At 34.1% G+C, this 144,179-nt stretch overlaps 5 protein-coding genes and 1 long non-coding RNA gene across 10 annotated transcripts in view; 2 read left to right on the forward strand and 4 right to left on the reverse strand.

Moving 5' to 3' along the window:
- Positions 1-2,583: 2,583 nt before the first annotated feature.
- LOC121419276 (nephrocystin-1-like) lies at positions 2,584-34,655 on the reverse strand. Its single transcript, XM_041613665.1, has 29 exons — positions 34,433-34,655; positions 30,814-30,902; positions 30,462-30,522; positions 29,760-29,834; positions 29,307-29,368; positions 27,257-28,234; positions 22,968-23,014; positions 22,213-22,327; positions 21,191-21,392; positions 20,545-20,639; positions 19,741-19,810; positions 19,339-19,390; positions 16,344-16,374; positions 14,529-14,571; positions 13,694-13,778; positions 13,093-13,260; positions 12,339-12,391; positions 11,916-11,990; positions 11,419-11,491; positions 11,022-11,059; positions 10,764-10,849; positions 10,362-10,438; positions 9,022-9,042; positions 6,702-6,801; positions 6,125-6,237; positions 5,530-5,603; positions 5,111-5,155; positions 4,675-4,791; positions 2,584-4,113 (listed from the first exon to the last, which is right to left on the reverse strand). The coding sequence occupies exons 1-29, from the start codon at positions 34,496-34,498 to the stop codon at positions 3,964-3,966; spliced, it is 3,261 nt and encodes a 1,086-aa protein (XP_041469599.1). The 5' UTR covers positions 34,499-34,655; the 3' UTR covers positions 2,584-3,963.
- A 3,803-nt stretch (positions 34,656-38,458) lies between these two features.
- LOC121419277 (ectonucleoside triphosphate diphosphohydrolase 5-like) lies at positions 38,459-56,219 on the reverse strand. Of its 4 annotated transcripts, XM_041613668.1 has the most exons (12): positions 56,124-56,219; positions 49,682-50,071; positions 48,956-49,035; positions 46,780-46,923; positions 45,904-46,021; positions 44,979-45,150; positions 43,516-43,616; positions 42,984-43,229; positions 41,774-41,830; positions 41,306-41,418; positions 40,078-40,195; positions 38,459-38,690 (listed from the first exon to the last, which is right to left on the reverse strand). In XM_041613668.1, exons 2-11 carry the CDS (start codon positions 49,968-49,970, stop codon positions 40,100-40,102), a joined length of 1,416 nt encoding a protein of 471 aa, XP_041469602.1. In that variant the 5' UTR covers positions 49,971-50,071; positions 56,124-56,219; the 3' UTR covers positions 38,459-38,690; positions 40,078-40,099. The 4 variants fall into 4 exon arrangements, with proteins under 4 accessions (XP_041469602.1, XP_041469604.1, XP_041469600.1 ...); XM_041613670.1 differs by having other exon boundaries at positions 38,459-40,195; positions 42,984-43,226; XM_041613666.1 differs by having other exon boundaries at positions 38,459-40,195.
- A 5,041-nt stretch (positions 56,220-61,260) lies between these two features.
- LOC121419278 (FERM domain-containing protein 1-like) lies at positions 61,261-107,766 on the forward strand. The gene is made up of 15 exons (XM_041613671.1): positions 61,261-61,472; positions 73,636-74,016; positions 80,690-80,780; positions 81,470-81,552; positions 91,509-91,588; positions 93,425-93,611; positions 94,117-94,272; positions 101,108-101,173; positions 101,746-101,814; positions 102,213-102,289; positions 102,595-102,692; positions 103,810-104,013; positions 104,513-104,638; positions 105,552-105,715; positions 106,100-107,766. Exons 2-15 carry the CDS (start codon positions 73,873-73,875, stop codon positions 106,790-106,792), a joined length of 2,238 nt encoding a protein of 745 aa, XP_041469605.1. The 5' UTR covers positions 61,261-61,472; positions 73,636-73,872; the 3' UTR covers positions 106,793-107,766.
- Positions 107,767-113,875: 6,109 nt separating this feature from the next.
- LOC121419279 (proton-coupled folate transporter-like) lies at positions 113,876-133,397 on the forward strand. The gene is made up of 7 exons (XM_041613672.1): positions 113,876-114,323; positions 118,380-119,326; positions 119,691-119,945; positions 126,112-126,195; positions 126,782-126,938; positions 128,511-128,563; positions 129,438-133,397. The coding sequence occupies exons 2-7, from the start codon at positions 118,462-118,464 to the stop codon at positions 129,566-129,568; spliced, it is 1,545 nt and encodes a 514-aa protein (XP_041469606.1). The 5' UTR covers positions 113,876-114,323; positions 118,380-118,461; the 3' UTR covers positions 129,569-133,397.
- LOC121419280 lies at positions 119,952-124,394 on the reverse strand. 2 transcript variants are annotated; one of them, XR_005970567.1, is made up of 5 exons: positions 124,062-124,394; positions 123,536-123,614; positions 120,998-123,172; positions 120,472-120,550; positions 119,952-120,108 (listed from the first exon to the last, which is right to left on the reverse strand). It is a non-coding gene; the product is annotated as an uncharacterized LOC121419280 (long non-coding RNA). The 2 variants fall into 2 exon arrangements; XR_005970566.1 differs by lacking the exon at positions 119,952-120,108 and having other exon boundaries at positions 120,115-120,550.
- An 8,395-nt stretch (positions 133,398-141,792) lies between the features above and the next one.
- LOC121419281 (proton-coupled folate transporter-like) overlaps positions 141,793-144,179 on the reverse strand; it is a 9,421-nt gene continuing 7,034 nt past the window's right edge. Inside the window, exons 3-6 of the mRNA XM_041613673.1 lie at positions 143,622-143,876; positions 143,238-143,321; positions 142,721-142,877; positions 141,793-142,557 (exon numbers count right to left, since the gene is read on the reverse strand). Of these exons, the coding sequence (XP_041469607.1) occupies positions 142,503-142,557; positions 142,721-142,877; positions 143,238-143,321; positions 143,622-143,876 (551 nt within the window). The 3' untranslated portion in view covers positions 141,793-142,502. The remainder of the gene's footprint in view (positions 142,558-142,720; positions 142,878-143,237; positions 143,322-143,621; positions 143,877-144,179) is intronic.

Consider the following 144,179-nt stretch of genomic DNA (forward strand, 5'->3'; position numbering starts at 1 on the left):
AATTAGTACATTTGGAGCTTTATTTAGGGAGTTAGAGGAAAAAGAATGATTTTGCATACTAATTACGCATAAATTAGCATAATCACTTAATAGCAATTCGCATGAAAAAAATTACTATACAATCTTGTAGATTATGTCCCAGGCAACATGCGTGCCAATTTTCGGCGATATCGCGCGGTCGACGGCCGAGATCTTAAGGGGGGGCCTGGGAGGCCCCCCCCCCCGGCCATATGAACAGCCAAAATACCCCGGCCTAGATAGGGTTAACATGTTCTATTTAATGTCAGAAAATGGTATGTCTGATCGGTCTCTGTGGGTCAAACAAAGCTAAAGGCATGCCTATACATGTAGGTAGCATGTTGTGATATACATACACATTGTAAGATGGTTTCGATCTAACTTTGATGTGAACATCAGACCTCATGTGCATGCATGGTTAATTATCGCCCATACACCGGACCTTTGCAAATGCATTTATGCACTGATTGCTTCGAATGTGCTTAAGAGCTTCATGTTCAAATTTCACGAAACATACTTTCATCAAAATGGACCGTGCTTTGAAGCAAAAGGGTGAGGGAGGAATCAACCTTACAACCTTAGAAGGTAAGAGAACATGACCCTGAATACATGAAAATTTAAATTTATCATAACTGCGCACTGATGCAAAACCAAAAGCAATGTGGGTCGAATGTGCTGAAGTTATTGTCAAATGAGGCGCTTATACCGTCAAAGCTTCAGAGACGCCTTAACATAAAACCAACACCTGAAGAAAAGCCAAATTAGTGTTTAGAGAGGAAAAAGGCTGGATTTACTTCACAGCAGAACACTTGCGTACAGATGGGGGGGGGGGCTCTTGGCCCCGGATATTTATTGACTAAGAAAAAAAAAAGAGAAAAGAAAATAAAAGGGATAAGGGTGAAAGATGATAATATTTTTTAATATTGTGTCAATGTCTATCACAAACTTATATTTTTCAAAATAAAAATGTTGAAATTTTTGCTTGCTCGCCATGCTCGCTAGCAACATTTTATTAATTGTACGTGATATGCCATATCAAGCCCCATCATTTTTTTTGCTCATTACGCCACTGCATCCGAAGATCTTAAAGTTACGCACTGATATGCTCTTTATAATTGTCGAGACACTTTGAGTCGAGTTATATCCTTTTTTTTTTAAAGTTTGGTAGGTGGGCCTATAAAAAAATCTGAGAGTCAAAGTGGTCCTCGAGTAAAAAAAGGTTGAAAAGCACTGAAGTGAAGGCACTGTTGTTTAAATCCATTGAAGATTATTGGTATATTCAATAAAATTGGGGCAATGTTATCAACATTAGGGGCATATTCAAACTAAGGATACTTCACATGGCATATATATTAACAAATCAAATACAATTTGAATGCAAAATTATGTGTATTAATTAGGAAAAATTAAAGTTTACACTTCGCCTTAGTTCTAACTTGGGTTCCAATCTTTAATAATATTAATAATGGTGGCTACTTATATAGCGCACAGGTCCACCTTTCGGTGCTCATGGCGCTTCAAGGAAAATAAACACAACAGCAATATATACTTTAAAAAAGTATATATTGAAATTGATATTTGAACTATACAGTGCGTATCAAAAAAAAGTTTACACTTTGAAAAAATCCTATAAAATTATACATTTGTAATATCCTGAAGATTTTTCCACATTTTAACATTGGTACAGATCCATGTAATCAAATGACGATATAAATGTCGAAAAATATTTCCGCTTGAGTGAGCACCACTTACTTTTGAAAAGTAAAGTTGGTGAAAAATGATTTGCGCAGATTCCCGCAGAACTTTGAAATAGTTATGCGAATAAAGGTAGACCTTAATCATGAAGAACATGTATAATTCAGCTATTAGAATTGATTTGAAGTATCATTAACCTTTTTTGACTTGTTTCCTTGCCCGAAACACTTCGAAGAGAGCATTTCACCCCACCCCTCTCCCCCACATACCGAGGCCATCGTGACGATATTTGCTTTACACTGAGCTGTGATTTACATGGAATGGCTTAAGCTTAATTTTCATTTTGTTAATCGTTGCCAAGCTTGGGAAAAGTGTGGAGAAACAAGTATTGAATGAAAAATAAAATGTAAACCCACTTTCAATGATAAAAATTTAGTGAAATAATGCTGGAGATGTCTGATATAAACTTTTGTTCAGATTCAGTTATGTCCTCAGATCCAGCTGGCACAAAAAGGGTAAAGGTTGTGCTTACTAAGTGTTGAAATTTCAATTTGGGTGGCAAAATCGTTACAAAATGCTTGAATGTATCCGTCATATTTCAACTGACTAAAAGTGCAAGGGAAATGTATGAGAAATGTTTCGCAGGGTAAGTTTGATTTCGCTGTTTCCCCTTAACACAGCATGAAAACAAGCATTTCTGCGCAAAGTGATTTCTGCGAGCTTTACAAAAATGGACAGTGCTCACTCATGTGTAACATTCTGACAAAACTTTTACTTTCATTGGATAGATGAGACCCAAACCCAAGATTATATGTGAAAAAATTACCCACATGTTGTATATTTTTTAATTCCCAGGGCTTTTTCAAAGTGTAAACTTTTTTTTGATACGCACTGTAGTACAACATGAATCTAAAACACAAATCAGAGAATAAGTAAATAATGTGTTATTTTAATACAAATTTACTATGAATTTGAAATAATCTTGTTTCCTGAAATTTTTGTTTTACCATAATCAAAACTCACATATATCAGTATTAAATAGCAGGTCCAAAACATTTTAATATTTACAAGTACATTTTAAAAGAATTTAGCATCTTTCCCCGAGTGTAACAGTTTACAATACAAAATTCAGTGCAGAATGCAACGAGCACGGTGATATTCTCATTTTAAGTACATGGCAGATTCTCATTTTAAGTACATGGCAGTTTACAGATCCATCTGTAATTATCCCTTACAAATGTGAATTACACACAGCTGACAACCATTTTTCTTATCCAACAGCAGAAAAAACACTACAACCTCATGATTTTTTTCATCTTTAAAAGATGAGTATTCATTGAAGGGAATTCTGATGTATTATTTTGAAATTTTAATGTTTATTTCAGATATTTTTGCTCATTTTTTTTCTGTCAAAGAGCACCAAAGAATACTCTCAACTTACATGAATCCCTTAAATATGAGTGTACGGACATTTGAAACTCAATGGGAATTTGGAAATACTTGTACTTTGTCAAGTACTTTGTCAATCCTCCCCCTCCAAAAAAAAAGAAAAAATGTTGGCAATAAAATCAAAATACAAGTTGGCATCTCTGATAAGAATTGATTCGGTCCTTTGCTTTCTTTTTACGCCCCTTACGCGTCTTTCTTCAGCGTAAACCACAATTATGTCCATAAAGACTATAGGGTCCATGCGACAAATCCAAAGAACTAATCTCAAAATAAAAGAGATAAGGGATTTCAGTTACATGTTTATAACATTCTTTCTCTGGTATTCTAATGTGATTCAAGTCTTTCAACTTGTACAAATTTCCATCATGTCTTTCATCCCATCAACAGGACCATTCCTCCATCAGGAACTAATGAGGTCAATTCAATCCAGTTCTTGGAATGAGGTATCCAGAAGATCAAAGGCAATGGATGTGCACAGATAGTTCTTGTATTTACTCCAGGAGATTGGCGACAATGGGCAATAGTAATGAGGCCGATCACTTCAATAGATCAGATGATTGGAGGTAATATCTCTTTGGTCAAAAAGAGTGCACTCTATGCCATAAAAGATGAAAGGATTTGGAGTAGAACAATCACTACAGTTATCTAAAGGCATCCATGAACCATAGTTGTGTCAACATGACCGATCTCCATCTTGAACTAAACATGAGGCAAGATTGAATGGAATGGACCTTCATTGTGTGACTGTTCTCTATCCTGAGCTTGGAACAAGGCAAGGATTGATCCCTTGGATGAGGACAATCACTTGAGTTCTTGAAAGGAGTCAAACAGATTGAAGGCCACCTCTGTCATGTCAAAAGGAGTGTGTTCTCCACCAGGAGCCAAGAAGGAGGCAAGGATCCCTTTCTGTTTGTTTGACTGAAGAAACTCTGAGATCACCTGCCATCTCTCCTGCAAGTTTCAAAAAGAGTGAAAACGACTAATTAAATATATTGGATGAACTTAGTTTTTAAAAATGTATTATATTACAAAGAGTACAAAATATATACCTCGATCATCAGGAGAGTTACTCGATGATTCAAAACAGTACCAGCTCTACCTCATTGGCAACTGGAATATGTTGTATAAAATTAACTTATGTTTCATAGGATGTCAACACACATTTAGATTGTGACATAGGGGGCAGTGGTGATGGTTCCTCTCCAATGTATGACAAAGAAGCATATACAGCATATATTCCAACTTTTCAAATTTTATAGTCTACATCAATTTCTTAAAACATCACATACAGAACAAATAAGAGAGTCCATGGGTAATAAGGACTAGAGCTCTCTCACCATGTTCTAAATAGCTCTTAAAAATTGCAAAAAAAGAAGAAAAAAAATGATATCAAGTTCAATACAAGGTTTAATTTGGGACAAATAGAAACATAAAAACAGCTCCTACTCAGAAATCACCCCCCCCCCAAAAAAAAAAATGGTATATTCTGTTTGAAGTAATCCAATTACTTACAATGTCTCTGTCTTCATCAGCCCACTTGTAAGGAGGTAATGATGGTAATCTCATAATAGGATACACTGAATCCATGAAGGTTGTCATGAATAGCTCCTTCATCTGCTCTGGATTCTTCTGTAACAACAAACAAAATCATATTTAGTTTCAGTTGTGTTAGGAAGACTTTTGGCATTATTTAATCCATATTTAGGTCATTTCTAAAGGTTACTCACACAATCGCTTACTAATTCTGTGGATATGCTAAATAGTGGTTTAAAAATGTTTAAAAATGTAATATATATATTGTTACAATAGCCTCCATTCCATGCAGCTATATGAAAACTCCATTCAGAATGATCTATGCATGAAGACACTTGTTTTGGATGTATAACAATAATATGAAATACAGCTAGATAGTAATAGGTATAGATGTAATCAGAAGAAAAGGTTTTACCTTGTCAATCTTCTTGTTCTTAAGTTTCTTGTCTGCCCAGCAACTCTGTATGATATTGAAAGAAAACATATCAGAATATGTGAAATATATAATGTGTGAAGTAGCCATCATCATTTCACTCCATTCATAACTTGCTCAATAATAGAAAAACTTGTTACAGATCTATTTCAGGACTATAAACATAAGATCTACCAGTGTTATAATTCTTTAATTTCTTTCTCTCTTTTTTTCATCATCATTTTGCATTATATTTTTCCAGGAAAATTTTCATTCAGGTAATGAATCATAGGGGAGACTTGTGATCTGTGGAGCTGTATTCAAATTGAGTCCTGCTACAGAGGAATTTACAAGGAGAGATTCTTTATTTTTGTAATTAAAAGAACTGTTTTTCATTTTGTATAAATAAATTGATGACTTACCCTTAATGCATCCATGATGTCAGGATATTTTGTGGCTTCAGGAAAATTTGCCAGCACTGGGTCATGAATCAGATCTGAAAATTAAAAAAAAAAGATGAATATAAAGAATAAATATCCAGAGTCTGATACCTAGAGCTCATCCCACACTACACGATATGTCTGTGACCCGACTTTGGATACAGTGGATGCAGAAAGTGATATAAAAAAATCATCATGACATATAAAACAAGCAAATTTCTAACTACTATATGACCAATGACATCAATATTTATAGACAACCCCATTTGATGGTATAACAGTGAAAGGGATTTCTACTTGTACAGGTGTCATATCAGTCTTCTAATTGGCTATGAATTGAAGTCACTCCAAACTTAGGTTCACAGTAAAGCAATAAAAAGTCTTCTCCTATTCATTTTTAACCTCAAAAAGAAGAGAAGTTTTATTAAATGCAATATGCCAGTTTGAAATCAAGTTGTATACAGCTTGGTATGTGCATGCAGTGAGCTTATATGACTCCGTAATAACACAAAATAGTTCAAAGGCGATGGATTAAGGTAAACAAACTAAAAAAAAAATTTTTTATGAAGAACTGTACCTGCATTCTGGAGATCTATCCTATCCCGTAGGACCTCTACAGCTTGAAGATTACGGAATATACTGAGGAATGGAAGGTAGCTGAGAGAGCTGACAATCGTTTCTGGTAACATGCTGCAAATAAAAGATCCATTTTATTATTATATTACACAGTACATTACAACTATAACATGCAGTATATTACATTCATTGCATGTAATATAACGTAAGTTTATAAAATTTGAATGAAGTAACACAAGAGCTTTAAACAAATCAAATTTATTTGTCTTTAATTATTATCTTTTAGAACACATTATCATAACATCTTAAAAAAATATAGCAAAGAAATAGGAATAATGGTTACACATTCTTGAGTTGACACCCAAAAGAATTCAAATTACTTGGTTTCAGCGACAATAGATTCACAAGAGTTCCTTGATCATATCCTGCTACTTCAAAATTCATATTTCACAAATTTCTGTAAAGCTGACTGAATAGTAGTACACAGCTACAATCTTCCATTAAAATAAAATGACATAAAAACATATTCCTGCATACCCTGAAATGAACAAAGAGAAGGATAGAAATACTGAACTCACTCTAACAGAGGTTTCTGTTCTTTGGTTGGTGTGATGAATTTAATCTGAAGTCTTGGTTGCTTGTTTGCAGACATCATTGAACGGAATTTACTTGAGCTGCCTAAAGATTTTAAGAAAGCGATTTAATTTGAAGTAAATACAATCTTGCCTTCTTGAAACCCAACGTTGGTTACTGTAACTTAAATAGGTCTTGTTTAATCTGATTAAATCCAATTGATGATCAAGCTTATCTTGCTTATTTTCAAATCAATTTAAAGCTATAATGCTTTTTGATCTTTATTTGGAAGTTAATATTGAAAAAATGCTATCTATCTTTTTAGAGATACAAATTACTTATATCATAGTCAAGGACTGTATTTTCTTTAAAAAATACAAAGATGAGTTATATTAAATATTAATGATATTCAATTTCTTTTTCAGCCAAATTAATTTCAACTCATCCCCCCCCCCCCCCCCCCCCCCGCCTCATCTTTACACAAGTACCATCAGGCTCTTTAAAGACTTTAAATTCAAAGGGTTTGATAATTAAGATTTGAAGGGATTGCACAAATGGAATATTCAATTAACAGAACACAGCAGAGAAGTGAAGTTAAATTTTAGTGAAAATTATCAAACTGAATTTAACAGCATATACCATGGAAATACAAGAACTGTTACAAGAATACCAAATGTCACATTTAAGTGTTCCAAGTTTGAAATATTAAAATAACCACGAAAGCTGAAACATAAAATTTGAACAGGTGATATGTGCAAACTAGTGCAAAAGGTGTCAGAAACTGTAACATACATTAAAAAAAAGAGTTATTTTTTAGCAATATTTTTTCCTCACTTTAAACAATTAATAAGTCTATAAAAAAGGAATAAAAAGGCATAACAATGACTGGATTTCTTTGGATTAAGTTGCTCAACTGCCTTATTTACTCTTCAGGCTTGTAAAGAAATGGCATGATGAAAAATGAAAGACCACAAAATGCAATGGAAGTTTGTTTTTCAAAATGGAACATGACATATAAACAACTCCTTTGGCAGTCTCGCCTGCTTTGTGCGATTCAATATAGCAATAGTGCTGACTTTGAAAACAGCTATTGAAAAATTATTCACAAAAGAAAACACTCATATGATAATAAAATACTATGTCCATTGACCCAACATGACCTTTGACAATAATCATGTGACCTAAGGCATGTGCAAAACATACTTCATAATATGTTTCATGAACTACATGTATAGATCCATAAACTCTCTACATGTAAGTTATGATTTCAATTCAACAAATACCCCCAACACGGCCAAAGTTCATTGACCTAAAATGACCTTTGATCTTGGTCATGTGACCTAAAACACACACAGGATATTCAGGGATACATGGTTACTCGTATGTCCAAGTTTCATGAACGAGATCCATAAACTTTTTAAGTTATGATGACAATTCCACAAATACCCTCAACATTATCAAAGTTTGTTGACCCTAAATGACCTTTGACCTTGGTCATGTGACCTAAAACTCGCACAGGATGTTCAAGATTACTTAATTGCTCTTAAACTTGGGAAGAATGGATCTTCGGTGATACAATATTACTTGTCTAAGTTTCATGAACTAGGTCCATATACTTTCTAAGTGATGACATTTCAAAAACTTTACCTTGGTTAATATTTCAATATTGATCTTCCCCAACATAGTCTAAATTCACTGACCCTAAATGACCTTTGACCTTGGTCATGTGACATGAAACTCAAGCAGGATGTTCAGTAATACTCGATTACCCTTATGTCCAAGTTTTATGAACTAGGTCCAAATACTTTTTAAGTTATTATGACATTTCAAAAACTTAACCTTGGTTAAGATTTCAATGCTGACGCCGCCGCCGCCACCTTCGGAAAAGCGGCGCCTATAGTCTCGCTCTGCAGGCAAGACAAAAACAGATATTTACTAAACTTGAAAGTGTGAAAATAGCAAGACACTGGACCTGAAAAATTCTATGAAATATAATACCAACTGTCATAAAACATGACATTTAGTATCCACTTGATTCAATTCAAACGTTAACTTTGTGATTTAACAATGCTAAAGATCTTTCTCACTTTATGTACTTTCTCTATAGGTACTTTTAGTTTTGTCTCCCAAGATATTGTTTAACCTCACTTGAATTTCATCAAACAAAACAATTAAAATGTGTCCTTCTTTCTTTTAAAACCCAGAAAATTAAAAACCAACCAAATAGATACCTGTTTATTCCAAAACATTAAAAAGGATTGAAGATCAGAAACCAAGGCCCATCACAGGGTATTTTGATCACATGTATAAACAATCTCTAAATACCTGTTGAACTTGTTGAATCTTCTAATTGTTTGAAATGTAAATAATATGTTTAATTAATAATTTTACATAAAGCAATGTTAGAATGAATAAAAAATAAGGATGATCTGTCTTTATTTCTCTGAACAATCCTTACCTTCAGCCTCTTCACAGAAACAAATGTAAACAATGAAAAAAGTAGATAGGAATTTCAAAATTGATCAGTCATCACATAAAAATAATAATGTCATAACTAACCTGGCAAACTTAAAGATAAATTCCAGTTTTGTTAACAATCTCAAAATGACTTTTTACAGAATTGACCACCTAAGTGTCTGTTTGTATGAATAAAACATATGTGCCAAAGGATTCTGGAAGAAATTGTGTAATTGCTGAGAAATAAGTGCGGATTTGGTCACTTCCGTCGGGTCTTTATTCCAGCAATAATAATACACTGTCCCACATGTGCCTATCTGCTGTGTTGGTGATCTTCCGTGTGAACATTTTTCAGCGTAGATTTCAAGATTTCACAAAGTTCAGTTTATGTAACTGTACCAGATATAGATCCTTGATGATATACTGACAATTAAGCCTGGTTTTACAGACTTTCTCATAAAATCAGTGTTTACTGCAACTACTGGCATTTCTCTTTAAATGTGATATTTTATCATTTCATTTACTTGATTCATGGAAAGCACTAATTAGTTCACATATATACATGTTGCTTTTCACATCTAAAATAAGATCTACAATGGTATAATCTCAAATTAATCAACACTGAATCTTGTAAGGTTCCAGTAAAAATAATACAAAATTTTAATAAAACAAGTCTGGGTCATGTTTCAAAGAGAGACAAGTAATGGTGTAATCAATTGTAATTGATCAATGAGATTTGCCAGACCTAATTCTGTCTAACATAAGATTAATTGTATGTCTCATGTAACATAGCACTGGTATTTTAATTTAACATAGAACTTATCAATACCAGTGAAAAAATCAATAGTGCCATTTTATTGGCCACTTTGCTGATAAATACATAATCTTAGCTTCAGACTTTCATGAACTGCTGACTTACCTGTAATCTTTAGTTCCATTAAGAGAATGTGGGGGTGTTTTTACTGCTCTGTTATGATTAGTACCCAGGATCTAAACTGATTCTTCTTTTTCAACCTAATTCCATATTTTGACACAAATATATATTTCGAATGAGGAATAACTTGTTGTTATCATTTTCATCTTAATCAACCCATTTTAATAAATTCCTTCTAAATAATTTTAAAAATCATAAGACAGTAATGAAAAAGTTACACACTTTATACACATTTTAATGTAATTTCAATTAAAGGCACTGAATAGTGACTTACTTCTCCTACTGATGGAGGGGTCAACTTCTACTTCCTGTTCATAGGGCGTCCCACCTTGCACTTGAAGGTCATACATTCTGAAATTGTAAAAATCTGCATCAATCCTCAGTCACATAAAACATAGTGATTTTATCTATTCAAAGTATTTCTTCAAGGTGTTATAAAGACAAGGAAAAAGCCTAATATAAGAATGATTCAACTCTAAAGGAATAAATCTAAAGTATTTAATCTGGTTTTGACATCAAGAACAGGGTTGACTGGATTTAAAAATTTAAGAATTATCTAAATAGATGTCAAGCTTTATTAAAACAAACAAAACAGACTACATATATGCTTACACTGTGGCATTCCACACTCCAGTCTTAATGAAAGACCTCTAGGATCTGATATGACCTGACTTACTTATTAACTATTGGTGCTCCAGTTGATGTATCATAGAGTGGTACATTGACCCATCCACAGCTTAATTCTCCTTTCTCTCCAGTTTTCTACATTAAGAGACAAGGTAGTGCAAAATAATCATATTAAACATAGCTCACAATCCCTGCACTATATTGCAACTAAACTAAACATACAATTAATTTTCTAGAAAGCATCACACATTGAGCCAAGTTCACATCTAAATAATGTATAAAGGCTCTCTGTATTTTACGGACTTACCGGTCTCACGTACGAAAGACACAGTTCAAATAGAAGACCTGTAAATTGAAAATGGAGAAAGATGTAAGGTTTAAAGATTACAGAGTAAGCAACAATGGTTCATTGATTTTTCTTTACTTTGCTCTATACATTTTTAGATGAGTACACAATGGCAGACATCTAGACTCTGTAGATTCTACACTGTCTATTACAATTGAAATACAATCTCCTTGAATGATATTAATGAAGATTTGTTAACAAGCTATAATTGAATATTTCACTTTTATTTTTTTCTTTAAGAAAATTGGATAGTCACAAACATACTCACGCATGTGTTTAATATCTTACGTGTACGCGTAATAGAAAATATCATCATTATACTTAATAGTTCCTCTACAACTGTTATCAGCCTATTTACCTATATTTTCTTCTGTATGAGATGACCGTATAAAACAATCTCCATCTAATATACTAGGTAGTAGGGATGTAACCTGCAGTTATGTAATGAAAACATTGTAAAAAATGTATCAACAAAACAAGAAAGAATATTAAGATAAAACTGTCTTAGATGATCAACTTTGCTAGTGGACTGATAAAAAAATGTAGCTTATGTGAGTTGTCTTCAATGATTACTCAAACTTTTTATTAAATAGAAAGATCTATGGAAGATGAATTGGAATGTAATGGATTTTCACACATTTTCGATAGATTGTATCAAAATGATTACACTCCACTGAATATTGAATATAACTTTGTAAAAAGTATGCCCACTAACCATCCAATTTAATACCAATCAATCGGTTCTACATGACACTCATACAAAAATACATTCAATATACAATTAGAACATGTACAAAATCTATAAATATCATCTTCCCACTTCAAATATAAGGATGTTTTCATTTAATTGATTACCTTTGGTGAGAACCTCCATGTCTTAGGATCATTTTTGTTCCATGTGGCTTGTATGGTGTGGATGTTACTGAGAATCTAAAAAGAAATATAAGCAATGAACGAGAACAGAATAAACACAAGCATGTACACTTACAATGATCACTGCCAGTGTCTTGATGTATTTAATCTTCTTTATCTCAAGTAATAAACTAATATAGAGCAGAGTGTAAAAAATATGCATAATAATTCAAATATCCAAATTACAAAACAAGAATATATGTGACAATAGTGACATGCGTATTGATTCATACATATTATGATACAATGCATGCACAAAGCCTAATACATTAATTAATTTTAAAAGTTTCTTAGTGAATCATGTTGTATTTGATATATTCAATATATATTTCATCTCAACAGAAATAATATTTTAATTTACATTACCTTGTCCCCATTAAAGAAACAGATTCTGACATGCCGACTTCGGATTTCAATTCCTGAAATAAGAAAAAGAATGATGCCAGGACACAGTAACACATCAATAAGATTCTTAGATTTTTAGAAGCGTTACCATGAAATTTTACTGACAATTATTATTACAGAATAAAAAATGAAAAAAAAAAGCAATATAAATTCTTTATATTGACTTTAACCACTAAAAAGGTCAGCATTATTTGCCAAAATTCAAAATGAATTTTTCAAAAGGATGTCATCATCAATAAGATCCCCAAATAATAGTTATCATGGCAACATGGATTATATGCCAATCAATTCCTACCTCTTAACTACACAATTTGGATTAATCTCAGTTTGAGTATAATTAGAATTTATTGTAACACTTCATGCGCCAAACACTTGGTCTCTGTTATAAGACAGATATACTGGAAAAGTAAAATACAATGATACTCTCATGGCTTACATGGTAAGTACAAACTAATTTTTTTTAGTTTTAACCCACACTCCTATGAAACGCTATCATTCATCTGCCTTATCACATCTTGGTATTATTATTTTTTTTTAATTCTTGTTATTTTATTTTTCATCCCATTTTCATTGCAGAATTAAGATGATTTGTACCTGATGAGTGGGTTGGCAACAAATACATCATAAAAAAGTATGATCTAATTTCATTTACTAAGAACATCACCATATCAATCCCTTAAAGAGATTATATGAGAATTAAAGATGACTAACTAACCTACACCACAAGCAGGCATATTACGGACCATGAGGATGGTCAAGATCTTCTGAAGACGGACTGTCTTAGCTCGTATCTGGTTCTCATGGGGAGACCAGTTCAGGTCCTGGAACCCTAGACAAGACTCTGTGAAGCGAGGCTTTAAGAAGTTGCACAGAGTGTAGGCATCTGCAGGATAAAGATTAACACACCATTGATTTTTATCAATCAGATTACAACAAAGAATAAGTGAAATAATAAGTCATACTAAAAAATCCCAAACTAAGATAAGGCTATCCTGACAGACGAACATATCTAAAATCAGAAATTATGCATCGGATTAAAATGGTGATCTGACAAATCTACTCAGAAGTTACCAAAACATACACTTAGGAATTACACAATGGCCACTCAAAAACATCTGAAGATTAAAAAAAAAGCATGTCATCTATTATCTACATACTCCCTATACTTACCATCCTAACAATTATTTCAGGGAATTATAAACACGACTTAAAGTGCACAGATGGACTAAATAATGTAATTTGTTATCAATTTTGAGTATTTGTTATTGAAAATAGGTTTGATGAAACTGGGGCCTTTGATTGCAAGACAAACAAACCTGACTTGAGATGTCTAGCAGTAGTAGAAGGTCTGAATCCAGCTGGTATAGCACCCATTGCTGCTAATACATCAGTAACTCCAGTCTGTTGAATGATAAAAATCAATATAATATCATATTGATCTAAATCATGCATACTCTAAAGACAGCGAACTATCATAAGAAACCATTTGCAGAACATAATTCATCACCAGCATTATCATATTGATTGAAAGCAACAACAACCCCCCAAAATAATTTCAATGAATAGATTTCAAAAGTGTAATTGTTGAGAGCATTGTTGGCTCAGTTGGTAATGCGTCTGAACGTTAAAACCAAAGATCGTGGGTTCAAGTCCACCCTGGGCGGATGACTGAAGCCAGTGCGTTGTGTGTAAACGTCTCTCCCATGTTTCATAGAAGCAGGCTATGTTACAATGGAAAACACTCCATCCCTCCGATAGGACGTTAAATGGAGGCCCCGTGTAGAGGAGAGTCACCACCTTTGTACGTTAAGAACCCACTGCACTATTCGTATAAGAGTAGGAGGAAACCCCTGTGTAGTGGTCCACCTGCACTCCCCCAATCAATTATATCTGTAGGAGAGACATGCGGGTCATAGTGGTTCAGTTCGCTTTTTACCTCCCAGGCACAGGTGATGCCAAACAAATAATAATAAGTAATCATTTCCTTGAATCTTATTTATGAAATCATTCCAGCTATTATGCAACACCTATTACAGAAAAGAACGAATAGTTCTAATTTTTTTAAAGGCTGAAAACTAATCACATATATTCACAGATTTATCTCACATTGTTCTTTAGTTTATGGTACATAGTATATAATTGTTCACATACCTCAGTAACTGACTTTCTAAGACCTCTCCATAGCTCTTTACCACTGTATCACAAGAAAGCAAAATACTATGATTTACCCACTATAATAATAATAATAATAATATACCCAATACCATCAGAAGCAAGAATGCTAAATATTGAATTAAATGTTCATTAAGGTTTCCTGCCCCTCTCTGATCCAGTAATATATTGAATCATTTATCCAGTTTCTCTTAAAAGACAAATATCCAGGATGAAAAAATCTTGGTAATAACTGTATTTTTTTTACCATGAGCAAACACATAAAATAAAGATGATAACGTTTTTTATTTTTTTTAGATATTAACTTAACAAGTAACTCAGTGTCAATATCTTTTAAACCTGAAAATAAGCCTCTATATCAGTAGATTTTAAACCCCTATCAATGGATAGGCAGAATATCCGATTACCAACTAATAAGGAGAAGATTTAATTTGCTCTTGACCCTTGATGCATAATGTACAACTAATTATTCTACATATAACAAAGGCAAAAAGCTCCATGAAGTGTGTGCAGCAAAGCAACATGTGCAAAGCCACACAATTTAAGTGCATGATTTGAACCAAATGCAGAGGTAAAATAAAGACAAAATCACATCCCTTTCTCCGAGAGCACACTTTAAGTGGTGCCATACACTGTGATGAAAAACATATTGAATTATAAGAGATATTGAATACCCTCTAGATGCCATAAAAACCATGCCAACAAGTAGGAGGTGAAAAGGTGACAAAACTTTTGAAAATCTTGAATCTGACAAATACTCCATGATTTGAGATAAAAAGGATCTCATATGAGTAGCCTGATCTGACAAATAATGAAAATTGATACTAATGCAGTGGACCTTCAATAATAGCAAAGCAAGGGACATTGGTATAGGGATGGGGAGGGTTTGCTTATGGGTGTGGGTATATTTTCATGCTAATGTCATTTCTAATCAATGTGTATGGAATAAACACTAAGATTTTGTAGGACAAAAAAAAATGAGGGAAGGTGGGTGGGGGGTGGGACTGAATGATATGTAGATTCTTAAAATGACTAAACTTGATTCTCACCTTCCTTTGCCTCTTATACGTTTTTTTCAAATAAATTAATCAAAGCTAATCCAAAACATGCACCAGTTATCCTAACAAAAATTAGACCTCTGTCTCCCAAATAAAAAGCCAACGTCAATCAACCACCTTATGTTAGACCTACCACAATGCTATCCACTAGCTATAAAGTTAAACAGCATTCTTGTAAATGAAACAGTAAGATGACCTATGGCTATGAGTCATGCACATAGACAAAAAAGGCATGCATGATCTTCTAAAATTAAAACTGATTTTTCTTGGGGAAATTTCATTTTTACTTTGATGCATGAATTTCATTTTCAAGTGTGGGGGTAAGCCTTTTACTTTAATATGTATAAGCATGTAGAATTTCTCACAATCAATACTATAACCTTTATGAAAATCTTAAATTTGAATATCTGATGAAAATTGTTACCATGGTTATCACTAAGAGCAGAATTTATAGAATATTTCTTTAATAATTACACAAGACCTTGGTCGTCAGATTAGTTGTTTTGCAGCATCACAAAGTATAATCTTATGAGAATAAAGGAGAATTATAAAAATTTCTATCCACCCATCATCAGAGTGAGAAAGGACCGAGGTGTGTATGTTGTACACACATTCCCAAACATAGCAATATGTGTTAGTGATGGCAGGATAGCAATGAGGGTACAAGCAGAATGAAAAGCTGTAATCTACCCAACAGACATGATGCATCATTCCAAGAAAGATCAAACTTTTATACCTCTCATTCAATTCATCCTGCTGTCCACTCTCTAAAGAAAATGTTAATTAGATTTTATAAAATATTAATGCAACAACATGGGAAAATATCAGTAAAGATTAATTATAACAGGAGATTACACCTAGTATAGCATTTGTATGAATCAGTGTTCACCATACTTTATCTTAAATGATTGCAAATCAAACCAGTAGTATTAATTATTATATTTTTTGGTGGTGTTTTTTTTTTTTTTGGTAAAATCCAATTGCTGTGACTAAGGGCACTTTGCAAGAAAAGGGAGATGCTTTTGAACATGTTTCAATTCATCAAAAGACGATCCAAAATGGTCGCTTCTGATTGGTTGAAAATCAAGTTGTCTTTGATTTTGGAGAAACATTCAAATGTATCTCTTTGTGCAAATGGACCTTATGTAGAAAATACTTTTCCCATTGATTTGTGATGATCACAGTATTGAGAACACTTTCATTTAAATGCAAACAAGGTGTTTCTTATATAAGGCCAAGTAAAAAAAGAAAGTAGTTGATCGTCCGGTTTTTTGAGAGCGGTGATGAGGGAGGTCCTTACTATTTGCTATCTTGCTATTTTTTTTAAAAACAAGGAGGCATTTTCTCGGCCCTTTTTTGACATCAGTGATGAGGGAGGTCCTTACTATTTACTATTTTTTTTGCTATTTTTTATTAAAATAGTTGTCAGGCCATGCCAAGCTCGAAATATGTGATCGATGCATGCTCAATATTAATAATAAATGAGTAGAAATGTATATATATATATATACATATATATATATGCATAATATACAATTGATTGGAAATCGATGGAAAATGTATTATGTGATAAAATTCTATTGATGTATTTATACTGATGTATACCGGTACTGTATTGTAAAACAAAACGTTCATGTCAAGTGAATGATTTAAACATTATTCTTGTAAAGGTAAAATGCATGGGGGTGGGGCCATTTTATTACCATGGAGCCATGTTTAGTTTTCCAGAGCCAATCTCTTTTTTTTTTAGCTCTGGGCATGGTTTCACATCGCAGTTTTCCAGCTGCTTGTATATTCATTTACATGTTGTTTGATACTGTTCAATTTTTATTCATTTTTAATTGACATCAAATGTTAAATGATGATTGAGTTAATTGTTAATTGTTCTCATGGGCCTAATGTTTATTATTTTCTTGTTTGTAACTGTAAGTGTTACTGTTAGATACTAATTTTTACAATTTTCCATCAAATTGAATAGCTCAAGGAAGAATAAAGTTTATCAAATTTGAACAAAATTGGCACTTCTTGGAATCCCATTAATTATTTTAAATCTTCATAAAGAATAACCCACTTGAAATTATTTTCTTAAATATTTGATGCACTGCCTGCTGACGTTAGAAAATTCAATTCATTTCACAAATTCACATCTTGCGCCAGCACAGTCAATAACATCATCCCAGCACACAAGTCATGCATTACCCAACAGAGTCACAACAAGCAGTCAATCACCGTAACACACATCGAAGTACAGGTGCTATCACTCACCAAAAACCCCGCCGAAATACAAATTTACGTCATTAAAATTGATTTTTCTGCGCCATACTTCCAAAGTATGCGACGGATTAGTTCAGATTCAGAAAGTGGGGTCCCCGAAAATGCACTAAAAATGAAGAAATCCGTGATCTTCCCCGAGTTTGCAAACTTTATTTTCACGCTAATTCATGATGGTATCTTCAAAATTCCAATAGAAAAACAAATCAGAATTTTTTTCTTTCTTGCAGTTACGGCGATATCGGACTTTGCAATTGTTTTTGAAGTTGCGAGAGAGTTCCCAAAGCACATGAGAGTAAATCGCTCGCCAATTTTGTGATTTTTTTCGCTATGCAGCAGCCATAAAAAATAGTAAATATCAAGAAAATTGATGCTGCAATTTTTTTTTTTTTAGCCAATTTTTGAAAATAGTAAATATCAAAAATTTCCATGCGGCGGCCAAAACAGATGCGCGCGAGGACGATCAACTACTTTCTTTTTTTACTTGGCCTAACAACTCTCACAATACCAGGAGCACGGTAAAAGACTACTTTCACATTTCAATTACCCATTATTCTTTTAATTTCTTCAATAAAATCTGCACAAAGGTGCGCTCATTGTTAGCAATAATTTGCTCTAAGAAAATGCATCTTTATTTATTCATTTTTTTTTGTCTTTAGACAGAATGAATCAGTAAACATTGATATCAATGTGTATTGCAAACATAATCCACACATATACAAACTCCTTGGGAATAAAAAAAGTTGAAAAAATAATGGGTGTATCAAATGGGCTCTGGTATAATGAGAGTTGTGTGTAAACCAGTGTAATGTGTCTTTTATCAATCAGTGAAATACTGTAACATTATGTATTTCATGATTGAAATCTATCATATCATATACCTCCTTGGTGAGACAGTCTCTGATGGTTCTGTAAAACCAAAAATTGTACAAAGTTATAAAACAACAAATATAATGAAAATATTCCTGAAACTTTTATTGGTACAATTAAAATAATTTGCAAGAAATACTAATTAAACACACACCAATATATATCTTGCTTCTCATCAAAATCTACAACCATTAAACATCTATCATACTTTTAATAATGTTGTTTCATTCACATCTTAATAAAACCATATACAATTTGTATTCTAATTAATTCATATTCCATTCAATATTCAATAATAACATTTCTTTCCGAAGGCTAAGCATTATCAACATTAAGACATTTATAAATGATATAATACTATGGAGGCGACAACTTTGAAAGCAAAGCTTTTAGCAAGTGCACTGTAATTATATCAACCTACAGGGTGAACTTGGATGTTGAAAACATAGGAAATAGAATCTCACAATAAGGGCACACATGCACAAGGATTGTGAAATGTTCAATTGTTCATCCCTGAATGAATGTTGGAAGATTACATGGTCATAGTATAGAAATCAAATAGCGCTGGGATAGGGAAATGAATAACATACCATCAACCTCAGGTGATTGCACATCTCTGTAGTCATTGTGCTCTTTCTTTAGCTAAAAACAAATCATATAAAACAGATAGAGAGCATTGGTCTTATGAAGAAGAGATTACACAGTACACGAATTAACATAATCTCAAGGCATTCATAGGATGTATTGTATTCATATATAAGTGGAACACTTTCATAAATGAGCTCATGTTTCTGATTAAAACATTATGATTTTAATAAAACCCCACAGAATAAGAATCAATAACAATTCAAAAGAAAAACAAATTCAGTGTTTAGGCAGATCAATAAACCATTTTCAGTTTTAAAATTAGTTTGAAGGATGGAAGTAGGAGTTGCAGGTTAGAGAGATTACAACAATGATAACAAATGTAAGAGAGATGTCTATTAGCTTACCTTGAGGTATGTACTTGGTACCAGACCTTTATTACCCTCTTCATCTTCAGCCATCCACCAACCATCCTCCCTGATCATAAACAAACATTTAGAGTGACAGCTAAACATAAAACATAGAACTGATGTTTCACAAAATTCAACCAAGTTATTATGCAACTTCTACAAGAAAAGTGAACTATTTATGAACTCTTAATTGATTCTTCATTTAAAGACTGTTTGATAGGTTTGGTTCAATTACAAGACATGGGTATCAAAATCTGTAAACCTAATGAATAAACCCCCCTCTGATATTTAGTTTCTCTTCTAAAGCAAACAAATAGTCACAGAAATGGTCTAATATTCCTGCACAGACCTAAATTTTCATATCAAGAACATTTTCAAGTAAATTATTTACATCTTTGAATGAACTGTCACACAAAAACTTTAAAATAGACAATATACAATCTTTTGCTTTTCTTATCACAGTAAATCATGCACAGATATTGGTAATTCTTTGACAAACTTGTGTGACATTCTGTCCATTTCCTCTACACATAAAAAAAAATCCCCAAGAATTTTCAAAATCCTGAATGTAAGCCATGGCATCATTTCATGAAGCTTGTCAGCTATGAAAGTTACCCCAGTGAAAGAATCCACTCCTTCTGAACCAATCAAAATCTGGAATTTCACTGACTTTAATTATCATCAGAGATGTTATCATAACAAAGACAACTTTCATCAAGTAGTGACTAGATTGACATTAATACCAGGCAAAAATCTAGATGGAAATATCCTTTATAAAATATTACATTGTGTTTTTCTTACCTTACATTGAGGATAGTAAGAATAGCACCTCTCTTAAAGTTAAGATCATCATCCTCTTCACCATCAAAATCACAAACAGCTTCAAATAAATCCATCTGCAATTAAAAAAAAACATAAATGTTGATCATTACACCATCAGTGTTTGTTCACATTACTGTTTCAACCTCAAGGAATAATCTTTCAGAATATTTGCCAGAAATGTGTCTGCAATCCTCAAGATGTCTTTGAACCACTTACATGTACATCCACTACAAGCTCATTACAATATATTACCCTATAAAATTACAATTGGTTGATTGATTTATCACATTTATTTCAGTAGGATACACATTTACAGTAGATGAAGTAAATAATATTTCATGTATGAAATGTAATTGTGAGTGATAGGGATATCCGAATTCATGTATGGACAAACTTTATTTCAGAGGTGGATCCAGTCAGATTACACACAACACTTTGGACAGGCCCAGAATAGTACAGAAAAATATGACCTGCATGATGGTCTTCTATATAACACAGGCTAGATTTGCCATCACTTAATTTGTACAGCTGAGCATCAAAATATTGAATTGATTTTTGAATTAATTTATCATAGAAAAATGAATAAATGAATAAAAAAGAATGAGATTTTTATCATCAAACTCACCCCTTCATCAGGAGGTTTGAAACTCTCCTCTTCAGATTCTTCATCAAATAATTCTTCTTCCTCTTCTTCATCATCATCATCTAGTTCTTCTTCCTCCTCTTCCTCTTCTTCACCTTCTTCACTATCTTCTTCTTCCTCTTCACTTTCAACTTTTTGAGGTTTCTTGCCCTTCACCACCACTTGTTCCTCTTCTGATTCCTCCCTGCAGGAGGAAGCATCAACTTAAAATAAAACAATCGATTAACTTAAAAATATCCCAAATTCCTGCAGCCAGTTGATAGATATTTGTTTATGGAAATATTTTAATGATATAGACACACCTTGATAGATATGTGAGATACCAAACTTAAGGGTTTAGTCAATTGTGATAGTCATCTAATAAGGTCAACACATACTTCAAAAGGTAAGTCATTATCAAAGTACATTAGAGTAATTTTATGAGAAACAAAGAAGAGATGGTTTCTGTTTCTCCTTTCCATGACCCCTTGACAAACAGTATGGTGTTCATTACTAAACTCAATGGGCCAAATGCTTGCATAAATTCAAAGTTGTATCTAATGTAGCACAGTTAAGTGCAAATTCCAATCAATGTTGCATTTAAACAATTTACCATATTCAGCTGTCTAAAAATGCTCAAATTTCTTGTGCTAAACAAAGTATATGAGTAGTGGTGTTCTAAACTGAGCCTTCATAAACTAGTAGGTCATATGCTCAGATGTCAGATACTGATAAAAGATTTATTTTATCTATTTATTTCATAAATACAGATAATTTGACCTCGTTATCTCCTAGGACCGCAGAAATCTGTAAGACTTATTAAAAACTTGACTAAGAAGACGTATAACACATCCTTGCATAATATGGTCTAACAAATTTTTGACTAAGGCGAACATCAAAAACATATCTTGTGACTTATATTCTTATCTATATACATACCTTTGATAAGAATACACTTATAGTCTCATTGGACTGATTTATCTTATCAACATTATTAGGTAAAAACACATTGTAAGGAGACTTACTCTTCCTCCTCCTCCTCCTCTTCCTCATCTTCATACTCATCTTCTTCTTCTTCACCCTCATCTTCATATTCCTCCTCTTCTTCTTCTTCCTGTACTCTTACTTGCTTTTTGTCTTCTGTTTAAAAACAAATAATAAAATAACACATTTCATACAAAGTATAAATTCGAACCGTTAATAAAAGTTCATTATTTTCTAGTTTTGCTTAGAAAAATTAATTCAAATTAGTGGATTGTAGTACTGAAATACTATTTTTGTAGATGATAAATTTTTGCAAGGTATGCATTCATTGTATCTTGGGTTTACAAAGTAAATATTGAAATTTACAAGCTACATACTATGCACTTAAGATATATAATCTACACTTTTCACTGCACTAAAATTTTAAAACATATACCGGTATTTTCCAATTTTGCATTCCTTTAATAATATAGGGAAGATCTACTGCAAAGGAAAGCTCCTTATACAGCTTTATGTTAAAAATATGAAGAAAAAAATAATTTGAGCTGTTCTAACATTTGTACATATTCACAAACAATTATATTTCTACGTGAGTGAGTATAATTACGTAAAATCAAGTTTATTTCTTATCATTTTGATGATTCCTTGCATCTTTCAAATCTTCGTGATTAATTGTTAGGTTTAGGTACCACATTATAAACATTTCCAAATTGCCTTTGGAAATGATAAACATAAGTCAAGTTCAATTCCAGCCCGCAAAATGAGATGTGATAATTAAATGAATTGTACTACAAACCTATCTTCTTTTTCTTATTATCCTTTTCATTCTCCTTCTTGATTTGCCTGTAATATTGATAGAAGAATACAATAATTACATTATGAAATGATTATTCAGGTGTAAGGATTTTATTACAAATTTTTTTGTGTGTGCCAAGTGTGAAACTTGGTTTTGGACAAGAATGAATGTCGATTCATATTCTTTTGAGAACTTTATCCTTTAATTGACATTAATATTTTAAATACCAAGTGATAGTTATAAGAGTTCAAATATTAACATATATAATGCAACAATTTTCTACCAGAATAATACTGATTCAATGCAATTTAAGACATAAAGTTCACTTGCTTTAATTAATCATTTCATTTTTAATGAAAACATAATATCGATTATCAAAGATATAAAAAGTATGTGCAGATACAAAATTACCTGGTGTAAATATTTGTTTGTGCTTTGTAATGAATGATTAATATATTATAGACATACTGTCACAAGAAAATGTCCTAGATCAGTAAGCAGAGTAAATGTGGAAATTATTGTCTAGAATAATTATAAGCACTTTGTTCTAATTAATTCATATCCAATGAATGAAAATAAATAATTACTACAGTAATCTAAACAGAAAATCTATTTGCCTTCTGTATATATATCAAGAAAGCAGACTTATAATAAGCAGTAAAATAAATAAGCAGTAAAATAAATAAGTAATAAATAAATAGAATATAAGACTATTAAGCAAGCAAAAGAATCTTTCAATATGTAAAAGTTGCTGAATGACCAATTATTAATTATCCAGAAAATTCTAAAATTTGTTACAATTCATCGAATTTAATAAAATCAGTTTAAAATGAAGAAAATTAATTAGGAATGTGAAAGACATTCAAAAGCATCAGACTCACACACACAAGAAATGATATGTTAAAACTATGGTTTTAAGTGTGCTTTATGAAAATATTTATCAATGATTTTGAGTAAAATATTTTTGTGTTCTTTTGTATTTTTTTGCTCCTCCTTTGCTTGTCCGCCATCAGTATCTCTAACAAGATAATATGACATCTTGTAAATTGCATATATTTATTATTGTTATAAGAACTGACTTGTAACTTCTGATAAGAATCTACAAATTAAAGTGATAGAAATTTAAAACATCCAAACAGATTTTTCAACTCAGATAGCTACTGATACTGGTCCCTGGAAACATTATCAGAATACAGTTAGTACCAACTTTATAATGCTAAATACTTGCAGTTCACAATCAGAGGAGATCATAGAAATTAAATATCAATCTGAATCATCAATAAATGAACACAATACACAGAAAAGAATATTTAACACCAATAATAGTGAAATATAAAAAGAGAGAAAGACAGCAGTTGATATCACAGACTGTAAAGGACTAGTGAATCATCAAACAATGCCTCTAAAGGTAACAAACATTTGAAACAGATTCAAGAAAGCAACATGTCTGCCATGAAAATAAAAAGGAAATCATTACATAAAGCATTCATATGTCTGAAAGAATATTTTAAGGGGAAAATGGAATTCAGATGAACAAAAATTGAAACACTAAACGAATGCAAGAAAATGATGAGATTGAAAAAGATGATACAGAAAGAAAGTGTATCAGCTTACTAAAGTTTATATGAAGATTTTTAAGTATTGCAAAAAAAATTGCTTATTCTAATTTAAGCATTTTATAATTAATTTTATGCTTGCTTTGATTTTTCAACAAAAATATCACCCTACGCAAGGCAATATGAAATGAATAATAATTTGAATTCCAACCTCGTGTCAACTTCTCTAACTTCCATTTTGCTGAAACTTAAAAGACATGTCACAAACAAATGTATAAATTAATGTTGACAAGTTGCAACTCACATTGCTCAGCTTAATAAAAGTATTTGGAATAGAAATAGAATATTCTATTCCCTCTCCCACAATAAAGATTAAAAATAAATCAATAGATGATAATGAAAAAAATACTTTCCCCATTTTGTACAGTTGTATCAACTGCTAAAAGAACATGAATATATATATGTATAGGACCAACTGTTTTATACATGTATTAACACAATATCCAAGGGACATGGTAATCAATTCCTTACCAAAGGACACCAGCATATCAACTTGGTTTCAAAAGAAGCTCAATGACCAAAGAGTCCACCATTCTATAGCTGAAATATTGAATCTCCTTATGCCAAAATATTTATCAAAAAAAAACCCACTGTAAAGGATGATTTTATTGTGCATCAGTTTTGAAACCCCTTCCATAAAGAAATGACACATTTGCTATTCAGTGGGATTAATACAATTAACAAAGTATTATCTTGGGGGAAGAAGATGTTTGAGTCTACAATGAAAATACTGTGAAAAGAGAAGTTATCATCACAAAATATGTTTGCAATACATGAACACATTGTTATTTGGAAACCCTTATGCTTCTGACATCAAGGAGTTGTGAAATAATAGTAAAGTGCATTCAACACCAGTTACGTACATTAGTTTGGTTAAAACACAGCACACACAATTGAAATGGATATCTCCACTGAAATTTAATTAGATATATATTGACAAGGAAACAAAATAGGTGTAATAAGTAGATTAATGGAAACATCATACATGTAGAAATTTGTCTTTAAAAAGAAATACAACCTCTGAAAGGTATTTAATCAAGCATTTGCATATCTTTCAAACAGGTGTATTTATAAGCACAATATCGACTGATATAATTATACTGCTATCAATTGTTGTAATAATAATGTTAAAACAATTTTTATGATTATAATTTCATCTAATCATCATGTCAACAAAAATATACATGTCAACTTCATGTATTTCAGTTAACAAGTGGAATGCCTCTGGCCGTCTCACCTGCATCACGCGGTTCAATATAGCAGCAGTGCTGACTTTCAATACTACTCTAACTCGCACAAGATGTTCAGTGATACATGGTTACTCTTATGTCCACTTTTTATGAACTAGACCAATAAACTTACAGAGATATGATGGTTATTCACCAAAAAACCCCAACATGGCCAAAGTTCATTGACCTTACATGACCTTTGACCATGATCATGTGACCTGAAACTCAAACAGGATATTCAGTGATACTTGATTACTCTTATGTACAAGTTTCATGAATCAGATCCATAAACTTTCAAAGTTATGATGGTAATTCAACAGATACACCCAATTCGGCCAAAGTTCATTGACCTTTGACCTTGGTCATGTGACCTGAAACGTGCACAGGATGTTCAGTGATACTTGATTACTCTAATGTCCAAGTTTAATGAACTAGCCCAATAAACTTCCAAAGTTATGATGGTAATTCAACAGATACCCCCGATTCGGCCAAAGTTCATTGACCCTAATGACCTTTGACCTTAATCATGAGACCTGAAACTTGCACAAAATTTTCAGTGATGCTTGATTACTATTATGTCCAAGTTTCATGAATCAGATCCATAAACTTTCAAAGTTATGATGGGAATTCAACAGATATCCCCAATTCGGCCAAAGTTCATTGACCCTAAATGACCTTTGATCTTGGTCATGTGACGTGAAACTCATGCAGGATGTTCAGTGATACTTGATTAACCTTATGTCCAAGTTTCATGAACTAGGTCCATATATTTTCTAAGTTATGATGACATTTCAAAAACTTAACCACAGGTTAAGATTTTGATGTTGATTCCTCCAACATGGTCTAAGTTCATTGACCCTAAATGACCTTTGACCTTGGTCGTGTGACATGAAACTCTAATAGGATGTTCAGTAATACTTGATTAACCTTATGGCCAGGTTTCATGAACTAGGTCCATATACTTTCTAAGTTATGATGTCATTTCAAAAACTTAACCTCAGGTTAAGATTTGATGTTGACGCCGCCGCCGCCGCCGCCGTCGCCGCCGCCGCCGCCGTCGCCGCCGCCGTCGGAAAAGCGGCGCCTATAGTCTCACTTTGCTTCGCAGGTGAGACAAAAACTAATAGAGGCTATAAATAATTTGTGAATTGATTCTGCACTCATTAGTATCAATTATCCAGAAGACCTTTCTATGTTTTGTATGCATATTTTGCACAGCAAAAATGATTGCAATAAAGAATTACTAACAATACTTTCAGGTTGGTGCAATCTTAGAAAACGAAAATGTATGCAAATGTTTGATCATCTTGTTACAACACAGACAGTGGTTTGTATTAAATGTGATGGAAGAGTTGAATATATGTTAGAAGAAATAGGCAACATCAAGAGTTTGATTCACCATCACCGTAAAACAGCACATCAACAACGTTAAAAAATGAATAACCTTTGAGGTGACTTGTCTTTGCGGAATAAGCTCCATCCTTTCTTCTTGTCCTGTTTAGCCTCAACTTTCTTTTGTTTGACTTGTTCATCCTCCTCCTCTTCCTCTCCTTCCTCCTCAAGATCTTCAGGTCCCTCTTCTTCCTCCTCTTCTTCATCTTCTTCTTCCTCCTCCTCCATGTCCTCTTCTGATCTTTCTCCTTCTTCACTATCCATTCCATCCACATCTTCATCATCTTCACCATCGCCATCATCATCACTTCCATCTTCAACAATTTCTTGCTTAGATGTATCTGTTTTGGGTTTCTTTGAGTCTCGACTGAATAATTTAGCTCCAAAGCCTCTTTTAGTAGGTGAGTCAGGTCGTTTATCCTCATCTTTTTCCTTTTTAGCATCACCATCTTCCCCCTTCTTACTTTTTGCTGATTTTGCAGCTATTTCCTTTTCTTTCTTCTTTCTTTTTTCTTCCTGTTCTTTTTCCTTCTGCTCTTTCTTTTCCTTTTCTTTTCTTTCCTTTTCTAATTTCTCCTTTTCTTTTTTCTCCTTCTTTTCTTGTTCTTTACGTTCTTTTTCTTTTTCCTTTTCTTTTTCCTTCTCTGACTTTTCTTTTCCCTTTTTATCTTTTTCTTTCTTGTCTTTTTTATCTTTATCTTTTTTGTCTTTGTCCTTTTTGTCTTTGTCTTTCTTGTCTTTCTCTACATCATCGTCACCTTTATCAGTCTTGGAACGTCGAAATACACTTAATCGTTTTAACTTTGTCTTCTTTGCATCATCTTCCTTTTCATCATCTTCATCATTTTCCTCCTCTGGATTGGTAGTTTCCATCTTGCTTTCTTCTTCTCCTTCACCTTCATTTTCCTCATCTTCTTCGTCACTGTCATCATCATCATCATCGTCATCATCATCGCTATCATTGTCAGCCCATCCAGTTGATGGCTTGTTTCCCTGTCTTTCACTTGCTTTGTCTTTACCTTTCATATTGCTACATCAGAAAACATCAATTTTGACATTTATTTGTTGTGTATTATTCTGGGAAAAAAAGAACTAGAAGAAATCTGAAGGGAATTAAAAGGTTAACACTAAAGTGCTAAATGCAAATAAAATTTCATAAACAGGGTAATGCATACCAGGTAACAAAAATTGATTAGTTTACATCTGCTGGAATAGGGGACTTCCTATATTTGTCATTGTATGTACAGGCTGACTTGTACACCCTTAAACTAAAAAAATTCCAACAAACATGTAGCAAGCAAAATATAAAAGCCTAAAAGTCTAAAGGAAAATTATTTGAGCCCACAAGAAAAACTAACATCAAAACAGTATTAACCACCATAAACCATATATGAACAAATGTCACTATTTTAAACTGGTTTTCAAATAATTTATTTTAAATTATAAAAACATGTTCTTATAATCTATGGGAAGGCTTCCTTTCTAAATCAATCAAAATGATTGATTTATAACTTCATTTTAGAATGTGAAAGTCCTTGCCCCTTTATTTATCAATGTTAAAAGATGTTCAAGTATATTTAACAAATATTTCCAAAATCATCCCATCACCAACTTAAAAAATAAACCTTCAGATAACATTACAACTCCAGTAAAAATTCACTAGTAATCATTTTTATGATTCTTGTGTTGCTTTAATGTGCAGTAAGACAAACCTCAGTTATGTAAATAAATCAACCTGCTGCAAGTTTATCAGCTTCTAGTGATACAGCATATCGAAACAAGCTGCATAATATGTTACATTATTACAATCAATAACATTTCATAATATGCCATACACATGTTACAAATCTGAAATAATTTACCTAGTTTTTTCCCATTTTTTCACTAATGCACATATCATACTTTTGAATGATTTAAACCAGTTTTCATTAGGTCAGCTTTGTATTACCAATCTGATATTCTCATTACATCCATCATCTAATATATATATAAAAAAAAAAACATTCATGGCCTCATTTCAATATTGAAAGATTTGAACTTGTTTTATGATTATTCATACCAAACTTAGATTACATTTCAAAAACTTCAAACACATCACTTACTTGAAATAAGATTCCTCCACTTCATCAGGCTCCAGTTTACTGCCTATTTTCCCCAACCTCACCTAATATCAAAGACAAACATACACATCATCCAAGCAGATGATGAGCAAAGATTACAGTTCTTCTTAATAACCTGCCAACAATTAAGTGATATACTGTAACTATTCTTTAGATTTATATGCATGAAAATCGAACTTTAAACAAAATATAGCTCTACACATTTATTCATTCAAAATATTTTTAAAATCTAAGTTTTACTACAATATAAATTAAAGTATTGCTTCATAAAAGATGAGTCATATTTCAAGTTTAATAGAGAACATGAGAGATGATTTAAGAATCTCCACAAGTGCATCAATTTATAACATTGATTTCAGTCAGATTCATGCTCACTGAGCAGAAGTAACTTGATATAATTGTTTCATGATGAATATATATTTCAATATATCTCACCTCAAGGGCATGCATACGGTCTGCCTCATCACATCTAGCCTCATCAAAGTTGGGTATAACTATTGGCTCTTTACCCTTCAATAATATAACACAGTAATAATAATAATAATAATAAATTAAAGGTCAGCAAATCAGCATCAGCAGTAATGATAATAATGATTATGATGGTAATAGTGATAAAGATAAATAATCATTAATAAAAAATGATAAAGAAGAAAATAATAATAGGTCTAACCATAATGTGACCTTTAAATAATAATCATAATGAATGTCTTTCATGTCATGTACACAGCACTGCAGACATTTTCTGTTCATTATCACCATCTTCATTAATTAAAGTATTTGTAATAGTCATATATGTATACATTATGGTCATTAGAGGTAGATCTATTTTTAGAGGAAAGGGGGGGGGGGCATGGGCCACAGTGGGACACTCTGCATCAAAAAGATCATGATCTAGTCTTATGATGAAGCCCTGAATAATTAATTTTTAAACTAATGCTTTGGGGTTTTGTACAAAAGTATAAACAAACTACATTTAAGACTTATGAGTTGAAAAAATCATTTTATTGGTTTTTACAAACTTTATTTTCATTCTCAATGATGTATGTATACAGATAAATGTTATGAGATAGATTGTGCCCATCTTTATGTAAGGTACCCCATCCCTACACAAATTGTTGTATCTCCTTTCAAGCTTACCTTGGATAAATTTGAAAGCTTTTTTTCAAGTGCTTTGCATTTTTTCCTCAAAGTTCCACATCTGTGTAAAAACAAAGAACAGGTTGAGAATTTATAGAACATCAATTGCCATTCCTGAAAAGAATATGCTACATTTATTTTTTGACAAAAAAATTACTGACTGTATGCCTAACAATTCAGACCGATAGAAAATCATATTACCCCCCCCCCCCTTTAAAACTAAAGGGCCCAATGTTTTATGATGAATTACGGGCATAACACACAATTGAATGTTAGGCCAAACACTTTTGATTTTTATTAATTTATTTTGACAATAACCTAACTAATTTGGACGATCCACACTTAGACCTACCGTTCAAATAGTTTCTTCATTCGTGAAGTTCTGTCCTTAAGAGTTGAATCATCCAAAACTAATGCACATTCTTCCATGTATGCATCAATCTATACAAATATAAACACAAAAAAAGAAATTCAGGAAAAAATGTTAACCATGAAAAAAAATTGGTTATATTATTGAATATATACCCAGCAATCCTAAAATAGGAATGAAGCCTATTTAACAAAATATATAGAGTGATAACATGCATGCAAAAGCTGTCCTTCCTGGACCTAGTGGGTGTTTCACAAAGTTGTTTGTAAGTTAAGAGTGACTTAAGATGCCTGACTGATGAACCTTTCCTATGCGCTAAATAATCACCAACAAACATTTGATGTTGAATATCATCCACCACAAGAAAGGATCACCAGTCGTTCTTAACGTCACTCTTAAGTTACCAACAGCTTTATCAGTATCCTCATAAACCAAGATGAATCATGTCTTGATAAATTGAGATTGTCCTTGTTTATAGGGACAGTTTTTTTACCCCTGCAGGACATACAGTACATGTAGACAGCAATTACCGAGATATAGCATGGGCATGCTAAAAATATATTCAGTGAATTACAATTGATTTCATCACATTTGAACCATGGGAAGCTTCCTAGAAAACACATAATGCATAAAAAAAACATTTTTTTTTTAATTCATAGAATCATAGCGTCCCACACTCATTCTATGAACAAGGTTATGATATAAGTGTTCTCTGTTACTCCTCCCTGTGTGGTGAAATAAGGTTGGCAATGTTTAGCATATTTTCTCTTTTTCTTTGAGACAAATCAAATGCTTGATTTTTAATTTTTTTTGACACTGTAAGTTTCCATTACAGCTATTCATCATATAACTTGGCTCTTGAGTAAATTTGATTCTTTAAATTATTTTTTCTTAATTTAAAATAGAGATTGAAAAATAACAATTGTCTTGCCATATTACTATCCACTAATAGAGGGCATACACAAAAATATGCCAAAAATTCAAGTTTTCGAGCGCTCTGGTGAATACAAAAATTACTCCCAAGTACTAATGAAAAATAAATTGCAACTATGGAAATTACCATTTTTGGTCACAAAAGTAATATCTTAATGATTTTTTAAAGTATGTGATGTGTACAACATTGGCATACCATAGTCTAGACAGCTGGCAGCCGTCTGTTTCGAGGAGTTTTTTAACATTTTTTAAAAATTTCTCCTCGTACACAGACGGCTTGCTATCGTGCAGCCACCATTAGGGGACTTGCAATGCAAAATCCCCCCGTCGGGGCTCTTCAATTTTTGTCTTCAATGAATAAAAATTTTGAAAATTAATACGACCAAAATGCAAATTGACATTCCCTCTTGGCATTATTGCCAAAAAACAGAGAAAAATCAAGTTACAAGGAACAAAAACAGTGACTTCCCCGTTTTATCCGATCTTAAGTACATGAACATATGGCCATTGACTCATTGAGTCCCCTGTACAGATCGTGCTAGAACTTTGGTCTCTGTATTTGGTGAGTGAAGCCAACGGAGTTCAGCTGAAAAACCAATATAACTAACAGAGACCGAAGCTTGTTTTGGTCTAACCATAGACTAGTCATAGTTAGTCCTACTTCGAATAGATTTCCCACAGGCAGCTGGCAGGATGGTAATGCAAATTATATTACTCCCCAGACCAGGGTGACCAGACGTCCCGTATTTCCCGGATCGTCCCGTATTTTGCTCCTTTGTCCCAGCGTCCTGACAAACCTTCCCGGGATGCCGATTTGTCCCGTATTTCAGAATATTGAACAAAATATAGTCAATACATTTAAAAGTGAAAAAGTTTCATCAAATAACCAAAAATAATTATGCAGAGACTACAATAAAATCGAGAACTGTAAACTTTTTGGAAGTTGTGCGGTAATTTTCTTAACTTAATGCATTGCAAACAAACCGACCTTCTGCCTATGTGTGACAGGCTACTAGTTAGGCATGTAGGACCTGAGCACTCAGATTCTCAATGGCGCAAACAATTTCACATGATAAACAGTTTTTCCACCAAAATAATCACAAAATCAGCAGAAAATATTCATAATCATAATGTGGATTATCAGATTACTGATTTGGAGATGTAATCAGAGGAACAAGTTTATTGAGTTTTCATAACTATATAGATCTAGTTGTTTCGACTTTCGTTTTGAGTCTTGTGATCTGTGCGAATTTATAATGGGATGGGAGAGATGCCTGTGTATGATGCCGCAATGTTTCCTTTAATTAATAAGTTTGACAATGTTTCACTTTGAAATTTTATTCATTTTCAAAACAGATCAGTTTTAAAGAAACATTGAAACCCAACAAATACCATTATGATATTTCTTTGATAAGATTTTTTTGTTTGCTTGGAAGTTGAACTTTTGTCCTCTTTTTTTCTTTTCTATCCTTCTTTCCTTCCTGATTGCCCTTTTTTGTTCTTCATTTCCTATCATTCTTTCCTGATCCTTTATCTCTCTCTCTATTCATTTTTCTTTCTCCTACTTTCCTTCTTTTTTAACTTTCTTTTTTATTTCCTTTATTCTTTCTATCCTTAAACTTTTCTTTGCTTTAATTCTTCTTCTCCCTTCCTCTCATTTTCTTCTTTTTCTCCTTTATTTTCTTTCTTCTTTTCATTCTCTCCTCCATTCGTCCTCCCCTCTTTCATCCTTTCGTTTTTTTATCTTTTCTTCTAATTATTTCCCTTATTTCTTTCCCTTCCTTTCCCCCTTGCGTGTTTTTCTTCGTTCTTTCTTTGTCCTATCTTTCAAAGATGAAGGAAACAGTTTTCTTTCCTCCTTTTATCTTACTTTTTCCTTTCTATCCTTTCTTTTTTTCTTTCACACATTTATTAATTTTCCCTTCCTTTCTTTTTTTCTTTCTATATTCATTTCAATGAATGATGGAAAACTTTTTTCTACCTTTTTTTATCCTTCTTTTATTCTTTCTTTTAATTTTTTTCTTTTTTCCCCTTCATTTTCCTCTTTATTTTTTTTTCTTCTCTTTTCTTTCCTTCATTCTTTCATCTCTTCCAATCCTTTACATTTTTTTCAGCTTCCCCTTTAATTTTTTTTCTTCTCAATTCATCTCTTTTCTTTCGTCTATTCTTTCTCTTCTTCATTCTTTCGTTCACACTCCCTTCCAATTCTTTATATTTTTTCGCAAGTCTAACATGGCATTATCGTGATATTGGGAACCACCGTTCACTTCATACAGCAGCGCTTTATTCAGTCACACGCACAGTTCCCTATTTCCACCTCCATTCACTTTGTAAACAACTTCAACAAGTGCGCGTACACAAATATACGAGTGGCAAAACCACAATTTGGCCTCTAACATTTAGCCTTCTTTGTTGATCTACTTTTGTTAAGACCATCCGCTCATGCAGTGTTCTTTGTTGATTGTCCAATGCCCCAGACGCCTCCTTGCTACTCAAGACTAGGCTAAGCCTAGAGTAGAGTAGGCTAGGCTATGGATGGTTTGCGGGCCGGAGCTCTCTAACTTTTACTGGCGGTGGCATGCATGGTAGGCTAGAGCCTGCGAACGCTGCGGCGGCGGAGACAGAGCGAAGTCTGAAGAAGAGTTCCACACTATGATTTTCAATTTACCTCCTTTTTCAATGTATCTCCTTCCCTCTGCAGGGTCCGAAGAGGACTTTTCTCTTTCGGCATCATTCACGTGGTCCGGTCCAAGGCAAAAGATCGAAATCATGAGTCCTTATGACCATTTATATTCAGAAAATCTTAACTTTAATGGGATTGGATTCAAATTGTTTACCAAGAATTTTTCAACGGACGGTGTCTTCAATTATTAAAAGAAAAAGAAAAGTGAGTACCGGTCATACATCTCTATGGTACCGGTATACTGGTGTAGTATGGTATCATGATGGTCTGATCTAAACCCTGGGATCTAAACTACGACACAAACAGGGTCGAGCGTCCAGCATGAGTTTTTTGTTTTTGTTGTTTTGTTTTTTAATCTCAATCGTGCGTTATGATTTTTAAAATTAATTGTTTTCAGTATATATTTCAGCACAGAGCAAACAGTAGAACTTATTTGTATACCAATAATTGATATTTTCTTTAATCAGGGCAATTGTATTGATTTTGGTTCTTTGAGACTGTATATTCCCTAGCGTACAGATGTCGGTGGGAGGGGGGGGGGCTTATTGTGCATACCCCCCCACCCGTTCCACTCTAAGGGGATGGAGAAAAAAGGAGGGGCAAAATAAAGAAATAAGAGAAAAGAATGGTTAGATTTTTTTTCTGAATATTATATTTTTAAAAATGTTCACCGGCTTTAAAATAGACTGTTCATTTAAAAAAAAGGTCAACATTTGCTCAAACCATGTTATGTCCCCTCAATATTTTAGGCTCATATGACTATGCATATATTGATTTTCTTGTATTTTTGGATGCTTTAAACATTTATTGCATTTTCAAAATAATTTTGCTTGAATGAGATTTACATGTAGGTTAACATAACAAAAAACAGCTCTTAATTTACTGATGATCTCGCAGTTACACTTCAAATTTCGACTTTTTAATAAAACAATGAGAATTGCAGTTACATATTGCAACCAGGGGAGTGTTTTTGTAAGGTGTTGTCGGACATATTATCCAACAGTTAGCATAGGACCTGTGCCTTTCAGCCAATCACAATCAAGGAAAGTTGTCAGATCTGACAACTCGTCAGATAGAAATGTCAATGTAACCCCATGAAACATTCCCCAGATCTTCTCTTTTCTTGGCTCTTCCTTTTTTTAATTCTAAAAAAGAGTGTGCCTTCTCCAGTACCATCCATTCATTGATTAATAGCAGTGTTAGAGTACCTCAAGATATCCCTTCATGTTTATATTATTTTCCCTAATCTATCCAGGATTCTCCCCTTCCTCTTTAATCTTTCTTTCCTTTTCAAAATCAGTTCATCTTCTGACCCCAGATGACTCCCATCATCCAACCCCATCTCTGCCTATCTCTCCCACCCTTCCTAATCTGAGTCTGTTAATTTCTTGACTGCCCCATTTCTTCCCCTCTCCCTATCTACATCAGATTATTTCTTCATTCCACATCAATTTCTTCTCTCCCCCCTTTCCCTCTTGCACACACATGCACACCCACACAAACACTTCCTCTATCCCCCTCTAGTCATCATCCACTCCTCTCTCCCTCTCTCTCTGAATGGGCTCTGAACATTACTGACAAAAACAAAACTTTAACATTAAAAAAGAGCTGTAATTCTATTACATTTTTTTTTTCTATTTTCAGCAAATATTTCAAAAAAAATAAATTAGTACAATTCAAAAGAACAAATGAAGAAGTTACATTGAAAAGAAAAATAGAATGCATAATACCAGTACACAATTTACATTTAAAAATATAAGTCTGGAAAATGCCCAGCAAGAGAGACTATAGAGTCATGCTTCCTATGTACTTTAAAAAAGTAGGCAATATCTAATATCATGTAGAGTACATTACAGATCTAACTACATTTATAAAATACAATGTAATGAAATAAAATCCAATCCTCACTGCTCTTAAAAGAGACAAAACATATATTTTGGCATAATACTGCAAGGTAACATACTATTCATAGCTCCTTCCTCCTCCTCATCACTTCTCTCTTTTGCTCTCTCTCTCTCTTTATCTTATGTGTATCTCAGACTATGCAATTTTATCAAAGGCAGACAGAGAGAGAGAGTTCTTTAAGCAGGGTAAGCACATGCTCAAACAAAATAATGATCATAATATACCACTGTAGCAAAAATACTTGAGTCTACCGATTATTCTGTAATGCCCCTTGGCTTTCAATATTACAACCTTTATCTAAGGCTGGCAGGGAATGTGTAGGCAAATTGGTTCACATTTACACCTGTGTACATTGGCAGTGGTAGTGGGGGCTGTAATTTGAACCTTAGACATTGAAGTGAGATCTATCAAATAATAGATTTTGCAATCAACATATTCACAGATTTGAAACATAAAAAAGTACTGTAAGTTTCTAATGTAATAAATACACAAAATATCAAGCAGATAAAGAACAAAAGCAGGAAATAAATACTTAGTCAAATATAAAACATGTTTCTATTGCCTGACCAAATTAAAGTGTGATTAAACATTGCATAGTGATATTCTATATTTGAAATACAGTAATAATCACTGACCATACATAACAACATGTAGTTTGACATCTGATTTAAAATCATTCAATACAGGCATCAATGTCATGTTTTTTTGTTTTTTCTAATGTTGGTATTTAACCTCTTAGAGCTGTCTAAATTTTATTTCAAAGGCTGCAACATACACACAACCTGATGCCTTGCTATATCTGATGCACAATTATAGGCATCTCAAAAAGAACTTGAAAAGTCACTACTGATTCAGCCCCCTTGACATTTTTCACAATAAATCCGCTGCGGAAATTTTTTTGACACCGTCGCTTAAAAACTTTCGAGACCGAAATTGCAGCCCCCAGGTATGCGGTTCCATAATGACGCCACATTTTGTAAGTGCACGCATACTTGCTAAAAAACGTGAATTTGAGTATAAATCCATTGCAAATAGTGTTTTAAACCAAAATTCATGAATGTATCATTATTTTTCCGTTCACTGATTAAAATCAACTAATTTCATCTTGTTAATCGTCAAAGTAAAGTCTCCAACAAATTACATTGAAAAACCAATGAAAAACAAAAATTAAAAAACAGAGAAATACACAAGAAATTTAGAAAACAATAAAATACATCAGAAAATTAATGTGATGTTGAAATTTTGTAAAGGTAAATTTGATCATATTCCTATAAAGAGTCTGTGAACCAAAAATTAGCATTCTAGGGGGATTACTAGTATTTAGTTAATTAGAGCAAACTTTTGACACATAAATAAGCACAATTTATTAGCAATGAGATTTTTTACAGAATTTGATACTATACATGTAGTTTTGTAGTTTATGCCATGGGTAACGCACTTTCCAATTTTCGTAGCGACCAACAGCCGAGATCATAAGGGGAGGGCTGAATCAGCCCCCCAGTCTTCTTAGGCATCAAAATGCCCCGGTCTATTTAGAATTAAACTATAATTCCGATGCATAAACATTATTTGCCAAGACCTACAAATGTGGTGAGAAAACTAAATCTCAATATTAAAAGAATGACAGAAATATGATTATCAATATCGATACTAACATAATCACAATTTCAATGTAATAGATTTTAATTTTTAGCACCAGTCTTAGTTTATATCATTTAGGTCAGAAATTCATCTTATTTACTACATATATACTTGACACTGAATTCAATCGCGTTTGCCCTATTGGCGAAAATTACACTGTATGCAATTGGAAAACTACAGTCTACACTGTATATAAAATCTAATTCATGAATAAGGAGGCCCTTCACTCACCCCCCCCCCCAAAAAAAAAAGAAGCAAAGTTTTGAAAAATTAAGTTGATGTTAGATTGTTCTACTTTAAACAAATATCACACAAGAGAGAGAGAGATATGAAACACACAAAAATGTAAACGTATTTGTCTCTTTGCCAAGGCTCATAAACCCTGGATGTACACTCTACAACTAATATGCACATATTCAAAATCAAGGAGAATTCTGTTTTTTCAATTTATAAGAGAGGGGGGGGGGGGGGTGTATGCAAATCACTGACTACTTATTGGGAAGAGGTTGGGGTAAAATGCCTCGATGCAATAATTTCTAATTGGGCATTTTAGAAATTCATTCAAATTCACTTAATGTCATGATTAAAATACCAAATTATCCCACCACACAAACCTTTATATTGTATGCAAGGAAGACAATTTGTGAGTAGAAGATATGAAGTCTGTTTCATACCTTTCTTCCCATTCTAGCAATACCTGCAAAAACGGTATAAAATTTGTAGATTGTGATTAGATTTGAATTATAATACCAATTAATATAGACACATTGATATTGAATCCTACACCAGTTTAACATAGTGTAAGAATCTCATTGCAATCTTGTAAATATACTTTATCTACCTCTTCCTAACTTGCACATCTTGACAAACTACAGAGATCTGTTTGACTTAAAAAAATTCAACTGATATTAGGTACATGTATGGAAATATATGTTTTTTATGTGTTCTGTGAATACTCTACTTTTATTTTTTGGCTTTGAAGTTTACTGAACCATCAATATTGCAGAAAACATGTAATTCCAGAGAAATGTTAAAGTGATAGAGGATGTTTTTTTTTTAAAATGTCATCATTCAATTACACATGAATGTACAAAGGGCTCATTAGAAATACCAGTCAGTTTACTAAAAAAAAATCCATATCCCCAAATCAACATGCAAAATACACGCTCTGCCTTAAAAATTGCTCTCATTTAAATCTGAGCTGAGTTTGTATACAACATGACAACAAAAATTTAAATGGACAGTGTACATAAATTTCATTTGCATGTAAAACCTCAATGTATGAAAAAATTATCATAATTCACAGGGCATAGAGAAGCAATTTCATAAAAACACACACTAACATTTTATAATCTTCTGATCCTCAAAATGTTGACAAAGGCAATGCAGAATTCTGTAAATGTGCAGCATGTTTTATAAGAACCTGAATTCACATAGAAATGTATTTATGTGAATATACTCCAGCTCTTTGATCCAGTTCCAAGGCAAACATTTTTCCCCCAAAACTGCTATAGCATACATGTTTGGTCTAAAATTATTAGATGGGCTTGTTCTTTATCAATGCTAGACCTTTTTTGTCCATATTTCATTTGGTCTGACTGGTACTTGGTCTAATTGCCAGAAGGTCTAAAGACCCCAAAATCAATTTATAACTTTGGCTCAATTATCATTTGGTCCATGTACCACTTAAAGTATTAGGTATAATGACATTAAACCCCAGTATATTAGATCAACATAACTTGATATTAGACTGACTGGTTATTATCCAAAGGAAATTAGACATAATTTCAAGTAGACCAAAACAAGTTAGACCACAATGCATTTAAATAAGATTTAAAAAATGTTTATGAACAGTGCCCTGTTGTTTCCATTAATGTTCAATCTCTTGTGGTAATGGTTTGACAAGATGACAGACAATTAAGAATTTTCTGTTTGATGGGGTTATAATGTATGGAAGGCATTACAAACATTTCTAAAAAAAACAACAGCAGACCTGTTAGCTCAGCCCTTAAGAAGAATTGCACAGAATATAGACTGGTTTTAATCAAGTTTACAGTTTAAGCATTTAAATAAGTCACACATACATATGATAGCACATTATTCCTATCATAATTTCTTCAGATGTTCCCAATGTTTTCTCAATAGCTCCAGGGTTGCACCAAGTGCCCAGCTGACACGAAAGCCATCAATAGCATTTGTCATCTACCAATAGAGGAAATAGAAAAGAAAGACATTATTCTTAGGCTAGTTTGAAAAGGAACATGATTACAAATACCCATTTAATACCTGTACAGGCATGCTCTCTCAGTGAAATGATCAATCTTGTAAGAGGATTCATAAAGTATATTTCTTGTGCTACAGGTGTAACACAAAATGAAAGCATAAGAAAGGTATGAATGAGGAAAACTTACTCATCACTGTTTTGAAAAAAAAGAACATAACAATTCAATATGATCAAGTCTTATTTTACATGAAAATGTACTTTGATCCGGTATCCAATCAAATTGAAATATCTGCATATTTTTCATATAAACACACTTTTTTTTTCAAGCATGGAACAGGATGAATATACTAGGATATAAAATTTGTGTGTAGCTTTCTGATAATGAATCACTAATGAGATGAGTGGGCAGAGTACAATGTGAAGGAAAATAAAAATAATACTGTTAAAGGGAAACAGATAGAGATAGAAATCATAATTCAAAATTTCACAAAGATTCAATGGTTGAAAAGATTCTGTATGATACTATGTTAACTTCATCATTATTGTAAATATGAAAAATTGAAGTAGAAAATAGAATAATTGAATATGATTGAATTGCCACTACGCTTTTGCAAATGTTTGGATGTTAGATGATACTAAAGTAGAATTCAAAGTAATGGCCCTTTGCTAAAGCTTTAGATCTAGGCTTTAAACGCATTAATGTTACTATTGTAGATGTACATGTAGGCCCATATGGGCCAGTCTACCAATACGAAGGCACCCACACCACATGAATATTTATGAGCCAATAATGCTTAGAAAAAATACACTGACTCTATTAAGAGTCATTCGTATTGACCACACATACCAGCATTAAATATAATAAACCAAAGAAGATTAAAGATATGCAGGTACTATGATCACAAAAGAAAAAAAAATTGAAACAGCAAAGCAGAATTTGTGAAAATAATAGCAGTGACCAAAAATTACATCACTAATTGGAACTTATGGAAGAATATTTAGAAATAGAAAAAGATTTAATATGTTAATCCTATGCAAGTGAGATTATTTATTTGTTATTTCTATTTCAAGTAATGATTTAGACTTACCAATAACTGAACATCATCCCTGAATTTATATCCATGCGATAATACTGAGCTGAGGTATACAAGGTCCATACAATGAAATGGCTTGTCAGCATATAGAGAATGGTTTAAACACACTGGTAAGACAAGCAGGAAATAGAAACAAAACCAATGCTTATTTACAAAAGACAACACTTCTTTCACTCTACTGATAATCAAAATTGTTTAATCTGGCCTGTACACTTTCTTGTGATATGTATAATCATCATCTTTGTACAAATGTTTAATAGGTATTTGACAACATATCTGTAAGAAAGAAGGTTATGTATGTTTAGTATACTGACAGCTGAACACCATACATTTTATCTGTTTATCTTCAGGTAATTAACATACAATCAGTCCTTTTCATATCACCCTGTGCAAAAATATAATTACTACACAAATGATCACTAATGCCCTGAGAATCAAGCTTTTTTTTTAAATTCTACTCACCATTTATTGCAGCTTCCCTATAGTCTTTCACTAGCATTGTTCCTCCTTCCTTCCAATCTTTTAAGAAAAATATAATAAAACCAAAGTATGATTTACTAATCTAATAACATCACACTAGTCATCTAAGCAATAATGTTTAACATCCAAATGATGAACAAAAAATAAATACTGAGATACAAATGGAAAATGTTATACTCAATTCTAATATCAGATTACATCCTACAAAAAATACTGAGATACAAATGGAAAATGTTATACTCAATTCTAATATCAGATTACATCCTACAAAAAAATACTGAGATACAAATGGAAAATGTTATACTCAATTCTAATATCAGATTATATCCTACAAAAAAATACTGAGATACAAATGGAAAATGTTATACTCAATTCTAATATCAGATTATATCCTACAAAAAATACTGAGATACAAATTAGGTTGAATGACTTTCAGAACAAATGTGCTTAAAAAGTGTATTACCAGGCTGGGTTTCATTTGTCATTTTGATACTCCTTATACAATGAGAGTAAAATAATAAATGATGCCATCATCCTAATAAGAATCAAGCTTGTTAATCTGAAGTCAGAAGTTAATATATTCTATTAGTCATATGTACATATTTTTAGTGCAATTTCAATCTTTTTTTAATGATGTGTTTAATAGTCTTAATTGCTCAGCTTTTATTCTTTGAATTGGCAACATCAGTATTATCTTTTTTTATTCAATACGATTTTCACCTTAAAATATCTGTTATTCAAAATTAATAACAGTTGATAGATAAAGAAATAAGAATGTCTTTGAAAGTTAGGATTTGCCAATTTGTGTAGAAAAAAGACGATTTTGATTTCAAATTTTGATGCATTTTCTTTTTTACAGCATTAAGCTGAACAATATTGATTCAATAGAAATGAAAATGCTCAGTATAATATCTCCTCCACCTTCTATTGAATTTTGTATGATTTTTAGGTTGGTTTAACTTTATTAAAGACAGCACATCGACACGGAAGATGCATTATAGACTTGATGGCAAGCAAGCCTGTATGTTCCAAATACATGAACCAATAAGGTGAATGGTTTGAATGGTCACACCAAGCCAAAAATAATGTAGTCTAGTTGACAGATTTCATAATCAGGCACCACCTTTGAATTATATTTGAAAAATTACATTTGGGGAATACTACTTCTACTTATACTGAGGCTTCAACTTACCAACTTTTTCAATCTCTGCAGCTCTCTCCCAGAAGTAAGACAAGGCATAAAAGGAAGAGCTTTCTTGCATTTCCGTTGGTACTATGACAGTATCTTCTATAAAGGCTTTAACCACACTCAAACAGTTCTCATATATATTTTCAGAATGTATATTTGATGATGATACTGAGTACATATTGCCTCCAAAGTCCCATGTCCCTGATGTGAATGGAGGAAGACATGCACTGGTAAACTCTTCTGAACCTGCTGATGACATAAAGAAAAGGAGAGAGAGAGAGAGAAAATCAGATATCAGTAAATGACCAAAAAGTAATATTGTACAATACAAATATTAATAGTTAAATTGATTAAGTGAAAAAAAATCAATCAAGTTTAAATTCAGCTACCTAACATCATCTCGAGGTTCACTATACATGTTTATTTATTATTACAATTAATCATTAATCTGCTGAAGTATGCTCCCATCTGTTCTCTAACTCCCCACTCTCTTCTGTCTCTCTGTATGGGACTCCTTTGAATATTATATGCTCACCAGAGAGTTGATCAGTATCACTTGATCCCACAAAGATTGGGTTTTCCTTCTCTCGTTTTAATATTTCTAGTCTTGCAGCTTTAAGTCCAAGACCTAAGAAACTGAAATAAGAAGAAATTAAACATGAACAAACAACTAGTTTCATACGCAGGAAAGCAATCTCTCTCTCAATCAATATACATACACATGTATTTTCTTGATATTGTATTTAAGAGCATACATTGTAAATCAAGCAGCTAGAAAGCTGGAAATTAATACAGAGATGCCAACTTTTGGAAATCAGAATTAGGGAGGATTTGCAACTGCCACCAAATTATGTGCGCGTAGCGCACATCTCGAGCGCGGAGCGCTCGACCCTTGCGGCCGGGGTCCAGGGCCCGCCTTAGGGCCCTGGAAGCTCTGGGTTTCTAGATGCTCTCTGGTGCAATCTGACCCTTATTTTGGGGCATTTCACATGTTTTGAAATAAACATTGTTCCCACTTTTTTAACATTAAAAATATAAAATATGCATTTTCACATTGTAAATAAAAAATGAGGGGACAAAAGAAGTACCTGTTCAACAATAATAATAAGGATGAATTATCACTATCGGCTATAGGCAGGTTATGTTCCACTATAAATCCAGTAAAGAAAAGCTCAGCGCTGGTCCCTTGCTTGGTAAAATAAAGACAACAGGGTACTAGTGGAGCTCGAAGATCTTGTCATCACAATGTCCGTGGTAGGCCTATGCCGTTTGCTCCCGAACGAAAGAGCTTCCGAATTATCATCACGACCTCCCTGCTAAACTGAAATGTCCACGCTGCAAATTGCGCAAAATGCATGGTAAATTCCTCTTTCCGACTTCCGAACACACAGGTACTGGAGACTGTATTCAGTCTTATACTTCTGAGACCATTTCTTGGTCTTCTTTTGTTGATTTTCCGCCCTTTCGTGTCAATATCAACCCATCAATACGCCGGAATCACACACCGATATTCCACCGCACGACTCGACAAATCCAGTGGCCGCGAGCGCACACGCCTCGCGAAGCTAGCCGGGCCTACCGGCCTGGTGCACAGTGGATTCCCGTTGGGCATATCACATGCACCAGCTTTTCGCTGCTCCTTATTTGTCTACTTTTCGCACAGAATTTAGTAGCAGCGAACGTAACTTGGAGTTACTACATGCTAAAGTTAGCAGACGATACATGTCCTTCCAATCCAATTTGATCAATGCAAAAAAATCGTAATTTCGGGAGGATAAGGATGGTAATCGTAAGGGCGGGAGTTGGGATGAATTTTCGGGAGCCTCCCGATGAAATCGGGAGGGTTGGCATCTCTGTTAATATGCCATTTCAGCAAAATAAGACTTTTGAAAAAATTGGAAGAAAAAAAATCCTATTAAATTTACAGCTTTCTATTTACTTTCAAAATGCAGACACCTCTCACACACTGAAAAAAAAATGTATTGAGATCAAACCAACCTCTTTGTGTAGAGTTTATATTGATGATGAAGGAATGGGTATGTCTTGATGTTGGTATTATGAATTTGATGAGATAATGTTTCTTCATTCCGAGGTAAGAAGGTGACTTGTGTAGAGCCTCCTCCCATATCCAGTGTGCCTCTTGTTTCTGGGGTTGAACTTATCAGTGCACCTGGAAGATGGAGAAAAAGACGTTCGAGAATGATTCAAAATTTCATAACGCCTATTAATACATGTCATTTCTCAAAGGGCTACACATTCTAAAACTTGAAGGGGCAAAATACATTTACCTCTGGTCTTAACTACTTAACTTCATACATTTAACATTGCTTAAGTAATTAGACCTTATTCCTATTTACTGAAAAGATAGGTCTTACTCTTAAGTGCTACTTTGAAAGATCTATTAGAAGAATGACTTCTTAAACTGGAGAATTCCAGATTGTAAGAGCCACAACTGGAAAAATATATCCAACCATAATAATGGACAATAACCCATGTATTGGATTAGTGAACATAGTTTTGGATTCCTCTAAATAAGAGATCGAGTCCAATACTTTCCAGCCCAAATGCAAATTACACATGACATGTGAAATGCTTTATTGCAGGACCATTACTCAATGATTTGTACCCATGTACCGCAAACAAAAATTAAACATCTGTTTCATTCTCCTACATGTATTTACTGAAATATCAAGCACCTGGACCTGTATCAGACACACAAATGGCTTAATAATGTAATAGAGAATATAGCTAAACATTTGAAGCAATTAATAATTCAATGTAAAATACTGATAGTAGAAAATTGGTTATTGACACCAAATGGTTAATGAACAGCCCAAAGCAATCAGTCAAATATTTGGATAAGTATACTACAGATCAGACTGTTGCAATGCTATCAATACAGAGCTAAATGTGAAGTACGTACGATTGAGAAAATTGACGGTGACCCACATAAAAATACCCTCGTCTGTTCCATTCATAATATCTACAGTGGTTTCTGGAGTTTCTACATGAAATGAAGACCTCTTGAACATTGCATAAACCTATATACAATAGAAAGTAAAAGTAGCAAATGGTTCAATAATAACAAGGCTAAATAAAAAAAAAACAATGGAAACAATCTTGCAATAGAAGAATATATATGATATCCTATTCAATCCATTATAAAAAAAAAACAATAACAATACATCCATCACAATTTCTTTTTCAAAGAATTTGAAAGCATAAATATTTTATGAAGCAAGGAGATAGTTAAAGTCATTTCTTCCAACCATAAGATCATTTTCAAAGGGAGAGAAACTTTCACTTTTAGAAATCAAAAGAATAGTCTTACACTCACATTATCAGCTATAAAATCCAATAGTAAATAATGCATTTTTTCACCGTTTTATTCAAAAGACTCAAGATTAATGATTCATATGTAACTCTACATGCAGCTATAAAAATCTTAAAAACATTCAGTCACATCAAACCATACCCATACCAGGTAGATAGATACATGGGGGGGGGGCTCAGGATAACACAATAGCCTTTGTAAGTTGCAAAGACCCCAAGTAAATACTGCCACTACATTCAATGCAGAATGTCATATTTGGCACAAACAGAATTAGGAAACATAGATGCCATTTAGAATATAATACATAAGTTTCATGACATGAACACTGATTGACATAGTCATTTGTATTTACTGAATACATTGTAGATAATTTGTATAATTTTCCCTTTCCTACTATGCTATCCATTTCTAAAATTGCGGTGTTTCATTCCTTAACGTAAATGTAACAAATTATTCAATACTTACTTCATTTAGAAGAGCTTTAGCCTTCCTCTCTGGAATAAGTCTAAGACCAGCTGTCGCTTTCAAGGCAACTGGAGTTGTTGACCAATGACTAAATGGAATTGATCGTAATGCTACATCCAAAAGTACTTTAATCGAGGCTGCTCCCTAAAATAATAAGAATCAAGTTTATAAGATTGAGGATTGGCCATAACTATTTACCAAAGCTCGCATTTTAACACAGATAAAAGCTAATTACTCTTTAAATACACAAATAAAAAACAAGTAAAAGGCCTCTGACAATCTTGCCTGTACATATGTACTTCGTAATTCATTACAGCACCAGTAGTACTGACTTTGAAAACAACCCACCACTCATACTACCGGTAAGTGCATGGACCCCAATTGACCTTTGACCTTGATTATGAGACCGGACAATAGTGCAAAATGAAAGCGATACTTGATTGTCATTATATCTAAGTATCAAACAATAGATCCAATACTTTCAATGTTATGATATCATTTCAAAACTTCAGGCAAAGTGGAGAGGTGCAATTATTAGCTGATTTTGTTTTGAGTTGACCTTGACAACGCTCGAAGTGAACAAGAGGGTTTCCTGAAACCGCTAAGAGAGTGTCGCAGCAAAACTGAAATAACTTTTGTAAATGATCATGAATCTGAGTGATGTTTATGTTTTCGGAAAGAAGAATGATTACTTTGACTGTTAATTTTGTAAGTTTTGTCATTTGTGGAGTAGCAATTAAAAAAATATGTCAAAAACTCTCCATGAAAAAAATGAAAATAAGTAGTTGAAAAATTTGTTTAAATTTCAAATTTTATTAGTTCTTCAGCATAAACAAAGCTGAGATACATGTATGTCAGAAAATTAACTTGTGTGAAAAATCAGTTCTTATAAACACAGGATATGGATATGTCCTGAAATAATCCAACTCCTTGTGATTTTCAACCCAAGGACTTTGTTTTCACGCCAAGTCAGCCCACTGAAAACGATGACGTCATTACCCAACTTCAGTCCCGTATACACACTGTTTTGTTTGTTTGAAGACTGGGAAGCAGTCACTGGCGGTGCTACAGTGCAGTGAAGATGCCATGCCGTAGCATTCGAAATCCCTATTCATGAATTGGACAAATTGACAAGAATTTGGTTTTGCAGGGGAGGTAAGCAAGTTGACCAGTGAAATGAAGCTTTTTGTAAGCTTCATTTCATCACTGATCACAGTAATCTTATGTCGATTATTAAAGTAAAAGACATACTAAAACAAGAAAGGGAAATTTCTACTCCTACATGTACCTTACTTTCGTCCAGCTCAGTACATGAAAGTACCGTTCAAATGCATGTAAACACTTAAACCCATAATAGAAAGGCTAGTGATTGATTGCAGGGCTGAGTCCCATAGCTAAGTGCACCGGTTATCATGTATGATTAGCCATACGATCAATTCTAACACCATGTGCTATAGGGCTTGCCTCGTGGTGCGAATAGGGTTTAGGGTTCGCTGGTATCAATGACTCTGTGTCAGAACCCCATTTTCATACAGTGATTTCTCAAAAAATAAGTCTTTGGCACAGCGAAAACTTGGCATGCTAATCTATATATCTCATGAGTATGCACAGCAAATCTCATGAATATTCAATGCAAGGTATAGATATGTCTGGAAAATGTTTGTGAGCAAGTTTTGGAGACAACATAAAATTAAAGTAAGCGAGAATTAAAACTACATGAATTTGATTGTTAGAGATCATTTTTACAGGATAGAATATTATCATTTTGGAAAAGTTCTGCAAATTTGAGGAAATTTCTTTAACATACGATGAAAATAAAAGCAAGTGAATTTTTCATGAAAGAATGAACTCTGTCTCCACGAACATGGACGACCGTTAAAAATTGCACCCGTCCGCTGGGCCTGACTTAACCTTGGTTGAGATTGATTATTGATACCACAACAAAGTAATAAAATCATTGATCCTAAATGACCTTGGGCATGTGACCTGAAACTAATTCAATTCGGAATTGAAACGAAATAAAGATTCATTCATTCTTTCAAGATGATCCGTGATACTTGCTGGTGCTTTAATACTGATGAAATATATATGGCCCGATATTAATCTTCTTCTACAATCATAACTTATGAAAAAGAATATTGTGAAAGAAGTATCAGATAATAAAACTGTACTATACCTCTGCTGGATTATCTGCATACTGTGCAAGGGGGAGGTTTGTAAAGTTGAAAACTTCAGATAATAGGATTGGTGGAATTCCTGAAATAAGAAGAATATTCGATCATGATTCATACTATGTAGATGTTTGATACAAACCCAAAGTTGATTTTGAGAGATAAGGAAGGAAGGAAGGAACGAAAGAAAGAAAGAAAGAAAGAAAGGTGAATTCACAAGGGGAAAAAATGGTGAATTCACAAGGGGAAAAAATGGTGAATATAAGAAAAACAGAATGGTGATAGAAAAGAGCAGGAAATATGAAGACAGATATGACTGTCTGGCAAATATAAATCCTATAAATTGGCAAGTAGTAAGTAGCTTGTGACAAGTAACTCTCAATTTGTTAACTTTATTATACAGTCTTCTTCCTTCTAAGCACCTTTGCACTTAAGAGAGGCATTCACATTACCTCATTAATTGCATTATTTGCATGTTGTTTCCACGAAGGAACTTCATTTTTTTCCATTCAGGTCATGATATAGTTGTAGTTGATTGACACAGTACAGAAAAAGGTCATCTGTGACTATCCTACATGTATTTTCCAGGGTTAAAGGCTGAATAAATGCATATCCATGAGCTTAAAATGATAATATAGGATATTCTCGAACTTTACTTGTAATTTCTAAACAATTAGTTGGTTGTCTTTTTTCCTTCTAATCATTGATAAACCTTTTTTCAAATAATTTACCCTTGGGGGTTTCTTGGAAGTGGAAGACATGAACCCTAGAACCAGTACTGCCTGCATCAAACATGACACCATAGTAATCATCTTTCTGTTGGATCTCAGATAAATCATCATCATCACTCCTCCATGGTGTATCTTTGTTGCTCATAAAATCATAGATAGATTCCTGAGGCACAACTAAATCTGAAGATGACGTCTGTTTCCTGGTCAGATACAAGAGTGAGATTGATAGTATGGTGATGGATACAACCATGATCTTACAGGACATCCGCTGCATCATGTCGAGGACCATTGATGATTGAATTCTCTGGAGAGTCAAAGATCATTTGTAGCATCCTCACTGAGAAGTTGCTCAGCCAGCATAGAGCACTTGGTTACATCACTGATGAACTCCTGTAAATAAATGAATAAGAACATGTTGATCAGCATACATGTATGATTTTTATATTGCAATACCGGTACAACCCTTGACCTACTTTTTAGTCTACAGTCTTGCCTTTAATCTCATAGCTATTTGATCTACCAGTACTTGCATTGGTTTTATACGAAAAATATGAATATTTTGTGAATGAATTTTACCCAACTGATTATCTTTGATACCTGCGCTGAGTTTGGACACCCATCATACAATTGTTACATAGCAATGAGATGTACTGGAAAGTGTTCTCTCAACTTTTTTTAAATTAATATCATGGATCATTGACAAAAAAGAGACTTATTACAGATGGCAAATTCTGTTTGAGATTGCATAAGACTAAGTACAACGATCAAATGAGCTTGCCTCCGAAGAACCAATGTAACTGTGTTTATTCATTCTATGGAGTTAAAAGAAAAAGAGGGAAAAACATCCTCAGTTTCATGACCATAAATGTATCTTTGAATGCTATGTGGTTTACATAACTTCTGAAATTATCATGAACCAAATGCATATTTGAATCTACAGTCTGAAATAAATTGTTTATGAAAGATCTGAAGTCTTTGCTTTTACTTTCATGATGCCATATTTGCATTGATTACTTGACAAATAAACTGAATATTGGTGGTAAAAAATAATCTTCCATGTCTGAACAAGTGTCTTCCTTTTTTAACATATAAAGTTTTAGTATAAGTTCTCTCAATATGTGAACTCCAAATATCCTACTAGTGACATCATGAGTAAACAAGCACCTAAAATGTAACTTTTAGGTAACTTATATATATAACTTTGTAACTTTTGCACTTTCGATCTTTCTTGTCTTTTGCCAATACCACACTAAACAGAAAATACAAGCATTGAACCTAGCCACTTGCATTGATGCTTTATGCATGCATTACAATTTTCACTTGACTCTTACACATTCCATTCTAATTTTCACATTTGTACATTACATATATTGATCCTGTTTATCTCATACTTAACTTACTTTCTTGATGGAAAATACCATGACTCAGAAAATCAGAAATGAAACTTCACCCTCATGGGGTCATTTGCCTGAAAAAACTGTAGCGAAACAGCATAAAACATGTCTTCTGCACATGTAGATTACTGCCTAATCTTAACAACCTGATTTTATGGTCAACATAAATTTCTATGGTATCTTCATTTTCAAATTAGGCCAATTTCGGGTACACGTGTACATGCCCGGTCAAATCAGTGCACGTGTACTGAATTCACTCATTCAATGAATGAGGTTATGATAACCTTGTTCTCAGTTACATCTCTATGTGTGGCAAAATAAGGTTGACAATGTTTAGATTATTTTCTCTTTTTCTTTTGGACAAATGCTTTATTTTTTACACTGTCAGTTTTCATTACAGCTTTTTCATTATATAACTTGGCTCGTAGGTACATGTAAATTTGATTCTTTAAATTATTTTTTCTTTATTAAAAATAGAGCTTGAAAAATGAAAATTTTCTTGCCATATTACTTTCCACCAATAGAGGGCGTACACAAAAATATGCCCAAAATTCAAGTTTTTGAGCGCTCTGGTCAATACAAAAATTATTCTAAGTTACTAATGAAAATTGAATTGCAACTGGCATGGAAATTAATAATTTTGGTCACAAAAGTGATATTTTAATGATTTTTTAAAGTGTGTGCTCAATACAGCATTGGCATACCTTAGCATCCTACCTGTAGATTCTCCACAGGCAGGATGGTTTTAGCTTAGGGACAGTGACTGAATTCCATGACCGTGTACTCGGTAGCATCTGCATAGAACTTGAGTGGGAGTTGTATAAACAAGTGAATAATTATTTAATTGTACACAATTCTATTATCATGGTCACATCCTACATTAATTCCAATTTCTCAGTTTTAAGTTTTTAGTTTAAGTTTTAATCACTAAAGTTCCACTTTTTAAATAACTAAGTAACTACAATTGCACTTTCATACCCACCCTTGCAGTTCTGTATTTGTGCAAGAAGCAGACCACAGCACTCATTCACACTTTTTTCTGAATGAAATCTGTCTTGGGCCAGCCTGGGGCAGCATGCACGAAGTTTACATGCAATGAAGTGATGTTATGCTTGATAAAACAAGCTATGAGCTTTTTGCTGCGCCTTCTTAATACTTAAATACTAAACTTGACTTAAATTTTCCCTGAAATTAAACCTTTTGTGAAATTATGATGCCTATTTATCATTAATTTGAAGCTTATTTTGATCCTAGTTGAGTCTCACTCGTTTGTTCGTGCTGAATAATTTATGCACAATGAATTCATAAATGGAATTTATCATCAATCTTACTTGCGCATTGTGCTTTAATCAAACCAGATCGAAATTGATCTGAAAGGAAAATCATGACGCTATCAACAAAAAAAACATGCTTTATTAACAATATTTCTTTTCATGACCATAGAACATTCTTTAATCATGATATTTTTAACAATACTTTGCAAATGATGATCATTAAAATGAATTTAGAGCATGATGTGAGACATTTGTATTTCGTTTCCATTTTTAATGGCCATCATCGGTCTATTGGCGGAGGGGATGCCGCGGAGCCAGATGAAATCTCTGACTCTGGATGTATACACTGCTGGACCAATTGGTATGAATGCAGCAGATGAGAGAAAGCACGGTGATATATAGTCGTATCGAAGGTGGCTCTTTTCGATCTTCGACTTGAACACCTCTACAGACGTGCTGTTGACTACGTCAGGTGGGAGATGGTGAAGCATATTCCTGACAGAAAATTTAATACATGATCATAAATCATTAGTAGTATTAATTATAATAATTATTTATAATCACGACTTCACGTATTAAATTTTAGTACTTGTGAAATAATAATTTTTATCTATAAATTGTTCAAAACGGCATCGCTAATCGGATGTACGTCATACATAAGCGGTTCAAGGGTTGAGCCTATTGTATTTGCGTTGTGTACATTTGGATCGAGAGATCTACACGAGATCGGTCTGGTAAGAAACCTTCATTTTTTTCACATTTTAATTGACCTATTTTTAGACCTTCCTAGGCATTAGGTGTAGGAAGGTGTAACGTTAGAGATTAATAAAATCACCACAATTTATGTGATTTTTATATGACCAAAACAAATCCATCTTTGTTTTGGTCAGTCTCTTATGCATATATGACTGGCGGTTCAAGACTCCATGATGAAGAAGTGTATGTCAAAATATTAATAAAACCATAACCCTAACCATATGCCGGAGCTCGCAGTCCAGTACTAGTAAAAGTAGTGAGACGATCATTTAGCATGTTGACGTCATCGAACTGATTTGATAGAGTCAACAGGCCTCTCGATTAACTTTAATTTTTGGAAGTCAGCCGGGCACCCTGGACTGAACTTTAGGTGGTCAAATGGCAGTTTAGGTGGTCATCACATGCATATTGAAAATATTGTATCATGATTGTAAAGTGTATCAACTCTGTATGTGTAAGATTGCTGCAAAACACTACATTTTAATTTTGCATTGTGTGATTATGTAATTATTTATGATGTTTATGTAATGTTTATATTTTGATTTGTAAAAGATTCCACAATTCAGCCTCTGGCTGAGAAAGAATTTAGAGCAACTTTTTATGAAATGGGCCCCAGAAGTATACATTACTGAAAGAGTGGGAACAAAACCACAAGTGGCTTGGATGAGGCAAAAACATAAACAAAAGAAAGTGCAGGTTTATTATAACATTTCTGTTTTCCTCTCTTTTAAACATGAACTGGCCTATGTACCTTGTATTCGCCTGCCATGACTGACATTAGTGTCAATATGCCATGCGATAAATTTCCTTTATCATATATTGTCATGTACTTTTGTTAATATCAATGGCACAAAATAACAGAGAATCACTGAAAATAATACTGAATACAAATAAAGAAAGAAAGGAGGAAGGAAGGAAATAAATAAAGAATGATGGAGAGAGAAAAAAAAAGGTGAAAGAAATATGAAAAAATGAAGTAAAGAAAATGATTGGAAAAAAATGAAGAGAGGATAAATCGGGATGAAAGAATAAAGGAAAGAAAAATGCTTCCTTCATTCTTTGAAATAAAGAAAGAAAGACAGAAAAAAAAAAAGAAAAAAAATCGGAAGATGAATTAATGTGTGAAAGAAAGAATGAAGGCAAGAGAGAAAAAGTAAGAAAAACAAGGAAAGAAAGAGTTTCCTTCATTTTTTGAAAGAAATAATTATGAAAAACAGGGAGGAAGGAATGAAATAACATTGAAGGAAAGAATGAAAGAAAGGATGAGAGAGAGGTAGGAAAGAATGAAAAAAGAAAGAAAGTAATGGAAGAAGGACAGAGAACAAAAAGAAAGAGGAGAAGATGGGAGAAGGAAGCGAAAAGAAAATCTTGAGGAAAGAAAGAATGAATAAAAAAGAAGAAAAGAATGAAAAACAATGAGGGAAATAAGAAAGAATGAATGAAAAAATAAATGAACACAGAATTAAAGGAAGGAAAGCTAGGAAATAAAGATAGATGGAATGAAAAAAAGAATTAAGGAAGGATAGAAGGATGAAGAAAGAAGGAATGGGAAAAAAATAAGAGATAAAAAGAAAAATCAGGAAGGAAAGAATAAGGGAAAAGAAAAGGAAAAAAGAATGAAGCCAAGAGAGAACTGAAGAAAGAAAATTAATGGAAGGAGCTGAAAGAAAGAAGGGATTACAGAAATAAAGCACAAAAAGAAGAACGAGAGGAAGAGAGAAGGGAGCAAACAAAAATTTAAGGAAAGAAAGAAGGAAATAAGAAAAAAAGAAGGAATGAAAATATGAAAAGGAAGGAAAGAAAATGAACAGAGAGAGAGAGAGGATCAGGAAAGAAAGCAAGGAAAGATGGAAAACAAAGATAGATGGAACAAAAAAGGCCAGCAGAAAGGATGAAGGATTGAAAAGAAAGAAAAAGAAAGAGGAAAGTTCAAACTTCAAAAAAAAAATCCAACCATCTAAAAAAAAATACAGATCCTTTTTTTTATATATCATGAAAATTGATAGAAAACTAAAATGTTTTAGAATAGATCATTAGATTTCAAAGTGAAACTGTCAAACTTGAAAATTTTGTGAATCATCACGGCATCACACACAGCTACGAGTTCACACCGATCTCAAGACTCAAAACGAAAGCTGAAAACTCAATAACTTGCTCCTCTGATCACATCACCAAATCAGTAATATGAGAATCCATATAATTATAACAAATTCTCACAGATTTTGTAATAATATTGGTGGAAAAAATATTTTTCATGTGGAATTGTTCACTCTTTGATCGGGGATGTGCAGGTCCAGAGTGCAGGTACATTGTAAGCACAGCCTGCATGCCTGCCACACACGGGCGCAGGTGCATGGGCAGGAGGCCCGGCCATATGCACCGGCTAGTACATGTTTGAATGCTGACTTTGTGTGTAGATTTAAGATAGCGCAATTACCGGCTTGCAATAAGAATAGAAGTTAACTTTGTTTTTTTCTCTCTCTTTTGTATTTTTGCTGTGAAACATGGGAAAACTGTGAAAATTTCATTTTCAGTTCTCTACATTTATTTTTTCTGGTGGTCAGCCCCAGCACTACCCAACTTTTAGGGTGCCCGGCCCGGCGGAGCTTAGGCGGTCAATTTTTAGTTTGCGTTTAAAGGCAACTCTTTCTGCAACCGACCCCTGATCTGTTCAATTTTCAGCACAAATGAGACGAAAACTAGGTAAAACTGAACTGATAAATATTTTCGCAGATATGATGCTTAGAAAATTAGGTGGTCGATGAGGGGTAGTTCCAACCATACTAACCTCGCAAACGTCCCGACCCAATCCACCGATCCTAGGTAAATTCCGCCGCCCTTGGCGGCTAGCAGCACTGCCTACCACTGCAGACTGCAGTGCGGCGGCTGACTGCTGCTAGCAAGGACTCTTCGCCTTGGCTTCGACTGGGAGTATAACAGCGGCAGAGTAAGATAATACCGATAGATCCCCAAACTCCTGTCAAAGGCAATGTCCCAGAACATCGACAGAGTGCTTACCTAAAATTTCTTGCCTAAGAAGCTTGAATTTCTAGTGAATTTTGAGCTGGCGGAATGACGGTCCGCGACCGGGGTTTTGGTTTGCGTCCACATACAATAACTTGTCTTGAGCTTTAGAGGGCGTCAACATACGACATATCGACAAGGCCCTATATATTATTGGAGTCAAATTTATATTGATTGATTGATTGATTGGTTGGTTGATTGAGTGATTGATTGATTGATTGATTGATTGAATGATTGATTGATTGATTGATTGATTAATTGATTGATTGATTGATTTTTGTTTTGTAGTGATCTTTATTATTCATTCAAAATAAATTTCGTACATACATAATCAAGAAAATATAGAACAGGATAATAATTGCAGCAGTGCAGTACACAAATTAAATAACAGTGTAATAAACATAACAGGCAAATTGTTTCAGAACAGAGACATAATCCGAACTCATATAAACTATAACATTTTAACAAGTTATGTATGCATGCAGCTAAAGCAAGTAATAAAACAAAGACGAAACTACGCGAATTAAAAGAATGAATATATATACATATATATATGAGTTTCTCCCATCCCATGAGTCCCCCCCCCCCCCCTTAGACCCCAAGCTAAACAAACTAACACACCAACAACAAACAGGAGAAATAGTAGACAGGAATAAGAAAGAAAGAAGAAGAAGAAAAAAAAACACCATTCACATAAAGGAGAAAAAAAAACCAGGAACCATTAACAAAAAACAAAAGGAAAAAAACAAACAAAGCATGCATAAGACAGGAACAATTAGAAGAAAAAAAAAAACAAACGACGAACCAATAACAGACAAGACAGAGGTCAGTTTACAGTGACAGTGATCGATCGATTCCATGCACGGGCAGACGAGGGGCACCCCTCCCTTCCCCATCCTTTTTATTTTGATTAATGTTTAAAACCTTTAAATATCCCCATTTTTTATAGTGTCGCGTTAACGTATTATACGCTCTAGTGCAATCTTCTTTTCTTCTTCTTTGCTAATAAGTAACTTTTCCTTTATCTCTTCAGGAGTTGGTTGTTTACCCTTCCCTCTCCCTTGATATATTAAATATTTGATTAGCAAAATGATATGATTAAGTAATTGTATGTTTTCGGTTGTTTCCTCGAGACCAATATGGATTTCCATCCAGCTTAGTTTTTTGAGAATTGGAAGGCTAAACAACTTACTACTCCGTTCCCACAAACTCCCTACTTTTTCACATTCAAAAAATAAATGCTTACATGTTTCTTCGTATTTGCTACAGAAAGAACATTTGTCACTTGCTATAAAATGAAACCTGTATAAGTGATGATTCAGAAAGATGATATTGTATAACATTTTAAATTGAAATTCTCTCAATTTGTTATCCAACGTACTAAATCTAGGACGATAAAATGTTTTCTCAATTTCTTTATTTGACAGATTATATAATAATGCTAAGTTATGAAAACTAACTGGTTGTTCAGCAATTTGTTTTATACACTCTCTATATAGATTTTTGGAAGTAACCGAGTCGAATTGAGTTTTTTTCACATGAAAGATAAATTCAATATTCAAGCCGTCCACTGATTGATTGATTGATTGATGATTGATTGATTGATTGATTGATTGATTGATTCAGGGGCCGCGGAACGGTTTTCAAAGTGGGGGGGGGGGCTGAGCCAAAAGTGGGGGGGGGGGGTGACCATGCTAAAAATCACAATCGTATGGTAATTTTTGCGTTTTTGTACACTGTTTTGGAAAAAAGTGGGGGGGGGGCTGAAGCCCCCCCAGCCCCCCCGGTTCCGCGGCCCCTGTGATTGATTGACGGACGGACGGACGGATGGAGCGAGTGAGTGATATATGTGTAAATTTTAATATCCAGGGGGGAATAGAAACATGAATATATCGTATCATTTTTTAAACAAACGTTCAATTCTTTGTTTATAAAAAAAAGATGATACGATTTTATAATAGCAAAACTTGACTATTGCAGAAGAAGAAAAAAGAATCAGGGGTAAAATGAGGCATAATCAAAATAATGCAATATAGAAAGATGGAAAAAGAGGAGGGTGTGATACTCATAACGCTTCTGCCGCAGCATAGACCTTCGCCCTCAATGCTCGCGCGCAAGCAAGACAGTGGAACGCCTCTTGCAGTCTCGCCCAACGACTAATTATTCACAACAAAACACCATTCATATTACAATGTTCATTGCCATAAATGACATTTGACCTTTGTCATGTGATCTACACTGTTAAAAATAATTAAAACAACGCTGTAAACTATGTGAGTTGAACAGTAGTTGTTTAAACAAGTTTTTAAAATCTTAAACAACCATGCTTAAATTATGATTGAATATTTGAATTTAAACTTTGTTATTTTTAACGCTTTTTAAAATGTTCAAACAACTACTGTTCAATTCACAAATTAAACAGCGTTGTTTAAATCATTTTTAGCAGTGTTTGTGCAAGACGTACTTGATTTACCCCTTTGTCCACATTTTTATAGGGCCTATAGTCCAGGCTTTTGCAAAGTTATGATGCCAATTAAAAAATACCTACAACATGACAAATTTCTTTGACCAAAATGACATTTGACCTTGGTCACATGACCTGAAAGTCAAGAAGGATGTTCACAACTTGATTACTCTAATGTCAAGGTTTCATGAACCCATGTGCTTTCTGAGTTATGATGACATTTCGAAAACTTAAAGGGCAAGTCAACCCCAGAAAAGTTTATTTGAATAATAGAGAAAATCAAAATAGCATAACGTTGAAAAGTTCATCAAAATGAAATCTTTGAAACAAGATAGATTGTGTGAAAACAGAAATATCAAAGAAACAGATCAACGAAAGTTTGAGAAAAATCGGACAAATAATGAGAAAGTTATAAAAGCATTTGAACATGATCACTAATGCTATGGAGATCTTCATATTGGCAATGCGACAAAGATGTGTGATGTCACTTGTGAACAACTCTCCCCATTACTTCACTGTATATTGCATTTAAACTGCCTCTTTTATCACATATATCAGTAGATCACGTGTTCTTTCTATAGGAGGGCATGTAATACAGATTATTAAAGAGTACATCATGGATAAAGAGTTTGTATCATGCACCAAAAAGAGACATTTTGGGGGTATTATAGTCCATCAAAGTAAAGTTGTTCACATGTGATATCACACATCCTTGTCATATTGCCATTTAATAATTGGATGATCTCCATGGCATAGTGATTGCGTTATTTAATACTCATATAACGTTCTCATTAATTGTCCGATATTTCTCAAACTTTCTTTATTCTTATTCTTTGATTTTTCTGTTTTGACAAAAGCTTACTTGTGTGTATAGTGGTGAAACTTTTTTATTTTACATCCGATTTTGATGAAATTTTCAGTGTTATGCTTGCTGAATTTTTCTCTTTTTATTCAAATCAATTTTTTGTTGGGGTGGACTTCTTAACCTTAGGTTAAGATGTTGATTCCGTATACATTCGTAATTCCGAAGCTTTGTTATTCTGAAGGATCGTTAATCCGAAAGCGAAATAAAGTTCGTTGTTCCGATGGTTCGACAATTCAAAAACGAAATGAGGTTCGTTGTTCCGAAGGTTCATTAATCCGAAAACTAAATGAGGTTCGTTGTTCCGAAGGATCGTTTATCCGAAAAGGAAATGAGGTTCATTGTTCATTTCGTTTTCGGACTAATGAACCTTCGGAATTACGAACCTCATTTCGTTTTCGGACTAACGAACCTTCGGAATTACGACATTTCCTTTTCGGATTATCGAACCTTCGGAATTACGCCACAAATGTTCGGATTAACGGACCCTTTTTCGTTTTCGGATTAACGAACATCGAGGTATAGGCAATTTACGAGTTTCGGAATTACGAACCTTCGGAATAAAGAACCTTTGGAATTACGAACCTTCGGAATTACGAAGTGTAACCGTTGATTCCCCCAACGTGCATGCGGTCTAAGTTCATTGACCCTAAAGGACCTTCGATCCGTTGGTCATGTGACCTGAAACTTAAACAGGGTAATACTTGATTACAGGCCAAGTTTCTAAGTTTATGTGTCATACTTTCTATAAGTCATGATGACATTTCAAAAACTTAACCTTTGGTAAAGTTTTCAATGTTGACGATGCCGCCGTCGTCGGAAAAGTGGCGCCTATATTATGCTATGGAGGCGAGACCCCCGCCCCCCCCCCAAAAAAAAAAAAATGTTCACAGACCAACTAAAATAAAAGAGAAAAGTATAGAGAGAAGGGCGAAATATGATATTTTGTTGATATTTTGTCAAAATCTATCACAAAATTAGATTTTTATAATAAAAATGTCGAAATTTTGCTATCTCGCTCTCGCCACTTCAATAAAAAATATAATTTTGCCTGAAATGCCACATCTGGCCCCTTCAATTTTTTTCCTTACTACGCCACTGCCTGTTCATATTACACTGTATTATGAGCGGGAAATTTTTGTAGCTCTTGGCCATCGACCATAGCTTGTTATGCTCAGCTTTTGGAACTTTATAGCATTGTCAATTATTATAGCCAAAGTGTAGTTTCACATATTTATATTAAAAATCAATGCTTTGTAAAACAAAAAAAAATATTCCAAGCAATATATTTTCAATACTAATTATCATTCAGTTTTCCCTGCATGGAACATCACCCTCAAAGGCTCATTCTGTAACTTCAATAAACTTTCGTTCGTTCTAATGTTATTCCTTCAGGGGAGTATCCAGGATTTCCCAAGGGGGGGGCAAATAATTTTTCGGAGGAAAATTTTGACAGCCCCCCCAGAAAAAAAAAGGTTTTCAACCACAAATTAAGGATATTTCATACCAGAAAAAAAGGGTCTTGAATTTCAAAAGAGGGGGCACATCTCGGTTTCAATGGCATTTTTACATTACAAATTTTACTTTTTCTTCTCAAGGGGGGGGGGGACGTGCCCCCTGTTTCCTACCCCCCCCTGGATCCGCGCCTGACTTCTTTCAATGAGGCGTTCTCACTCTGGCTCCGACGCCAAATTTTGAATCTTTCAGCACCAGTCACCTTCCCTTGCTGACTTTCAATCATTTACGCCACCTCTCGTCATCATTATTTCGAAGCTGGTCGCCGGTGATGCGGTGTACAACTGGGTAAACCGTGTTCCTGCGAGCTTGCTGACTATATTGTTGCTGCATAAGAGCCAGCTCACAACCGCAGCTAACACTTAATTGTTTTACCATTAGGACCTGTCGAATTTGGAGTCCTACCACGATTTGTGATTATTTATTTTTGTGGACAAGTGTATGAGGGTACTGTGGTATCTGTCGTCTTATACTTTGGAATCCTTCACATCAACAAATTACGGTAAGATTAAGGAGAAATTTAGTAAGATAGAGGATCATTTTACAGGTGTTTCGCATACAGGTCTTAGCAGCAGCGCAGTCACGGCATGTCAGTGGTGGTACTGGTAGTACGCGACGGCTGGCGAACGCCGTGGTGTTATGTGTGGAAGCGGAGTAATAGGAACTGAGAAAGAGAGAGCAATCGTTAACGTTTCTATGCCGAAGGAACGTACGGCAGAGGATGTGTTTATTGAAGCTGAGTGCGAGTTAGACCAAATGCTTCAGTGTCTGTATTTTGGTTGTTCATCAACGTAATCATCATTGTCATAATCATCCATCAACATAACCATCATTATCATTCATGATTCATTATCATCATCATTTTCAACATTATCATCATCATCCTCATCATACATCTACATCAGCATAATCATCTATCATTATTATCATCATCATCATCATCATCATCCATCTCTTAATAATCATTATCATCCTTTTCATCATTATTGTCATTATCGTTATCGTCGTTGTGATGATCCTCCTCCCCATCATCATTCATCTACATCAACATAATCATCATCATTTTCATCATTGATCATCATCATCATCATCTGATCATCATCATCATCTGATCATCATCCATCACTTCCGGGGGGGCCACTTCCATTCACGAGTGGATACCATGCGCGATCATGGGTTCTGGAAAAGCACCCTAAACACGTAATTTCCATATTCTGAAAATGCACCCCTTAACAAGTATTGGCGTGTAAAACCCTACCCTTAACAAGTATTGGAAACAAAACGATACTCTTGGCAAATATTCCCTGAAATGATCCCCTAAACAAGTACAGGAATGTTTTATTGTTACGGTTCCCTCATTAGTCGGCTTTACCTTATTTGGTTTAGTACGACACCACCTTCTACACCTCGCGCAAATCGGACTCTTAACACGTAGTGTTGGGGCAAAAAGGACATCCTTTATAAAATTTAATTTTGTTTTATCATCCCCGCAAATTCAACCCTAAACACGTAATTTTCCTAGCGAAATAGATACCCTTTTTTCATTATTTTTGTGTTTTTGACACCCTTATCACGTTACGTACGTAACGTGCCCTATCGTGAAAAATACATCCTATTTACGTGTTTTTTGGTCGCGCATGGTATCCACTCGTCAATGTAAGTGGCCCCCACGGGCCATCACTTAATGATAATAATCATCATTTTTATCGTTCATCAAAATAATCATCATTGCTGTCATTGTCATGTCATGTCAGCAAAACTCAGCTTTATCATCATTCATGATTGTATTATGTAATTGTATTATATACATGTAATTAATTAATGATTATTGTCATTCCTGATTCCTCACAACTTGATGTTTTGTTAAGTCCATTAAGCAGCTACGGAGCTGAACCTTTTTCCTGAAAATCTTGTGTTATCTGTTCTCTAATTACGTAAGTGTACTTTCATCATTGTTCACTTCTCCTAGTTTTTAATCTTCCTTTAATGATGGTGAAGATGATGACGATAATGGTGCTTTAATATCATCGTCAGCAGCAGCAACATCAACGGAAGTAGTACAGATGTACAATGTAGAAGTGATGTTAGTTGAGATAAAATGGTTAACCGTAATTGGCATGTGTTATGTGTTAGGTAATTTTCTATTTCAGTTTTTGTTGAAGTTACTCCTGTAGGAACTTTGCAAAACAGCTTTCTGCCACATCAATGCCAAGTTGGTGTAGGAAACATTTTACCTCTATTAAAGTTCTGTCATAAAGACTGACCTTAAATAGACAACAGAGATTACCTTCTGGTCTTTTTAGTTAAAGTTGAGTTAATGGCCGAGCTGGCATTGGAACACATAACCTTGCAATCATGAGTCCAATACTCTAACCACAAGACCTCATGATGCATGCAATTCTTCATATCAAGAAATGGGACTAAAGGAGAAAACAGCTGCCTACACGTACAGTATATTGCTGGCTATTGATTTGACTGTCCCTTTATGTTAATAACGAAGGTATCCATTTATATAAATTAGCATTGATCTTGTTTAGAAAACAAACTCTAGTCTAGACTTGTAATTAAATAATACTCTAGCTTAATGAAACTTTAGCTTGCAAAGATTTTTAAAAGAAAATGAAAAAGCTATCATTTTGTATGCTTATGAGGAATGATATCTGTAGGTCTATTTTTGCAATAAAATGCATCTTATATTTAATAGCTTATAAAATACAAGGAAATCTATTTGCAATTAATTGCTCAACTGCCCCAAAATATATATTGTGAGAAATGTAAAAATCATCCAAAATGCAAAGTGGATTTTGAATGTTGTATTAAATGTTAAGAAAGCAGTTGAATAGCAGCCCATGAAAAACAATATTTTTTACCACATTATCAAGGACATCGCTCTATAGTTTATATTCCTCATTTAGTCCCCAATATGCACTTTTGCTTTCAAATATGAAATGTAATTTTTTGTTTTTACTATTTTTCTGTTCGTACTATAGAGCATTTTTTTAGAAGCATTTAGTTCAAACACCCCTCTTTCCATGATAATTTGAAAAATATTTAACAGATTTTCATAGTTTTGGTATGAAGTCTCATACTGTACATCAGAATGAATTACAGGTCACAATCAAATTCAGAATCCACAGATCAAAGGCAGTAACTACATGTAATTTTATTTAAATGGGCAGTGTCTTTGGGCCAAATTTATTTTGTAGTATACCTTTTACAAAAAGCCAAAATGAAGCAGAATCGTCAATACAATTACAGTTTCTTTCATTTTATTTTCATTTCTAAAAAAAAATTACATATCAATTATTTATCCACAACTCAAAAGAAATTGATATTCTACAATAATACTCCATTGTATCTTACAGTTTTTATTTAAATATTAAATAGGCCACTACATTGCTCTCATATTTAGCCATTTCACTGCTTTACTGGTGGTGGAAATGAGGTTTGCTTCATAAAATATTTGTTGTAAATAGCCCTATGATCAGTCTTTTGTATCAACACTTTATAATGAAACAATAATATTAAATCAATTTAATATTAGTAGGAGACTAGGTTTGGTATGTGTCTGAAAAGAAAGTTGAGGCATTCATGGACAAACATGTAAAACATGTCCAGTCTAGATTTCTATTTGTCAGTTTTATAGATGAGAAATAAAAAAAGAAAAATGGATTGAGGCCTAATTTGGAAGAACAGTAAAATGTAAAGTATTGAACAATCAAAATTAAAGGGCAAGTCCATACCCAACAAAAGGTTGAATAAAAAGAGAAAAATCCAACAAGCATAACACGAACATTTCATCAAATCATCACATTACATCGGATGTAAATAAGAAAGTTATGACATTTTTAATTTTCGCTTTTTTCACAAAATAGTCATATGCAATCCTAGTCAGTATGCAAATGAGGAGACCGATGATGTCATCTACTCACTGTTTCTTTTGTATTTTTATTATATGAAACATGAAATATTCTAATTTTCTCTTCATTTTTATGTGAAACAAAGATTAATTCCTCCTGAACATGTGGAATTAGCATTGTTTTAATACTATAAGGTTCAGCCAAGTTGGTCCTTATTGTCAAATCTGTAAAAATGAAATATTGTATAATTCAAACAAGAAGAAACAAAAGAAATACATAGTGAGGGACATCGTCTACTCTCATTTACATGTCACTGAGTTGTGCATATAACAGAAAAATTATAAATGAGCAAAACTTTAAAATGTCATAACTTTCTTATTTTACATCCGATTTTGATAAAATTTTCAGCGTTATGCTTGTTTGATTTTTCTGTATTTTCAATGTTTTTTTCTGGGGTGGACTTGTCCTTTAAGAATCAAAGCTGTAAAATCTATTTGTACTTATTCTGCTCTAGAATTATGATTCTTCCTTTAAAATGTCTCCTGAATAATAAAAATAGGGAAGAGGTCAAGGTTCAACAATCGTCTGAGGTTTACAAGAAAGCAGGTCTGCTAACAACCGCATTTATTTCTTCCTTTTTTACCATGTTTTTTTCTTCCCCTCCACGCACCTGAATCGCATTTTACTTTGTCATGCTATGATGCATGGTTCAGTAGGCATAAATGCACCCTCTGGAATGTCATCAATGTGGGGTTCTATTATTCAGGGTACACAAAGGCTGTGATTCAATCCTCATACTGGGCCTGTTCATTTGCATTACAATCGTAGCTTGCCCCGCTCCCATTGTGGAGTTGTACTGGCAATATTTCGCACTAGAACTTTTGTGGTACCGGCACCGCTTTCATCATTTATTACTATAGTTTATCATTTAGTGTTTATAGAATTTGATGATTCAATGCAACAAAGCAATTCTACTTAAAATGAAAATTCTCTCTGTATTTTGAATATTGCTCTTGCATGGTTCTTTGAAACTTGGTAGAAAACCCTTAAAAATCCTTAGATTAATGCTGTGACAATGACAGCTGCATGTAGACTCATTCAATCCCAGACCAAAGTTTGTATTAATTGTTATTTTAAACAGGGCTCAAGCAGATTGATGTTTACAATGATAATCACAATACAAATAAAGTATTTATTCATACAACTGTTCATAAAACATTTGATTTCAGATTTCTTGAGCATACAAGTAGTAGGTCCTATTTATAACTATTTAAGATGGACAGATATGTCTAAAAGGTTAATCTAAAATTTGGGTTAAATGGTATGTACTGGTCTACATACCCTAAAGGTCACATTCCTAAGGGGTCACTTATAATCTGACAATATTTGTAGGTCTTATTTGATGGTCAGTTACCGGTGGACTTTCAAGTTCAAAACCTTGTGGTGAAGAAGGACTAGCTAACAGATTTTAGCCACCAAGGCCTTGTCATTTCACAATTTCAGATATTATATCATGTGAGAAAAGCAATTCTTTGTAAGATTAGATTATTTGTTTCTTTAAAAGTTTATATTATAATCCATACTTTAGGAATGATGTTTGCAGACCTTGCTAATGCACATATTTGTGAAATGGATAAGGACACACTATGGGTCACCAACTGTGAAAATTTCCTGCTTTTTGGTCAAAGGATTTATTTGATTTTGGCACCTGACTATATTTGTGTAGCAGAAGTAGAATGTACTTTTTCTAACCTTTACAAATGATAATCAGGTCCTATATAACACCTATATTGTTTCTTGGTTTGTGTATTTATTTCCAACTTGGTTGTTTAATTTTCGTGCTTCTTTCTTCAAAGCTATACAAAGTTTATTTAGGAATATAATTCAGTATGAAATATCAGACACTGGAGACAAACAAAGTTTACAAAAGATGAACTTTCTTCTTCTTAAATTTTCTTCTTTTTTGGTACACCTTGTCAGAGCGGATGAATTGACATTTTCAAACAAGTGAAAGGGGGAAATGTTATTCTTGACTTATTATAGTATTTAGATTTATGTTGCCCACTTCATGATCTTATAATAGATAATTTGTGTGTTCTATGTTTTCACACTAATGTGACTATAAAGAGTGTGCACCCTAACACAAAATGAATGTAAATGTAATATTTTAAACAAATTTGTCTGTCATGTTATCTTATTCTTGATCTGTTTTATGAACCAATCAATGCATATCATGTAGATACAATAGTTTAAATCAGGATTGTGCGTAAGAACATTGATGTTAAAACAAATGAAGGCTTTTGCAAGGCATTTGTTGTGGGAATGACATTTTTGCCCTTATGAACTCTGTCAACCTTGAATTTCTTTGTTGGTCTACCCTCTCCTTGTATCTTCCATGAAGTAGAACCCATTATCTATCAGGTGTGAATGTCATGAATACTCTTTGGTCTTCAAAAATAGCAAGTAGCGATAACTCTTGACAGTACAATTGATTACTGGAATATTTTTGTAGAACTTTAGGAATGTACGATGTAGTAATGTTGTCTTATGGAATGACTTAAATTCATAGGTGAAATCTAAACAGTACTCGTTCGAATATAATTTTTGGTTTATGATAGATTTGATGCAAGGTGATTAAAAAGTTTGAATATGATGGTTGAATAAAGCACTAAGATTGGCAACCTGTACTTTTGAACATATTGCTTAATCTTTAACTAGTATGAGGAATATCACTGAACCTGCAGGTACAGGCTGAGTTGAATTAAAAAACTGAATTAACGTTAAAGAAAACAAGCATTCATATTTTTATATATCATATGGTTTTCTTGTGTGGGTGTTCTCTTTCAAATTCAGGATCAGAATGGTTGATCATATTTTGAAATTAAAAACATAGATCCTCCTTAATTACAGCTTTGTGGGAAGGCTTATAATGTATCATCTTTGTCCACAAACAATGTAGGCCTGCATGACTCTGTGTGCTATGGTTGTACGATGGAGCTATCCAGATAAACCACCCACTTCTCTTCGTTTGAGATGCTTTGAATTCTCCAAACATTTTTTCATCCTGAGTTCCCAAGAACTCGGCATGGTTCCATAGATTGAAATTCCATTTGAAAAAGAGTTGCATCTTCCAATAACTTCTCAGGATGATATAACCGTTCTTTTAGATAGTGTTCACACCCACCAATAGAATAGTGGCACTGGTCTGACGGTCGCAGACCAGTAAAAATTGCTGTAGGGCCACTAACTTTTCAAAAATAGCCCGATTTGCTCGTCTGACATGACAAGTTAATAATATATCAAACTGATGCAAATGATATTTTCTCCTCTTTTGTAAATAAGAAAAATGGCTCTCAATATTGAGAAATTATGGCTTTCATGAACTAGTAACATGTATGTTGTGTTTGTGTGTGTATACTGTTAGATTGTATGGGCTTTTTCTTTGGGGGCAATAAAAGCATTAACAGACAGCAAAATAAACTCAGTTTTTCTTCATGTTTTTTTTATATCTAGGGACCAGTAAATTTTAGGTTTGGACCAGTAAAATAGGAAAACAGGGTATCTCCTGATCAGACATGAACAAGTTGGACCAGTAGAAAAAAGGGTTAGTGTGGAGCCCTGGAATATATGAGTTCCTAAGACCAGCATAGGAACAGTTCTTGTTGAGTGGTATAAGTTGATATCAAAATGACTGAAGGAGTTCATTATGATTTTTTGAAAAATTGAAACCAGGGAACCGGGAAGTGTAATAGAATTATTTCAAGGGTACTCTCCAGGCTGGAAATGATATGATTTGAACAGATAAATCTTACACGTAGTCTAGCTGCTTTTCTTTGACTCTGCTGATGGGCTATGGCCCAAGCCACCAATAAGTTATGTTCTGCTGCTTGGCCTATCAACTTTAGGTACTCATTTATCATGTAGGTAAAAATGATGGAGTACCATCTCACTAATTTCCTTCAAAGATGAATTCCAGTTCTGGTAATGATCTCAAAATGACTTTTTACAGAATCCAATATAATGGCCACCCAAGTGTCTGTTTGTATGAATAAAAAATCTGTGCCAAAGGATTCTGGAAGAAATTGTGTAATTGCTGAGAAATAAGCAAAATGAGCGCAGATTTGGTCACTTCCGTCGGGTCTTTATTCCAGCAATAATAATACACTGTCCCACGTGTGCCTATCTGTGTTGGCGATCTTTAGTGTGATCGTATTTCAGCTTAGATTTTATGATTTCACAAGTTCAGTTTATGTAAACTTTACCAGATCTAGATCCACGATGATATAGTCATACATGTTCTTAACCTTGGTTTTACAGCCGGGGTTTTACAGACTTTCTCTCGGAATTAGTGTTTTACTGCAACTATTATCATTTAGCTTTAAATCCATTTTTGATGCTGCAGGGATGAAATGCGGAATGTTACGCATTCATGTAGACCTCACACTTCCCTGACATTACTCTATATGGGTATTTGTTTACATCTTAAATTTATTGAATATATTCATTTCAAGCTGTTTAATGGTGAATATACACCATTATTTTGTGTCTTTATAACATACATACAAACTATGGTTGTTAGTGAAAGTGTACGCACTTATGAACCAGATGATCCAGGCTTTCAGGCCTGATTACAAAATCCATATTCTTTTCTTAATGTTGGATTATTAAGTCCCTTGTAAAGAGTTTTTATATTGAGCCCCAAAATACTTCACATTCTTCTTTCTGTTTGGGATTTGGAATTGGATTTTGTACCAGCAGTGGTTTTTGGTTTCAACAAAATTCTAGTAGGTCTTGGCTCATTGCCATCCAAGCCAAGAGATTGTATTTGTACAAGTTGAAAGGGAAGTTCTTGGATATAAAAAGTCTATAAAATATTGCATAATGAGTTGATGGTTCATCAATATTTTCCAAGTAGACCCAATTAAAGGTTCAACTAACTTCAACCCAAAAGTTGTCACATGAAGCAATAATGTTTGGGGAAAGTTTGAGGTCTATTCTCATATCTTCACAGAGCTATAAAACATTGTGAAACAATCGAGTGTGCTTAAAATTGCTAACACAGCCACAGGTACACTGTACAGTTGGCACATCAATTGTAGCTTGAAAATAATCTGCTTAGTCTAATTATGTAATTCCCTCATTAATTACATGTATGCCTATCATTCAATATTCTCAATGTACATATAGGCCTGAGTGTGATCCTTGAAACTTTTTAATTTCTTCTTGGGAGTAAAATGATTTCAAAACAGTAGGCAATATGATGAAAATTCCAGGAAAATTGTGTATTTTGTACATTAAAAAAGAGATAAAATCCTGATTGAAATAATAGATCTCTTTGAGAATGGAATCTGTTTACAGTACATGTAAATGTTACTTGTACAATCAAGTTCATTTTATGCTTTTTTCTAAATTATTTGTCACATCATAATCCTCTCAAGAATGTTCTTGAACATCTACCACCTGCAATGTATACATTGGCTTTACATAACATAGATAGAGAGATTTTTAAATTATCCCATTTATTTTAGGCTTACTTATGCCAATTAAATCAAGGATATATCAACAGAGATATCTCCTTGCTTGAATCATTGCTACATTCTTTGCTAACAATCCAATGATCATACAGATTTTGGCATCTTGTTCGCAAGATTACCACAAACAAATACATGTAGGCCTGCGTGGCTTCTTGACTTCTTATTCTGGTGGGAGTGTAAAATTTCGCTTTGTCAAGATGATCCCTGTGCGGTTACTATGGCGATTTGACATTCCTTCGTTGATTGGCCCAGTTAGATTGGAGGGTCAGAGATGGAGAGAGAGCTGATGGAGAAGGAATGAATGGATGGCAGGTGGCTTCCACTACCAGATTGGAGCTTTCCCTGAAGATGAACGAGACAAGAATTTGAGTGGAATTGACATTCTGAAGAAGCAAAAGGCCCTGCGAAAGGATCAGATGTGTGGTAGTACTGTAGTATGCATTTATGGAATAAAATCTGACAAGTGTGTATGTATGTAAACCCCATTTTGTAGGCAGTAATCTACTTAATCTGGTATGGATTTACGTGATCTGATAAAATTATAGGATTTAGGTTGCATAATTTTCTTTTTTGACAATTCAGCATGCATGCAGTAACATACAGTATATTTACTTTGTATTTCTTCTTGCATTGTACATGTACATATAATAAGATTACATGTGAAATTGTTTGATTTTTTGCATAATAATATACTGAAGTAAGCTAGATAAAGTTAACCATAGTTTTACATTCTAAATTGTTGTTAGCTCAGAGGTTGTCTATTGTCAATGGTTAGCCTGAAGCAATAGAGAAAGAATTAATGACACAGTAAAATAAGATTGGAGTCAGTTTTTAACCAATTTATGGCTCATAAACACATTGCCTCCTGACAGCCAACAATTTGTACAGTATTAAAATGCAACAAACCGAACCATACTTGACAAAAAAAGGAATCTTTTAAGCTTGGATGCATTTGAATGAGAAGTACTGTACTGTCCTGGGCAAACGGCTTTCATTGCTTTTTTTAGTCTTCTATGTGTCGTTCTACAATTCTTCTTCCCGCCAAACTCACAAATTCTTTGTAATCTCTGTAAGGATCCCCACTCATCCAAAACAGTATCTCTACCTAGATTTAAACGAAAATCTTCATCAAATGCACATGTTGTGACTGTGGTTTGGAGTTATTTATTAGCTGTTTATTTCTTCTTCACTGTAAAGTGGATAGGAAATTTTAAGCAGTAGGGCAATACATTGCATTTCACTACTTAAAGAGAAATGCCAGTAGTTGCAGTAAACACTGATTTCATGAGAAAGTCTGTAAAACAAGGCTTAATTGTCAGAATATCATCGAGAATCTAGATCTGGTACAATGACATAAACTGAACTTGGTGAAATCTTGAAATCTACGCTGAAAAACGCTCACACTGAAGATCACCAACACAGATAGGCACACGTGGGACAGTGTATTATTATTGCTGGAATAAAGACCAGACGGAAGTGACCAAATCCGCGCTTATTTTGCTTATTTCTCAGCAATTACACAATTTCTCCCAGAATCCTTCAGCACATATTTTTTATTCATACAAACAGACACTTGGGTGGTCATTATATTAGATTCTGTAAAAAGTCGTTTTGAGATCGTTACCAAAACTGGAATTTATCTTTAATGTTGCAAAATCAAATCGCAAAAGCATGAAATATAAAAGAAAATTGCAAGGTTTTGCAAATTATTTTGATCAGGTACAATGTATTCTGGAAAATTTGTCAAAATTAATGTATGGATGGAAAATAAATCAGATAACCTTGTGTTCTGTTGGCTCTAAACTTCGAGGTGTTCCTGCAATAGAAGGAGGAAGATATTTATAAAATTGATAGAAACCCTCAGGTGTGGTAATCATTTGTTAAATGAATGTTTTCAATCAAGTTTTAAAGTTGGCTGTAATTTATTTACCTATGCACCAAAATTTAAGATTTAAGATTCATTCCTCAAATTATTCCATATCCAGAACAGTATTCCTAGATACATTTGTAATCATTATGCCCTTAATTCAATGGAAATCTGTTCAATTTTTGCTTCCATAATCCAGGGATCATAATAATTGTGCACTTCAGGGTGAATAGGATAATCATTCCACAATTAAAAATTTGAAACTAAAATATGTAAATGAAATATGTTCAGGTTTGCAGTGTTCATCAAGTGACAGTGAAATTTCTATATAATTCTTTATCGATGTGCAAAGTTTTCCAGGTGGACGACATTGATTTAGGACATCTATTCTCTTCAGTGTAGATCATATCACTCAATGCTATTTATCCTTCACGTCATTAGCAAATATAAGAATAACTCCAGAGAATTCCACCCTATGGCAATTATGTTTCTGTGTCAACAAGTTTTTGAAAAAAAAGTATCACATTCATGTTATCATAATATCAATGTAGGCCCACTGTTTTTTTTTAACACAACTGTGCTTGAGAACCATTCTGCTTTCAAGCTACATTTTCAGCCAATTTATTGATGAACAAGCTTGTCTAGCAGGAATATATTGTCATAGGCTTCATGCTCAAATGTATGAAGATGATCAAGAGACAAAATTCACTTGGTAATGACTCACTTGCCCTTGATTGACCTACAATTACATGGAATGTACACGGTACCTTAAAAATCAAACATGAAATGAGGAAGAGATTAAAATTCATATCAGTTCATAGAGGTCAGCGCTTAGAATTGCCCCCTCCCCAGACCATGCCTAGACAAAGCAAAAGTCAGTTGCTTGAATAGAGTATGAACAAAGGAGTTCCTATCGATTGTGGTTTCCGCAGACTGGGTGGTGCCTAAATTTGTTCTTGAATTTTGCCATTCAGGCTATTTTTAAGATGAAAGAATACTATTTTTAAACCCCAAGAGTTAGTGCGGTATCTCTAAAGAAGAATTTTGATTTAAAGAAAAAACAATGTGTATGTGTGGTCAGGTCTTTGCTATTTTTAATTCTGATTGCTCATCTATTCATAGCAAAACTCTAAGGCAATATTAGTTACTGATGACAGTGCCCATAAATAATTTCTTTCCATAGGCATCACTTTACATGGTGTCCTATAGTCTTAATGATATTCCATTTTGTTTCAAAAAGAAATTGTTATATGCATGTATGTCCGGGATTTCTGTTGTAAGTCTACCTACATGCATCAGATCATTTCTACAATATCGGTGGTTGAAATTTATTGAAATGCAAGGCATAGCCATACATGTAAGACTTGCTTTGATTATATCTTTTTTTCTAATATTTTATTTTAGATTGAGCTGAGATGAACCAGTAACCACCAGATCCTTGAATGCACCACGATTCTTTCACTTTCCTAAATCTGATCATAACTGAAAGAGTGTTTGTCATCTTGCACCAACCTGTCAGGATAGGATCTGAGGGGATCAAGGGCCACGCTTACTTTCCCAATCGTGCAGGACCAGACAAGAACACTGATTCTCCTTTGAAGAGTTGAGGGCTGGGAGGCTGGGGGTCTCCTATGCCTAGTCATGCCCATCTGGGGAGGGGGCTCTGGGGGCATGGCATCTGGAGTGGCTGCTATAGGAAGCATCAGAGGACTTCACCATGCTGCTAGTACCCAGAAATGTGTTTGTGTCAAGCTCTGGGACGGAGAATTACAACTCAATGTGGAGGTGGGTGCCTTTGTGATCTCTGTCAGAATTTTGGTGTCCTTCATCTGGTAGTTCTGAACACCATTCCCATGCTAAAACCAAATTGATTCATTGAATTCTCCCATAGAACAGGGTGAAATATAATATTTTTTGCATCCTGGTGAGTTTCTTTGAAGAGAAAAAAAAGAAATGCAATATCAATACTTCTATAGTCTTTGGTATTTTTCTTTTAGTGTTAGGTGGGTTTAAATGAAAGAAGACCCTGGGAAGCTCGGGACCAAAAAACCTTTATTTTGTAGTGGAAACATTTTTTTTTGCTTGTGAAATTATTTTGGGCCCCAAAATGACCTTATTTTTTAGAGAAACCCTTTTTTTGTAAAATTTATATCAGCACCCCTTGTAAAAATTGTTCCGAGGGCCCTGAAATGAAAGCAGAGAAATGAGAGTTCAAACAGCAATTCATTACAAGACATTAGAGTATTGAGAGACTTAGAGCTCTTAGTTTTTCTAAGCTACTCTGCCAAATAGGTCTGTCCTGTATGCCTACATATATAGACCTATCATACTTCTATAAAAATAATATTATTTCTATTGTATAAATTAAAATTTGTAGAATTTATGATACACATTGGGGAGCACCTGGCAAGTAACATCATAAAATGAAAACTGAAATTATGTCCTTTGATCTGTAACATTCTGCTTTTTTCAAAAACCATCCTAACATTTAGGCCTACATTTTAGTTTGAATTTCCTTCATGTCTTTAATATAATAGAAAGCTAGGAAGTGATTGTGAAGGCCTGCTGCATGAAATCAGCAAAAGTATGCCAAGAGAATTCTGTCTATCAATCATATTTCATACACTGTCAAAAAAGTTCAAACATGCATGTTACTGTTTTTTTGGTATGCAGCAAGGTCAAGCGAGAATGACCACAGATCATAAGAAATAAATGAAGACCAGATGGTGTTAAATCTGTTAAGGTATCCATCATCATACAAGGCAAGGGGATAGAAGAATGCCATCTCATGCAGCCCAGCTCACACTTACTTATACCCTTTTCATAAACCTATCCTCCAATTAGCCGCCTAAGAGTAATGCGGATAATTCAATAAAAATTGCGTTCATAAACTCCGAAAATAAGCCGCATTATTTTTATGAGCGCCCGTCCTGAAAAAGGCGGATAATCGCCATGACAACTGGACACGCCCCCTCCGATGCGGTTGTGTTGGAAAAGGGTGACCTTGTGACCGCACCATGGCAATTATCCGCATTATTTGGAAATGCGTTCATAAACTCAAAATCTTGTCCCGATGCTGCTATTATGCGGATAATAGCAGCATCAGAGTAATGCGGATAACTCTTGTCCTCCTCCAATTTTACGACCAAATTATGCTGCTATTAGCCGCCTAATTCATTTTAATGGGGTTTATGAAAGGGGTATTATATTTCATGAGGTTGATGTAGCTGATATATTCCAAGGCTCCACCACATAAACTTTTTTTGGTGGTGGCCCATTCGGGCCACCAAAACCTTCAGATAATTTTTTTTGTTGGCTCGATAAAAGTTTGGTGGCCCTGAAAATATAAGGAAAAACATTTAGTAAAAATGAATAAAACAAACTTCTGAAATATTAATTCTGCAGCCACTACCATGAAGTTTCTTTCACATTTGTAGGCCTACATCTTGTATGTAAATCTTGTTTGCTGTTATTTTACTTTGCTAATTGATTTGTGGTGATATAAAATTGTTCTATCATTGCAAATATGAAATGATTGAAAGAGAATAAAAGAATTGTATTGTTCCCAGGTTGTGTGGACTTTTTTGAAAATCTCACACTCATACTGGATGCAAAATTTGATGGTTGCTCACTTTTTCATTTGTATGATATGAAATATTGAATACACATATCAATTATTTCAATTTCTAAAAAGTTCCTGATTGAACCATAAAAGGAATATCTGCAGAGTCTCTGAACATCTCTGGTCCAGGAGTTTACACAAGAGAATATGAACAGGGCTTACTTTAATCCAAGATCATGCCCTCAGATGCCCTATTGATTGACCTCAATCATTGGCCATTGATATTTTTTTCAAGGTCATGTCCTTTTTCAGTTTTTACATTTTGATTCATAATATAATGAAATGTGTCCTCTATAGAAAGATGACCATTGCCCTGAAAATATTGAAAATTAAGACCTGTACAAATATTGGAACATATAGGCCCTATAGGCCTACAAATATGTACCTCTCACACCCCTGAACAAGATAGCACGGTTATCTACATGACTTTTGCATGCCTGTACAAATGATGCACTCGTCTTGCCCGACATCTCACACTGTACAAATCCCATTGACCTGAGAGATATTCATGTGACAGTTATGCCAATTTGAAAAGTAGGCGTATAGTTCTTTTGCGGATGTACTGATGTACATGTACTTTTGCTTTTGCATCAAGCTGCTAAATGCTTAGTATTATCTCATGTTCTGATCAGAAGATGACCAGGTTTTTTGTGATCAGGTGATTCGGGTCGTAATGAAAACACCTTGTGAGATTCATTTCCTGTATGAAGTTATAATGTTTATTTAAAGGTAAATGCCAGTTGTGGTAACGATCTCAAAATGACTTTACAGAATCCAATATAATGACCACCCAAGTGTCTGATTAGGCCTATATGAATAAAAAATATGTGCTGAAGGATTCTAGAAGAAATTGTGTAATTGCTGAGAAATAAGCAAAATAATTGAGATTCGGGCACTTCCGTTGGGTCTTTATTCCAGCAATATAATATACACTGTCCCACATGTGCCTATCTGTGTTGGCGATCTTTAGTGTGATTGTTTTTCAGCCTAGATTTTGTGATTTCACAAAGTTCAGTTTATGTATTAGATCTAGTTCAATGATGATATAGTAATACTTAACCTTGGTTTCTCACGAAATCAGTGTTTTACTGCAACTACTGTCATTTAGCTTTAAAGGGATACCACATGCTGAAGATATTCATATCTCAATTATTAGAGTAAAATTCACAGAGCAAAATACTTAAAATTTGATCAAAATCAGTTAAGAAATAACAATGTTATTGAATTTTAAAGATTTGCATTATTCCGGTATAACAGTTCTAGGCATGTCTTCATGAATATTCATTCAATGAGCAAACTGATGATATCCCCACTTGTTCTTTTGTGTTTTATTACATGAAATTATTTTTTTTGATGAAGTTTTCAGCATTTTGCTTTGTGAATTTTGCTCTATTTATTTTTGTATGAATAGGCCTACATGTATCTTCAGCCCAGAGTATCCCTTGAAAACACATAAAGCTTTTGATTAATATAACTTTAAGCCAAGGTTCATGTATTATCATGCCGTGTCATGAAGCTATTGAATGAACTGCAAAAGAAACCCAGGGAATATAAATATATATATGTACATAGGCCTACATGTCAAGCTTCATTCCAAACGACAGATTATTTTCCTATTTTCACTTTCCTTTTATGCATGGTGGTAGGGTCCATGCTTTATAAAGATATTGTTTAACTTTGTGAGCAGCCGATTTAAAAAATTCTCGAACAAAGATGAAACATGTGTACAAGTGCATGTATTAAACTAATAAACCCTGAAAACAACCATTATTGAGAATGAAAAGCTAAAACTTCAAGGCAAACCCCGATTTTGTTAATAGGAGTCTTATAGACGCCTTAATAGTATACATAAGTGTATGGGATGAAATTAAGATGGTGTTTCCGGTCACTTTATATTTCAATTTTTGAAGCACTAAATAATTATTTTCGAATGCAATTTTTTCTGGGCTTCATTTTTGTAACATATCACAGACACAGGTGACAAGTGTGACCTTCTAGCTCAGATTTTTTTAAAGTCAAAGCAATGTTAACCAATCACTTAAAGGACAAGTCCACCCCAATAAAAACTTGATTTGAATAAAAAGAGAAAAATTCAACAAGCATAACACTGAAAATTTCATCAAAATCGGATGTAAAATAAGAAAGTTATGACATTTTAAAGTTTCGCTATATTTCACAAAACACTTATATGCACATCTCGGTCGGTATGCAAATGAGGAAACTGATGACATCACTCACTCACTATTTCTTTTGTATTGTATTATATGAAATATGAAATATTTTGATTTTCTCGTCATTGTCATGTGAAATGAAGTTTCATTCCTCCCTGAACATGTGGAAATCCATTTTCTAAACATTTTTTTTGCTTCAGGCAATGAGGTCCTAATCGTTGAATTCGTAAAAATTGAAATATTGAATAATTCAAACAATAAAAAAGAAAAGAAATAGTGAGTGAGTGACATCATGGACTTCCTCATTTGGATGTAACTGGCTAGTTCATATATTACTATTTTGTTGAAAATAAGCGAAACTTTGAAATGTCATAACTTTCTTATTTTACATCCGATTTTGATGAAATTTTCGGCATAGTGCTTGTCTGATTTTTCTCTATTGATTTAAATCATCAATTTTCTGAGGTGGACTTGACCTTTAAGCATAGATTCCAGTCAAGGTATGTCTACATGTACTTTCTCCAAAGAGGAGTAACTATTTGCTTTCTCTCTCTGAGTGTAGGCCTACATGTAGGCCCTACATTTTTTCACCAAGGTATCAAAATTGGTTGACCCCATCATAAATCCATCTAGATTTCTGGCATGAGGAGCAAATATTTGACCCCCTAATATTGGAAGATTCTCCCTCACATTCCAGGTTATCCCCCACAGGGAATGGAAAGAAAGGGGCCTATTCCTTACTCCATTATATTTTTTTGTAATTCTGCATGATTTTGTGTGAGTAGGCCTATTTATTTGTGAAACAATTTTTGTACTTATCATATTTTTACAGTCCTGTCGAAAAGTCTTGGAATTATGGCTTGCCAACTGAATTTTCAAGATTGTTACTTTGTGATTAGACATAAATACTTTTTTGTTAGGGTTTAAGGTCTTGGCAGTCAAAGTTATTGGTTAATAGTAATTTTCTGTCATAGCTGATTTTTGTGAAGTACAGTTGAAAAGAGCATAAGACTAATCCAGATTCATGAGGAAGAAAGTGGGGAATTAGGTCAGTGAATTAGTGGATGTAGTATTTGGCATAACATCTTAATAAAACAATTATGGTCGTCTTGCCTCTTGGGAAAAGTGAAAGCAGAAATGCCATGGCTTTATTGATGGAATGTGCAATGTTCGCAGCCATCAGATTAACTAGTTATGCTCGAGTGAGCACCCATTGCAAATAAAAAGAGACTTTTATTTATTGTGAGCTGGGATTTTCAGAATATGCCTAGGTAGGATTTATAATTAAAATCCAGCATTCCTGCATTCTAAATATATCTGTAGCACTGTTTGAAAAGCATGGACATTGAATAAAAGGAGATAAGCTGAAAAATACTTTGACGGAAAATAGTGCATATTTGCATTTGTTTCTGTAATTTTTTCTTTCTTCAGAGAAGTAAGAAAATTTTGGCAAATCGAATTGATAATCATAAAAATTATCTATAGAAATCATGTCCTCTCATAAAAATTCCATCGATTTTCAGATTTTTAATATCAATTCTTTTAAACGAGATTTGGCAATTTCGGGAGCATTCCATCGTTTATTTCTCAAAGAAAGATCAATTCAGTTCATGGCAAAATATTAAGAGATGAAAAATAGTGAAAGAATAACTGGAGCTCGATCCTTATTAGATTGGAAAGAGGAAATAGACATTAGAGTCCTGTGTAGTGTATATTTTTTTGCTGTGACAAGTACTTCAATTTTTTCCTGAGGAGACCTACATTCTGACCAATTTTCGGCCATTACAGTCACAGCAGGAATCACCTGGAATCGTTGAGGATTACAAATTGTGGGCTACACCAAGTTCATTGGCTGGCTTGAGGTATCAACTGTCATAAATACAGTAATCTGGTCACTTGTTGAATTGTGTTGGGATGTGTAGGAATTTAAACAAATATGTAAACAAAATTTAAACTTTACAAAAAATGTTACATCATTTTTGCATTCCTATGTAGATTTGAAATGTGTGATGACATATCTAGAGGCTGCAATTCTCTGATCTCAATATACCTGTTGGCCAATGTGTATAATAGGCCTATGCATCCAATGTGTTTAAACAATTTAAATCACATGTTTATTTTGCCGAAAATCTGGAAACATCAGACACTGACAAAAACTCTCTTGTAAAAAGATATATGTACATCGTAGGCCTTCATATAAAAAAATTACCCACCAGAGTAAACCTTTATTTTCATAAACATGTTCATGGTGTTTTTTGATCATCTTCCAGGCAGGATATTGGCAAGTTTATTATTGCATTTCCATTCACATGCAGGAAATAAAATGTCTTGGGTTGTTTAGTTGTTTAATTTGAAGAAAAACCCAGCAGTGATATTGAAGGTATGCACTCTTGATATGATACATTAATTTTTACACATGTGTGGGCAATATGATTATGAGTGTCAATCAGTCCTTATTTTCAAATACAATAATTTGCATTTGCAAATGCCAAAAAAGCTACTATCTATCCATTTTCCACTCCAAATTGCAATCCCTAAATACAAACAACCGTTGATTTTCATCGTATTATGAAAGTTGTTAATTATCATGTTCATTGAAATGACTGTATCCATTGAGCCCTTGAGATTGACAATTGAGTTGGCTTTATGTTCTTTTTCTTTACAGGGAAAGGCCAAAGTGCAAGATTTGTATGACCAAGTGTGCTTTATGCTGTCAATAAAGGAAGCTCACCTATTTGGATTGACAATTTTACGAGGTATGTGGAATTTCTTTACTGCTCTTACATGTGGGCTTACTTGTCTAATTTATTTGACTAAAGACCTTGTCCTGCATTTACGGTAGCTTCAAATTGATTACAGATCTCAGATTTTCAACATTGATTTGAGTATGATTTTTTGTTCTTGATTTATGTTAGTATTGTTTGTTACAGTCAGATAGTAGCTCAATCCATATATTTTTTTTTAAATTTACGTTACAATCATGCATATGATGCTGTATGTTACCTGGGAATAGCAATTCATTTTTGTTTGTACACAATATCAACAGGTGGACATACTGCAATTAGAGTGTCAGATACATAGAAAAATATACAGTCATTATTCAATAATACCACCATATGTTTAAAAATAGTAGGCCTACACCATGAATAGTTGTCAGGCTTGAAATAAAAAAAAACTGAAAATCAGAATATCTGACTTGTCTCAAATTGTCTCAGTGATGTGAAATTGAAGAAACGTCATGTGGCATTTTGAATGCTTTGACCTCAGAGATATGTCATAATTGTCATATTTAGACAAAAAATTATTTATAATATATTGAATAAGGCCCTGAAAATCATTTGAGAAGAGAAGACATTTTATGCTTGATATAATCTACATTTGACTTTGGTTGTAGTTTGATTGAATTGTGAGAAATATAAATTCCCTTTGATTGTTTATTTCACAGAAAATGGAGAATATGAATTTTTAGATCTGAAGACCAAGATTTCAAAGTATGCGCCAAAGGGATGGAAGTCTGACTCTAATGATGTAAGTTTGATGAGTTATATCATATTCTTTAAAATTAATTGGAGGCAGGATAAAATGCAAATAAATAATTTAATAAATCTTATACCCAGATGTCTCTTCATTTTTAAATGTGGCCTATAGAGGACTCTATCAATGCTGAAGATTATTTTTTTTTTACTTTTGACATGTATCCCCCTATGTGTCATGTTATGATCCATCACTGTGATAAGCCATTGGCACTCCATATGATTCCGGTGTATTGATTATGTTTGCAAACAACTTATCACTTTACATGACAATTGTAAGTAGTAAGAATGTGAGCGATCTATGGAAAGTTAATAAAGATTGAGGCTTTTCTTTCATCAGGATTGTAAGAGGTGAATGGATTACTGAAATAGGGCACATATTTGTGTATGGGTAAAATCAGGGGGTTTATAGAAGAGGACTGTTGAATAGTTATATCTTTGTGTTGTTGATGCTAAATTTAGTATTTCCCGGCTAAGTTAAAATTAAGCACATTGAGTAAACTCAATAAAAGAAGAGTGATTGCCCAAGCTAGCAAAGAAAATTAGATTGATAGAACTTAAGAATGGCAAGACTCCCTGCATTTACCAGGATTGGCCTGGGAATGAATGAAGATGGTATAATGAGAGGCGGTAGATATTTGTCAGAGAGAAAAAAAATAAGTGATAGTGATGAAAAAGGGAAAGTAAACGGATGGAAAGGGGAATTGTGAGCTGTATTAGAGTTAGGTTAAGCTAAATTAAGTATTTCCAGAAGTTGTACAAAGCACTATAATCAATCTAGCATGAGCAATGTAATCATAATTCACAATCATGCTAAGTAGATAGATCCAATACTTCTCATTGCTTTATACATTGTGGGCTCCAGACTTTTAAAATAAAGAGCAAAAACCAAGTTGTCTCACTGAGCAATTATTTGAAAAAAAAGTCTCTGAAGGAAAGAGAATGGTCATCATGTCGTCGCACGCACCACGAACCGTCTTCTCTGCACACCTTCTATGCGAAAGTTACTTTTGCAGAAAACGCATTTAAAGAAAAGTTTTTTTAAACCAGCAATAAGTGCACCTACTAGGAGAGCAAATTATTTACCAGTGCAGCGTTCTCGCCAGAAAAAAATTCACCCATGTCGGGGACTTGTGCTGCTACTCCTGGGGGTGGGTGCGGGAAGCGACAGCGACGGCCTTTTCATCAAATAGAGACGCTAAGGAAGCCCCATTGTGGCGTATTTTTAAGCTGGGCACACAAATGCACAGATACTTGCCGTTCAGTCCAAAGAAAGAGAAGTGCAGCTTTCCAGCTTATGAATTGTAAATATTTTCGAGAACAGGGAAATCACGAAATGCATTCAACTTCGGAACAAAACAGTGTTCATGATTGAGGGTCTTGTGATATGTAATGGAGTTGGTCAATAGAGTCGAGACGGTCATCCGACTTAATTCGCTGAGCTAGCTGAGCGCATGCGTGTGGCTTTCGTGCACATACACAAATGCAAAATATATCACAGACACTTCCTAATGATTTACGACTGTGTGTTCCAACACCAAACAACGTAATGGCGTGTAGATCGACATGTAAGTTTTGTGTGAGTCCGCTGTGATCTGACGCTTCACCATGGAGCATAGTCGGTGTGATGTGCGGGGCAAACGGGGGAATAGGCAACGGAACGACCGTACCGTGCCGTCATATGCCCGCAATAGCAGCCGCGAGCTAGCTGGGCGCCTTGCCACTTTCCTAGCCGTAGTAGGCCTGTAAGTGGTCTTAAGTTGGTGGGACTTCGGTGCAACCCGATAAATGAAGTTGATATCACTAAGATGAGTTCATGGAGTGTATTATTTTTTTCTGAATATTTCTATTTAATTTTTCCACGCATGTCGCTGAAATTTTACGCATGGTTCCACTTGGTCTCCATTTCCGCACGCATGGTGTTTGAACCATGCGTATTATACACTGGCGAGAACGCTGCAGTGTCTTCGTTAAAAAATTCAGGTTCCAAAGTTTCATCCCGTATCTTTATATTTTCTTGAAGTTAATTATTTACGCCACAGTGGGCAATGTAACAGAGAGGATGGTTCGTTGAATAGATACAGTGCGCTTAACTTTCGCATACATGTAAGTAGAAGTAAGTAGAAATTTCAGTAGAAATTCCACCCATGATTTCTGGAGAATGGGTACAATGTAACAACTACTGATGACCTAAACTTAAGTAATTTGTAATATTTGTTGGCAAAGATTCTAAATCTAGGCCTACCCAGCATGCTTTCACCTCATTTGTTAAGTATTCAATTTGAATTTGATGAGGAAAAGAAGATCAGGATCTTAGTTTTGCCTTTGTCTTTCTACTGACAAACTCAAAACAAGAAAATTCAGAAAATTGTTTTTTGAAGACAAACCAAAACTTTATTTGACATTTAATCTTTCCAATTATGAGAATAGATTTATTTTGTAGTTATTCTTTTTATTTTTTTCTCTTTCCTTGGTTTATCATTAGAATGCGAATGGAGCCATGCTTAAAAGCAATGTACTTAATGACCAACAAACCTTAACGAAGATCTGTCAATCAATAGCACATACCATAGTGATGATGTCACAATAGTGCCCCATCCCCCTTCTATCCAATTATAATAACCCTAGAGTAGTCTGTGGTCTAGTCACAGAAGTTTACAAATAGAAGAGATCTCCCAAAAGAGAATTTCCTATACTTTTATCAAAAAATCATTTAAAAAATGCTTTCATATTAAACTGATAGATTTTTTTGAAAAATCTGTATTGTAGGGCTGTATTGATTCAGATAGATGTTACCTACTAGTTTATCAAGAATTTTTTTTTTATTAAATCCAAATTGTATTTTTAGAACCAAATTCTTGACTCCAGTTTTTTAAATAAGCAAATGAAATTATTTTACAAATAATGAAAATATTTGTGTCATAACTTGATTATTGTAATGCAAGATGGAAAGGGGCGTTTTCATGAAGAGGACCAACTGGAACTCTTTTTGTATGGGAAAAGACTACATGTGCCTGTTCAATGGAAGATATAAACAACTGGCTACCTGTTATGGCTTTAGAAGCATTCCACAAAAGCATGTTATGTACTTTTCCCCTAAAGCTATTCTTTGTCAGCATTGTGATACCATTGTGTGAGTTTGCTTGTAAATTGCCCAAGCACTTTGTATTGTTCCCCATTGGATGCCATTCTTAGACTATTTCTATGCAATAAAAGAATGGTTAGTTCATTAGGGTTTGAAAAACACATTTTATTTTGAAAAATTAGTTGTTAGAGATAATAAGTCACATTTGACAAGACGATGTGTGGTTTTAATGATAATTTAGTACAAAACTTGTTGTTAACTGATAGGAAATAATGGGTTTTTTTATCATAGAATATAACAAATATGCGGTTTGCAGGCCAGTGGTCCATTGGAAATCTTGCACTTCAAATGGTTCATTTTTTGTTCAGCATAATATCAAAACTAATTAAAAATTTTCATAACCTTGCACAAGTATGATGGAAAGGAAGGGCATTTTTAATGAGTTAACTATTTTCTTTTCATTTTTCATGTAATAGTTCATTGGGAAAGGCAAGGTTATACTTTCATTTATTTATGTTATGGTTAAGTTCTTTTATGTCTTTTAGTTTGAAGTTTGACAACCATGCAGTGGTCTTTTAAGTGGAAATGTATTGAATAATAGTTGGAGGTTACTAAAAAGTATTAAATGAATGAGTTTACGTCCATGTGACATACCACAGACTAGTGCAAAAACAGTCAATAGTCTTGCTCCACCCACCTCCAAACTGCTAAAAAAAGCAGCCATTTCTATTATATCTTCTCAATGCCAGTGTTAGTATTCCTGATTAGAGAGATGTGATTAAGAGGCCTTTGTAACCTTAATACACCATGGAATGTTGAAACCAAACAACTATCTTCCAAGATGTTTTCTTGTCAGCAAACCACAAATCTTCTCAATGATGTCCAAGTTGTTCCTTTGAATGACCTTGCCCCTGCAAGTTACAAACCCATTTAAACAGTGATCAATTAGTTAGAGATTATCTTAGGATATTGACTTTTCTCATTGTAAATGAAGTTAAAAAACTTTGTTGTCAGGTTCAGCATTAGACACCGTTCTCATTATGCTTTCTAAAACCAGCTTACTGAAAACCGGTCCAGGAAACCAGTTTGGGAGATCGCTTTGCTACTGCTAGCGTTCACATTTCGTCACATGAAAGTGGTTTTTGAAATCCCTTCTGGTAAAGTGATCTTGTTATGGAAACACTCTCATTGGGGTGATACATTTTGCGTGAAATTCTAAACTGCAGCGTAGGCATTCTACACATGTCGTGCGGAGTAGCGCACTCAAAATGTGTGAAGATCACTTCCCGAAGAACGGTTGTGTCCTCATGCTAAAACCACTTTAACGAGGCAAATCGATCTTGAAAACTACATTGCGAGGTGGTTTATAACCTGTTTGGAGGATCGCTTCCAAGATCGCTCTGACCATTCTCATTACACGTTAAACTGGTTTCCACGAAACTAGTTTCCAGTAAACTAGTTTTAGGAAGGTAGTGAGAATGGTGTCTTGAAGAATATGCAATCTGCAAACAAGTTGTAACTTGTGTTTTTAAGGGTTAAACCTTCACATTAGTTTAGGAGAGTATTTTAAGGCAGTGTTTATGCTTCTGCTTTTCAGGCCAGAAGCAGCATTCTCATTCTTGATTAGTCAAAAAAACTGTTGCGTCCATGCTAACTTTCATTTTAAACGATGTTTCAGAAAGTCGATCGTAAACTTACATATAGGTGCGTTTCTAAACGTCGTTTGACCAGAATAAGGCTTATTGGGGAAGTACGAACAGGGTACTGGACCGCGATCATAAACGTGTTTAAATTACGTCATTTGGTACATGCTTCCGGTGAGATGAAAATCCACGGGCAAATACAGTCGCATGGTTCCCAACAGGTACCTTACCTCCACGGAATTACCTCTCGTTTTCCTGGTTCTAATAATGACCAATGTACATTTGCATGTATGATTATGTGATATCACTATTACTATTCCGCTAATTTTTCACCACGATGAATGTTGAGAGATTTACTGAAAAACTTGGAACATGAGTTATGATGAAGAGACATCGCTGAGCCAAAAGCCCCAGTAGCATAAACAAATAGATGTCTTATTATTTTCTAATGTATACTTTAATATTCTTAATTGTATTGTATTATTATTCTCACCATAGTGAAAATTCTATAGCTAGGTCAAGTAGCTCCATGCATTTACATAAAGATAAAAAATTGTCCGAAGTTAAAATAGTAGTCTACCATAACAACACTCGGAAAAAAACTCGGAAAAAAGGGCAAGCCCAATTTGACCTCGCTTTCGTGCTTAACGAAAATTACGATGTGAAGTCAGCTGCAGTCTACACAATGGAAGCATGAACACACCCCAAGTTTATCTGTGATTAGACCTTTTTTTCGTAAAAAGCAAAGAAAATTATTAATTTGTTATTAATATGTTGATATGATACTAAAATCTGTGGGCCTTTTTTAGTCTAGAGGCCATTCAGACCAACTTTGTTTTTGTGATTTGATATCTTTGCACATTTTTTTTTTCACTAAGCTCTTAGTGGCAAAATTTATATTTCCCCTTGTTTGCACTAATTTTCTCTACCTTCTCTAGCCCAATTATTAACCTATATACCATACATGTATCTGCTAAGGAACAAATTTTGTTTATTGTAATCACCTTCCCCAAATAAAAATGCTGCATCAGTTGTAAGTGCTCATATCCAGAGTCGACCCAAACAAACTGTTTACGCTCATTATTTCTTCAGAGACACTGAATTCTGGGTTGGTCAATTGGGTGTAAAACATTCCTCTCAGTTCTTTGTTTGACTCAAGCCTGTGGTCAATGTTAATCAATGGCAATTGTTAGTGAGCAGAGCAGCTGGTGATGCTGATAAGTGATAACAATATTCAAGTTGTCTGTTGGTGAAAAAATATTTACTTGGAGTTTAAAATATTTTTTGTTGCTTATTACTCATTTGTCATTTATTCAGTGCAATATTACAGTAAATTGCACAGAATTTCACTGCATTTTCTATCTGTATCCTGTAGAAGTCTGTTCAATTCCAGTTAAAGGGATGGTCCAGGCTGTAGATATTAATATCTCAATAAATAGAGTAAAATTCACAGAGCAAAATGCTGAAAATATGATCAAAATCAGATGAATATTAAAAAACAAAGTTATTGAATTTTACATATTTGCATTATTCCAGTGAAACAGCTCTAGGCATGTCTTCATGAATATTCACTAGGTAGGCTGATGATGTCATATCCCCACTTGTTCTTTTGTATTTTATTATATGAAATTAGGTTTATTCAAAATTTTCTACCAAGAATTAAAACTAAGTGCAGTAGTTATTCATTCAACTTATTTTATCATAATGGAGACATATCATTTACACTTGTTTGAAAAAATGAAACAATTATGATTTCATTTTAATAATAACATAAGAAAAAGGAAAGTGGGGATATGACATCATCAGCCCATCTAATGAATATTTAAGACAATGTGTATATAACTGTTTTCACATAATATTGATAAACTTTAAAAATCAATAACTTTGTTATTTGTTATTCAATTTTATGAAATTTTCAGCATTTTGCTCTGTGAATTTTGCTCTATATATTTAGATATAAATGTTTTCAGCCTGATCCATCCCTTTAAGTTTGTATTTTGTGGTTAAATTGTCTTCACTTTATTTTATATCTCTATTCTTTAAAAATTAATGATGTTTCAGGGTTCAGCCCTGGCTAGGTATTTTCTGATATTGAAGGACAAGTCCACCCCAACAAAAAATTGATTTGAATAAAAAGAGAAAAATCCAACAAGCATAACACTGAAAATTTCATCTAAATTCGGATGTAAAATAAGAAAGTTATGACATTTTAAAATTTCACTTAATTTCACAAAACAGTTAGGCCTATATGCACATCCTCGTTGGTATGCAAATGAGGAGACTGATGACGTCATCCACTCATTTTCTCATTGTCAAGTGAAACAGTGATAAATTCCTCCCTGAACATATGGAATTAGCATTGTTTAATACTATATGACTCAGTGAAGTCGGTCCCTATGCTCAATTCTGTAAAAATGAAATATTGCATAATTTAAACAATAAAAAACAAAAGAAATAGAAATGTGCATATCACTGTTTTGTGAAAAATAAGCGAAACTTTAAAATGCCATAACTTTCTTATTTTACATCTGATTTTGATGAAATTTTCAGTGTTATGATGGTTTGATTTTCCTCTATTTATTCAAATCAACATTTTGCTGGGGTGGACTTGACCTTTAATGTAGTCAGTTTGAAATTATCAGTGAAAATTGGTGTAGTAATGGCCGGATTTTGTCTATCAATCTCTCCGGACCATTGAAAATTGGTGTAGTAATGGCTGGATTTTGTCCAATCTCTCCGGACCATGATCTGAGAAGAGTGTTTTTTTTAAAGTTATTTGAGTAGGCCTGCGGCTTGGACTGCTATTCATGCCATTTGAAAAGTAGTTGAAGCTCATTATATTCCTACATTACATTACAATGTGCACTAATTTCCTTAATTGATAGGCATTGTGATGACCAGTACGTCTAATCAAGGAGGTTTCTCCCAAGTCTAATGGATACATTCATCTCTTAGAAATTTTCCAATTTCCCTAATGAATCAGTACTAATCATCCTGACATGAATGTGGGGCCCAGTTTTGTATTCTTCTTTTTCTCCAATTGAAGACAACTATGTATATATTTAAACTAAGTATTTTGAGTGGAGTATGCCCTAGTGTATTTGAAGTCATAATATAAGCACATGCTTATCAATCACATGTAATTGGCAACTTGTGACTTATGGTCGCTTGATAATCAGGCTTTACATTATGTGAGCCTAGAAATTTATAGCATATCATCCAAGGAAAAAATTTCACCATGCATTTCTCTGTATGAATTTAGTCATTAGAATGCTTTTCACATTGCATTTCCTTAACCCCATACTATCCTTAACCACAGAATATCCTTAACCCCATACTATCTGTTTCGATTCACACTGTCTTTCTAAACTCTATACTTACCGTGTTTACACATTGACTCGGCTCGGGTGTTGAATCCGCGAGCCGGGTTGAACACTGCGAAGAAGGGATCAGAGATCGCGTTTATACGTACATATAAAAAGGCGAGTTCAATACGGCTCGCGGATCTCGAACGGAAGAATTATGACGTCGCAAATTAAACGCGGGAAATTCACCGCCGGAATCGAATCTTGTCCGTGCGAACAACAACAATGCCAAAAGTGAAAGCGCGCGCAGTGACCTGGTCAAGAAAGAGAGTTCGACACGGCTTTCTGTTTACACACGAAAAAATTGCCGAGTCTGACTCGGCTCGCGGGTTGAAGCCTACGATTTTGGCGGATCAAAAAAGCCGTGTTCGACACGGCTCGTGGATCACACTGATCGCGTTTACACAGCATAAAATTGCCGTGTTGAGCACGGCTCGCGTGTCGAACCCCCGAGCCGTGTCACTGTGTAAACACGGTAACTATCTGCTCAACCGTGGTTAATGCCTTAACCCTGGACTATCCCTCAGCTCATGAATATTGATGGTTTACCGAACAGAGCATGATTAACGTGCAATTCGACTTCTGTGATTGGCTAATGCTTAGCCCCACTTTCCTTAGCCCTGTTTCGTTTTCACACTGCATCTCTATATATAAATATTGTGGTGCTAGCACCACAATAATATGCTTTTCACACTGCACTTTTTGTCCTAAATTGGTGGGGCTAAGGGGGGTCTTAGCCCCACCAATTTCCCGGGGTTAAGCTTAGCCCACTTCGTTTTCACACTACGTTTTCGCAAAGTGGGCTAGCACGGTAAATAGTACGGTACTATCTTGCCCTGCAAAAAAGCAGGGTTAGCCGGCTTATTGTGGTGCTAGCACCACAATTGCGGACTAAGAGATGCAGTGTGAAAACGAAACAGGGCTAAGATAAGTGGGGCTAAGCCTTAGCCAATCACAGAAGTCGAATTGCACGTTAATCACGCTCTGTTTGGTAAAACCATCAATATTCATGAGCTGAGGGATAGTAAAGGGTTATTAAAGGCATTAGGCCTAACCACGGTTGAGCAGATAGTATGGGGTTAAGAAAGACAGTGTGAATCGAAAAAAAAAGATAGAATGGGGTTAAGGATAGTCCGGGGTTAAGGATAGTATGGGTTTAAGGAAATGCAATATGAAAAGCATAACCCTGCTTTTTTGCAGGGCCAGATAGTACCGTACTATTTACCGTGCTAGCCCACTTTGCTAAAACGTAGTGTGAAAACGAAATGGGCTAAGTTTAACCCCGGGAAATTGGTGGGGCTAAGACCGCCCCTTAGCCCCACCAATTTAGGACAAAAAGTGCAGTGTGAAAAGCATATATGTATACTGAGGTAATGTGATAATTATGTGATAATGTGATAAGGGACTTAAATACAATCTCTTTCATAATGAAAATATAGATCTTTCAAGTTTCAAATTATTGCAAATTGACAGGCATCAGCCAGATCACACAACAAGGAGAATGATATGATTTACTGATTTTATTTTGTTTTGCTATTGCTTGCACATCTTGATCTATTGATTTTGTTTTTACTTCACAAAGTTCATTAAATAATCATGTACTCAAAGTTCTTAAAGGTAATTCATGATTCAAGTAGGCCTAGTGTTCTGTTTTTCAGTGGTTTGCAATTCTGTTCATAATCCAAGAGCACATATATTACAGTTGTTCCATTTTTGGAGATTACTCCACAGTCATTTGGTAAATTTTATTTACAAACATGTCTCACATTTAATCATATTTCAATCTACTATTTCATTTATGTTTGTGATTAGTTGTATTCTCAGCTATCTTTTTTATTTGATTTCTTTGATGATTCAGGGACGTGACAAGGCTGGAAAACCTCTTCTTTCTTTTTACCTCAAAGTGCAATTATATGTGGAACATGTATCCTTATTGAAGTAAGTATGACTATGACTATGTGGACTTCTTTCTGATACGTAGCACTAATTTGTATTCTATTGTGAACTTTTCATAAAGATGTAGGCCTACTTGCTAAATATTGATTTTTACTACTTTTATGTGTAGAACATTGCTCAAATTCCAAAGTATAATAATTGTTAATGTTGCACATATGAAAGCACCACCAGAATTTTGAAAAAGAATGCCTCAAAGTTTTAACACGTGCAAGTATATAAAATTCCAGTGAACATCTTTTAACCGATATACATGTATTAGTATATTACAGTGGTTTCTCCTGCAGTTACAATCTTTTGGAGGAAGAAATGTCAATTCTGGTATGAAAGGATCATGTATTTTACCTCAATGTAACCTTTTTGGTAATTAAAGAGAGATTTATTTTAAAAACCGCATGGCAGTCAAGTACTTATGTCAGGTCTGATTTGCTTCACAGATAATTCATACAATTCAAACAGTTCTTGGCTAGACTGTTAGAAATTCCCCTGTCACTCTGAATGTATGTATTCCTGACATTTATTATTAATCCTCAGTTTGCCAGAGAACATGTTACACCACATTACACTAGGCGGTTTCAAACCGCCTCGATCACAAGAATCCCCGTTAAATTACGAGAACTTTTTAAGGCTAAAAAATACCCGTTAATTATTCCTGCATTCACACCGCCCCGAAACACATCCTTCGGATAAGTTCCCGAAGTTACGAGCATGCGCAGTGTGGTCTGATAAGCAGGCAAGGCGGGAGATTCAAAATCACTAGCCCAGCAGCCACCCACGCCGCCGCGCCCAACGACACGCTGGGATAAAAGTTCCCGTAATTTGCTTTCACATCGCCAAAATACCTGCGACCTTGGAAAAATCCCCACAAAAGTTCTCGTAATTTCGCCAAGTACCTACTATTTAGCGGGTATTTTCTTTCGGGAGATTACGCGTAGTTTGCTTTCACATTACCAAAATACCTGGTATTTTCTGATCGGGGTAAATTTCCCGATCAGAGAATACCTGGAACTGGCGAACTTCGAGGCGGTCTGGGACCACATATTTTTCCTGATGGAAAGGTTATTCCAGCAGGGCACCAAATGTGTCACCTTTGACCCTTTCCTCTCAACATTCCTCTCTTGATTACTCCATGGTAGTTTTACTTTTCAAGGGTGCCGCGCATGAATTCCAAGCCACATAAATCTCTTTATATCCAATTTAGCCTTGCTAAATCAATCTAATATCTAGCCTATATTGTGGTATTTCATTCTCCTAAGAGCTTCCTATGTTTATGTTGCCGTTGATATTCATGTGAAGGAATGTTGTCCTGGACTCTGATATTGACTCAGAATAAAAAAGCACCCTGTGTTTATGATGAAAGCTCAATTCTTCTGTGTCATGTCAAATAGTTTTTTTTTTACATTAGGATTATTCAACATTTTCTTATAACATAGAAAAAACCTTAATAAGTTATGTAGGCCTGTTTGTAACTTTAAAAGAGTAAACCTTGTGTTCTCCCTCCAAAAAGCAAAATGCAAAAACTTGCATTACACCTTTCATCTAAATTTTTTTATAATAAAGAAGTTTGTGTGATGCATTTTTTTATTACCGGTTGTAAACAGTATGAACATGATGATGGTGATGACGACAATGAAGTCAAGGCTTGAGAAGTATGTATCTTTTAATAGGTCTATATCAAAATATATAAAAACAAATAAATTGTGAATGTGAGTCATATCATCATCACTATGTAGAGGATTGATACCAATTTATATTGTTTCTATGTTTTTCTTTTCTTTTCTTTTCTTTCTTTCTTTCTTTCTTTCTTTCTTTCCATCATAGGGATGATGTGACACGTTACCATTACTATCTACAGCTGAAACAAAATGTACTGCAGGCTCCAGTTCTTTGTCGTGAGGAGGCGTGTTTTGTACTAGCATCCTATGCTCTCCAAGCAGACATGGGAAACTTTGATGAAACGGAACACGCTGGAAGATACTTTGAACCAGCAAACTACTTCCCAGAATGGGTGAGAAGGGAGTAAGGGATTATTCAAGATGGTTTAGAGATTATCTGAAGATAGAGGAACTCCGAAATAGAGGAATTGTATATTATTTGGAATTGGGTTTCACAGCTTTTCTCTATCACTGTCTGCATGCTATAAACTAAATAATGATTTATTCATTATTATTATTATTTATGCTATAAACTGTGATGCATGGGACATGAAGTGCTGAGACTATCAGTTTAATAAAACATGAAGCATTCATTTACATTTACAAGCTTTAATGTCTTGTTATTTTTGGTAAATAGCAAGATTGTAAGAAATAACAAAATAGAAATTAAATAACTTTTGTGAAAGTATTTTTTCAATTTGAAGAGTGTCAAAAGGACCATTATGCTCCTGTATGTCTGTCTTTCTCTGGGAATGTTTGAATTTTACAGTGACATCTTAATTGAAAAAAAAAATGGAATCTTTGAATAACACTTATCAACAGTTAATTGAAAATCCTTTGTATTTTGTGATATTTCAGGTGATAAAAAGGAGAGGAGAGAATTATATCATCAAACATGTCCCCTCAATGCATAGAGATCAGAAGGGTACAGCACCAGCCCTTGCACAGAAAGCATTTGTTAGAGAAGCATCTACTACTCCAGAACATAATATGCACTTCTACAGACTCAAGAAGGTAAGTCCAATACTAAGGATTCATATGCTTTTTCTTGTAAGACTTCACAACTTGTATTTTCCTCTTACTTAATGTAACTAAGAATCTCTCTTGGTCTCCTGACTTTGTAGAGAGATTGAAGAGAACAAAAGCTGAGTAAATTTTGGAGGTGTTTTTCCTTTTATTTGATATCATATAATCCTATTCTGAGGGCTCTGTTACATCATACATCACCATATTTTAACAATGGAAGTTTGATAAATGTGTTATATTTAGTGACACAGCAGCAGCTGGTTGTACTTTCATTATTTTGAGTTATATTGAATCATAGACATTGAAATCCTATGGATGCATGATGGTTGAACATATTTACTTGGAAGTCAAGCATGATATTGATTTCTTGCTTGTTTTCAAATTCCAGTAGCTTATCATTCAAGTCACCTTGAAAAAACTGTTCAGAGAGTGAGTTGAAACTATTCAGAAATATTGTTTATTTTCTTCATGTCTTTGGTATATATATATATTTTTGATCTGGAAAAATAGTTCTGGTTCAGTTGAAAGATGACTTTGTCCATTATATTGGGCAAGATGTGGATTACAAACTGATATTGGTATGATTTTCAAGCCAATGTAAGTTAAACTTTAAAAGTATTTTTTGTCTTCGTATATGATTTCAGCATAACTTTGCCATCTCTCATTCAAACTTCTTCTTGTCTGTAATGATGATGGTCATTTATGTATCCCATTATTTCCATTTAATATTAAAGCAATGATCATAATACGAGTAGGCCGACTGTCTATTCTGCATTGTGCTTTATGATGGTATATGGCATTATGCATCATAGTTGTATTGGTATTCTGATACACACTCATTAGAAGGAAGTGAAGAAGACCTAGTAAGGCATTTATTCACTTATCAATGAAAAAAAAAGTACATTGCACCAGATCCCCTTGTTCTGAGATCAGCTACTCTATTCATACATTTGCTGGGCCGTATCAAATCTATTCGCGTGTACTTCACCCACAAGTTATGGAACTCAAAAATGATGAATAAAAATGTTGAGAAAGAAGGAAAAAATGAGGGAAAGACAAAATGTACAGATAACCACCTGCCATGCAGAGATGAATAAGAAATATTTATGCTCAGTTGCCTCAACAAGCTTGGAAATATTCGTTATTGTACCATAAATATGTGGTACAGTAAAGCTTTATCTCTGCATGGATGAGTTTCAATCGAGGGAGCTAGACACGCTTGTTCACTCAAGCACATAGTGGTCATACCTTCTCTAAACGAAACATATGAAATTAGTCACAGGTAAATATGAAGGAAAAAAATGACAATGGGATTTAATTAGGGTTTTAAATGAAATTAGGGGAAATAGGAGTTTTGTATTTGGCAAGTGCATGAATATTGTTTACGCAAACAAGTAGAGAAAACTACATCAATCACCTGAGCTGTGACAGGTGTGTTGTTGTGGAGTCCAAGGAGTAGCTTGGACCATGAAAAATTAATGTGTTTTGATGGTAGAGCACATGTGGTTGGTGTTTGTGACCACACATTGGATTGAAGTATTCTAGGAATGTAGAGTGTAGGTCCCTCAGATGATTGTAGTGTACTTGTATGATGACCCTGGTTCAATAGCAATGAACCAAGCAGAGAACAAAGTGAACCGGTTGTAAATCAAACTTCTTGTTTAGAGGCTCCTGTAGATCAAATCCTCTCTCCAGGCTTACATTTTTTGTTTCACAGTTCGAAGATTGATTTTCAAAGCTGCATTGTTCACTGAAAGTGCTATGTTAAAGTGCTTGTGTTATCTGATATTTGTGATTTCCATTAAAACCGAAAATGTTGAAGCTTCGTCCATGGTTAGATATGTGGTTAACTGCAAGATATTATTGGGGTTGTTTATTGGGAGAGGTGAATGGAGCATGAAAGAAATCTCTCCCAAACAACTTAAGTGCTTTGTAATGTATATCAATAAGCTTATGTTTTGGACTTTTTACTTTCATGTATGTGTGTATAATATTAATCAGTGAAATAAATGTAACTTGGATTGTAGTTTGAATAACAATTGTTGATTATTCCTACCCCTTGAATAAGTAATAATATTTTATCATTCTCAATAATATGAAAACTTTGTCAAGATGAGATGACATAAACATGTATTTTAAAATTTCAATAATTTTCAGGTAGTGTTGAATTTAATTGTTCATATGATATTTGGTCATATTTATTCACTTTTTCACTTTGTATATCAGTGTTGTTGTTGTCCAAACTGAATAGTAAATTTTGGGGGACAAGACAGAACTACATGACCTTGAGATTTTAATTCAACAGAATATTTCTATAAAGACTAAGAAAAATAACCTGGAGTTAAAATGATTTTAGTCCCTGAAATCCTAGAGAGCATGGTAACCTTTAACAGAAGTGACCTTGGGTTTCATTTCAGGAGACCTCCAGGAATTCAATCATTGTAAGACTTAGGAAAAGAATGGAAGTATATATATATATATATACACACTGAAGGAAACCTTACAGCTGAGCACGCTTGTGAAGGATTTTCTAAGATTAGAGATAGGGGGTATGAGTTCCAAGAAGTTTGGAAAATCATGAAAATAAAGAAAACTTGAAATGGCATAAATCATTTGTGGAGTGACATACTCTATGTATGAAGGGGCTGCATTTTGAAAATCTGTATGAATGATGAATACGGTTGTAGGCCTAAATCATTATTTTTGACACTGCTCTTAGGCCTACATGGTTATTATCATTTTTTTTTGCTTGGTTTCAATGGTTTAGCAAAAATACATATCTCATGGTTAGTCTTGTATGATGAATTTCATTTAATTCTTTCTTTACCAATATTGGCCCGAGCTTGCAAACAAAATTAATAGTCCCAACGCACATTTTAAAGATTACCTCTCAGATCCAAATCAAGAATCTCTCTTTTAACCCCAACAAACCCCTCCGAAATAATCAATACTGTTCGTTCCCTTCATAATTCTAGATCTTCTGGTTGTGATGGCATTAACATGTCTCTTCTTAAGCAAATAATTCACCCTCTTGCTAGCCCTCTGACTCACATATTTAATAATTCCCTATCTCAAGGTGTTTTTCCAGATTTATTAAAAGTAGCAAAAGTTAATCCTATCTTTAAAAAAGACAACCCTCACGAAATAAGTAACTACCGTCCCATTTCCTTACTTCCAACAATATCTAAAATTCTAGAAAAAATAGTTTACACAAGACTTTATAAATTCATTAACAAATATAATATTCTGAATTGTAATCAATATGGTTTTAGAAAAAATTTCTCAACAGATTTAGCATTACTTCAAATTTACGACAAAATAACAAATGCCATAGCAAACAAAGAACATGTAATTGGCATTTTTTGCAATCTTAGTAAAGCATTTGACACCCTTAACCATGATATTTTACTCTTCAAACTCAACCATTATGGAATACGAGGTCAATGTCTCTCATTTTTAAAGACTACTTAAATAATCGAAGGCAATATGTCAATTTTAACAGTTTCGACTCTGATTCTCTTTTAGTTCGATGTGGTGTTCCTCAAGGTTCCATTTTAGGCCCACTTTTATTTTTACTCTATATTAACGACATCATTAGAACCTCCTCTATTTTATCCTTCGTTTTATTTGCCGACGACACCAATATATTTTATTCGCATAGAGACCTTAATTCATTAAACAATATCGTAAATTGTGAAATTGATAAAGTATCAAACTGGTTCAAAGCCAATAAACTCTCTCTTAATACAAAAAAGACACATTTTATGTACTTCAGACACCATTCCCATAACATTAACACACCGATTTACATTAATATTGACGGCACCCCTCTAGAACAGAAAAAACAATCTAAACTTTTAGGTATAATTATAGATGAATCTTTGACTTGGAATCAACACATACACCACGTTACGATGTCCGTTTCCAAAAGTATTGGGATAATTTCCAAGTTAAAATTCACTCTTCCTGACAGTACTTTATTCTTGTTATACAATTCGTTAGTCCTCCCTTATATAACATATTGTAATATCGTCTGGGCAAATTGTGGTTCTTTTAAACTCAATTCTATCTTTAAATTACAAAAAAGAGCAATCCGTATATGCACAGGGTCACATTACTTGGCTCATTCTGACCCATTGTTTCATAAACTCAAAACTTTAAAAATATTTGATATCAATACAATTCAAGTAGCCATCTTTATGTTCAAATACTTTAATAATCAACTTCCTCCGTCCTTTAATAATATGTTTAGGTTTAACAGGTCTGTTCATTCCTACCCAACCCGCTCATCAGGAAACCTTCATCTCACCAACCCTAAGTTATTAATAACTCATAAATCAATTCGACATTATGGTCCTGATATTTGGAACAACTTTCCAGACAATATTAAGTCATGCTCAACAATATACTCATTCAAAGCCACTATTAAAAGAAAAACCATTGAATCATATGCATCCCCCTCTCCAAGTTAATTATTCAACTGCCCTTTACTGCACCCGCACCTGCACCTGCATTGCACCCACTTGATCAATGAAGAAAGAAATTTATGTACCATTTTACGAGGCCGCCATCATTTTCAAGCTTAACCGCTCACGATGGCGGTCTCCTGCATTCATTTAAACTGTTATTTTTTTTTTCGATTGAATATTGCTTCTAGTCTATATTTATTTTTCATTGCTTTATTATGACTATTGCTTTATTACTTTGTGAAACTGAATTGTATCACCTTATTGTTATGTTGCATATATTATCTTGAATGCAGAAATAAATAAAATCAAATCAAATCAAATCAAAATTTGTTTTACAAGCATGACATTAAATCTCCTTGACTGCAACTGTTATTTTTGGCAGTTATATATATATTTTTAAAGAGCTTCTTTTTCTCTCTTATTATTTGTATATTCTTGGAAAGTTCTGCTCTATCCTTTTCTTGCTTTTGTGAAATTGTTTCAAGAGTTTCATGTTATTTTCTCCTGATATGATATTTTTGAACAATTTCAGTTTACCAAAATTTTCAGTGAATGCTCCTTATTTGTAGGACACAATACTAATGAGAATCAATGCTGCTGTCTCTAAAGATTGAAATGAGTATACTCTGTTTATAATTGCTCAGGCTTCTGCAAATCTTGCAATTTGAACTACTTACTTAGTGCTTTTTGTGAATTTTTTTCTTGGTGAAGGTGTACAAGAAATATGAGGATTTACACTTTGCCACTTTTCACCCAGAAGAAGGTTGAAGATTTGGCTAGACAATTCCTCTTTGCTGGAATTGTTTTTTTTTCAAATAATCTTTTGATTCATGAAAATTGAAAGACGGTACCTGTCTCTTGTCTACATGATTATCATTGACTATAGATAGCCTTGTAAAATAAATTGATTTTGTGATTTATTCCATGCTTCTGTGATCACTTGAACTTTCTATCACTTGAGACTTTAGAAATGAATATAGGAAGTTAGTAGAAATTAGTACTAATGAAGCAAAACCACAAACTTTTAGGGAATTTTAGTCTGTTGTTGGATGAAGGTTATCTTTTTATAAAGGGTTCGATTGTGTTTTAGGATGTGTCTTTGTGTTTAGTAAAATAATCCCTGACTACTCACCTCTGTGTGCAATCTGAATTTTTCAAAACCCACAAAACCCCCTTCTATATCTCTCTCTGGGTCTATCTGTGTCTCTCTTCTCATTTCTGTTTCTCTCTCCCCCCTCCTCTATCCGCCATGTGTGTTCATATTTCTTTTTTTCTACAGTCTCTCTTCCTCCCCTCTCTAATGATCAGTTCAAGTTCCTCAGTTAATTTGAATCTTCTTGGACTGATGTCTAAAGCCAAACTTTGATTCTGAAAATTCAACTAACCAGAGACTAATCCAACGAAAATAAACAAACCACTGAATAACCAAAGAGATCAAGTGGTCTTTTTAGGCGGTGCTGCACCATCCCAAGTTTGCTCAATCTCAAGATTTTAGCCCGATCGGCCATCTTCGTGATTAATCTCGAGATTCAAGAAACCCCGTCTCCACCATCGCAAGAAGAGCGATTCCTGCTCAAGTGAGGCATCGATTCATTATAGTCTGATGCCGTGTCGGTTGATGTGGCTAGAAATCGAATCTTAAGATTGATCTATTTCTTGATGATGAAGAACCATGTAATATGACTTGTATGTTTGCTTGACTTCCTATTTTCTGTTCCATGCGGCTTTGTCTTTCTTTTGGCACTTCAACGGTTGCAATCTGCATTGTGTATATAACTTTATTGCATTCTTGGAGCCAAATGGGTGTGACCTGTAAGACTACTTGGCTCTCATCTATGTAATCTCCATAATAATAATCCACTTTTATGTAGCACTTAATACATCGGAACGTCTCTAAATGCTTTACAGATATACCCTGGTCATTGGATCCTCATCCTGGTATGCCCGCATACAATGTATGCACATTTTCCACTCCCTAGGGAGCATTCCAACAAGAGTACCAATTGCTAGGCATACTATATAGGCTTTACAAATAAACTTTGCATTTTCTCTGTAGTAGTATTACACAACATATATTTCAAAACCGTCAATGCAGAACACTGAACATATACTGTATACTATACTTAGCAACAGCATTATATTCATTTTCACAGTTGTTTGCCCGAACTTAAATTTGATTTAGAATGTGAATGGTATAGTATACTGAATTTTACCATAAATTGTGAGATTTTCTTTCATACTTTTCTGCTGTATAGGTTCATAGTTGCCAAAATACATTCCTGAATATGACTATCATTGTACTACATTGCTACAAAGGAAACTAATGGAACAGTCATGTTTTTTTTTTCTTTCAGACCAAGACAGAACAAACTCCATCAATATGGCTTGGTGTGTGCACCAAAGGCATCCATTTATATGAGGTATTGGATGAAATGAAATATATTAGCTCTCTATATGGGAAAGTATAATATTATATCAACACAAAATAAAAGAGAATTTGCAATCATATTTGGATCAACTTTTTATGGTATTGGTTGAATACAAACTAAGACGAGAAAATGGTTGAACACTTCCTCGTTATGAGTGGCTTTATATTTGTTGTTTCTTGTCATAATATAATTCTTAATGTAGCATGAAATTATCAAGATTTCCTGTATTCCAGTAAGCCATCATGTTAGAAATTCTTCTTCACCATTTTGTGGATAAGGTCTATTTATTTCAGTGCAATTAACACTATATCCATTGTTGGGTAAGAAATGAAATGTGTAGCTATAAACCTTTTAAATCAACCACATCATTTTTATTAGGGGTGTTAATTGGTGGTAAGATTTTATGGAATTAGCATTTCTCGTTGAATTTCCAATTGTGCTATAAAGAGCTTCCAGGCATGTTATGCACTGTACTTTGGAAACCACCAATGGAAAGCAGTATAACCATTTCTGTTTCTTGAATATTGAAAGTTATTTAAAAGTGTTTATTTTTTTATGTTTAGGATTCTACAGATGGAAAGTACCTTTTATGTGAATACCCTTGGGTTGACATCAAGAGATTGATATTCCAGGTAAATATGTCATTACATTTTCTCAATATCAGTTCATTCCAGAATTCATTTATCACCATGGGGATATTTTATGTGTTTTTACAGATTTAAGGTGTTAAATGTTATTGCATACTGTATGTTTCTTACAGTACATGTTTTATAAATTAGAATATTCTTGTATCTAATTGCATGTTCCTACTTTGTGTAATCTACAGGCTGATGTTGTCTATTTTCAGATTTTTATCTTCAAAAGTTGATTGAGTACTAGCTAAATTCACCAATAAGAAGTGGACTATCAAACTACAAGTTGTCCATGTGTACTCAGGGTATCATCTCAGAATTCTTGACATGTTGTGTAACACTAACCTGAAATTTCAGAAATTCAACTTTAGAGTTGTATTTATTCTTCTTTATCACAGAAAAAGAAGTTTGAGCTTCTTGTGGAGGGAGTATCAGATGGAAGGAAAATCACATATTACACATGCACTGAAGCAAAGTAAGTTATTGTATCACCAATCTTAAATTCAACCTTTATTAAAATCAAACCTCATGGTCTTCAGAATTCAATTGAAACACTTTGTCATCTGCATTTTCCATGAGATATGTTTATATGTTTAAAGAAATATTCTCTTACAATGATATCAGTTTAAAATGGCCAAGATAGAATGTCCTGTAAACAATAACTTCTTATTATGAATGTACTTTATATTTTTTTAAAATATTATGTTCAATTTCATTATAGTTTGAAGTACATATTTGTTCAGATAATTTGTAATATTTCAATTTTATTTATTTACGTAGGTCCAAACATCTATTGAGGCTATGCAAGCTGACCCATTCATTCCAGATGCAAACACAGTCATTGGTAGATCGAGCGCGCATCAGAGAAAGTGCTTCAGGTAAGTGCTCTCAGGAATTTGGTTTACCATTTTGAACTCTTCCCCCTTTTTTCTCTTTCATTCCCTTGTTTCCCCCTTTCTCCCTCCCTTCTTTTTTAATTTTAAATTTTCCTTCAACTTCTATGTTGTAATGACAATGTTATACTCTGCATTCTCTTTTATTAAAATGCTGATAGAAGTAGGAACGAAAATATTGACTAACTTAATTTTAATCTTCAAGTGATCTTTCTCTTTAAATCTTTCTTGATATTTTAATCATTTGATTTTAATTTTATTCAAGTTTATAATCGATCCCAGTATGACTTGACTTTTTGCAGCAATCAGAATTTCTATATTTTATATTTCTTGAATTCATTTGCCCTGTCCTGCTCCCTGGAAGATACAATGCATTTGTATTAAAATATAATTCTTAAAATCTATAGTTTAGTTTAGTTTAGTTTACTCCAACGATGTTGTAGGACAAAGCCTGTTCATCGATCAAAGTAGAAATGTCTATTGCTGCTCTCCTTCAGACAAAATTAGATGCGTTACTTATGTTGGCATGGAGGGGTGGCAGGGGTATCGTAGACAGTGAAAAATTCCATGGAAACACACAAGAAACGAAAATTACTCAAAGTCATAGGCAATCTTCTCCCAATGCTTATCCAGTCTATTCTTAAAAGCAATCACTGAACAAGCAGTAACTACATCTTCTGGGAGACTGTTCCACACATCTATCACTCGGTGAAAAACTTACGCACATCAAGACAAATGAAATCAGGGCCCCATTTCATAAAAAAGTTTCTATGATAGCAACTCTTACTTGAATATCACCTTTCATTGGAAGAGCCAATCAAAAAACAGAATTTTCACTGTTGTCATGGTAGTTGACATTCCATCAGGACTTTCTATCATAGCAACTTTTTAGGTGTGTGTTCTAGTAAGGTTCAGGGGCCACGGAATGGTTTACAAATCAAAGTGGGGGGGGGGGGCTGACCATGCAAAAAATCACAATCATGGTAATTTTTACGTTTTTGTACATGGTTTTGGAAAAAAAAGTGGCCCCTGAGGTTACTGAATGTACCAAGTGTTACAAGTAAACTTATCGTGGTATCTTTCTGTTTGATTCAACCCACAGAGAAGAAAAGATACCGTGAATCGTACATCAGTGGTGACATCTCCTGGTCAGATGTAGATAGCTCTATGACAACTACATCTCATAGTGAGATGTCTACCACCAAGGTTGACCAAAGGATGTCTGTTATCAGTAATGTGAGCTCTGTAGCAACCTCTGGTATCGTATCAGATGAGAGGTCACCGGTTGAGAAGACAATGAGTGAAGGTTTGAACCATTCCATTTGATCTATGTACCAAGGTCAAGAAGGGTCACTTGATGTAGAACATGCAGATTGATGAACTTAATAAATATTACCTTGTATTAAAAGAAAAATCAGAATATGACATTTTATGTGGTTTTTAAAGCGAGGTAATGAAAGACCACTTGATGCTCAAAACCATTCCCTTTGATCTACATGGCAATATCAAGATTCTATCACTTGATATAGAAAATGCAGATTTGTGCCACTCAGTAATTAACTGGTATAAAGTGAGAAGTTTGACATTTGTATGTGGATCTTGACAGTGAGGTAATAAAATATCACTTGCTGAATGAAATCCATTCGATATGTTTGTATTATAAGTATACCAGTATCATTTTAGAATGCAATCATGAGAAAATTAATATAGTATGAAATTGTGTATGTTTCATTAATTGTGTGAAAATGTTATATCAAGATAATTTTCATGCAGTGATAATTTATTGTTTTATCTTTTTCTTTCAGATGATGACATGTCACCATATAAAATAATTGAGATTCCTTCATCAACGATGACCCATATCCCACAACTCGAATCCCACCAAACACTACAACCTTCTACTTCAAGAGAGGACATGCTGCTATACTCTGGTGAGTCTTGTCTCCTACAAAAATAAATTATAATTCTTTACAATTATACTAATGATAATAACACTGTTCTTGTATTGTATCATATTATTAGCTAACATTTTTGTGTGCATTTACAGGACTATGATTGATATTAAGCTGGGTTGTAGCTCAAGCCCCTCTTTGACATTAACAAGCAATGTAAAAGTAGGGAGAAAGAATTGATTATTGCCAACATCAGAATCTAATTTAGCACCAAGACTGATTGATCTTAGATTAGTAGCTTAGACTGCCAAATTAATAATTTGCAGCTAGAGCCCAGAATAAGAATTTTTGTTACCCTCTCGTTGAAAGGCAAGAATAGACCAGTTCGTAGTTACTTCATGGACAATTTTGGTCAAATGACCTTTCATTTCTTTCATCATGATAGGCAGATTTCAAAGCAAGATATTACGTAAGCTTGCCTTACATAGCAGGATGAAGAAATTGAATAGACCAGGTGACTAGAATAGCACACAAATGAACACTTAATGAAGGCATTTGTTGCATTCCTACTTTGAATGCATATCTTAGCATGTTGCACAATGTACTTTGCAAACTGTGAAATACCAGTCGTTCGTGGAAGCATTGTTGTTTTTTGTGGATATAAATGAAAACGACAATTCAAAAGAATATATGAATAATCAAGACATCAAAGTTGGTGCTTATCTCATTAGATTTTAAAGCACCATGTCATTTTAGTACAAATGACCTTCTTCTGATCATGCGTAGAATCTTTTGATCATGCGCAGAAAGGAACTACGAACTGGCTTATCAAAATCATGTTGTCACCACGCTTCCATTGTTTATGATAAAGGATTTTGAAAACGGAATCTGGGCATAAACATCCAATTAACATTCATTCATGATTATGTTTTGTTGACTTGTTTTGATGCAGATGGTGTATCAAAGCGTCATTCTGCAGCTATGTCTGATGCATCTAGTCACAAGGAACACAATGCAACTCATTCATCTTCCTCTAGTGAACCGGGTAAACCAGTGGTGGTATATCAAGACGCTACTGGTATGCTTAGTGAATCAGAATGGGCATCAGATGATGAGGTAATGCAAGATGAAGATTACCAAATTTCTAGGATGGTGTTGCTCCATAATTGTATTGGAAATGATTAATTGTTGAAGTTGACAGGAGCTTAAGGGTAAAGAGATGAAGAGGAAATAAGTTAGATATGAGATTAATGTGAAATCATATGAATCTCATTCTCACATTTTTTTTACATTCTGAAGTGTAATTGCCATATTTAATAAAAGCATGCTTGATTCAGAATGGATAAAGAAAGAATAAAGATTTGTGTGCAGCAGCATGTTGCTGTGTTTTTTATAATGGCTGATGCAAATAGTGTCCTACATTTTGTGCTCTTAACAAAGTGAAACATTGAAATAAATCTTAAATTGTGATGTGTTTTTTTACTATTGATACTTGTGCAGGCAGAGGATGATGATGAAGATGAGAGGAGATATCACAAGAAGCACAGTCGATCCAGCAACCATCATCAACTCATAGACACAAGGAAAATCAGAGCAGAAATTGCTGACAAGGATGTAACTGCTCCTTTACTGAGTGCTCTTTGCAATGATCGCTCACTCTTGATGATGCAACAAGAACAAAGCAATACAACTCATGAAGACAATTCATTGGGAAGCAACGACTTGAGTCGAACGTCTAGTAGTCGCGGCTCTGGCTCCGTCCATGAGAAGAGCTATCATGAAGATTTGAACACATCCTTGACTACTCTTGTAAGTCATAGCTCAATAGACTCAGACATGCATAGCTCTGTTGTGGAGAGACTCAATGCAAAGTCCTGCTCCATGATCAACACAATGAGCTCCTTGGGATACTCGCAAGGAAACCTCTCCAAACATCAAACGTTATCAACCTTGAACAATCTAGCAGATATGGACATCACGCTCATGGACAGTACACCTTTTGATGTCAGGTTAAGCTTTGACTCGGCCAGTGAAGGCAGGGTCAAATGTCAAACGCTGCCATCCAAGATGAATGCCAGTGAGCAAATGCTGCTTCTTGGTGCAAGTGTCAACTCAGTTCAACGTGATGAATCTGTCTCATACTCTGCCCCTAATCTTTCACCTGGTGCTAAAGTTCCCATTGCCAGTCATTAAGGAAGGTCATTGAACTTTCAGTAAGGACAAGCCTACATGACATTTACCGAGAACCTTCTTTAATTGATAGGTCAGAGACCTTTTATTAATAGGTTTGTAAGAAGTTTCTACAAACTTGCTGCATTTACAATAGGATATCCTAAATTGAGGCTGTCTTTATATAAACAATGCAAACACATTTTGGGTATTATGATATTTGCGCATATTGTCACTCAGCTACTCGTTTGATTTATGTTTAATTTGTTTTATTTTTGTCATTTTAAGTAATATCAATCACTTAAAACTCATTTATGTTGATTAATAGATTAAAATAATTAAGATTTAACCAACTCAAAGTAGTCTTAGAAGAGTCCTGTAGATAATTACTTTTAAAGAAAACATTGAACTAACAGGCAATATTTGTTACTCTTCCTAGTACACAAATTTGAGTTTCTTTTTGTAGAATTCTAATGACAATTGTTCTTGTGTCTTGAAACACTTGTTTGACTATGTGGTATGATATCTTGTATTGTCATTTGTGACTTTGTGTTGTATGTTTATGTCATTCAGTTTATGTGTTTTTACTAAATCTTAGATTCCAATTTATTTTCCAATTTGATCTTTTTCACTGACTGTATTGTTAAACAATTCTTAAAATTTTGTATTCTGTATTTTTTTTGCATATACATCTGTAAATGAATTTGAGGCAACATATCTCATCAATGTGGGCATTTATACTTCTTGTACATCCATTTCAAACAGTTTATTACTTTATCTGGCCAAGCTATTCCTACATTCTATTCTGAAAAGCATTCTAGGCAAAAATTTGAATTAAACCACTGAACATTGTCAAATTCACACAATATATGTGTGATGTAATCAGAAGACAATTTAGTTGACAATATTAAGTAAGATTGCTAAAGAGACTTCTTATAAAGGAAGAACTTAATATAAACTACTTCTGAATAACAGGGGCCACAGAACCGAGGAGGGGGGGGGGGGGGCTTGAAGCCTCCGTAAAAATTGCCATCAATTTGTGATTTCATGCGTGTTCAACTCCTCCCCCCCACACACACTTATTGTTCAGCCCCCATTTTCAAAACTATTCCGCAGCTCCTGTATTATCCATTTAATAAAATCACCATATTTTATATATTAAGATACTTTTATTTTTGCGTACTTGCCTTGCAAATTTTCCCCTCCGTTAAACAAAAATAAAATGTCAATCCAAGTGTACAAACAAGTTTTTGTTATCAGTTAACCTGATATTATCTTTTAGTGATTTATTTTTACCATGCAATAAAATAATTGTTCTTCTATGGTTCATAACAATGTGTCATCTACTGATTTAAAGATATCTGAGAAATTACAAGTGAATTTGAACTGAATTGAATCGAATATAATTTTTCTCGTCTCTAAATCTTCTTGATATATATCCATTTTAATTCAATTTTACAAGGCTGTATTAAATTGATTATATAGAGTATACCATACTTATTTTGATAATTTTGATTTTCCTGAATTGAAAATATCATTTTCATACAGGATATAAAAGAAGGTGATCCATATGAAAGTAATAGATACTCCTATATTGTTTCATATTGCAGTTTCATGTGTTTTTCAGAAATAAAGAGGTACCAGTATCATTAGAAGTAGTAGTACATTGTCTTTGAAGTATGATTGCATTTCAACAATCAAGACAATCTTTAAATTCAATATCAAGAAAACAATCATGTTTGATATAAAATCGTAATTGATCACTTTTCAATTCTCTTATTCGCTTTCTCTCTTTTTTGTGGTTGCTTTTTATCCATTGTCAATAAGTTTCAAATGCAGAGTGTACAGGTTTTATGTATTATCAGTATTCGATAATTGTTTTATGAATTGATCAGTCTGTATTTAGAATGAACATTGATGAATGCAAAAAGAAAGAAGATTTTTAATGTTATAGTCTGGTAGAATCTTCTCTTTCAAGTACAGTCTTTGAAAGTTATTTTTTTTTTCAAATACCGGTAAATTAATTATACAAATACATAATTGCATTTGTAGTTTATTCACAAGTTATATCAGACAAAAAATATAGAATGGCCGACAGTATTGAAAATCATGAATGCTTTAACAGTACAATAATTTGTAGGGGGCCTTCCAAGTTCTAAGTCCAAAGATTGTCAGATGACTTTCAATATTTGCTACATCATGCAAAAATGGTTAGACATCTCATGATACTGTAAATCAGGAAGTTAATATATCAGTATTTTCCAATAACTTTTAAGATAGAAAGTCTGATATTTGCATACCATGATAATAAAAAAAGAAATATAAAATATCACTAATGAAGGAGGGAATGTCAAAATTAAGAATGAACTTGGATAGGCCACAGTGATTATTATAGTGATGATGATGATGATCCATGGCATTTATATCGCACAATATTTTTGTTAAAAAACAATCGTAGTGAGCACAGATGTCCTTTAAAAATGAGAAAAATTCACTCCTGAAAAATCCACCATTTTACTCACTATCACAGTTGATCATTGTATATGAGGCCGTGTGCAATTTGATTTTAAGTTAATATTCCTCCTACAAATCAGCATGCCTTAAAGCCTTCTCATCTGAACATGTCAGTCAAGGCCTTCCTCTGGAAAGCCAGTAAAAAATAAACTTTTGGTGGGTGTCAGCAAAATTATGACAGTGGTTAGTGGTAGAAGTACCAACCTATCTGTGAATTAATGTACAACGGTAACAAAGCTGTGAACTGATAACAAATTCATAAAATCAAGAAACATTACAATTTGATTTATTTTTTCCTATAAGGGTGCTAATTTTGATAAAAGAGCTTAGTGTCTTATATGCCTTCATGTAAGTGATCGTGTTACTCAAATTAGTAGTTCAACTTTTAATCTGAAGCTGATAAATCAAAGTCCTGAACAAATAGTAATTGTATGTTTACATTTTGAATGAGAGTTGTGCTGCATCATTATGCTTGTTCATCCATAGAATGAATACAAGCATTTGTGAACATTTCAAAGAAAAGGGGCTCTATCTTTTAGTATATATCAATGATATAAAGAGTGCATAGTGATCATAAGGCCATGTTAACATGTGATGTTAGAAAGCTCAGTGACAAAGTTTGGTAGCATTGATGTATGAAAGTTATGGGTAAATGATGCATGAAGTAAGATATTGCAGAGGCATTTTAGGGGACTGCAAAATAGTTATTAACCAATCAAGTTTGTACAATTGAAGTGATAAGTTCTGATATCTTACTCATGAACTAGTATAGCATTGTGAAGTCATGAGTTTGCAACTGTGTATAAAACTCTTTCAATCTAGTGTTGACACATACGGTGCATGACAAGTGACTCTGCCTCATGTTTGAACACGATAACATTGAAAAAAAAAACACTATGCTGATTTTTTATGCATTTATATGAACCAGGGAAAAATTAAACCTGTATTCATGATAATGATTTGAAAAGAATTTGAAATTAATTTATCCCCTTAGTACTTTCTCATTGAGGGGTCATGAAAATAATGCTGCAGTGGTTTCTACAATGTGATCATTGCAGAAAACATATAGATATATTCATGCATCAAATTATTTCTCTGTAATTTATGTGAAAATGGGTGTTCATTTTGATACATCACGCCCAAGTAACTCTATTTTTAGTGTTCCATGAAAGTATCTTTAGACCATTTCAGCATTTATGTGGGGTGAAAATTATTGGAGTTATTTTTATTATGAGGCTGTTCAGTTCGTTCTCAGGTATCTATTGAACTCAGATTGAAATCAGATGAATATGTTTCTTTTCTCCTCTCTCTTTACAACATTAAACTATGCAAAGGCATTCAGATAAAAACAATGGAAATATTTATTATATATACACATGCACACCATGACAGACAGTGGTTTTGACAGGAGTTAAGAAAAATAGTTATTCTATTCTTTTGCAAGGTAGTTGGATGTTAAGTCAGGCAAACTTTAAATCATTTCTAGGTAGTTGATAAGATAATATTCTACTATGATTCTTGTAAGGGCAGTACATGTAGGCTGGTGGTGCAAGCTATCCTTGGAAAGGGGTGTGCATTGCTGACTATTTGGGAAGGGTATTATTACCATACTTGAATTGATACTTTTTTGTGGGGGCGGGGGGTAGGAATGTAAGAGTCTTGGGTTGATAAATTTTTTTAATGGGATTGTTCCATTTTAACCCCCCTTTTAAAGATTTTTACATTCTTATTAGTGGTAATAGTAAATGTTCAAAATAATGAAATTGCAGATAAAAAAATATCTATCAAATTTAAAAGCAATACTTATACTCTCAAATTTCTATATTCGTTGTGTCTCCTAAAAATCTGTTTTTCATGAAGATTGTTACCATATTAACATTCTGGTGCTTCGCAGTAAATCAAAGCCATGCATTTTGTTACCATATTAACATTAAGATTGTTACCATATTAACATTATGGTGCTTCGCAGTTAATCAAAGCCATGCATTTCAGTAAATCGCAGTAAATCAAAGCCATGCATTTCACTGAAATGGTAAAAATTGACCATTTAGTTGGGACTGGCTGAAAGCTTTCATGAAATGGTGCCCTGAAATTTGCTCTTTTCTTGAAGGATGTCTAGCATCATTTAAACAAACACAAAAATATTTAAAACACAGTCATGGTACTGGTTTTATTCATCCATCATGGTTGATTTCCTGATTAATAATTTGCATTGAATCAAAATGTGCCTGAACTTTATAAGTTGACACAATATAGTTATCACCTTGACTATTTATACTGATAAGTATATGTTGTCACAGATATGAAATCAAAATAAGTTAAATGGTGATTTTATTTTTACTTTTTTTAATCTCAGTTTTCTTGTTTGTATATTTTGTATTCTGGTTAATTCAGATTATTTCAAACAGTGTAAATTTAATTACAACAAACTTCTTGATCACATACTTTGTATTCTGATTTTGTATTCAAAACATGATAATATAGAATTCTGTTTGATCTCAAGTGAAAAGAATATTCATGGATTTTTCAGTCTTGATATTGTTTTAACATTAGTAGTACTTATTTTCTCTAATGCCCCAAATTGTTGTGATTATTATTTTCTTTTTCAGATTATCAAAAAGTTGCAGCTGTGCTGCTCCATCATTTAATGATATACTATGATGTATTTTCAGTCCTGTGTATATGCAATATTGGTAATATTACTAATTTTAGATATAGAAGTAAATATGATATGTTTTATGCCTGTATCAAAATTTAAAGAAATGAGAATGAATTGTGATTCAAATTTGATGCAGAAGGCTCCGGAAAGTATTATTATGGCAACAGTACTCTGATTGCCATTCATAGATTAAAGGAAAGTACATACAGGGTGTCATGTGAAATGTATTGAAGAAGGGTTATTTTTCATATAAAAACTAGGAAGAAAAACTAGTAAGGAAGTTGCATTATAGTATTTTATATAATGTGTTCATGTTTATTGATATCTAGTAACTAAACTAGAATAATATGAAGAAAAAAAATGTCTAGGTTAGCACATTTTACCACAACTAAGCAATATCTCATTTGATTTAATTTAAATGAGATTTTTATTAAAGATTAGAATTGCATTTGATTCTTTGTACAAGTGGATGTTATCTCAGGATGTAATGTTTTAGTGAGTTTAAAGAAGTAGGCAGAAAATGCTTGTATTTCAGGATGCTAAAAGCTTTTTATACCAAAGGTGCACTGTATTTTTTTTTCTGTCCTTACATGTCAAGTGTTATATTTGTATTTGTAAACAACCAAGTATGTTCCTACAAAATAGGTAACACAAAAAATGAAAAAAAAAAAATGATTGGGGTGTCACGTACCTGAAAGACCAATAGTAGTATTTTTTATGAAGTGGGCAATGGTACATGTTCTACAATTTTTTCTTTTGTTCTGAGTATATGTTTTTAATGTATTTATGTTCATGTATTTGTTTCTGTTTTGATTTTGACTGATTATCATGTATTATTGTATTCTTATATAGTGAAAAAAAATCTGATCCCATTGTGAAACCTATTATAATAATAATGATAATAATATTGTATTGCTTCTTAAGCATTGTATGTATGTTTAAGAGAATTAACTTGAATACCGAAATAAAATGTGAATGCATATATGAAAACAAAGATTTTATTTGTTTTAATCATGATTATTTTACTGAATGGATTGGAAAGCAGTTTGGGAAGAGTGGAGTTTAAAAGAGAGAGGGGGAGTGAGAAAATGAAAGAGTATAGGGAGAGGTGGGGGGGGGGAGGGAGAGAGAAAGGGGGGAAGAGAGAGAGGGGTGAGTTGGGGTTTTAGATTGGAGATGTATTTATGTAAATCATTAATGAAAGAGGCAGAATGAAAATATGAGACTGAATGATGGGTGCATTATGATATGAGGAAAAGATTTAAAGATAAAATATGACATATATCATCTGACACAATGCTCTTTAGATCTACTGTGTAGGGCCTAAAGTCATTTCACATAAGCTTTCCTTCTAACATTTTGAATTGTATCATATCTTTGTGACAGCTTTGAAAGATTTATTGTTTCGATGAGATGAAAAAATATACTTACCAAGTTACCTCAATTTAAAGGAAAATAGATGTCATGCATAGCTATAAGTAAAGTTCTAAAATAATGAGGTGGGGGGAGGGGGGATCAGCCCTCCCATTGAGGCTGGAACATGTAGGATATGAGCTAAATCCAGTTTGTAAAGTGGAAATAAAAATAGAAGAAAGATAAGTCAAATGCACATCCGACTTCGCCCGATTTTGTCTCAAGAAAAGCTGCATTCATTTCAGAACACTAATATGCAACCTATAGGGTGCTATTTGTCCGAAAACTTTGACAAGCCAAATAAAAATGATTTTCAGCCTGACATGAGGGGCATTTTGTCTCTAGAAAAGCTAGATAAAAAAAAAAGAAATCATTTTGCGCTGTTTCTTTCCAACCCCCCCCCCCCCCGTACCGTATGATGAACCAAAGTCTGATTGCTGTGCTTACGGTACCTGCAAATCCCTCGGCTAGAGAAACGTTGTCTGACTATGCAGCCTAATTAAGTAGTTCCCTGACAATGACTGTGTACAGTCAGAAAACACAGTCAGAATTTGCTGTCTTTAAAAACACATTTTTTCAAATAGCTTCTTTTATTTTTCGTAGCAAGTTTAATTTGTTCTAGTCTTGTGTGAAGAGCGGGGTGAAGAGTGAAGATCAACTTTTGTTGATTAAAGTTTCAATCAGGGACTGTGCCTGCAGACTAATGAGCCAATACAGTTTCGGCTCGACAACGGTCACACCGTACCACAGAGCAGGGTCGTGGCCGTGTGTGCCCCGCGTACTAGCCGCATAGGCTAGCAGCCCGCGCCGCTCGATACATCGCGAAACGGCCGCCGCCGCACCCTATTCAATTCGTATATAGAGAGCAGGCAGCATAGACGTTGCACGCAAAATAAGCTGCAGGAAGAGGACAAGAAGTAAGATCTAACGTTAGCTACATGTAGCCTAGTTCTACTTTCATAGTTGTCGGTAAGTTTAAGAAGGAGTACAACTACAAGTTGATTGATTTTCTGTCAGTAATCTAGATTCTACTCGGTATTTGTCATGTTATTGTTAAAGGACCCCAACAAAAACTTGATTTGAATAAAAAGAGAAAAATTCAACAAGCATAACACTGAAAATTTCATCAAAATCGGATGTAAAATAAGAAAGTTATGACATTTCAAAATTTCGCTTCATTTCACAAAAACAGTATCCAAATGAGAGAGTCGATGATGTCATTCACTCACTATTTCTTTTGTTTTTTACTGTTTGAAATATGAAATATTTTAATTTTCTCGTCATTGTCATGTGAAATGAAGTTTCATTCCTCCGTGAACACATGGAATTCCATTACATTTTGTGCTACAGGCAAGGAGGCCCTAATCCGTAATGATCAAATTCGTAAAAATTGAAATATTGTATAATTCAAACAATAAAAAACAAAAGAAGTAGTGAGTGAGTGACATCATCAACTCTCTCATTTGGATGTAACTAGCTCGTTCATATAGCCTAGGCCTAACTATTTTGTTAAAAATAAGCGAAACTTTGAAAAGTCATAACTTTTTTATTTGACATCTGATTTTGATGAAATCTTCAGCATTGTGCTTAGCTCTGGCAGCCGTCTGTTTTGAGGAGCTTTTTAACATTTATTTTTTTTTATTTCTCCTCGTACACAGACGGCTCGCTATCGTGCAGCCACCATTAGGGGACTTGCAATGCAAATTCCCCCCTGTCAGGGCTCTTCAATTTTTGTCTTTAATGAATAAAAATTTTGAAAGTTAACACAACCAAAATGCAAATTAATATTCCCTCTTGGCATTAATTGCCAAAAAACTGAGAAAAATCAAGTTAAAAGGAACAAAAACAGTGACTTACCTCGGCTGTCGCGCAAATTCACTTCCCCGTTTTATCTGATCTTAAGTACATAAACATATGGCCATTGAGTCCCCTGTACAGATCGCACTAGAACTTCGGTCTCTGTATTTGGTGAGTGAAGCCAACGGAGTTCAGCTGAACAACCAACATAACAGAGGCCGAAGCTTTTGGTCTATGTGCTTATCTGATTTTTCTCTTTTGATTCAAATCATCATTTTTCTGAGGTGGACTTGACCTTTAATTGTATAACCCAGGGAACTCCCGCCCGCTACGCGGGTGCCCAGGGGCCTGTTTCTCAACACCGTCATAAGTCTAACTTCTTGACTAAACCGGAGATAGTGAGCTACTTGTCCGCTAACCGTTTCACGAAGCCCTCTACCAAGATCGGGTACAACAACCTCACTAAATATTTATGACACCTCCGTACCTGTCATAACTTCTTTCCTAATGACGTAGTGGCATCACCTGGGTAGACTATGACATGCAAAAGTGCCGAGAAATCTGAAAGTTATAATCTTACGTAATCAATCATAGAGGTTGAAATTACATCCCAAAACAAGTGGGATAATGCATTCAATGATCATTGTAATACAAAGTGACTATGAAAACTGTTGGTAAAACGCCACAAAACTATTCATTTTGAAATAGTAAAATATTTTAATCGATAGAAATTCTACCACGCCAGGCCATCCATAACTGGAGTTGTATTTGTCGTTTTCAGACCCAACTGACATTTGGATAAATTTTAATCTCTAATTTATGCATATAATTTGTCAAATCGTAAGTTTCGATATCAAAGATTTTAAATTTAAACTATATTTTGATGATGTTTGGAATCGTAAAACATTGTATAATTATCATAATTTTACAAATAAAACCGTTATGGTTTTACTTTCGTAAACTATTAAGATTGGATATCCCGGGGATACCCATCTCAACGTCCACATGTGATTTTTTAGTCATGAAATAAATTATTTATAATTCCATTTTTCAGCAATTGAATGCCCTAGTCTTCATGGTCTAAGTATGTATGATGCATAATTTACCTGTGCTATTATTTATAAAAGATTTAATTCCCAATTCATCACAATATTTGCAATTTTGTCATAATTTTTCTTTTTGAAAATTATGCTATTTTGTGACTAAGGCTACGTCTCGTCTGCTCTTTTTACCGATAGTATCGATGTCAAGGTATTTTAGTTAGGAAGCCTTTCGTAAAACAGGTTTAGTAAGATTGGAACTAACTCCGTGGTTTGTGGATAAAGATGTGACTAACTTGTCCAGGTGTTGAGAAACGGGCCTCAGGAGCTTACCGTGTAATTGACCATACGGGGCAAGGGTAGATTATGGTCAAAATATCTAGCAAGATAAATTATGAAAACAGAAATTATGTACTCACCACGATTATATGGATAATGGTCTAACGAGTGGCAGTTTTTCTGACATCTGGGCACAGACTGGAACCTCAAAAAACGAAAAGTTTTCTCCTACCCCCGTCTCGATCGGCCATTTTTTTATGAATTGTAACAAAATGGCCGATCGAAACGGGGGTAGAAGGAGAGAACTTTTCATTTTTTGAGGTTCCAGTCTGTGCCCTGATGTCAGGAAAACTGCCACTCGTTAGACCTTCATCCGTATAATCGTGGTAAGTGCATAATTTCTGTTTTCATAATTTATCTTGCTAGATATTTTGACCATAATCTACCCTTGTCCCATGAGTATGGCTCAATACATGAGCTCCTGGGCGCCGGACCGCTACGCGGACCGGGCACTCCCTGGGTTAGTTATTGTAATAACTTATGAGTCATGACATGACAGTCAAGACAATGTATGTTGTTCATGGTGATGTTACTTGTTAGTTTACTCCAACAATGTAGTCCTACCAAGGAGATATAGTTAGAGGTGATATCTCCTTGGTCCTACTAGGACTAACAAGTTAAGCCTGTTCATCAATCAAAGTAGAAATGTCTATTGCTGCTCTCCTTCAGACAAAATTAAATGCGCAACCGGTACTTATCATGTTGGCAAGGAGGGGTGGCAGGGGTATCGTAGACAGTGAAAAAAATCCATGGAAACACAAAAGAATCCAAAAATCATTCAAAGTCATAGGCAATCTTTTCCCAATGCTTATCCAGTCTATTCTTAAATGCAATCACTGAACAAGCAGTAACTACATCTTCTGAGCTGAGAGACTGTTCCACACATCTATCACTCGGCAAAGAAAAACAAGACACGAATATCTTCTCTAGCTTTAAGCCTTAAGGAATGACCACGTGTTTTACCACCACGTCTCAGAAAAGCTCAGAACTCGAATCATTCATAGTAACCATGCAGATATTGTAAACTGAGAACTTAACAATTACTATTGAAATGCTGCTGGTGTTGCTATACCTCAGGCGAGGGTTCGTATAGGCTCCACTTCACTTCACTACTGCTACTGTAGGAGTGGAGGCTAGCGGTAGTGTAACCCAGGGAGCTCCGGCCGGCTTCGCGGGGTGGCGGAGCCCAGGAGTCCACCGTGCATTTACCATAGAAACGGGACTTAGGTAGGTTGTGATCTCAATAATTTGGAAAGGAAATTGTGAAAACAGAAATTATGCACTTACCACGATTATATGGATGAAGGTCTATCGTGTGGCAGTATCCTGACATCGAGGCTCTCCTATCCCAGTCTCGACTCTCGATTGGCCATTCTGTAATGCGGGTCGGAGCTCCCTGGGTTAGCGGTAGTGAAGTTACAACCAATGCAAGCATTAAAAGGATGTTAAGATATGAATTATGATAAATGATGTAAACTGGAATTTGTTCTTGTGTTGTTGAATGCTGTTTGTTAAAGCCTCAATACCATTACTTTGCCTATGGGCACAGCGCATGACAGAAGCAAACTTTGTTGATGAGATTTTTAGGGAATCAGGGTTTCATAATCGACCTCATCACATAAGTCTAACTTTAAATAACTTGGTCAAATAAAAAAAGACCTAGTAATAATTAAACTTTGAATGTATTTGTAAGATGATTCTTGGTATACATTAAAGTCATCAATCAAGAATTGAATCAAGAATTAGATTTATGTAATAGCACATGTGACTTGACCGTACTGATCCAACTAGATCGTACTGAATTTGTTTGTGTTGAAGTTGAACACTTGTTTGTGTTTTATTTTTCCAGATTGTTTCTGATTGGTCACTCAGCAATATCAGCGAGCAATGGAATGCGTTAGGTGATAAATACACATCATCATTCCGTAATCATGGCAAACGCTGTGGTGAGATATCTCAAAGCTGTGACTGTTGAGCCTGTCCTCTTCCTCTTTATGTTTGGATTCTTCATCCAAGGTCCGGTCCTTCAGCTCCTCATTATACAGAAGGTGTGTCGTCTATCACATGAGGGCAGTGTCTGCAGCAATAAAACAGCATTTGCTGAGATCGAGAATGATGTAGAGAGTGACTCCACAAAATGGATCCTCTATTTCAATATAGCTTCCATGGTACCAGGTGCCATCATGGCCACAATATTTGGGCCCCTTAGTGACAAGTTAGGTCGAAAGATCATCATGACGCTACCTTCCATTGGCACATCAATTGCAGCAATTAACTTCATCCTCAACTCATTCTACATAGATTGGCCAGTGGAGACCTTACTACTAAGTGGCGTTGCAATGGGAATAACTGGTAATCTAGGAACTTTTTTTGTCTCTGTAGTTAGCTATATAACAGATATTACAGACCCATCATCGCGTATGAAGCGTCTTGGTCTTTTAGAAGCAATGGTCTATATTGGAGGTACTTTGGGACTTGTTATAGGAGGTACAATGACAGAACGCTTAGGGTTTGCACCAGTCTTCTTCCTGTACCTCTCATTACATGTAACTATTCTCTTGTACATTGCAATACATTTAAAGGAATCATTACCAAAGCATGAAAGAGACTTGAAACAAAATGGTTCTGCAGGAATAGGAGCTAAGCCTCCCAACAAGGCAGTACAGTGCTGCAGCTATGTTGTGGACAGTTTTAAGAGAGCTATGTCTGTCATTTTCCTGAAGCGAAAGGGCTCGAGGAGAAAGCACTTGATACTTAACGCGATGATCTCCATCACAGGAGTGATTGCTCAGTCTGGTGAGTACAATTCTTGTGTAAGGATATTGCTTTTTAATATTAATCAATTTCATTCACAAATGCGTTGATGGTTTTAAGCTCATGTTATCTCGCTGACAAAAAATGTATTGAACTGAAATGAAGAAAAACCTAGCATTTATGTTCAAGAGCAAGCCACAAAATAGACCAATAAAAAAAATGCCTATTGAAATTGCCAAGGCAATAGATATTATTAGAATTGGATAGTGAGTTCAGAATAAAAAATCATTATAGAATAATCCAGACTTGCTAGAACTATGTTTCTTATGTAATATGTTTTATCCATGTAAAGGCATTGACTAATTAATTTGAATAACTTCATACAAATAATTTGTTATTATATTAGGTGACATGGATCTGACCATCTTATATACCAAGCATTCCCCTCTCAGCTGGCCCCCATCCACAGTAGGTGTATACCTTGCCCTAAGGACCGCCTTAAAGGGTGTGGCTCTCATCTTGGTAGTCCCTATCATAGCTAAGGTGACCAATCACAGCACACCAGACAGGGATATGATGTGGGCGGAGCTGGGTATATTGTCTACCATCGCTGGTTACACCACCATGGCTGTAGCGAAGACCACTGGAGTGATGATGTCAGGTATTAAAATCCATCTTATTGTAACACGCGGAAACTGATGCAGAAAGATGACACACGACACCATTCCTTGTGTTTCGGTTCGTTTAATATCGATGAGTCGTTATATACAAAATTCCACAATTTCCAAGTACAGGAACAAAAGATAAAGAAATTAAAAAAAAACCTGCAAAAACCAATGAGAATAAAACAATTAACTAGAATGATGATATATGTTTGAAAAACGCACAAAATAGAAATATACACATATTTGCTTGTGACTCTTAGATAAAACATTCATCAATATGACGTCAAGTAGACTCGTAATAATAAATGATAAACATGTTGTCTATATCCATTCATTAAAACTTATTCAATATTGCCTGAATTCAACTCATCTAATCACAAATTCAGTTCCTCCATCGTTATGGATAACTTTTCCAACAAATAAATGAAATACATCCATTAAGTGAAATTTACCAACCAACAATAAAAATATGCCAACAAATTAGCATTGAAATACAGTGGTTTATAAATGATAACCACTCACCCTGGCAATCTGGCCTAGAGGACCATATTATTTCCTCTCGTGATAGCCTCACCCGCTACACGAATGTCATGTCAAATACCTTTAAAAGGAAAGTAACAATTATTCCACATAGTAAGCAATCGTTGTGACCCTTTACTCTGAAAACACAAAACTGAAACATTGAATTTACAATTCAATAACCAAAATCTTCAACTCTAAAGATCATTTTACTAAACCGTTTTACTTTACGATTAGAACCGAACACATTTTATGTTTATAACTACATACTACAATCAAGTATACAATTACAAGTAATTAATATAAAATATCACAAAAATCATCTGAAGTGACAAAGACAGATGCACAACTAATTAATTATTCAATTCACAAAACCCCTTAGAATAAGACAAATACATGTATGCTATGCTAGCATAGATAGCACTTTAATATAACCTAACCTCTTATTCCGAACAATAGAAAATACATTGTTAACCAACTTTATAAACTATTGTTCAAAACTAACAGAATTGACAAAATAATATCTTACCTATAATTCTGACCCGAAAATGAAGAAGCCTCTCTGCCTGCCCCATGAATGGGGTGCAGTGCAGGAGTGAATTGGAGCAAATTCCTCTCTCCCTTTTATGCAGTCATCACTCTCCATTCACATATGCTAAGCCTTGACCATAATACAAGCTCATAGCTCTGGAATGTGATGTTTTGACCCAAAGACCATTCAGCATCACTCTTACCCAGAAAGAGTGTGAATCATACTTCCTAAAAAGCATGAAGATTGTTTAACATTTCTATTTTTAACTACTTCTTGTGCACTTCCTCTAAAGGCATCTATTACTTACAGACGAATTATTAAGAGTAATGAAAATATATGAATTTTCAATAAACAGTTCATTTTGACCTGTTACATACTCCCCTACTTAATTGAGTGACGTCCCGGCACTCACTATACCAAAATTATTACAAAAATTAAAGTCCTACTTAAAATAACACGACCTGGAGATGCTTGTTCCCAGTTACAGAACAAATCAATTTACAATTAATCATGGCACTAAATATATAAAGCCAGTAATCACCCGATACAGAATATAAAAATCTCGGCAATAACACGGTATTGGCGAACCCGCACCACTAATACGAACTTCCTGGTCTCGTGACGAGAATAAACACAGAAAACATATCTAGTGCAAAAACTCAACTGTTTCAGTTTTCAAGTACACTCCATATTATGTAATACTAGTCTCATGTTGAGGTTCCTAGCATTGAACATTCCAAGTGCTTCCTAACTGATCCTAACAGCTCCAGAGTTTATACCAACCAATTGTTTAGTTATCAACATAAACCTTCACAATCCATGTATCTCAACGAATAACAGACCATTATAAAATTATAGCCAGTAAAATCAATCACTACAATGTCATCCTTAAACCTCCAAAAATATACCTACTTATACTTTAAGCCGATTCAAACTGTTAAAGAATTACAAGACAATAAACAAATAACAATTACTAGATGTTTCCCCAAATCTTAGCAATTTCAAATGGAACAATGGTATACCAATATAACACACTGAAAAATCTCATAACTTATGACTAATTCTCTCAACTACCACTGCGTCCTTTCCGGCCTCGAAGGTTAACAGATAAACAAAGGTAAAGAGAAAAACCTTACTGCCCCAATAGTCACTCCAGTATCCCTCTAATGCAGTCCCGGTCTCAGATTGAGGTTCTCGAAATTAACATTGATACTTTATCCTGACTAAACCTAGCAGTACTCCTAGCCAAATCCCAGTTACAAATCAGAAAGATCAGCATATTACAATATGATAACCATTATAACACACAGACACATGAAAGTAAAACACTTTCATCAACACGTGGGCTCCCCTACTTTTTCCAAAGTAGCCCCTAAAACTACCAAATACACATTCTGGATCAAGCAATTAATTAACATTAATTCACGCCATAGCTTAATTAAACCGAATATTAATCAAAATCCAAAACAAAAATTAAAAAGTTAACAAACTTCAAGTATCAGACAAAGAAACGCCTCAACTATTCATAGTTAATCATGTTTGCCAAACCCAGAGCTTCTCTGCACATACTGTACTCCCTCCTATCAACATATAAAATACTGGTGTCTCTGGCTTCCTACACCCCAATGTGTGGTTCCCATCCAACCAGCCAAAATTACATAAGAAGGGGGGCATGGACTGTTCCAAACCACAGCATTACCATGACAACACAAAACTAATCTTCAACAGTACTCAGTATTCCCTTGACCAAAGCCATTTGGTCTGAAAACTCTTACAGGGTATCTCTTAAAATACCTTCCCACTAGTATTAGTCCCTATTAAATACACTTGTAGCCCCACATTATTTTAAACCAAACTACATTTTGGCTACCGCATTCACACTATGCACACACACAAATACATCTTAAACAGTGTTAAAGCTACGTTAATATTTACAAATTAAGATGTCCACGGATGAGCTCCTCAGATTGTCAGGGTTTGAACTTGGTTGTATCCAACGACGAACATCGATCCTGCTGACAACGCCACTTGTAACACGCGGAAACTGATGCAGAAAGATGACACACGACACCATTCCTTGTGTTTCGGTTCGTTTAATATCGATGAGTCGTTATATACAAAATTCCACAATTTCCAAGTACAGGAACAAAAGATAAAGAAATTAAAAAAAACCTGCAAAAACCAATGAGAATAAAACAATTAACTAGAATGATGATATATGTTTGAAAAACGCACAAAATAGAAATATACACATATTTGCTTGTGACTCTTAGATAAAACATTCATCAATATGACGTCAAGTAGACTCGTAATAATAAATGATAAACATGTTGTCTATATCCATTCATTAAAACTTATTCAATATTGCCTGAATTCAACTCATCTAATCACAAATTCAGTTCCTCCATCGTTATGGATAACTTTTCCAACAAATAAATGAAATACATCCATTAAGTGAAATTTACCAACCAACAATAAAAATATGCCAACAAATTAGCATTGAAATACAGTGGTTTATAAATGATAACCACTCACCCTGGCAATCTGGCCTAGAGGACCATATTATTTCCTCTCGTGATAGCCTCACCCGCTACACGAATGTCATGTCAAATACCTTTAAAAGGAAAGTAACAATTATTCCACATAGTAAGCAATCGTTGTGACCCTTTACTCTGAAAACACAAAACTGAAACATTGAATTTACAATTCAATAACCAAAATCTTCAACTCTAAAGATCATTTTACTAAACCGTTTTACTTTACGATTAGAACCGAACACATTTTATGTTTATAACTACATACTACAATCAAGTATACAATTACAAGTAATTAATATAAAATATCACAAAAATCATCTGAAGTGACAAAGACAGATGCACAACTAATTAATTATTCAATTCACAAAACCCCTTAGAATAAGACAAATACATGTATGCTATGCTAGCATAGATAGCACTTTAATATAACCTAACCTCTTATTCCGAACAATAGAAAATACATTGTTAACCAACTTTATAAACTATTGTTCAAAACTAACAGAATTGACAAAATAATATCTTACCTATAATTCTGACCCGAAAATGAAGAAGCCTCTCTGCCTGCCCCATGAATGGGGTGCAGTGCAGGAGTGAATTGGAGCAAATTCCTCTCTCCCTTTTATGCAGTCATCACTCTCCATTCACATATGCTAAGCCTTGACCATAATACAAGCTCATAGCTCTGGAATGTGATGTTTTGACCCAAAGACCATTCAGCATCACTCTTACCCAGAAAGAGTGTGAATCATACTTCCTAAAAAGCATGAAGATTGTTTAACATTTCTATTTTTAACTACTTCTTGTGCACTTCCTCTAAAGGCATCTATTACTTACAGACGAATTATTACGAGTAATGAAAATATATGAATTTTCAATAAACAGTTCATTTTGACCTGTTACATTATCATTTACTAGTGGATAACCTCTCTGTTGGATTTACATAATGTGGTGCCAACCAAGACAAATTTCAATTTATGGCTCTATAGGCCTACTTATACATTGGGCTGCTTTTGCACATTCTGAGTTACTTTTTTAAACTATGACCCATATTCTGAACTTTGGTTTAAAAAAAAATACCAATTGTAAAGATCTCAAAGTGAGTTTGAACCGAATCCATTAAATTAATAAAATGACCTCCCAAGTGTTTGTACGTATAAATAAAAAATATATGCCAAATTGCTCTAGAAAAATGTGTAATTGCTGAGAAATGAGCAAAATAAGCACAGAATTCCATAGAATGTCAGGTATTATTCGAAGCAATATCAATACACTGCCCCACATGATTTTTGTGTTAGTGAGCATCAGGCTTATCGGTTTTTCATACCAGAACCATGGTAGATTTATGAGATTTTGGGTGGCATTTAACCTTGATTGTAAAGACTTTCTCATGAAATAATTGTTTGCTGCAACTACTACTTTCTTTTACCTTTAATTCAAACTCTGGTCTAAAGCTGTGGTTTTAGTATGGATAGCCAAATGTGACACAAGCATGTTTGATTTTTCAGCTCATTTGTATTCAGGTCATTCACAACTGTCTAGGAATAATAACTAAGCAAGTTTTCTTCACTATTATAGCATGGTGACAGAACTAAGTGAACATTAGAAACTGTTGTTAATGAAAATTTTGACATTTTTGGCTTCCCATAATTATTGTAGCACAGAGTTAGACCATGGTCTTAATTAAACTGGACTTCAGAATAAAAGCTAAATGCCTGTACTCTGAAGTTGAGTTTAAATTAAACCTTGGTTTAAAGTTGTGGTTAACTATTGAGAGCCAATTAGGGCACAAATCCTTAACAAAATACATTCAATTAACTCAAATGAAACTCAAATTATCTGGGAATGATATCTGAAGTATACTGAGGTATTTTCAATATGAAATCAAAAGGAAACAAAATAATAAACATTTTTAAGAAATATACAATATGAAAAGAATTTTTGGCTTCCCATAATTTTAGCACAGCGTTAGACCATGGTCTAAGATAAACCTGACTTCAGAATATGGGCCTATGAGTATAATGTTATGATGATATTCCTCAAAACTGAAATACGGCATTGTTCAATTCTCTTTTAAGGTCATACATGTATTTACTGTACACTTTGTATATTTATCATGTCCTGCCACTAAAATCCTCCAAAACATGAATGGTGGTTAGTATTTCAACTCCAATTTGATTGAAGGCACTTTATTATTGAAACCAACTTAATCTTGAACCAATTGAACAACCCCCCCAAAAAAAAAAAATATGTATACCAGTCTGTAAATCTGGTAATAATCATGGGGTACAGCCTAAAAACACCTAGCGAAAAGTACCAGATAATGACCAATCATCTTTCAAGTTACTGTAAAAGAAAAATTGTTATTTGGGAAAGACAATCAGATTCACATGCAATATCTCCCATGTAAAGTAAAAAACATCAAATTCTTTACAAAAATAGTCTGCTTTGTGGAGATAGAGGACTTCAAGAGTTCAAGTGCACCTCTCTGGAGTGAGGATTCAATAAAAAGTTCTCATCATTTAGTTATATCAGTCTTATGATTATTTTAAGTGCATTGTCTTTGATTTTATTCAGTTTCTGTGATTGGTTGTCTGTTTGGTCTGACAAGAGCAGTACAGGGTTCAATAGCAACAAGACTTGTAGAGTCAACAGAGTTTGGTAAGTAAATAAAACACTCAATACATTATAGACTTTAGAATTAGATGGTTGAAATATACATTGTTAATATGCATTTGTCAACAGGGATAACTTACTAATGTATAATCAAACAAATTCATGAGAACATTCAATACATCTTTGAATTGCTAGGGGCATGGGAAGGATAATAATTCGAAAGGCCCCAAATGTCCCAGATAGCACTAGCAAATTGGGATAGGTCTCCAAAATGGCTGTTCTCAATAAGATTATGTAATTCTAAAAGGTCAGAAGTAAAAGAAAAAAATTGCGACAAAACAAAAGAAACTTCAACATTTTACTTATTCTGTTTCTAGGTTGATGTTTCATGAAGCTAATTAAAAGGAAGACATGATCTCACAATGACAGAGTCTCAATAATATTCTATGATGCTTTTTCACAATGGTATCAGAAAAAAGGTAAATTATACACATGAAAACAACCATTGAGATGAAACATTTTTAAGTACGGTAAATATATTCAAAGAGAATAATTTAATGCTTCTTTTTCCAAATGATCTATAGTTCCCAGGAGTGTTGTGACTGTATTTCTCTTTATTTATTTTGATTAGGTGCCATGTTTGCCTGTTCATCTCTAGTAGAAGCTTCAATGCTCCTGATTGGTTCATTACTCTTCAACAGTCTCTACAGAGCTACACTTGATTTCTGGCCAGGATTCTCATTCTTAGTTATGGCTCTTCTATCTTTAATCAGTCTCGTCTTTGCCATGTAAGTATACATATTATGGCTTGATACCAACAGATGTTCAGACCTTGAGGGATAGTAGAACATTCAGATCCTACAACCTTGTAATTAGTGCAGTCTTTGAAAGTTCAACATCAAGAGTGTACGTGCTATGGTAAAAGAAAATATAAATATTAGAGTCATTGACTGTGATGGGGATCTGCTCTCAGAAATTCCATGCACATTGTACATATTTTTAGAATGTAACAATCATAAGACCTCATTTCAGACCAAAATAACCAGGTGCATTCACATGTGTGGAATGAAACCAGCAATTAATATTGCAGTGAGCAATTGAAGTGCACTTGTATTTGACTGATTCCTGATACAACAGTATTTTAAACCTTAAAGTTTGCACATTTTTCACTTGTTTCTTGTCTTGCTTAATGTAAAATGCCTTTCCATTGGATGCTTACAAATCCACGATGAAGGGGGGGGGGGGGCGATGGGAATGCACTCACACACCTTCACCCACACACAGGAAAAGAAGTTTTTTTAGTTACTTTTATCCATTTCACATTTTAGATGATTCCTTTACAGGGCAGTCTGGAAATAAAACAATTGTTTTTTATGAAACCAATTATTCCATATGTTTGAATTAGTGCATGGAGCTGATGTTATTTTATAAGTAAAGCTTTATTACCTCAGTATTTCCTGTAAAAGTCATACACATCTTATTATTCTGTAGGCTCTTGGCTTCCTACTTTGGATATTCAAAGCCCATATGCGGCGTCTAGGGAAATTTCTTAACCTGTTATAACTCTGGAAAAAAACTAATATCTTGGTGGTCATAAACTTTGTTAATGATTACCCTTGATATGTTTTTACATGAACAAGACTGATAAACCACAATTACTTGTATACATGAAGGAGTAATAGGTTTTAATGTTTGCATAACTGGTTTGTCTCAACCTTTAATTACACCCTGACAGATGGGTTTGATGAAAGATCACCTATTCGCTGCTGTAACATCACTTAAAGATTAATAATAACTTGTTTCTATTGTACTGTTAAATTATTTTATTGATGGGTTTTAAACTGTCATCCAAGAATTTAAATGGGATTTTTTTTTAATATCACTATGTCATCCTTCGGAAAATGAAATCGGTCAATAATGAACATTGAAATAAATTTATATCATGAATTTCCAGAATTTTGTAAGCATATTAGGGTACTTTTTTAATCATTCAATATGTTTGTAAATCAATGATGACATATGATTTCTGTTTATTTAAAACATTTATTGCACTTATATATCTTTTCTAAGAATGCTCTTGGTAAGTAATTTTTTTCTTGAATATTGGTACATTTGTTTGCAATTAAGGATGTATCTACTTGCTAGAAAATAACAGTTATGTAATGATGATGCTAATATTAGCAATAATAATAACAATGATTCCTGTGTTGTAATAACTGCATTAAATTGCTGGTATTTAGTTTGTTTAAATTGTAAGTTTATGTTAAATGAGTGTAACAAATATGTCATTCCAACATTATGTATTCATCCTTTTTATAGATTTTCTTCATTAATTTCTTTTTCTATTATCACTCATTCAGATATCTGCAATATGATATGAAGAAGGATTGGTCAGAAGAGTACCAAGAAAAAGGTTAAAAGTTATTTCATTGCATTGTGTTGGTGCAGGAACACTCTAAGCACCACACTTTTGCACATTGCATGCACACAGAAATGCCATTAGTAGTTTGCATAAGGGCATTTAATTAATCATACAACATATACTCACTTCTATGAGTGGTGCGCGGATGTGTGGTGCAGAGGGCGTTCCTGCACTAACACAATGATATGTTCCATTTTGCTCTGTTATGTTTATTCCAAAGGGTATCAAAAGCATTGTTATGAAGTATTGATCTGTATTTTAAAAATGGTTGATTTATTATCTAAAAATCAGCAGACATACAAGGTCCTTATTACAAAATACTAGGAAATATCAATTGAGAGTAATGAATAGAGATAGTATTTTATTCTTATTAAACATGGTAAGATAGGGCTGGTTTTCATTGAAAATTTATTTTAGAAATGAATGTTTTTTTCTATTCTCACTTATTGTGAACTTATATGAATCTTAGCTGTCACGTAAATTCCATTGCTCAACCAAGAAGATGTAATTGTGACAAGAATCAGTACTACAACTGCGGGTTCAGGAAATTACTATTCTGACTAGACAAGACATACTTTTTCTTATTAATTTAGCTACAGACACAAGACAATAGAATTGCAAAATTGTCGATTTGGGGAAATAATCTTATATGATTGAAAATGGCTGACGGGTCTATTCCGTATGCCGTATTCCACTTATTTTTCAATTCCTGGAGATTCCATGGCTTTATGAAACATCCTTAACTGCTAGGAAATAAGACATGCAATGATATACATGTACATATAATGGTTTTAGATAAGTTTGTTTTCAAGTTATGACTTTAGGATTGCAATTCTTAACCCTTTGTCTTACTGTATTTCAATAGGAGATGGTGTGGTAAAACTTCTGAATAATGAAGAGACAGATGAAGAAGATGAGATTGAGATCATAAGCCTATCAGACTTACAGAAGACCAGAGTTGGGATGGCACATAGACACGTAGAAACAGATGTATAACCCTGTGTGTACAGATGATTACTATAACTCGGGATCATGAAGGATACATTTTAAGTCTTCTCAATTTTTTTTTTAGAGATCTGTAACCATGCTTTGCACTTACAAACTAGGAATAGACCAACATGCGATAGGAGGATCTGATGATGTGAAAAGCAACATATGACTCGGTTCAGATTATGAAGTTACTATTATTTTTTATTTATATAATGAAATCAAGAAATGTGCTAAAAGTTGTAATGTGTAAATTCAAAAGAATATGTGAATGTTCCGACATTAAAAATTATTATTTTGTTTGTTCTTTTGGTTTCAGACTTGGTATTGCCAGTAGTCTCATGCTTCTCTTTTTGAGAAATAGGAAATCTTTTTAAAATTTCCAATATCATTTGGCCAACCTTCTTTGTGAGTTATTTGATATTTTAATCTGTAAGTAGTGATAGATAATAATCCTACTAGTATTGTATTCCCATTGAAACATTTTTTTTTTAGTCAGTGTCTACTGATAACAACATTATACAACATTACAGTTGATGTCTCTTATAAGAGTAAACATTCCATATTTGCATGCCATTTTTAAAGTTTCATTTAAAAGCTTCCATCTCAATACCATTCCAATAATGTGCCATGGAATTGAACTTAAAAAAAGATTAGAAAAATAGGGAGTGGAAAGAATTCAATGAATTTCAATTACATGATGTGCAGGTTGATATAATTTATGCATTGTATTTGTTGAGTTATTTGCTATTTCTTCCAATATTAGTTCAAGAGAAGTGAGTGGCATGTAAGTTTTGTTCCAAGCTTGCATTCATCCGTCCAAGTTTTACTTTTTGCAACTCTTTGAGCTTCATTGAACGACATTGGTGAAAATAAAAGAAAAGTACTAAAGAACTACTTATGCTGTATGCAAACTGTCATATATTAACATCCAACACATACATTATTTCAAGTTTACAGAGCAAGTGGATAAATTTTGAATAATTATGAAAAGTGTTCTGAGACAAAATATAAACTGACACTCCACTGTATTGGGAATGGTGTGAAACAAGGAATTTCAATCTATATGCTTGTGTATTGGCAAATAGTACTGAATCATATCAAGTTTTTAATGTATTTTATGCTTTAAGTGTTGAATCATGTTTTGCTGATGTTAATGATATTTATTGGAAAGAAAATTTGATATAGTTGCTTGTTGACCTTGCCTTCAGTAGCTTTTAGTTTTGATTTTGTTTTCCTGTCTTGGATATTTGATTAGTGCTTTTTATTTACTCATGCTGAAAAGTAATCAGGCTATTTACAAGTTACTTTATAGCTCATAGCAATAGACAAGTGGTAATTTTATATTGACCAATAGCTCTGTGAAGATGTTTTTGTAAATTGTTTCTATTGGCCTTTGGCTGGCCATTTTAAAATTGAACATTTTGAGAAAAATCATATTGAGATACACATAAAGTTTCATTATGTTTTAAAAATAGCATATAGCAGTTCATTCCTTTGGTGACTTGTATTTTAAATGAGGTGGAAGGGTGCTCATATTAAATAATGAAATACTTTGTGAATTTATCAATATCAAGTACCTGGATCGCTCCTGATTGCCCTTTTATATTTCTTTTTTTAAATACACCTTTGGGCAATTCCATAAAAGATGTATGTCCGCCCCCTATATGTTGGTACCTTCATGAAATTTTCTGTCTCTGATCTCTGGTTCTTTTGAAAGTCTGTAATGTTCTTAAAGGACCATGATTTGCTCAGTGTATAGAGTGAAGTAAGACTTGAAAAAATGGGGGGGGGGGGGGGTGGCTGTAAAAAAGGGTTGATCATTTTATGGAATAGCCCCTTTTTAAAATTAATCTATTGCTGTTAAAGTTGGTAGTGCAATAGGTGTTATTGTGTCAGTTTGGTATGAGGTTCATTTGAATAACTTTTCCCATTTTTTCAAGACATTTTATTCCTATATATATATATATCTCTCTCTCTGAGGATCAAGTTGCATGACAATATATTCTGCAATAATTGAATATTTTGTCCTTTTATATCAAACAGTATTTATGATGCTGCATGTGTCAGGTATGACTTGTCCATTTCTATTCCTGCATGCCCATATGATAAGAGTAACATCTGAAAAAAAAATGTGTGTGAGTCGGTTGGTGAAATGTTCAACGATAAATGTCACATTTTCCAAGCAGGTATCCTTACACCATTCATGCTATGGCATAAGGGTGTGTGATGTGCCATACGAAAGGTTGATATAATGATACTAGTGAATTACCAAGAATACTTCCATGCAAGTCAGATTCATAGTGTATTATGTTGTTTTATATTCTCTCAAGAAGTGTGTGTATATAAAGTATATCAGTATCTATTTTCTTATTTGTTAATTGTATATGTTGAATATAAACAAAACAAGACATTACTTTTGGGGTTTATCATAAAACAAAGTATATCATACTTTGCTTTGATGGTAAGTTGTGTGTTTCATAATACATGCACCACCAATCGATGAGGCTTGTTGATCTTCAACTTTTTACTAAGAAATAAGTTAGCATGGGCTGCAAAGTGAAAATTTATACATTTAAGACATACAATGAATCTTGAGCACAGGAAAGAATATAAAGGATTTATCTGAAGTATTAGATCCCAGGAAAACTGGTATTTATATGAAATTTGTAATCACTTTGAAAGAGAAACAAATACACATTGATAAAAGTGTATGATGTTGAGTGTATTCTTGTCAACCAATCTCTAATGATTAATGTGAATGAGGGAATTCCTTTCCAAGACATTTAAATACCTACCCAATATCCCCACATTTTACCATACATAAACCTATACCTTAATCGAACTTGTGGGCATGTATTATGAAACACGCAAGTTAGTTTGATCTGTAGGCCTACCTATTATCATTGAATTGCAAATCATCTGAAATGTCTATGTATCAGTAAAAAAAAAAACTTATTAGAATGATTATTTAGCTGGAAATGTAGTGAAAAGCAGACATCAGATTAATTAAGCTAATTGCTGTAGTGCTGAGCAATGGCTGTATAAGGCATCAATGATTTCTTATATTTCTACAACTGTAATAGTGGGTACATTTTTTGAGATGGGAAATTTGGTTCATATGATTCAGAAATATGAATCAAACTGAATTATGAAAAACCTTGTGGTGAAATTAGGCATTGGATGAGAAGCAATATTTGTATGATAAATTTGTAGTTTGTTTTTAATTACCTAAAACTATTTAAAGTTTGCCTTTTAATAATATATCAAATATTACCTTGCCGGTACAAATAATTTCTTTTTAATTGAGAAATATGTTTTCCAAGGCTACTTGCAAGTTGTTACAGAACTTTTATGAGGTTATCAATTGGAGTGATTTGGCACAGCAATATTTCCTCAAAGCAATGACAATACAAAGTAATTAGATTTGTACTACATGTACATGTTCCTATAAGAAATTTTTGAGTTGTTTTATTCAATCTAGTTATTAAATAACATTATTTACTTCTAGATCAGTGAAGTTCTTAGATTTTGTTCAGTGAAAAATTTAATTTATTACATAAAGGTTTCACTGTAACTTTTAAAAGAAAAACACATTTGAATAAGTTATTGTTATATTAAAAAAAATTGATATCTCACACACTTGTTTTAACTCAGATTCATTTTTACATTACTAATATTTAATTGAATCTTTTGTAATGTTCTTGGCCTTTTGTTATGTGCCATATAATAGTATAGGTTTTCCCTTTTTAATTGTTTTATAGGATAAATTCACAGCATGTACTTCATCATGAAACACTTGATTACTCATGAATAATGATAATTTGACACAAGCTCATTAATGAGTTCATTTTGTAATGTTGTTGATATCTGAAATCATGTATGTAAGGGGAGGTACACCCTGATATCTAGTCATTCTTGGTAAAAGCAGAAAAAATGTTGAAACTCTTGTGAAATAAAAACTTATTTATTTTTTTAAATATGAATTTAATCATCACATGCAAGCAGCTCCCCATATCATATACTATGAAGTGACATTTTAGAAAATATTATTTTACCTGTGCATTAAATATTACATTCTTTTTCATATTTTTATTTTGATATGTTCCCTCATTTTTCTGCTTTTATTGAAATTTTCTTGATGTCAGAGTGAACTTCCCCTATAAGATTAAATAAAGTAGGCAAAATGCAGATATTGTGATATATAATATGTCTCTTTATTTCTTGATTTACAGCATTGTAATAGAGATGGATTCATAGATCAGGAATTCATACATTATATGGAAATTCTGGTATCTTTTTTTTCAGTTCGTGGGAAAACAGAATCTTGTATACACTTGAAATATAAAATGTGGGTGGAATGCAGTTAGGGACTAATCGAATTCTGGATTTAGTTTTAATCCACCAAGATTATTTTTAAATCTCAAGAAATTTGAGTTAAAATCCTCTGAGATTTAAAACTGAAATAAACATTAGGATTTTTAAAAAATCTAGAATTCCGTTAGTCTCTGACTACAATCTACGTCAATTTTTTTTTTCAATCTGTGCAATTCGTATTACGTAAATCTCCTTCAAGATAATCACAAAGTTTAAAAAAGAAAAGTATTTTAAACATGTCCAGCCGTTAAAATATTAATGTTAATAAGTAGAAAAAATGATTTGGGCCCTAAACGTAGATAGAATGGTTTATGCCATCGGAAGGAAAATGTTATATCAATGATGTAAGTGACACAAGTTATCTTAATGCGGAATATGATAGTAAAACTTATGTGTTATAAACCTTCTAATATGAAAATTGTGTGATCATAGAAAAACGAAAAACTTTGAAAGAAAAGAATGAAATAAAGTAAAGGAAGGAGCATAAAGGATGATGAATAGAAGACATAATAAATGGAGAGGATGGAAAATAAAGGAGAGAAAAGAATAAAACATAAGAGAAATAAATCACAAAGGATTAAGCGACGGACAGAAAAGACAGTGAGAAAGAAGAGAAAAATGACAAAGTTTACGATCTACTGAAAATGGGGGGGGGGGGGTATGGTAATCGGTAAGTCTTCTATTTTTTGTTATGAAGTACAAGCCTTTTGGTAAGGGGAACCTGATCGTTTTCTAGAGGTGATATTCATCAGATTTAGCGTCAAAATGTTTGCTTAATACATTAACAGAAACGCTTTATGAAATGACTAGCCGGATTTGTCATTCGATGAATTCTGTTTTCTCTGACAATTACCAGAGTAACACCCAGACACCTTCGCTTTCAGCTCATCAAAATCAAGGAAAATGTAAGATGTGACTTTTCAGAAAATTTTCGTTTACATACGTATCCTCGAAAAAAAATACTTTGCTTTCAACATATTTCTAAATAAATTACATCATAGTCATTTTGTACCACTTGCAGCCATGAAGGAAAGGCCTATATTAATTTCGATATTTTTCTAATCCAAAATTTTGGTTGGGGCCTTTCTTTAACGGGGTCAGGGCTGTAATATACATTTGTTACAATCTTTTTGCACATTTTCACAAGACAATACTGTGGTATGCGCTAAATAATAATGTTTGGAAAGAACATGGGGAAAAACCCAAGGCCATTATGTCTAAAGACCCTTTTTTTAACTCAAGAAACACCCCTCCCCTTCCGTTGTTCGTTTTTAACCTGCCTGTTTCGAAAGGTGCAGAGTTGAACACTAGTTTCTTTCTATTCTCAGGGGGGCGTTTCATCAACATTTTTGTCCGACAAGTTGTCAGATCTGACAACTTTCCCTGATTCTGATTGGCTGACAGGTACTCATGGGTGTCGATCACGGGGGGGGGGATGGGGGGATATATCCCCCCAATATTTCAAGTGGGGGGATGGCCTGTATTATCATCCCCCAATAATTTAGGGTAGAAAAATATAAAAATGATGATGAAAAAATGAAAAGTTTGATCATGATGATTATAGTATGCCATCAATCAGTTTGTTTCCCTCGCAATTTGTGTATATTGTTATTAAATAAAAACATTCTTTTTCAGGACTATTAAACAGGTTCAAGATGAAAAAGAATGAAAGTTTATGTATCTGATATTTTTTTAACACATGACATAAAAGGACCCCAACGAAAATCAACTTTTGTTGATAGGGTGTCCCATCATACCAGTGGTGAATTAATTAATTTAAATAAATCATTAACTCAAAATTAAGGGTGGAAAAATAAACGGGACTAAAAGGGTGGCAAGATAAATAAAGGAATGACGGTAAGCCCGATGGCGCACGAGAAGCCACACAGGTTGTAATTTGTGCTAGTCTTAATTGGTCCGAATCTGCATTTTATCATCATGCATTAAGAAGAATAAAGATATTGCCAGTCAGGCTAGATTTAAGAGAGAAGTTGTATACACAGAGGCGTCGATCCTGGGTGGGGGGGGCAGGGGGCGATCGCCCCACCAATGAAAATATTGGGGGGCAAACATATCGTTTTGCCCCCCCCCCAATAATTCCGCATGTGCAACTAAAAAATAAAATAAGATTGTAATGCTACACTGAAATCAGCAAGCGAGATTGAGATACCAACTCGATTTTGATTTAAAATCGTGCTCAAAATGTCTGCTTTTCAGATTGGAATATAAAAATTTTCAGCTCGCGCTTCGCGCTCGCATCATGTACCAAAAACCCATACTTTTCATGATTATATAGGTGAATATAATGTCCCGTTTTCAATTCTAAACCTCAAAAGAACTTTGATTTTGCAATAATCTTTTGTTGGATATATATCTTCCATTAAAGTGTCCTTTTTTCCAGTTCAAAATATAAAAATTTTCAGCTCGCGCTCGCATCTATTGTTCTTCTAGATACCCATCTTAATCATTGGTACCAAAAATGCTTAGAATATCAAGCTTTCAGGTCAGAATATAAAGAAATTTCAGCTCGCTCTCTAGTGAGATACATGTATCGACCCTCCTCATGAGTTACTACAAACAAACCTAAACAGGTACATTTTTCCTGTTTTCATGTCATACTAAAAAAATTTAGCTCGCGCTTTGCGCTCGCGTTGTTGGTGAAGGTGAGATATGTGTCTCTTTCTCATGAGTTATATATATATATATATATATATATATATATATATTGTGATCGAGCGCCTTTGGAACGTTGATTCATAATTTTGCCCCCCCCCATCTGAAAAATGGATCGACGCCCCTGTGTATACATCATGCTCAATAAACAGATCACTATGTACATGGTCCAGTCAATTTTTGTCATTTTTTTCTCGGTATGAGTTGAGAATAGGCTTACTTGTAACACAAATTGAATTTTCAAAAAAAATTATACAAGTATATAGTACACTACAACAATGAAGGAATTTCCAAGAACACCATGCATATCAACCAATCCCAAATGTCCTAACTTGTAATTTTAGTGGGGGTAATGTTGAAATATCCTCATCCACAAGAACATTTGTGTCAATCATCCCCCCCAACCAAGAATACCGATCGACACCCATGCAGGTACTGTTACTATGGCAATTGTCGGATAAAACAAGACTTGTCGGATAAAATCCTTTCATGAAACGCTCCCCAGGTGTTTCCTGGGGAGCGTTTCATCAATATTTTCATCTGACAAGTTGTCAGATCTGACATCTTTCCATGATTTTGATTGGCTGAGGGGCACTGTTCCTATGGTAACTGTCGGATAAAATGGGACTTGTCGGATAAAACGTCCGACAAGTCCTTTCATGAAACGCCCCCAGGCCTTTCCATTTGTAGTCCTGCAATCCACAGTTTGATGTGAAACCGAGTTCCAAGAACCGCTACGGGTTAATATTGTTTGGGTAAAATTACAAGGAATATTCCGCAAAGACTAGTACACGAAACAATGTTCTCCATTATTCATGTTTACTTTCAAAAATAAAATGATCTTGATAAAGGTTCAAACGGAAATGTTCTGCCGATTATGAAGCTAAAGAAGTTTTGTAATGGATAGGCCTGAAGCTATACATAGACAACAGCATGGTTTTTATTCAATTAAAGCATAGATCTAAAAAATGAATAAATAAAATACCCCCGGAAAATACCACCCCCAAAACTGTTCTTTTAGTTCATATTGCTCTGTCCAACCGAAATGACCACGCTGAGGGAAATCTTGCAAGAAGGTGATCCATTGGATTGTCAAATCCTCATCGAATAAGAATCAACCACGCTTTAGAATCAGATGGATCATTTATGTGTTGTTTCCAATCGAGCATAGCCTATGCCATGTAGAACCTAGCATCACAAGACCCCAACATTTTCTCTCAAAAATGAAACCTTAAAATATAATAATTTATCGACATTGTTAGTGTTGGCTTCTTTAGCTCGTCGATCGATATAGTCTTTGATAAAAGTAAACAACATTTTATAATCACAACTTGATACACGTGGCCAAACAGGTACATATCAAATTGACTCAATTTGATATGTACCCGTTATAATAGAAGATCCCATAATAAAATTTAAAAAAAAAGACATATAGGCCTAGTTTCCTGGGTTAATGTAGCTAGACGGTCTACTCGTCGTGGGCAGCTTCTCGCTTCGTGAATAAGACCACTTGAATATCTACTAAATGCATGTTAATATCTGAATTAGATTGTTCAAATCGTTTTATAGTCAACAGCTATAGTGGTATGTATATGTATATTCATAATCACTGATTTGATCATGAATATCTGTCATCATTGCCTATAATAATGGCCCAAAGCGCAAGCTTTACAGCCATACACGGCGGAAGCGGGGGGGGGGCGGTCTCCCCCCTAAATTTTTATTTGACAACTTTTTTTTGTCAAAATTTTTTACATGTGTCCATCACAAAATTTCAGGTAGACCCCCCCCCCTATTTTCTATGCCTTCCGCCGCCAATGTTTACAGCATATCATCACCCAGGTCATCGGATCCTTGTATATGCCCGCAGGTGTAGCAAACATATCAAGAGCTGTAGCTGAATTTAATGAAATGAAGTGTAACCATATCCTTATTAGGACTGATTGTAAATATTTTTCTTTATGAATATGAATATCATTATCTTTTCTTTCTTGCATTAGAGAAAATTTTCAACAATGAAAACGATTTTATCAATTGAGTTATGGTAATTTAAGAATTTCAATTTTTCTTTGAATGAGTTATAGCTATGTGATCTGCGTTATCAAAGATTTAAAGTTACCAATGATTAGCCCCCCCCCCCCAACCCTCACCCTGATCTCAATATACCCACTCGTAATCGTCATCGTGGTGCATGGTTGTTGCTGACGCGACGATGATGTTGATGGCAACCCCAGCAGACGATGCCATCAAACGAAGATGAAAATCATTCCTGATCGATAGACTGATGGCGCCCATCACTTTAAAGAATAGAATTGTTCCTTCCGCTTGACCTACTCTAAATTCCAAGGATTTAAAATAAATCCAGATCGGCTGTGATAGTGAGCAGCCGAATATTTGAACCTTTTTAATTTGAATATAAATCTAAAAGATTTGAATTCAAATCTATTTAGATTTAAAAGTAAATCCTTAAGATTTAAAATGAATTCAAATTCACTATTCACAGCCGAATGATCTGGATTTATCTTAAATCCTTGGAATTATCATGATTCTTAGTTGCAGTAAAGATGGAGTACATAGATGGAGACCAGGTGAAGGGTGACTTCTTTGTATATATACAGCATCAACACACTCTAAATAATAGAGAAACCAACCATCATGCATGCCTTGCAGAACTATCATTCCCAACTGATTCCTGAAGAAGCCATCCGCTTTCTCTGACTTTTTAATCGATTAGGTGTTCCCCATATGGCGGGTGCGACACCAGGCGCGGATCCAGGAGGGGGTCGAGCCGGCCCCGGCCCCCCCCCCATTTTTTGACAACCTGCAGAAAAAGTGTACTCTTTATCTTGATAGAAACTACGAAAAACAGAAAGAAAAGTAAGAAAGAGGTATTATACCCATGATGTGTAACTTACAGTCTCGTAACGGCCGGCCCGACCCCGAAAGGAAACAAGAAAAAGGTTAGGGAAACAATTGTAAAATAGACTATGTATGAAAAATTTCGCTCGCGCTTCGCGCTCGCATTGCCTGTGTAATGAATCCCATTCAAGAGGATTAAATGACACTTCCTATTATATCCACTTCTGAAATCAATTTGCACACAATATTCGCACATCAAGCTTTCATTATTTTGTTTGATTTACACAAATTTTTATATCAAAATTCTCAGAATTCAAAGAATTTTAAACATATATTTAAAACTTCAGTCTTTAGTTAGGATTACCCCCTGAAAAACCAACAAAAAATCAGATTATAGCGGCTAATCGAGAAAAATTTTGATGAAATTTTTTTGGCCCCCCCCCCCCCTATTGGCGAAAGCTGGATCCGCCCCTGGACACCTTGGACTGGTCTTTCGGATTGGTATTCTTGCATTTGTCAGCGGTTGGGTTAGACTCCTTAAGGTGGAAGGTAACCAGGTAGAGCACTGAAACATTAAGATAAAGTCTATGAAAGCTGATAGCTGACACTACGGGTTGTTGCTGGGTTAGGACGCCGGAGGATATAAGACCTAATCATACGAACGGTAGAGTTTCCCCAGTCTCAGTCCTTGGAAGTTCAGCCGAGTGATGTAGTTGATAGCTGTGGTCATGAACTACAGGGGCTGCGGAAGCGGGGGGGGGGGCGGTGGTTGGGGCTTCAGCCCCCACTTTTTCCAAAACCATGTACCGTACACGTAAAAATGACCATATTATGATTGTGATTTTTTGCACAGTCAGCCTCCCCCCCCCCCCCACTGTGAAAACCGTTCCGCGGCCACCCAAAGCAACAGATCTCGCTTATATTAGTTATGAAGACTATGGACGTCGTTTGTATCACTGAACGCAGTAGCAGGATCTCAAGCAAAAGGATCACGTCCATTACTGAAGCATGATTCGTTTTCGTTTGTCACTTTGCGCTTGAATGATAAGGGACGCCACTGCTCCAGGAATATCACACTAGACAGATGGTATGTCATGATGTTAGAGGCTTGGCCCTGTATGGCACGTTCGGCATCCGTGTGGTTGCCAAGATCGGAGCAAACATCATCTGAATAGCCTAAGCGATGACAAGTCATGTCAATAATAAAATGCTGCATGGGTGATAGACCACTACATGGCCAGACCACACCTTACAAATGAGGATAACTTTCACAACATTCCCGACATCGTATTGCTTCCAGTGGCTGGCGATCAAAATATGAAATGAAACATAAATGAACATCATTAGGGCATATAATGTTAAGAGATGAAAAAGAAACCCATGCAGTCGCAACAATATAGCATTTTAGTATAACGGAACTCAGCTTTGTATTCCTAAAGATATGAAATGAGTTAAAAATTGGTTTCTTAATTTTAAGAAGTAAATTACTTTCTATGAAATAATCTAAAGGTTAATGTTATCTCATCTGCAAAATAGGCCTACAATATCTCTTATTCCCTATCCCATTGTAGATGAAACTCAGAACATATCATTATTTTGATAATATACTTTAAAACTTGAAATTTGCCTATTTCAAAATATTAGTGATGACAGTATATCTTACTCCCTGCTTGTACGCTCGTTATTTTTCTTTCTTTCAAATAAGCCTGCCCAGTTCTGAGTTTAAACAAGTTTTTACATAAAAGGTACACTGTAGCTGTTGTACTAAACGTGTAAATAACCTTGGAATTCGATTATTCAATTCTTACACAATTAAGTCAATCTAGGGACATCCATGGTCAGCCGCTCCTTGTACCTTAGCTGCCAATAGATTAGGCCTATCCATTACGATTATTTGTCCCCTCATTCCAATGGGGAAATAAATCACTAAATTAATGGCGGCATAAATGGCATACGGGTAAATCTCTAATTATTGGTGAGAGGGTGAAGCGAGTAAGCAAAAAGGTTGCATTTTGAATTACAAATCAAATTAAGTTGCAAATTTGAATTACTATAATAAAATCATTTGATATTGTACCTTCTTCTTTTTAATTTCCTTTCCTTTCTCAATACCATTTTTTTCACTTCGATCTCGGAACTTTGTTTTTGTGGGGGGGGGGCAGGACATGACCCTAAGGCCCCCTATCTATACACCAATGCCTCAGCTACATGACTTGAAGATCGAATGATATGTGCAGATACGGTGTTACACGTATTGCAGTATAATAACATAAGAGGTGGACCAATTAAAACTAAAAAACAAGAGCCTGGATACGAAATGTCTGTCATTTTTTTTCTTTCAGTTTATTGAAATTCAGAATCTGATATACTCATACAAATTACATTGACAAATCAATCACAAAACTTTAAAAATATATAGATATATATCCAGCCGATATAGCTGGTATAATTTACATTTTTATCAATTAGAACAGGGGCCTCATAATAACAAGTTTAAAATCAATTGAAAAAAAATAATTTTAAAACTCTTTCTGATTAGTATGACTTTTTAACCATGATGCTGTTACAGATTGATTGTAAACATTTGGGTTATGTGACCCTGTTGGATAGCGTTTCATTAACATTTTTTCGTCCAGCAAGTTGATGGATCTTATGATTTCCTTGATTCTGATTGGCCGAAAAACACAGTTCATATGGCAACTGTTGGATAAAACATCAGACAAGTCATTTCATGAAACGCTCGCTTATCTTTAGTACTTTCTACAAATAATCTCCATCAAAATATTAATCTGCATGAAATATAGTCAAATGCACATAAAACAAACTATAAAAATGCATAAATACAAAGCTATGATTACAGCTGTAATCCCATCCTGTAAACATTTAGTCCATTTATTTTATTTACGGCATTCGATTGTAATAGTCCACAAGTCCGGATTTTAGCATAATAAAACTACACTTTCTGTTTAATTTCCAGTATGTTACCCCCATACTGGTTTCAAAATCATACAAATGCAGCCTGAGTTTAATAGAGTTAGTCTGTCTTCTCGTCATGTGTAGCTTCTTGTTTCGTGAATAAGACCACATATCTGAAAATATAATTAACGATAATGCACGATGTTAACATCTGAACAAGATCCTTCAAATCATTTCATATTGAATAGTTATCATGATTATTGTTACGTGTTCGGATTAAAAAAATATTTAATCAATGATACATATATCTTTACTAAGGTTTTAAAATATACTTACGCATTTCCTGTTAGAATGACTGCATGTGCTGCTGCTATACAGAGAAAGACAAAACCTGGTGAATAATGCACTGTGTAGGAATATATACTATTGAGAATGAATCCTGCTATGGGTACAGTGATTGTGTTGAGGAAGGTACCTAGAGATGTGAACGCACCTGTAGAATTATACGGAAAGGTAGGGAAGGGGGAAAGAGTTGTGTTAGGGAGGCAACTTAATAAACGAGCACATCAAGCCAAACTACAAATTGCACAAGGGTTCAGTAGCGTACTCAAGGGGGGGGTACGCACTACCTTCCTGGCCCCATCTTTCAGACAAGACAAGTATGAGATTTAGGAAGGAGGGAGAAACAGAAGGAGCGAGAGGGAGAGATATATATAGAGAGGGAGATTTATTCATTATCATTTGATTTCTTTTATTATTATTTTTTTTTGGGGGGTGGGGGTATACAGCGTCTTTTATCACTGCTTATAGCACTGATGGGTTCTCCATAATGTTTAGGATACATTCTAGTTACCTTTATGTTCCGGGCTGACGAGTTTGGATGTTATAGAACCAGCTGCTGATTGTCCAGGTGTAGCAAACATGACAAGAGCTGTAGCTGTAATCATAAAAATTGATATAACATTTTTTTTTATTGCTGCTAATTATAACTTGTTAATTGTATTTAAGACACTAAACGCAGAAAGTGATGATGACCATCATGATACTAGTCATTACCACAATAATATCTTTATGTGACCGGGGTTAATATTAAACCATGATAATCAATGCTTTAATAGAAATTATCTAGGGGATACATTCCAGATTTTCCAGCTTTCCTATGCTGATAAAATAATAACTGTCACAAATTTAGCTACAAACAATTACCCCCATCCTTTCACAGATTCTTGGTACTTACTCATCATCAACATCGTGGTGGTTGTTGCCGACGCGACGATGATGTTTATGGCAACCCCAGCAGACGATGCCATCAAGAGCAAGATGAAATCATTCCTGATAGACTTGGCGCCCATCACTTTAAAGAATAGAATGGTTCCTACGGCTTGCCCTACTATGCCTAGTGCATTCTTAGCTGCGGTAAAGATGGAGTACATAGATGGAGACCAGGTGAAGGGTGACTTCTTCGTATACAGCATCAACAAATTACCTTCGGCTGGATTGGAAAGAAAAAAAAATCAATTTGTCATATTGAGGGATTCATTGTAGAGCCAATTACAAACACATCCTCATATCCGCCTACCTATCTAATCGCTAGCAAAAGAATCCATAAGTAAAGTTCATCAACCAGCAGTGGCGTAACTACGGGGGGCATGGGGGGGCACGTGCCCCCCCCAATCGGCTGGCCCCCCAAAAAAAAAAAACGGGGAAAAGGATAAAAAGAGGGAAAAAGGAAGAGAAACGTAGTGGGGGAAAGAAGAAATTGTTGTTTATCATAGTGTTATATTATGTTATATAA

The sequence above is a fragment of the Lytechinus variegatus genome, chromosome 7 (genome assembly GCF_018143015.1).
Source record: "Lytechinus variegatus isolate NC3 chromosome 7, Lvar_3.0, whole genome shotgun sequence".
Classification (NCBI taxonomy): domain Eukaryota; kingdom Metazoa; phylum Echinodermata; class Echinoidea; order Temnopleuroida; family Toxopneustidae; genus Lytechinus; species Lytechinus variegatus.

Bases quoted from the DNA above. Each gene is read 5' to 3' on its own strand.
- LOC121419276 (XM_041613665.1), bottom strand. From the start codon at position 34,498: ATGATGCCGAAAGAGAAAAGTCCTCTTCGGACCCTGCAGAGGGAAGGA. The intron at 10,850-11,021 runs GTAAGTCCGTAA...CTCTTAATGTAG, and splicing joins GTCTTTCGTACGTGAGACCG to AAAACTGGAGAGAAAGGAGA. The intron at 5,156-5,529 runs GTAAGTCATCAA...AATATCATACAG, and splicing joins ACATCATGGATGCATTAAGG to AGTTGCTGGGCAGACAAGAA.
- LOC121419277 (XM_041613668.1), bottom strand. From the start codon at position 49,970: ATGGTCCTCGACATGATGCAGCGGATGTCCTGTAAGATCATGGTTGTA. The intron at 49,036-49,681 runs GTAAATTATTTG...TTCTTATTTCAG, and splicing joins CTTCCAAGAAACCCCCAAGG to GAATTCCACCAATCCTATTA. The intron at 43,617-44,978 runs GTTGGTTTGATC...TTCTTATTTCAG, and splicing joins TATAAACTCTACACAAAGAG to TTTCTTAGGTCTTGGACTTA.
- LOC121419278 (XM_041613671.1), top strand. From the start codon at position 73,873: ATGCCCATCTGGGGAGGGGGCTCTGGGGGCATGGCATCTGGAGTGGCT. The intron at 91,589-93,424 runs GTAAGTATGACT...TTTCCATCATAG, and splicing joins GAACATGTATCCTTATTGAA to GGATGATGTGACACGTTACC. The intron at 102,290-102,594 runs GTAAGTTATTGT...TTATTTACGTAG, and splicing joins TACACATGCACTGAAGCAAA to GTCCAAACATCTATTGAGGC.
- LOC121419279 (XM_041613672.1), top strand. From the start codon at position 118,462: ATGGCAAACGCTGTGGTGAGATATCTCAAAGCTGTGACTGTTGAGCCT. The intron at 119,327-119,690 runs GTGAGTACAATT...TTATTATATTAG, and splicing joins AGGAGTGATTGCTCAGTCTG to GTGACATGGATCTGACCATC. The intron at 126,939-128,510 runs GTAAGTATACAT...TCACTCATTCAG, and splicing joins ATCAGTCTCGTCTTTGCCAT to ATATCTGCAATATGATATGA.